General features: G+C 51.1%; 1 protein-coding gene across 2 annotated transcripts; it reads right to left on the bottom strand.

Moving 5' to 3' along the window:
• Positions 1–71,658: 71,658 nt before the first annotated feature.
• MGAT5B (alpha-1,6-mannosylglycoprotein 6-beta-N-acetylglucosaminyltransferase B) lies at positions 71,659–138,738 on the bottom strand. Of its 2 annotated transcripts, XM_070389140.1 has the most exons (17): positions 138,073–138,738; positions 134,182–134,294; positions 124,993–125,140; positions 114,611–114,726; positions 114,040–114,113; positions 112,915–113,085; positions 112,050–112,214; positions 111,192–111,361; positions 94,263–94,394; positions 92,798–92,931; positions 88,443–88,573; positions 81,274–81,429; positions 80,137–80,283; positions 79,837–79,953; positions 74,183–74,257; positions 73,546–73,802; positions 71,659–73,143 (listed from the first exon to the last, which is right to left on the bottom strand). In XM_070389140.1, exons 1-17 carry the CDS (start codon positions 138,138–138,140, stop codon positions 72,945–72,947), a joined length of 2,373 nt encoding a protein of 790 aa, XP_070245241.1. In that variant the 5' UTR covers positions 138,141–138,738; the 3' UTR covers positions 71,659–72,944. The 2 variants fall into 2 exon arrangements, with proteins under 2 accessions (XP_070245241.1, XP_070245242.1); XM_070389141.1 differs by lacking the exons at positions 134,182–134,294; positions 138,073–138,738 and adding an exon at positions 126,472–126,901.
• Positions 138,739–142,914: the final 4,176 nt, after the last annotated feature.

Genomic DNA, 142,914 nt, shown 5'->3' with positions numbered 1-142,914 from the left:
TCTATCTGCAGAGGTTTGTAGGAAGGAGGCCTCCAGCAGGATCGCAGGTAGAGGAGGGAGTGAAGAAGAGGGAGCGGGGAGATGGAAAAAAAAAAGGAGGGGGCAAAAGGGAGGGAGGCCAGGAGAGAAGCCCCTCCCAGTGGGACGTGGGTTCCGGAAGGAATCCTGATGACCCCACAGGGAATGGAGGGAACGTTTGCATTGTCCTACCCCACCAATTCAGTGAGAGACCTGATGCCCCTGGAAGGGACAACCTGACCTGCCCTGTAGACGGCCTTAAGCCCCTCTCACTGAGGTCCCCCTTGGCCCTCAAGATGGAGCCTGGACTCCCTGAAGCCCTGCCTGTCCCAGGACGGCCCTCTCTGAGGCTGTTGCCCTGAGCTCAGTGCTGCAGCCAGAGTGACGCACACAGAAAAAGCAGAGGCAGGATATGAACACAGGTTTCTCCAAATCCCAGGCCTGGACTCCACTGCACTGGGACTTCCTCTCGCTATTTTCCTATGGTTGCCTGTGTGTGTGCTTAGTCATGTCCAGCTCTGTGCGACCCCATGGACTGTAGCCTGCCAGGCTCCTCCGTCCATGGAATTCTCCAGGCAAGGATACTGGAGTGGGTTGCCATTTCCTCTTCCAGTTTCCCTGCGGTTGGGTCTCCTGTTACTTGGATCCTGTGTTTTTGTCTAACTTACGTCCTTGTTGGAACTGTGGAACACATCCACCAGTACCTTCCACAGAAGGGGTAATTGGGAGGTGATGTCTTGGTGACTCTGAACTCCTTCTGTATAGAGGGTTCTACTCTGCCCGGTCCTCATATTGGCTCCCTCCATGATTGAAAGAGACAAAATCATCTGGAACAAAACCCCAGGCCAGAGCCAGGTGAGTTCAGGTATCACTTGAGGAGGATAAACTCTGGGTCGTCAGCCTCCAGAGGAACCTGCCTCCTGCATTTGCCCAGGCCTCAGCTTCTCTGACCTTGCAGGGCTTGTTTTCCCAACCAGCCTGCCTGAGAGCTAAGGCCTGGTCTCGTGGTCTGTAACCTCTAAAGGACCATCTGAAAGGGCTCCTGCCTTGGGTACCAGCCTGGGAGGTCCAACCTCAGCGGCCGCAGGCTCTTCCCAAACCCTGATTTTTTTTTTTTTTGGTAAAAGAGAACATACCTCCTGACCCCATGTAGTCTACGTCCTTCTCCAGACCTGTTTCTATTGTGTATCATTAGGCAGTTCAGAGGGCTTCCCCAGTGGCTCAGTGTGCAATGCAGGAGCCGCAGGAGGCTCGAGTTCAATCCCTGGGTTAGGAAAATCCCCTGGAGGAGGAAATGGCAACCCACTCCAGTATGCTTGCCTGAAGAATCCCATGGACAGAGGAGCTTGATGGGCTACAGTTCACAGAGTCGCAAAGAGTCAGATACGACTGAGCAACTTAGCATTCATGCACACCAGACAGTTCAGGTGGGAAGGGCCCTGAGCTCAGAGTCCGAAGCCGGATTTGAACCTCAAACCACCATAAGCAAATCACTCAGCTCCATTTTACAGATGAGGAAGTAGAAGCTCAGAGATCGAGAAATACCTTCCCATGGTCATGTTCAAATGAGAATATATACGAAGGGTTTATATAGTATCTCAACCCCACACAGAGTTTGGGACTGTTAGGACTCTTGAAGGAAATAAAGCCATTCCCGGGGGGCCCGTCTCTTGGTTAATTTGCCAGGTTGCTGAGGGTTTCAGGGTCCGTCTTACCCTTGTGTAGGTGCAGAATTGAGCGATTTTCTTAAAGCCAGAGGGATGCAGAGTTTCCAGGGACTCATTTTAAAGCAGAAGGAATGAAAGTGTTCAGAGCAGTGGTTCAACCTTGGCTGAACATTAGACTTACCTGGGGAGCTTTAAAAAAAAATCTTGCTGCCTAGGCTGTACCCCAGGACCATTAAATCAGGATCTCTGAAGCGAGGTCCTGCCATCAGTATTGTTTAACGCTCCCAGAGAATTTCAACAGTAGCCAGAGTTGAGGGAAAATCTTGCATCAGAGATTCCCATAAGGGGGTGATTCTCAACCCTGGGCCTTCAGATCCTCCTCTTGGGAGAACCCTGACGCCCAACCTCACCACAGAGGCCTGGATTGACTTGCTTTGGGGAAAAGTAGCCCAAGTGATTCAGAAATGCAGGCGGGTAGAAAAAGTTTGCTCTAACACTGTTCTCATCCTTCTCTGAGGCGACCAGGAATTAGAAGGAAGAGGCTGAGAGTGGGTATCTTGTGATCCCCGGACCTTCGGGACATAACGTTTGCTTTGCCTGGAGGAGCCAAGGGGAGCCGGTGCTGCCTTTCGACTGCTTGTCCTGCCTCCACAGCTGCTGCTGGCATTTCTTTCCAAACCATTTCCCCCATCGTTGTTCCCATCGGTGCAGCAGACCCCGCAAACCCCAGGGTGACGGAAGGCAGCTTTTCAGCTCAGCTGGAAAACTCCATTGGCAAAGTGGACGGGGCCTGGGCTGGAGGGTGTTACTTCCTGAACACATGCCTGTAGAAGAAACTTAAGGTGGTTCCTTTGCCCACCATAGTCAAGAGGTCCGCCTGGGGACTTCCTTGGTGGCTCAGTGGTAAAGAATCTGCCTGCCAGTGCAGGAGACATAGGTTCAACCTCTGATCGGGGAAGATCACACATCCTGTGGAGCTACTAAGCCTGTGAGCCACAACTCTTGAGCCTATGCCTTAGAGCCTGGGAGTCACTGAAGCCCGCACACCCTAGAACTTGTGATCCCCAAGAGAAGCCACCACGGTGAGAAGCCTGCGTGCTGCAACTAGAGAATAGCCCACGCAGCAACGAAGACCCAGCATAGCCAAAAATAAAAATAAATATTTGAAGAGGTAAACCTGGAATCTGGTTCACTCAGAGACTACACACAGACTATCCCACCCTTAAGAATAAACTGTGATGGGGGGATTGTTATTGGAAGTGGCATATGCCTTTTCCCTGGAGAGAAATGAAACAATCTGAGTTTGTCCTTCTATGGAGAACTTGCCCATTGGGACATGGCTTTCTTACTGCCTAACGGTGTACAGAGCACCCTCATGAAGGAGGTATAAACCCAGTCACTTCCTGGTCCATAGAGGACCGAGGCTGGTCAAAAAGCAGCAGGATATGGCTTTCACTTCCTGACCATCAGGACAATGCCCTGTGCTAGCCCTCCTTGTGAGCTGTTGGATTCACTCTGATGCATTAACAGCCTCAGTGCCAGGCATGGTTGAGTTACCAGAACTCCTGAATGAAGACTGCAGTCCTTGCCTTTAGGACCTCCCCGCTGGTGCCCCGTCAGTGAGAACCGGGACCAGGCTGAGCTTAGAGGCGGGTGGGGTTAGAGGAAGGGATTCACTCACCCTTCCTTCGCCTGGACTTTGGATAGGGGTTTTCTCAGCCCCATATAGGATAATTATCAATTATCAAATAGGAGAATTGCTTTACTTCAACGGATTTTGTGAGGCTCAAACATGATAATGTGAGTGAATTGGCTTTGAGAAGCATTTCCCAGGCATATACACACAAGGGATTACAGGGCGAGGTCCCTCTGGCTCGGCGGTGCTGTGACTTGTGCACAGCCCACGATCCCCCGTGGAATTGGGGACTGCGGAATTCATTGCCTTTGGAGGCTCAGTGTGCTGTGCATGCACAGTGAAGAGAAACGGGGGGTGGGGGTGGGGGGCGGCCTTTGCCTTTTATGGTAGTCTGGGAACTTGAAACACTCAAACCCATCCTTCCCCAAAAGCTTTTTATAGTCCTTCAGAAGCCTATGTCTGGGCAGATCCACGTATCACAGGTATGCGGCTAGACAGGGCTCATTAATGCCCTAATTAATACAGGGGGTAATTAAATGCTTTTGACACTTGTTACCATCTGCTGAGGTTGGAGTAAAGTCTGAAAGTTCTGTGGGTTTTATTAAAGCCTTCGAGTCCCCACCACCCCCTTGGGCTGAGGTCCTGTGTGGTTTCCACCCCAGAAACTAAGCAAACACTATCAGAAGACGGATTCGATCCTTAACTGATTTCCATTTTAAGATACAAGCTTTGGGGATTATTACGAAATTACTTCAGTTAATTAAGAAAGGGAAAAGCTTTGAAGTAATTTACTAGTGTTTATGCATTTGGTCCCAGAGTGGTCTCCGTGGATACACTAACTTCTGGCTTTCCCTGTCACTGACTACAAGGAGAATCTGGGAGATTAACTACTGACATTGATTTTTTTGAGTCATCAGATGAATCCCTCAGTAACTCCGAAAAATCTTGGTCAGATGGGTTCGGAAAACGGATTGAAGAAATGGCCCTTCTTCTTCTCCTCCAGTAAACATGGGAAGAGACCGTTCCCATGGTTGAAGGGAGGTGGATATCTCATTATGCCACCTCCCTGTCTCCCTTTTCCCCAGATGCAGCCTAAACCTTCTATTAATTGATTTGCATGTTTACACTTGGTTCTGGGAGAAAGGGAAAACTTTTATTCAGAAAGAGTGTCTTGTCACTTCTGGGGGAGTGTCTACAGTTTCCCTAATGATTAGTACAGGCTCTTGACATATACCAGAACGATCCTTTGTCAAATATATGTATCGCACATACTTCCTTTTGCTCTGTGGGTTGTGCCTCCCTAATAAGCAACCAACATCTGCCAAAAGAGAACCAGGCATTAGAGATAACTGATAAAGAATACTCATAGGGACTTCCCTGCTGGTGCAGTAGTTAAGAATCCACCTTCCAAGGCAGGACACTCGAGTTCGGTCCCTGGTCCGGAAACTAAGATCCCACGTGCGGGGGAGCAACTAAGCCCATGTGCCACAACCAGAGAGTCCACGTCCCACGATGAAAGAGCCACGCGATGCAACAAAGATCTCACGTGCCACAGCGAAGATGGATACAGACACACACACACAGAGACTACTTATAAAGTAGCGTTACCAACACAACCAACCCGGGTCTGATCCACTGCTCGGTCTAACTACCAAGTCACAGGAAATATGGGGGATGAAGCAACAAGGTAAACCAAACCACGGAGTGTAGGATTTGGCCCACAGGACTCCCTACAGGTCAAGTGAGCCTCCTCTTCAACAAATAAGATGCAAGGAAAATGGGTAGATTTAAAGAAACTGAAAATCATACCAACCAATCACAATATTTGAAGCTCATATGGATCCTGATCATAGTAAAACTGTGTAATAGTTAAGACATTTGGAGACATCTGAACACTGACTGGATATTTGATGTTGTGAATGAACCAGGCTTTTTTCTATAAAGTGTGATAATGGTATTGTGCTTTTAAGAATACTTCCCTTTCAGAGATGCCTACAGAAATACCTATGGAAAAATATTAAGAATTTGCTTAAATAAAATCTTATGGGAAAGGAGATTAGTCTATCCTCGCCCCCCCACCATAGACTGAAGCTGATCTTTTTCTCTTCTCTCTCTCTCTTTTTTTTTTGGCCATGCCAGGCAGCATGCAGGATCTTAGTTCTCCAACCAAGGATTGAACCCATGCCCCCTGCAGTGGTATAGAATGGAGTTCTAACCACTGGACTGCCAGGGAAGTCCCAGGGGAAAACTGAATTTACCAAGGGTTGTTAATTATTGAAGCTGGGTGATGACTCCATGGAGATTCATTATAGTATCCCTCTGTGTAATCATTTGAAACTTTCTACAGTGAAAAGGATTTTTCAACTAGGGTTTGCTGCAAGTCAGGGTGCCAGATGAAGCATCACTAAAGTCTTAAAAGCAGCAGGTCCCTCTTCACCCCATGATTTGATTTTTTGGCTTCACATGCCACTGACCCTTGAGAACTAACCCCACAGTGCTGTTCCACCATTCACAGTTCCCTTCATTGCATGAGGATGCTGTGAAAGCTTCCTGTTGCCTAGCAATGGCTGGCAGGAAATCGATCCCCTGCTCTGTAACACAGTAGTCGAATATCGATTATCTGGGTGATTTGGAGATTTGACTTTCTGGACGAACGCATTTTTTTTCCTGGGTAACTGATCAGGACTGTGGCAGGGGTGAGCAACAGATATTCCACAGAGGAGGAGGAGGGGCTGAGATCAGGTAGAAAGACCGGCAAGGAAAAAGAGAGTGGTTGGGGCAAGGGTGGAGAGCAACCAACTGATGTCAGTGACGTCAGAGTCTGCTCTCCAAGACATTCCGGGGGGCCTGCTCTCAATTCAGCACCTCTGCAGCTGGACAGCACCTTGGGAGGCCAGGTTTTTTGAGGGTGGGCCTCTACAGAACACATTCCTTCACTTGTTAGGATGGTTCCTGTTATAGCTGGCTAGTTCAGCTGCTTAATACACGAAGTTAAGGGGGTCAAGGCCCCAGCCTGGAGCCTGACATTGACCAATTGGCTTGACCAGCTGAACTAGCTTTGTTCTACTTATAACCATATTGATATGTATTAAGGGGTGACTTTTTGCTAGATATTTAATGGGTCTGACTCCATGTAAGACCCTCACTCCTGGAAAAGCTGCCCTAAGTTTATGGTCTTCTTTAGGCTGCAGTCCGTGGGATTGCTAGGAGTCGGACACGACTGAGCGACTTCACTTTCACTTTTCACTTTTATGCAGTGGAGAAGGAAATGGCAACCCACTCCAGTGTTCTTGCCTGGAGAATCCCAGGGATGGAGGAGCCTGGTGGGCTGCCGTCTATGGGGTCGCACAGAGTCAGACACGACTGAAGCGACTTAGCAGCAGCAGGGGGTGATCAGCAATAGTTATTATTGTTGTTCAGTTGCTCAGTCGCATCCTACTCTGTGTGACCCCATGGACTGCAACACGCCAGGCTTCCCTGTCCTTCACTCTTTCCCAGCATTTGCTCAAACTCACGTCCACTGAGTCGGTGATAACATCCAACCATCTTGTCCTCTGTCATCGCCCTCTCCTTTTGCCTTCAATCTTTCCCAGCATCAAGGTCTTTTCCAATGAGTCAGCTCTTCACATCAGGAGGCCAAAGGATTGGAGCTTCAGCAATGGTGATTGCTGCCAATTTCATCTTCAGAACTATGATGGGAAAGGAAGCCTGTCACCTTAAATTAGTCAGTTATTCTTCCTTTCCAACCAGTCGCAAAACTCAGTGGCATACAACCGTAGGCAATCACTACCCACTCATCCGTCCATAGATCAATGGGGGTTGGGGCTGATCTTGTTTGGGCTCAGTGGGAATCGGCTCCACCATGTGAGCGGGATCCAGACTCGCTCCATGTACACCTGCCCTCATTGGACTTGGAGTTATTCAGGGCACATTTGAGTCATAGGTGAAGGCAGATGGGCAATAGGTCAAGCCTATTCACATTTACGTACTTCAACCTACTGCTTATATTATGTCTGCTAACGTTTCATGGGTCAAAGCAAGTCTCAAGGTCAAGCTCAGTATCAGTGTGGCAGGGAAGTATGCTCTGCCTGTGGTGTACAGTGAATATTTGGTGACCAGTAATTTATCACACCCTACACCTGAAAGGTGATCTGTGCTCTAGCTTGACTAGTCCTGAGAGAGATATCGGTGGGAGGGGAACATTGAGTGCACATTCCAGTTAGGAACTGCATAGGCAGGGTCTGGTTCTGGCCCACCTGCCCTCCGTGGGTCTCTGAACCTGATAAGAAGTGGGGAAAGGATGCAGGACCCTGGAATCTGCTGGCCGCCAGCACAGGGGCTCTGAGAACCCCTGGAGGCTGGGAAAATATGTCTGCAGCTTTTCCTGAGCTGAGCAGCTTTGCAGCATGAGTTCTCCTGTGTGTGCCTGTTCGTGCATCTCTCCCTCTATTTATAGACTCCTGAGAGGGGCAGGGATAAGTAAGGCCTCCATCATCACCAGGCAAAGAAGGCAAAGGGACTGTCAAGCCTGCCAAAGACGTGTCGAAGATGCAGTCATGTTTGCACAGAAATCCCTGGCGCGCAATAAAGGCTGGGAAGAGCAAAGAGACTGAAATTAAAACACAGGCTGGCTAGTTACTAAATACAATGTTTTCTGGGAGATGTTAGCAGCTGTTTCAATTCCAGAGCATGCAATATCATGTAACTCTGTCTTAGTAGCAACTACACAGGGCTCTGGCTGGGAACTGACACAGAGTAACCAGAAAGGCAAATGCATCAGCAAACCCACAGATTCCTAGACTGGGGCAAATAGCAGGTGGGTCCAGAGAGCCCCTGGGTGCTTCCCATGGCTGAACCTCAGAGAGTGGGAGATGCTCGCCTTCCTCCTTCCTGGCAGAAAGTGACAATAAATTACCTCAGCCCTGGCACACAGGAGAACTCTTTCTCTGCCTCCTACCTGCCACCATAGGTTTTTTTTTTTCCCCCCTTTTAAATACAGGATCAGGGAGAAGATGAGAGCATTTCTGGAAATAGTAGGGAAGGCTCCCTGCAGAATGTAATAATGAATTAAATCTTGAAAGATATTTAGGCCAAGAGGAGTGCATAAGGACATTCTGGACTAAGGAAAAAGCAGGAGGAGACAAGGAGTCAAAAAATAACAGTATGTTGTCTATATCAGTCAATAATTGCTGCAATAGTGCCATGTAACAAACATTCTAAAAAGCAGGTGAGGGTGGGCTGTATTCCATGTACGTTCATTCATCTGAGGACCCAGGCACAGCAGCTACCATAGGAAGCTCTTCTGGGCATGGCGGAAGTGCTAGAGGCAAGCTCCAACGCACCTTTGCCTATGTCATGGCTGCTCCATCCCACTGATCAATGCAAGTCACTTGGTCAAGACTTGCCTTTGGTGGGAAGAACTGCAAATGACATCAGAAAAGCTCTAGGTACAGGGAGGGATGATGAATTGGGGCCAATACTAACATCTCCCACAGTATCTGAGGGGCATCCACAAACAATCAAACAATTTGCAGGAGTGTTGAATGCAAGATGGGGTGGGGAGGAGAAGGCATTGAAGAGACAGGCAAAGTGGACAACTGGAGCTTTGGGGTGCTATGCGAGGAGCTTGGGCTTTTTCAGTGGGCAATAGGGGGACCAGTCTTAGCTCCCACTGCTATAGACTGGGGTGTTTCAACAACAGACATTTATTTCTTGCAGTTCTGGAAGCTTGGAAGTCTAAGATAAAGGTGCTTGATGATTCTGTTTCTAGTAAGAGTCCTGGCTTGCAGATGGCCACCTTTTCACTGTGTCTTCATAAGGTGTGTGTGGGGGGGAACTCTCTGGAGTCACTTCTTTTAAGGGCCCTAATCCCACCATGATCACATCTAATCCCAAGCCCTACCCTTGTGACCTCATCTAAACCCAAGCACCTTCCCAAATACCATCGTATCATATTAGGGCTTAGGGCTTCAATATATGAAGTGGAGACCAGGATGCAATTCAGCCTTAGCAGAGCCTGTGAAGGATTTGGGGCTGCAGGGTAGCATGACCAGGTTTGTGTTTTGAAGTGTATTTGTGTTTTGACTGCACAGGAGAGATCTGAAGTGTGAAGATTGCTTGTGGTAGTGTGTGTGTGTGCATCTCTCCCTCTGTTGGAACAGGTTTGAACCGTCCTGTGATCATAAGAAAGGATAGGAAGGCAGAGAAGACAATTTTGAGAATCGTGTAGGCAAGAATGCCAAGGTAGATCAGGTGATGTGAGCCACCAGGGCAGACCTCCTGGGTTTCCATTTTGGGGGATGTGAGCCCCAAACCCACCCCCCCTGCCCCAAGATTTCAGGATGAGATGCTGGTCTGAGGAGGAGTAACGAGAATGTGCATTCCAGTGTAAACCTGCCCAGGCATCACAGACGTCTTCCTCTGGAGCCACCGAGGGGACCTTGGGGACCTTCTGTGGTTTATTCACTGCTGGACCCTTGGTGTCTCAAACTGTGCCTGATACCCCATAGGTACCCGGAAAATGAGTGGATGGTTGAGATCTGCCCAGGCATTTGAGTCTGGAATTCAGGGAGAATGCTGGTCATGATTTGGGGTCATCCAGATTTAGGTGGTCACTACAACATCTGGGAACAAATACCCTCACCCTCAGCTCTTCTAGTTTCCCATCCCTCTAAGACACACTGCTAAATATATGTTTTTAATTTGGGGCCTATCTTGCTTTCTAAGTCTTCTTTGGGCTTCCCTGGTGTCTCAGATGGTAAAGAATTTGCCTGCAATACAGGAGACCTGGGTTCAATCCCTGGGTGGGGAAGATCCCCTGGAGAAGGGAATGGCAACCCCCTCCAGTATTCTTGCCTGGAGAATTCCAGGGACAGAGGGATCTGGCAGGTCACAATCCTTGGGGTCACAGAGTTGGATATGACTGAACAACTCACATACACACTCACACACTCAAGCTGAGTTGGGGAATTATGTTCAGACCACCCTGAGTCCTTACAAAGATTCCTTCCAGAATCAATACCCAAGGCCATTTAAATATTGTCGATACCAAGCCAGCTCCCCCTGCCCCCTGCTCATCTCCCTTGCTCAGCTCCAAATGATGTTTAATTTTTCTATAAATTAACTCCCACAGTGTCACACCACATTACCACACCTTGGAACATTCCTATTTCAATCTGTGAGCAGCTGACATGCCGAGTGATGCCACGATTTTCTCCGGGGACGTTTTCCTGTAATGTAGCTGATTAAAATATAGCTGACTGCAGGAGAAGCAGCCGCGCTCCAGCCGGCCTCGGGTGAGCCAGCGAAACCCAGAGATAATGAATAATGGTTTATGGCAAAACTGATAATGTACCTGCTATTATATTGACTGGGGCGTCGGCTCCAGTTAATCGTGCTAAATTGCTAGGCCAAAGCTCTGTTCCACTGGAGGCCCGCCTGCTACCTTCGTCTTCTGAAAATGTCCATTTGTCTGAAGTTGGGTTCCTGTTTCTTCCTCCTGTAACCCCATTCAAATGAGATGGCTATTTTTGCTGGCGGCTGCCTGTGGGAGTGTGAGTTTGGAATATGCATGAAAGCTATGAACTCCATCTGCCAGCCTATGTACACACCTTCTTCTTGGGGCAACATTCCATGTGTGATGGGCACTGGGTGCCATACCTTCCAGAAGCACGTTGTCCAGGGGAGGAGACGGATACTCTACCCATCCTTTCTGTGCCGCCTGTTAAGGGCTGTGTGTGGGGCTCAGCTTTCCCTCTAGTGTTAGTCTCTCAGTGGTGTCCGACTCATCGCAACTCCATGGACTGTAGCCTGCCAGGATCCTCTGTCCATGGGATTCTCCAGGCAAGAATACTGGAATGGGTTGCCATTCCCTTCTCCAGGGGATCTTCCTGATCCAGGGATCAAACCTGAGTCTCCTACACGGCAGGCAGACCCTTTACTGTCTGAGTCACCAGGGAAGCTCCAAGTCTGTCTAGAAGTCGGTTCAAATCCTGCCTCCCCCACTTTCTAGCCGTGAAACTCAATCCTCCACCCCTTGTCTGTAAAGTGGTGAGGGTCTCGTGCCCACTTCAGCAGGCCGTGGCATTAAACGGGCCACAGAAGTCATGCTGAGTACTGTGCTTGGGATAAAGCGAGCTCCTGCCCAGCGGGCCTTGTGGTCACAACCAAGGCCGGTAGAAAGGGCCACCGGGCAAAGCGGGAGGAGGGAGCAGCTCCGGGAAGGCCGGGGCAGCGCCACAGAGGAGGTGACTGGGAGCAGCTCCGGGAAGGCCGGGGCAGCGTCACAGAGGAGGTGACTGGGAGCAGCTCCGGGAAGGCCGGGGCAGTGTCACAGAGGAGGTGACTGGGAGCAGCTCTGGGAAGGCCGGGGCAGTGCCACAGAGGAGGTGACTGGGAGCAGCTCCGGGAAGGCCGGGGCAGCGTCACAGAGGAGGTGACTGGGAGCAGCTCCGGGAAGGCCGGGGCAGCGTCACAGAGGAGGTGACTGGGGCTTCAGTTTGTAGGAGGGGAGAGGTCGAAGGAGCTGCTGGTGCGAGCACTTGGCATGGCCAGAGAGGGCAGGGTGAGGCCTGTCCTCCGACTTCAGCCAAGGCTGGTGGGTTGGCCTCGCCGTCTGCCAGTGCGGCCCTGACTCCATCAGGCCCCGCTCGGAGCAGCCTCAAAGACAGAGGCGCCATCACCCCTGGAGACAGGCCTCCACCCGGCCCTGGAGTCGTGGCCTCCTGCCCTGTGGAGGGTAAGTCTGGGAGCAGTCCTGTGGCTCCTAGGGGTCCCCAGAGGCTGGGCTCTCAATACATCCTTCACTGGCTTGTCCTTCCCTCCCGCTTCCTGGGATCGCACCACAACAACCCACCCATGTCCTTGCCTCAGGTTCTGTTCTCAGGGAACCCAGCCAAGGGAGAGGAGCGTACCCCTCGCTGTCCCCCTGCCACCGAGTTGACCCTTCCCCCAGCCGAATCTTGAGAAGAGGAATCGTGGGCACAACCACCCCCCTCCCCCGGCCGGTGACACTGGGACACAAGCGGGGGGCAAACCACCTCCAAAGGGAAGCCTGGCTGGGGGCTGGGAGCCTCCTGAGTGGTAACCGGGGTTTCTGCCACCACTGCGGCCCACCCTCTGTCTCACCACAGTCCTCAGGGGGCCTGGGAAGGTGGGGGAGGGGCCTCGGCTCCACCCACCGGAAGCTGCCCACCCGCGCCCAGTCCTGGAACCGCCCACGTGCAGCTAGACTGGCTGACTCGCCCAGTGCAGACTGGGGCGATTTCAAGTGTGTCAGTTGTCAAGGGCACAGAAACGGTGCCTGACAACTCCACACATCCCAGCATCCCACGTGGAACAGTCGCTTTGGGTCCCGAGGCATCTACAGCCGGAGGGTGGGGTGGTTCTGGGGCTGCGGGTTGGGCTTGGCCCACTGCTGGCCCGTGCAGGCATCTGCTGTTGGCCGGGCCGAGTGGTCCAGGGCGGACATAGCAGGGTCCACATTGCTGCCATCCTCCACGGGCCAGCGGGGGCTGCTGCTCACCCTGGTGGTGGGGAGAGGAGGTCCCAGGAGAAAGAGGAGGTTGCGGCTTGGGCCTGGCAATGCTACACTTCGGCCCCATTTTTGTGGCCAAAGCAAGTCACATGGTCAGTCCAGATTCAAGGGGTGGGGAATAGTCTCTGTGCTGTCACAAAGGGTGTGGGGAGAGGGGAGGGCGGGAGGATTGGGGTCGTTCTTACAATCAGTCCAGAGGCAGCCTGTTGTCGGGAGAGAACCAGGTCCACGCTCCTTTCTGCTCCTTCTCGCTGTGCAGACTTGGGCTGATGCTAAACCTCTCGTCTCAGCTTCATCATCTGCAAAAGGAGATTAAACCCACCAGGTGGCTTCTTGTGTATAATAGATTAGAGACGACTCATCTAACCACATTTACTGAGCATGTACTATGTGCTACGCATTTTCTAGAAACTGGGATCATCAGTGAGTTGGACGAAGATGCCTGTCCTCATGGAGCTTACATTCCAGCAGCAGGAGACAGACTGTGAACAAGAGGTAAGATAAGTACGTGAAAGAGAATTTAGAAGGTGCCAGGTGTGGTGGGTGGCAAAGTAAGGCAGAGAGGAGGTGGGGGGAGTCTGGCGTGTGTTGGGGTAGGATGCAATCAGAACGGAGGTGACATTTGATCCCAGGTGTCAAGGTGATGAGGAAGTTAGCATTCCAGGCAGAGGGAGCAGGGCAGAGGCCCTGAGGCAGGGGTGTGGCTGGTGGGTTTGAAGAAGAGGAAGGAGCAGAGTGAGTGAGATGAGGGCACTTAGGAAGTGGGGCCAGATGGCGCCACGCTTGGAAGCCCTGCAAGGACTTTACTTGGTGAAACGGGAGCCCGGGGAGAACCTGGAGCATCTGACTGCCATGTGTGGAAGGTCCCTGTGCTTCCCCTTCGGAGAATGCACCATGGGAACAGTACTGCTGAGAACCACAAAAGCAAGACCAGTTGGGGGCAACATCACATTCCTTGTGGTGGAGGCTGGGTGGGAGCAGCAGGGGAAGTGGGGGAATGATGGTCCTACTCTGGGTCTATTTTGTTTTAATGCTTATTTTTATTTATTTATTTGGCTAGGTCTTAGTTGTGGCACATGGGGTCTTTAGTTGTGGCATGTGGGATTTAACTCCCCTGACCAGGGATCGAACCTGAGCCCCCTGCATGGGGAGGACAGAGTCTCAGCCACTGGACCACCAGGGAATTCCCATCTGGGTCTGTTGTGAAGGCCCCGGGTCCCACCTCCACGTTTACTAGCTGTGTGGCCTTGGTCAAGTCTCTGCCTTTGAAAGAGAAGGGGTTAATAATGGCATCTTCCTCACGGGGTGCCCTGGGGACCAAAGGAACTGAAGTCTGAAATACCATCTGGTAGATTTCGGGACAAGAGATGACGCTGTGATGCAGGGCGGGCACTGAGGCCCCCATGGGGATGCCCACTGACGCCCTCCCGACCTCTGCTGCCTCCCCCTTTGCCGTGGTACAGAGAGCAGGAGGCCCAGAGTCCCTCCCCGGACAGGGTCTCAAGCAGGGGTTCTCCCTTGAGCTCTGTGGTGGGCGCCCATCCGTCTTCCCCAGCTCCATATCCTGGGTAATGGCTCAGAGAGAAAGCCCAGCTGCTGAGCTGTGGCTATTTCCCCCGGGGTCTGTGGAGACTATTTCTCACCTTCAGAGCCCGGAGGGGTTGGTTCTGCGCAGCCTGCTCTGAACTTCCTGACCTCAGGGCTGGCGGGCATACTCCCTCCAGGCTTGGAAGCCCCCTGCCCTCTCCTCCCCCATCCAGGCCAGATAAAGACCACCAGTGGTCGAGACTCCATCCTGCTGGTTAAAGGCAATTCATTAAATGGACAATCAGATGCGAATTGGCGTGCATGGTCTTGGTGAGGGTTTTTTTTTTTTACATAAGTAAATGGCTAAATCAGGAAAACATCTTTGGGCAGACCATCTGTCTCAATTTGAGCTTTGAAAAATACGGTCACCTAGCAATGTTCCCATGTCAGATTCTAAAAACAAAAACCAGGCAGGCAAGCGCACATCGCTCATGCTCTCAAGTGGATTGTCTGCCTCCGCTTCTTGAACCACTGGAGACCTCCTTCCAACCACAGCTGGCAGGGTCTGGGGCCGCCCAGAGGAGGGACCAGGGGGAGGGCCTGGGGCTCTTTGCAGAGGAGCGGGGAGGAGCAGCCCCACACCTGCCTCTGGGGCCTCAGTCTGTCCACAGCTGGCCACACCAAGAGAGGCATACACAGCGTTATCCGTGTTCTCCTGTTTTATTTTCGACACCTCTGGGGCTTGCACTGTGGCTGAACGGGGCTGGCCTTTGGGGCACCCTCATGATGCAGAAATCAGACATAGCAGCTGGGCATCCTCTAGAGAAGCTGAGACAACTCAGAACTGAAAGATATGGAGGAGTGTGATGGAGATGTGGTGGGTGGCGAGTGGAGGAGTTGAGTTCCAAGTATTGGAGGCACAAAACCATCCAAAGACAGCGCCTTGGCGAGAAGGCCATAGGGGAGATTCAAGAATGGAGCTTGAAAGTGAAGTTGCTCAGTCGTGTCCGACTCTTTTCGATCCCATGGACTGTAGCCTACCACGCTCCTCCATCCATGGGATTCTCCAGGCAAGAGTCCTGGAGTGGGTTGCCTTTTCCTTCTCCAGGGGATCTTCCTGACCCAGGGATCAAACCCAGGTCTCCCACATTGCAGGCAGACGCTTCACCCTCTGAGCCACCAGGGAAGCCCCATGGAACTTGGGCTGGACCAAATACTCTGAGTAATTTTTCACTTCCATGACCTTTTCCTTCTGCTTATTATAGCATTTGAATATCAGTGAAGGCCCAAACACCCCAGGTATTAAATCAGAGGGCACTTAATGTAGGGGAGGTTGGGAAAGGCAGTCAGAGTCTGCCCTCTTGCTGCCCTGCGTGGTTACAAAGTGGGCCTGAAATGTGTCCTCAGAGAGAGAAAGCGTGTGTGAGGGCATCTCCCTTTGTTTGGAAATACATCTGCTCTGGGCTTGATTGTACTTCTTTGCTTGCTTTAAGTGGGTCTGCCATATGGCATGTGGCCAATGCCACTGTGGGCAAGGGGTGGGGTCCCTCACCTGCAGCGTGAGAGGGGTGCTTGCTGACGATGGCCCTGCACCAGCTATAAGGTGAGACCCACTGGCCATGGGGAACATGCTCTATTTAAAAGAAAAAAATTTATTCAGCTGAGCTGTGTCTTAGTTGCAGCTTTCAGGATCTGGTTCCTGACCAGGGATCAAGGCTGGGCCCCCTGCATTGGGAGTGTGGAGTATTAGCCACTGGACCACTGGGGAAGCCCCAGGACTGACATGCTCTTGAATCTGCTCTAGCCCTTCTCATCGTGGTGCACCCAGTTCCTGTGTGAGTCGGGTCTTTCACAGTGACCCCCAACAGCTGCAAACTGGGGCTGCTGCCCTTGGTAGATCCCTCAGCAGTGAGCCCCCTCCCCGGCAGGTTGCAACAGGCACTACGCGCTCCAGAGTTGATGGCTGCACAAATGGCGGAGGAGCTAGGATCTAACGGGGGCAGAGAAGCGACCTTGAAGTTAGCGTTGATAGGAAGTTGCTACCACCCTTAGGGCTGCAGGGACGAAGGCAGATGTGGAGCCACAAGACCTTAGGACTGGGGTCACTGGTGGGGCCACCCGGAGGAGACACATCCCCTGGGAAGGCGTTGCCCCAGGGCAGAGGAAGAAAAAGGAGCTCAGGGGGTACTCCCACCCTCCCGTTCCCCACTAGTGGCCCCTGTGGCCTGAAACCAGTCAGAAGCTCACTGACATGGAAGCCCCAGGAAACAGACTGCAGGGCTCAGACCCCTGGAACTCAGCCATGGAAGGTGAGGAGTGGATCTGCGTACAAATAAGCCCAAGACTGAGTGGGTCACACATACACACTCAGGACAAAACTCAAAAGGCATAGGATGGTTTTCTTTGGCTGCTGTAATGAATTACACAAAGCTGGCGGTTCGTATATATAAGCAAATGGAGTGCATAAACCCACTGTTCTGCTCTTTGCTTTCTTCACTTAGCTGGACCCAGGAAGGACTGCCTTATTCCTTGCATCCACTGTATGAATTGCTGCCATTTATTTAACGGGTCCTCTGGATTTTATGTTGTTTCCAATATTCTGCCATTGCACATAATACTGCAAGAAATATTCATATTCCTGTGTCATATTCTTGGCTGTTGCGCACCAGTGTATTTATAGGATAAATGCCTGTAGTGGAATTGGTGGGTCAAAGGCCGCCAGTGTGTGATGGATGTCATCTGGTCAGCGGGCTGCTTTCCTGGAGGTTTTGCCTTTAACATGCCTGTGAACAATGTACAAGGGACCTGCTTCCCCACGGTCTGGCTCACTGACACAGGCTGCCATCAACCCTGTTCTTCTTGCTGGTATGATGGGTAAAAAATGGTATTTTGGTATCAGATCAGATCAGTCGCTCAGTCGTGTCCGACTCTTTGTGACCCCATGAATCGCAGCACGCCAGGCCTCCCTGTCCATCACCAACACCCGGAGTTCACTGAGACTCACGTCCATCGAGTCAGTGATGCCATCCAGCCATCTCATCCTCTGTCGTCCCCTTCTCCTCCTGTCCCCAATCCCTCAGCTTTCTTTTTTACATCTGAGGTGAAATTCACATAAGAGAAAATTAGCCATTTTTTAAAAAAAAGACTTCAGGAACTTCCCTGATAGTCCAGTGGTTAAAACTTTGCACTTCCATGGCAAGGGGCAGGGGTGTGATCTCTGGTCAGGGAACCAAGATCCCACATGCCCCAGCCAAAAAGTAAAAAGATAATAAAAATATTTGTAAAAGACTTTATTGTGTAGAGCAGTTAGTTTTAGGTTCACAGCAAAACTGAGCAGAAGGTCCAGAGATTTCCCATAAACCCCTTCCCTCAACTCATGCACTGCGTCCCGCTTACCAACCCTCTCCATCAGGGCAGCACATCGATTTCAACAAATGAACTTCCACTGACACACCATAATCACCCAGAATCCATTGTCTGCATTAGGGTTTGTTCTTGTTCTATAGATTTTTTAAAAAATTATTTATTTAGCTGCACTGAGCCTTCACTGCAGCACCTGGGATTTTTAGTTGTAGCATGCAGGATCTTAGTTCCCCACCCAGTGATCAAACCCACATCCCCTGCATTGCAAGGTGGATTCCCAACCACTGGAACACCAGGGAAGTCCCTGGATAAATGTTTATAGATACTTACCCATCACAGCTATTGCAGAGATCTTGAAATAGCATTTACACTTATTACTATTACAAAAGTACAGTGGTTATTAGGACTTCCACTGGGTCATGCTTTAATGTGCTGCTATAAAGCTACATGGCTTTCTATTTTTTTAAAAGAGAAATATTTTGACAACTAGATTTCAATACAGTTGGAAGTTGCCTAATTCATGGGGCGTTGGTAGTAAATAGTTCATTTCTGTAATACTATCCCTGAGTACGGGCTTTCCTGGTGGCTCAGATGCTAAAGAATCCGCCTGCAATGCGGGAGACCTGGCTTTGATCCCTGGGTTGGGAAGAAGATCCCCTGGAGAAGGGCATGGCAACCCATTCCAGTATTCTTGCCCGGAGAATCCCCATGGACAGAGGAGCCTGGTGGGCTACAGTCCATGGGGTTGCAAAGACTTGGGCATGACTGAGCAATTAAGCACACATCCCTCCGTATGGGGCCAGATGCCCAGATCCCTACCACCCCTCCTCTCCCTCTGTGGGCATGGTGCCCGAGAAACTCAATTCACCTTCCACCACCCCCACTCCTTCACTCACCTACTCCATTTTCCCTTTACCTTCTCCCCTTGCCTACCAGGAAACTCGTACTCATCCTTCAAAATCCAGCTTGTATATGGCAACGCCCCCAGTGTTGGGCACACCCATGACTCCTCTATGGACATGCCATCTGACACCTACAGGATGAATGTTATAAATGTACAGAGTTGGGTGAATAGTAAATTAACACAATACAGCCTGCAGTAGGCAAATAGCCTGCTCTTCCTTTTCCCCAAATAAGTGTACACTCTTTGATTCATGTCTCTTGTTTGGAATTTGTAGGGAATAAGAGAAGGCTAGACAGGTGTTTCCTGCAGCACTGTCCATAATAAATGACTTCACCTTTCTAGTCTCCACTTATAAAATCAGAGTCTTAAGCCTTCCTACAGAGGTGGTGTGAGGATTAAAAGGGACAGTGTGTGCAGAGTGCCTGGCACCTAACAAGTGCTCAATAAACGGGGGTTGTTATTAATCTTACAAGACAGCAAGAAGTCACTGGCAAAAGGGTGAAATAAATGAGTTATGAGAGAGTTCACAGGAGAGAGGATGCACCTCCAGTGGAGGGATGAAATGAGAAGGGAATAGACATCTGGATCTGGGAGGTGCCTGGTGGAAATGCCAAGGCTGTTTCACCTGCAAGCTCTCTGCAGGGTTTTGGCTGGTGCCTAGGGTACCACCATGGAATCAGCATTAGATTTCCATCCTCCTTGAGTGTTTCACTCCTACATGATGGAGATGCTGATTGCAAATTGTCTCTTCCCTTTCATTTCAGCAAGAAATTTGACTAGGCAAATTCTATTTTGTTATGTTGCTGTGCGTATTTTAAAAGTTCTTGAAGAATCGTCCAACAATCTGTAATTCAGTCTTTTCCCTGAGTGAGATGGGGCTTGACCCCAGTTAGTCTAAATTACAGCGGGTTTTGGAAGATGGAAGCCAGCAACCACCTACGGGGGACCACCTGCCGTTGCTGTTCTCTCCTTGGAGATTATCTGGGGAGCGTGTGGGGTGATGTCAACCTCTTCCCAGGTGCAGACCCTGTGCAAAGCACCAGTTTCTCCAGATAAGTGGCTGTTCCTATGGCTCAATTACGTCTTCACGCTTCTACAAACTTTTGCCGGCCGTGATTCCAGGTACAGAATTGTAAAAGTGTTGGGGGTCTGGACCACGCTTCCTGGGTGGGTGGTCTGTGACTGGATCTATCCTCTGTGTGAGGGTCCCTTCCCTCATCACCCCTCCTTGTCCACCGTCTCCCTCTGCGTTTCCTACCTGCAAGCCCTACCTCCCTCCCCTGCTCCAGGGGCTGGAAGCTGCAGCAATCCTGAGGCTCACTGCAAGGCTCACTGGGTGGGAGAACGTGGTACTTGAGCGCGCCATTAAGCAGCCTGCTTCTAGTCCTGGCTGCTGCCCCACGCCTCAGTTTCCCTATCTGTAAAGTGGAGACAAAGTGGTTGTTAAGTATTTCATGAATTAAAAATTACAAAGTTCTTGGACTTCCCTGGCAGTCAAATGGCTAAGACTCCACGCTTCCAATTCAGGCAGTATGGGTTCGATCCCTGATAAGGGAACTAAGATCTCACATGCTGTGCAATGCAGCCAAAAAAACAAAAAATTATAGATTTCTAGAAGCCGTGTCCTGCCCAGAGGAAGCTCTCCCTGCATGTTTGTTAAATTACATCCATTCATTCATTCATTCTCAATGATGCCATCCAACTATCTCATCCTCTGTAGCCTCCTTCTCCTCTTGCCCTCAATCTTTCCCAGCATCAGACTCTTTTCCCAATGACTCAGCTCTTGCCATCAGGTGGCCAAAGTATTGCAGCTTCAGCTTCAGCATCAATTCTTCCGATGAATATTCAGGGTTGATTTCCTTCAAGATTGACTGGTTTGATCGCCTTGCTGTCCAAGGGACTCTCAAGAGTCTTCTCCAACACTACAATTCGAAAGCATCAATTTGGCGCTCAGCCTTCTTTATGGTCCAGCTCTCACATCTGTACATGATTATTACTATTACTATCATATATTAGCCAGAGCTAATACAGGGACCTTACTTGGGAACAGAATTTTTGCAGATATAATTAAGTTTCAGACAAGGCCCACCTGGACTAAAGTGGACCCAAATTCAGTATGACTGATGTCTTTATTTACTTATTTTTCTTTTTAAAAAAGAACTCTTGCTATTTATTTCAACTTCCAGCTGTGCCAGGCAGCTTGTGGGACTGGGGATTAGTTCTCTGACCAGGGATTGAACCTGTGCCCCCCTCACCAGTAGAAGAGTGGGGTTCTAACTACTGGACCACCAGGGAATTCCCCTTTATGACTGATGTCTTTATAACAAGAGACAGACAGACTGACACAGGAAGAAGGCCCTGTAACAACTGAATCAGAAATCAGAGTGATGCTGCCACCAGGCAAGGATGTCAAAGATTGCGGGCAGCCCCCAGACGCCAGGAGAGAGGACTGGGACAGATTCTCCATTGCCCCCGCCCCCCTCCCCACCTCCCACTCCCCGCCCCACAACCACAAAGGAACCAACTCTGCTGATGCCTTGATGTCAGACTTCCAGTCCCCAGAACTGTGAGAGAGATTTCTGCTGTGTCAAGTCCCCAGATGATGGTGCTCTGGTATCGCAGCCCCAGGACTTGAATACAGCCTCCTCATCCCTATTGAACTGCTTCCCTGGTGGCTCAGATGGCAAAGAATCTGCCTGCAATGTGGGAGACCAGGGTTTGATCCCTGGGCTTGGAAGATTCCCTGGAGGAGGGCATGGCAACCCACTTCAGTATTCTTGCCTGGAGAATCCCATGGACAGAGGAGCCTGGCGGGCTACAGTCCATGAGATCACAAAGAGCTGGACACAACTGAGCGACTAAACAGCCCATCCCTATAATCATACACATTCTGGTTTAGGCAGTTGGCAATCCACTCCAGTATTCTCGCCTGGATAATCCCATGGATGGAGAAGCCTAGCAGGCTACAGTCCATAGGGTCGCACAGAGTCAGACACGCCTGAAGCGACTAAGCAGCAGCAACAGCAACAACATTCCTATTGAACCTCACAGCATGAAGCTCTCACCAGCAGTGTTGGCTGAAGAGGGGTCTGTGTGTCCCATGAACACTCTGCTCTGAAGAGTGAGCCCATCCAGGGCAGACCAGACTTGGAGCTCAGGGCATCTGTGAAGTGGAGTGGCATGCACTGGGGTGGGGCCAGGAGGCGCTCCTCTGGGTACTGGCAGAGATGGCTGGTTCCCTCTGACTATGGACAGAGTCTCTGACCTCCAGACACCACTGGCCTAAGTTCAGTCTCGGGGCCCATTGGAGATGAGGCTGTTGATTCTGAAAGAGGGCTCAGTGAGAACTGTAGATCGGGAGCCACCTACACACAGGCAGAAGACAGGATTCTGTCCCACCGGAGGGCCTCTGTTCCTGGGGAAGAATTTCTGTTCTGAGATCCAGGAAAAATGAGAGCTGTCTCAGATCTTTTTTGGCCTGTGTCGCTCCTGCCCTTGGGTACCCTTTTCCATGCGTTTTCATTAACAAATGTAGGAACTTAATCAGCACTGATTTCAACATGATTTAAAGCACTCCATGCATGCATGCTAAGTCACTTCAGTCGTGTCCTACTCTTTATGACCACATGGACTGTAGCCTGCCAGGCTCTTCTGTCCATGGGATTCTCCAGGCAAGAATACCGGAGGGCGTTGCCAGGCCCTCCTCCAGGGGATCTTCCCGACCCAGAGGTCGAACCTGCATCTCTTATGTCTCCTGCACTGGCAGGCAGGTTATTTACCACTGAGCCACCACTGAGCTCTTTCAAGCTCTCCAGATTTTGCAGTTTTGATTGATGTGCGTTTGTATATGTTAAACATTAGTGACATCAGTAGATATACTGGCACGTCAATAAAGCAGAACTGATGTTATTTTGTCTAAATTCCTGTCCTTGGACTCGGTCTGCATGTTTTGATTTTTGATCTCTGTGCCTCCTTCCAAAATGCTAAAAATCCCAGAATTTGCTTAGCTGTAGCCCAGGTTTGGGGGGGAATGCTTTTATTCAGAGGCCTTTCTGAGGCCATTGCCTGGAACATCGACTCTGGAAGAATACCTGTAATGACAGTCGAACATGAAGCGCCCCAGGCTACGACTGGCCTGGGTCTGCATTAACCAGTTAGTGCCCAGAAAACAATTTTGATGAGAAATGGCACATCGGATTTCCAGACAAACGTCAGCATATGATGGCTTCGTAACACAAAGCCCTCTGGATTAATTAGCGCACGTTTTCACAGTTACTTCTGCACTATGAGACACCTCAGCTTGTTCGGATGGAGCCTGCCTCAGCCCATCACCTTACCTCTGGGCACTTGAAGACCAGTCAGTGGTGGGTAGGACGTAATTAACGGGGATCAAGGAGCTTGCTGGGCCCTCCGCCACTGGAGCACCGGAGGGTCCCTCTCCCCACATCAAGGAGTAAAAGCTACCGGCTAGGACAGGACAGACCCTAGAAAAGTGTCTAAATGCCACTGTTGGTGGGGTAGGTAAGTGTGGCCCCAAAGAGGGAGCCTGGGGTTAGGAGGAACCATATAAAGGTCAGAAAAGTTCTTTGGAGGTTTTCGTAGCAACCTGATAACCCAGTTGCTGGAAAAGACCAGGGCTTCCCAGGTGGTACTAGTGGTAAAGAATCTGCCTGCCAATGTAGGAGAGTCAAGAGATGAGGGTTCAGTCCGTGGGTCATGAGGATCTCCTTGAGAAGGAAGTTGCAACCCACTCTGGTATTCTTGCCTGGAGAATTCCATGGACAGAGGATCCAGGTGGGCTATAGTTCATGGGGTTGTAAGGAGTCGGACACCACTGAGCGACTAAGCCCAGAAAAGACCAGATCTGGAGAATCTGATGACATGAATCCCTTGATGTAAACCTCAGCTCCCTGGCTTATGGATGGTTCAATCTCCCATGGCCAGTGCCTCCCCTCAATCCAGATCAGTCCAGCCCCAACCTGGTCGCCTTTCCAGGCCAGCCTCACAGGAGGACCCTGTGCTGGGTTAGATGCTCTACTGTCACCAACTTGAAATGCTTCATATTTTTTGAATGAGGAGCCCTGCAGTTTTATTTTACAAAGGGGGCCAGAAACGAGGTAGCTGGCCTTGCTCCTGCCCTATCAGAATTTTCTGTTTTCTTGTCTGTCTCTGCTTCGGAACTGTTGTTGCTGTTGTTTAGTCTGTAAGTCATGGCCAACTCTTTGCGACCCCATGGACTGTAGCCCACCAGACACCTCTGTCCATGGGATTTTCCAGGCAAGAATACTGGTAGGGGTTGCCATTTCCTTCTCCAGAGTTTCTTCCCAACCCAGGGATTGAAGCCACATCTCCTGTGTCTCCTGCATTGCAAGTGGATTCTTTACCACTGAGCTACAAGGGAAGCCCCCCTTCTGGACTACAGACACATAACCCTCTCGGGCCATTTTACTGACACCTGAGGGGCTTCCCAGCTGGTGCATTCCTGCCTGCCAATGCAGGAGATGCAGGTTCGATCCCTGGGTCAGGAAGATTCCCTGGAGGAGGGCATGACAACCCACGCCAGTGTTCTTTCCTGGAGAGTCCCATGGACAGAGGAGCCTGATGGGTTACAGTCCATAGGGTTGCAAAGAGTCAGACACAACCGAAGCCACTTGGCATGCATGCATGAGTCCCCAGAAAGAGCCTGCTCATAGATGGACTTATTAGGGTGGTCAGAAGGATAAGGTTTCTAAGCAGCAAAGCGTGACCAGTAGAGACTGGTCAGGTGGACTCCAAGCCAGCGCTCACCCGCCTCACCACATTCAGGTCCCTAGGAGAACTCCGATTTTGACTCCTGGTCAGCATCTCTCTCAGTGGCTGCTGGCAGGTGGCACAACCTGTTAGCTGGTCTGGTGGGGCTGTATTTCATGCAATGCCAGTGAGTCTCTGCTTCTGAATCTCACTCCTGGGGAAGAACTTAACAGCTGGGTTGGCATTTAAATATCCTAAAATTGCTACTAAGAGTTTAGTCTAGGGTAGATCCTTACGCTTGCAAATGAAATGTGTCTTTGCTCATGTAGAGAGCTTGGCAGAAAAACATTTGGGGAGCAAACTAGGCTGGGCATGTAGGCAAGAAATGGAGCTGATCCAAACGGAGCAGGCGGCTGTGGGAGCCCTCCTTTGGTAGATGGGGGTAGTCTTTTCAAAGAGGTAAAGTCAATTACCCTGTGCTCTGCTGGGCCTTAGGTGCCAGGTGCCGACAATAAGGTACACGCAAGAATAAATTCTTAATTTTGGCACTTTAATTTCATCCTTCCCTCCCAAAGCTCCAGACTGAGCAGCTGTTTAGCAGGAAAAGAAATTCAAAGCAGGGTAATAAAGAAGATTAGGTGACGAGAGCAGCCAGTGGTGTGGAACTGTATTAACCATGTTTCCAGCTTCTGTTAACTCAGTGTCTTGACACGCAGATGCCAGATCTGCCTTGCTCTGGACAACTCGATGATACGCCCGGGGCATCTTGCCTTGGCCTCCTGCTCCATCACCAGCTTCCACCCCAGCTCCCTTCTTACTCTCCACCCTGCACCTCCCCCCAGCTCAGAGGGAGTCCTCCTCCCTGGGGGCCACGCTTTTCCAATTCAATCCATAAGTCCACATCTCAGCCACATCCTTTATCAGACTCACACTCCTGAACCTAATCACCCCAGTGCCAGCCTCTATGCCCCAGAGCTGGCTGATATTATGCAAAGTAGCCAATCCTGGGCCTGCTTACCCTCCCTCACCCCTTTCTTTCCAAGGAAACCACAATAAAAGCTCCTGCTCACAGCTCCTTCCTCTCCCCCTGCCTCCCGACAGCTGCTGATGCTTCCCCACGTGGCCCCTCCGTGGAATGGTATGTATCCCCTCTCTTGGAAACTATGAGTAATTAGCTATCTTTTTGGTGGGAGACATCTCCTGATCTTTTGTACCATAACTCAAATTTTCTATTCATGCACTCTATTTTAAAACACTAACAAACATCCAGGCTTCTTGCAAACATCCAGGCTTCTTGCCCATTTCCAGGATAGGCAGAAGAATTCAACAAATGTTTCTCTCTTCACCCACTCATCCATCCATACATACATACATATATCCGTCCATTATCTATTGAGTAATTTGGTGGTTTTAAAACACCTGCCAAAGTGGAACTTGTCTATTTCCTTTATTACATTGTCTTTTAGGAGCTTTCACTTTTATTGTAGTGAGTTCTAATTATCTTATTCAGTATAATTTTTGCTTTGGGGCTCTTAAGAAGCCCTTCTCTATCTTAAAAAAGGGAGATGTACTATATTTTCTCCTAAAAGATTTAAAGGTTTTCTTTCCCACATCTCAGACTTTAACTCATCTGAAATTGATTTTCATGCATGATATATGATAAACCCGGGTACTCTGTGGTAAAGAATCCACCTGCAATGCAGGAGATGCAGATTCAATCCCTGGGTCGAGAAGATCCCCTGGAAAAGGAAATGGCAACCCACTCCAATATGCTTGCCTGCAAAATCCCATGGGCAGAGGGGCCTGGTGGGCTACAGTCCATGGGTCGCAAAGGAGTCAGACAAGACTTAGCGACCAAACAACAATACGATGAACACCAATTTTATGTTTTTCTTCACAGATAGCCAGGCATGCTAGTACCGTTTATTGTATGACTCAATCTTCCCACCACTGACTTGTCCTGATACCTCCGTCATTTGCCAAGTTTCTGCAAATGATCATCTGCTCTGGTTTGCCTATTCCATCTCATTGGTTTATTTGTCTTAGATCCAAACCGCACTGTTTTATTTCTATATATTGCTTTATAGTAAGTATTTACATCTGAAAAGACAAATTTCTTATCCATCTGAAAAACTGTCTTGGCAACTGTTGGACTTTCACACATGGGCTTGGTGGCAGATGTGGTGGCCCACGGAATGAAGACACCACTCTAAGGGGTCAAATAACAAGCTAGCTGGAGTCCTGGATGCTGGACAACCTCACGGGCCACAAACATCAGCCCTGGACCACCTCCAGGTACTCTTGTGAGGGAGACATACTCCTTCTTCTTAAGTCACTATTAATTTGCATGGATATCAATTAAATGCAGCCAAATATTTATCTTAGGTAATACTATTTTTCTTCTTTATTAACTTAGATAAAGATCTCGGTAAAACACTGAATCCAAATGATGGAGCAGGCAACCTTATCTTATTCTTGGCTTTAGAGAAAACAATTGTAATGTTGTACCATTGAGTATGATGCTTTTAAAAAGGAGCACGTCAAGGCTGTATATTGTCACCCTGCGTATTTAACTTATATGCAGAGTACATCATGAGAAATGCTGGGCTAGATGAAGCACAAGCTGGAATCAAGATTGCCAGGAGAAATATCAATAACCTCAGATGTGCAGATGACACCACCCTTATGGCAGAAAGTGAAGAAGAACTAAGCTTCTTGATGAAAGTGAAAGAGGAGAGTGAAAAAGCTGACTTAAAGCTCAACATGCAGAAAACTAAGATCATGGCATCTGGTCCCAGCATTTCATGGCAAATAGAGGGGGAAACAATGGAAACAGTGAGAGACTTTATTTTGGGGGGCTCCAGAATCACTGCAGATGGTGATTGCAGCCATGAAATTAAGACGCTTGCTCCTTGGAAGAAAAGTTATGACCAACCTAGACAGCATATTAAAAAGCAGAGATATTACTTTGCCAACAAAGGTCCACCTAGTCAAGGCTATGGTTTCTCCAGTGGTCTTGTACGGATGTGAGAGTTGGACTATAAAGAAAGCTGAGTGCCAAAGAATTGATGCTTTTGAACTGTGGTGTTGGAGAAGACTCTTGAGAGTCCCTTGGACTGGTTGGAGATCCAACCAGTCCATCCTAAAGGAAATCAGTCCTGAATATTCATTGGAAGGACTGAGGCTGAAGCTGAAACTCCAATACTCTGGCCACCTGATGCGAAGAACTGACTCATTTGAAAAGACCCTCATGCTGGGAAAGATTGAAGGTTGGAGGAGAAGGGGATGACAGAGGATGAGGTGGTTGGATGGCATCACCAACTCAATGGACATGAGTCTGAGTAAACTCCGGGAGTTGGTGATGGTCAGGGAGGCCTGGCATGCTGCAGTCCATGGGGTCACAAAGAGTCAGACAGGACTGAGCGACTGAAATGATGCTTTTATGGTAGATGTTTCTTATCAGCTTAAGAAAGCTTCCATCTATTCTTTAAAAAATTATGAGTAGGAGCTTCCCTGGTGGCTCAGTGGTAAAGAAACCTCCTGCCAATACAGGAGACATGGGTTCGATCCCTGATTCGGGAAGATCCCACATGCCTCGGCGTGCCACAGCTACTGAGCCTATGCTCTGGAGCCTGGGAGCCTCAACTACTGAGCCCATGTACCACAGCTACTGAAGGTTGCTCACCGAGAGCCTGTGCTCCAAAACACGGAGAAGTCACGACAGTGAAAAGCCCGTGCACCGCAACTAGAGAAAAAGCCTGGCAGCAGTGAAGACCCAGCACAGTAAAAACTAACTAAATAAAATTATATAAAAGTTATAACTGGATATTACATTTTGTCAAATGCCTTCCCTGCATTTGATAATAATAATCATCATCATAAGATTATTATATATATGGACTTTCTCCTTTAACCTTTTAATACGGTGAATGATTTCAGCAGATATTTTAGTGTTAAGCTGTCTTTATATTCCTGAGTTTAAGACTGTGCTCACGATAAAGTATATATATATATATAGATTGCTGGATTTGGTTTGCTAATTCTGATGTAGGATTTGCGCATCTGTGTTCCTATTTTTCTTGTAGGTACTGTTCTTGCCTGCTTTGGGGATTAAAATTCCACTACTCTTATGAAGGGAGTTGGGAAGTCCTTCCTCCCGCCCCATCCTAGGAAATTTCTATGGAACAATTTGTATTTTAAAAGGGTTAAGTATTCCTTGAAGGTTTGGTAAAACTTGTCTCTGTATTATTGAATAAAACTTACAAGTACAAAACTTACTTGGTAATATTGTCCAGTTTGGTGCTTTTTATTGCAAATAGATTTGTGACTGCTGGTTTAATGTTCTTAATGCTTGCTGCTACTGCTAAGTCACTTCAGTCGTGTCCGACTCTGTGCAACCCTATAGACGGCAGCCTACCAGGCTCCCCCGTCCCTGGGATTCTCTAGGCAAAAACACTGGAGTGAGTTGCCATTTCCTTCTCCAATGCATGAAAGTGAAAAGTAAAAATGAAGTTGCTCAGTCGTGTCTGACCCTCAGCGACCCCATGGACTGCAGCCTACCAGGCTCCTCCATCCATGGGATTTTCCAGGCAGGAGTAATGGAGTGGGGTGCCATTGCCTTCTTAATGCTTACAGGGTTTCTATTACTTTTTGAGACAGTTCTGATCATTTCTACTTTGTCTATGCATTTGTCTATATCATCTGTTTTTAAACATTTTGACTTAAAGGTGTCCCTAATGCTCTCTTTATTGTTCTAAAGAACTCTACTGTGGAAAAAAAAAAAAAAAAAACTCTACTGTGGGGACTTCACTGGCTAAGAATCCACCTGCCAATGCAGGAGACACAGGTTTGATCCCTGGTCAGGGAACTAAAATCCCACATGCCCATGTGCCACAACTACTGAGCCCAGATGCCCTGGAGCCCGTTTGCTGCAGCAAAGATCTCATGTGCCACACTGGAGACCTGATGCAGACAACAAATAAATAAATACCATTAAAGAAAAAAAGAAGCTAAAGAAGAATCAACTCTAAACATTCATTAAAAGGACTGATGCTGAAACTGAAGATCCAATACTTTGGCCACCTGATGTGAAGAGCCAACTCATTGGGAAAACAAAGGCAAAACAAGAAGGGGGTGGCAGAGGATGAGATGGTTATGTAGCATCACTGATTCGATGGACATAAATTTGAGGAAACTCCAGGAGATAGTGGAGGACAGAGGAGCCTGGCGTGCTGCAGTCTGTGGGGTTGCAAAGAGTGGGACATGACTTAACAAGTAAACAACAACACAAGAAGAACTTGTTTTAAACAGGAACTCTACTGTGTAGTTATATCTGCCTTTGAATTCCTGATAACATTCATTTGTGATTTCCTTTTTATTCCCTGATCTTTACTTCTAAAAGTTTATCTACTTTGTCTTCTTGAAGAATCAACTTTGCACTGATTAATTAATTCTTTTGTAGATTTTGTTTCACTGATTCCTGTACTTATCTTTATTATTTCCTTCTTCCTATTCTTTGAAATATTTCTCTGGTATTCTAATTTCTTGTGTTGAATGCTTAATTAATTTTCACTATTACTTGTTAACGAGTTTTTAAAATTATTCATCACTGCTTCAGTTATTGCCCCTGTTTGGAAATGCAGCTTTTTCATTGACATTCAGTTCTAAGTATTTGATGCTTTTTATCATGCTTTATCCTCTGAATTATTTAGAAGTGTGCTTTTCAGTTTCCAAACATTTGTGATTTCTCGTTTCTTTAGTGTCAGGAAGTGACCTAGATGATATCAATTTTCTGGTATTTGTTGAAACTTCCTTTGTAGCCTAAGATCTGGTTAAATATATTAAGTAACAGACACGTGTTTGAAAAGAATATTTAGTTCCTGTATATGTCTAGATCAAGCTTTTGCTAATTACACAGTTCAAATCTTCTGTGGCCTTAATTATTTTCTGACAGGGAAATGTTAGATTTTTTCACTGTGATTTTAAGTTATTAGTTTCTCCTGCAGTTTTGCCCTTTTGTTTGGCCACACTGCTTGGCTTATGGGATCTTAATTCCCCAACCAGGGATTGAACCCAGGGATTTCACAGCAGTGAAAGTGTCAAGTCCTAACCACTGGACCACCAGGGAATTCCCAGTTTGCTTTCTACATGCGTGTGTGCATGCTAAGTCGCTTCGGTCATGCCCGACTCTTTGCGACCCCATGGACTGTAACCCACCAGGCCCCTCTGTCCACGGGATTCTCCAGGCAAGAATACTAGAGTGCATCGCCATGCCCTCCTCCAGGGGATTTTCCTGGCCCAGGGATGAACCCAGGTCTTCTGCTTGGCAGGAGGATCCTTTACCACTGGTGCCACCTGGGAAGCCCATGCCTCCTATATTAGAGACTAAATGGAGGCACGGAGGCTCAGGCGTGGCATATTTTCTTGAAGAATCCTTCCTTTCATTATTGAGTAAAGCCTTGCTCTCTGTCTTAATGACTCCTTTTCTGGCCGTAGTCCTGCTACACCAGTTCAATCCTTATCTGTTTTCAACCTTTCTGTATTGTTTGGGGTCAGTTGTATCTTAAAACATCTTGTATAGGTGGATTTTTTTTTCATCCATATCAGTTAGTCAGGATTTTTTTTCATCCAGTTAGTATGTCAATTAAAACACAAGTGTAATACATTTATTATTATTGTAATTACAGATATATTTGGGGTTTTTTTTGTTTAATTATTTTTTTTAATGAATGGTTCTTTCTTTCTTTCTTTATTCACCACACTGCACAGCATTTGAGATCTTAGTTCACCAACCAAAGATCAAATCTGTGTCCCCTGCAGTGGAAGTGTGGAGTCTTAACCACTGGGCCACTAGGGCAGTCCCTATTATGGGTATATTGGGATTTACGCCTGTTGTCTTTATCATGTCTCCTCCCTAAGTTTTCCCTCTTGTCTTGTATGTTATTCTCAGCTAGCTTTTAAGTTTCAGTCTTTTTTTAAGCCCCTTGATTCATCATCATTATTATTAATATTACTGTTAATTGTAGTCAATGCATCCTAGGTTATCATTTAAATCATTCTGGATTTAACTTTCACTCCAAGTCTAGTAATAGTTCTTTCAGTGAGGATCCATGAATAGCAAACTCTTTTTTTTGTCCCTGTCTGAAAATGTCTCTATTATAACCTTACAATTTTGGATGATAGTTTAGCTGGGCATATAATTCTAGGTTAGCAGACACATTCTCTCACTACTTCCCAGACAGCTTTGTTTCTAGGGTCACTGGTGATGCTGAGAAGCATCGATCAAATGGTCATCTCTCTTCAGGTAGCGAGTCTTATCTCTTTGGTTGCTTTTAAGATTGCTGTGTCTTTGATGTCCTCTTGTTTCTCCACAATGTGTCTAGATGCCTATTTATTTTTATTTGTCCTATTTAGATACTATGACTATTCACTCTGCCTCATTCTTTCAATTATGGCAAAACTCTGTAATTTTTTCCCTTTAAAGTTGCCTCTCCTCATTGCCTTTATTCTTTACTTCTAGACCATCTTTATTCTCTTCTTCTGGACATCTGAAGATGTGTCTTCAATGTACTCATTCCACACTCCACATTTATGATTATGTTTTCACATTTTTGTTCTCTCTATATTTCACGTTGTACTTTTGGATGATTTCTTCTTATTTACATTCTACTTCTCTAATTCTTTCTTTAGTGTTGTAAAAATTGCAGTTTATCTCACAAACTTAATTATACTTTCAATGAAAAAAAATTTTTTTTTTACTTTTAAGCCTGGTTGTTCTCATGCCTGCCTTTTTTCTTTTCAAGATATTGTGGCTCTGATTCTTTTCACTTCTTGTATCATTTAAAATACACTTTAAATGAAAAAATACACTTTAAATGTAGTTCAGATGTTCTATTAACTTTACTTATTGAGGAGATAATTCTCCTCTTGCTATTTCTAATGTCTCTTTTTGGTAATGGTTTCTTTACACACAAGTTTGCAATTTTTCAACTGTGGACCCACATTAAGAGTGTGCCACTGCCCTGTGGGAGTCCAGTATGCTCCAGATTGTGTAATTGTCCCTGAAGAGAAGTTTCATATTTGCTTCTGCCAGAGTACAGGTGTTTAAATGGTTCTGGATCAGATTTATGTTATTCTTGTGACTTGGATTTCCTCCCATCTCTTGGATTTCATAAAATTATACATTTCCTGTTTTTGGCAGAGGCTTGGGGTTTTGATTTCTGACAGATGGACTTGTTTCTGTGTGAGTCTCAGAGACACTGGCCCAATAGGTGGAGTTTTTCTAGCCGCATTTGAACCAGCTTCAGGGCAGGGATGAGCAGCTCAGAAAGACTCTAGGCTTCAAACAGGCCTTCCATTCCAGCTATGTCACCTCAGGTGAGCTCCAAGCATCACCTCTTGTCAACACATCAGAACCTCAGCCCCATCCCCAAACCTGGGAGTGTTGGGGTCAGCCTCTACTATCCTGCTCCAGTCTTTAAAGATCTATTTTCCACCCTGTGAACTTTTTTCTCTCTTTTGACTGTGAATGCTCATTTTAAAAACCTCTTGGTAGTGGCATTATATTCTTACTTATCCCTGTGCTAGAAGAGATGAGAGAAAAGCCCCCATCCACTTTGTCTGCTAGAAGCCCCTCTCCTCCATTCACCTGCTCTCCACCTGGTTTTAGCATAGACACAGATGTGTTTCCAAAGACCCTCAGATAGCAGAGGTAGGAGGGTGACACAGACCAGCAAAGGAGAGGAGGACAAATAAGGATGGAGGGACACCTGACCCAAGTGACTGCAGGCCCAGTCTCTACAGGGATGGATTTGGGGAGACCTGGTTTTAGGGTCAGGGACAGGTCTACTTAAATAGGCAACTTGGGTGGGGTGATTGGAGAGACCCCTCCAAAGAGTAGATGTCTTATGTCTGACTCTGTTATCTTCTCAACAGTAACATGACCTCATGGGAATTAATACCATGGTCACCCTCCATCAGCGCCGTGGTCCAGCCTGGTTAGCCACCTCCCTCTAGCAGAGGTCCAGTCTACAGACCAACTCAGCCCCTGAGTGCACTGAGACCCATGGCTCTAGAATGCAGGATGGAAAGAGGACCCTGGAGGGAGAGCTTCACAGAGCCAAAAAAAAAAAAAAAAAAAAACCAGGGAGGAGGCATCAATCTCGTAAAGAGAAGCCTTCACTTCCAATCTCCAATCAGGCAGAGGAGACAGAAGGGGCAGCTGTCATCAAGCTGTCACAGCTCCAGAGTCACGGCTGAATAATGGCTTGGAACTTCAAGTCTGGGATGGGGCTCTTCAAGCCATATTTCATAGGAGACATTCTGAGCCCTCATCGGGAGGAAGAAATACGGTTGTTAAACAGACAGCTAATGGTACAGCATTCATCTGGGGGCAAATCAGTGAGGTTCGTTAAGCGGACCAGCCCAACCTTGGAAGAGGGATGCAAAATTAGCCAGAGGATGCGAGAAAAACACTGGAGAGGAGTGGCAGAGAGGAAGCTTGTCTTCCAGGCAGTGGTTCAGCAACAGGAAAGGGAAAGGAAGGGAAGGAGTTGGAGGTTTGTTTTCTTCCCTGCTCCTTGCAAGCAATGTTTTGACTCTGCGGCACAGACTTCCAAAATGAATCTCCCATCAGTGCATCTGACTAGCTACCCACCCCTACTTCCAAGATCACCAACTTTCACTGTTAAATTCCTACTCTGTGCCACTCCTCAAACCTTTGCACAAAAGCCTGCACCATCACCCCGACCTCTGGGTAATGAGAAAATGGAGAACACCCTTCTCTCTTCAAGAAAAAGCTGGACTCTACCTGCCCAGGGAAATCTATATGTAAATTCAGATACTTTGCAGTCTTTCCTGTGCAACACTTTTGGTCTCCAGCCAGGTAGCAAGTGAAGATAAGAAAGGCTGGCTGCAGATTGCCAGTCGGAGCTGGAGCTGCTAGGATGAGGGGTTTCTGTTTGGGCGGGGACTGGGGGAGGGGGATCCATGTCCCAAAAGCACGACAAAAAGTCTCTGCTTTGTCCCAGAGAGCCCCAGCAGATAGCATACTTTCAATGCCTAACATTATCATGAACGTACTTGAAAAAAAAAAAAAAAGGAAGAATGCAGGTGGAAGAAAATTAAATAGGTTTAGATGTTACAAAGCAAACCTTTCTAAAGGCATGACATTCCCTAGGGTGTGTCTTCTGTCACTGTCCAAGTTGGCCTGGTGACTGGCCCTGCCTGCCTTCTGTGCTTCAAGGCTCAGAGCCACCTTGCCCTGGTGTTGCCAGGTTGAGTGGTGCAAAGGCAAACAAGTCCTGAGTCTCAGGGGCTCCTTGCAAATAGTGTCCACTGTGGGTCATCTGCGGCTCTGCCTCCACATGATGACAGAGGCAGAGGTTGGAATGATGTAGCCAGGAAATCCAGGAACACTTGGGGCCACCAGGAGGTGGAAGGGGCAAGGATGAATTCTCCCTAGTGGGTTTGGAGCACAGTCCTATGACACCCTGACTTCTGACCTCTAGCCTCCAGAATCCTAGAGAATCCTTTTCTGTTGTTTCAAGTTCATGGCACTTGGTTACAGAAACTTCCAGAAACTGATACAAAGATGCATCTTTACTCTGGGACCCAGGCTGACCAAGCAGCCTCTACCCAGAACACTGGAGGTTTTCTGGAAGGAAGAGAAAGCAAGGCACAGGGCTTCCCTGGTGGCTCAGTGGTAAAGAATCTGTCTGCCAATGCTGGAGACACGGGTTCGATTCCAAATCTGGGAAGATCCCGTATGCCACAGAGCAACTAAGCTCATGCTCCACAACTATTGAGCTTGTGCTCTAGAGCCCAGAAACTGCAGCTACTGAGCCCACATACCCCAGCTACAGAATCCCATGTGCCCTCGAGCCCATGCTCTGCAACAAGAGAAGCCGCTGCAGTGAGAAGCCTGTGCACCACAATTAGAGAGTTGCCCCATCTTGCCACAACTGGAGAAAAGCCTATTCAGCAACAAAGACCCAAAAGTAAAATTATATCAAAAAAGAAAAGAAATCAAGGCACACAGTATGAGCTGGTCCTCAAAGCTTCCACCTAAAAGTGATCCAGTCACTCTGCTCATATTTCGTTGTTCACCAGGATACCCCTGAGTCCAAAAAGCAGGGGAATCTAATCCTCCACTGCAGAGGTTGGCGAACTTCTTTAAAGGGCCACATAGTAAATATTTTGGGGCTTCTCTGGTAGCTCAGCTGGTGAAGAATCTGTCTGCAATGCAGGAGACCCCAGTTTGATTCCTGGTTCAGGAAGATCCCCTGAAGAAGGGACAGGATACTCCCCTCCAGTATTCATGGTCTTCCCTGGTGGCTCAGATGGTAAAGAATCTACCCACAATGCAGAAGACCTGGGTTCGATCCCTGGGTTGGGAAGATCCCCTGGAGGAGAGCATGGCAACACACCCTAGTATTCTAGCCTGGAGAATCCCCATGGACGGAGGAGCCTGGTGGGCTATACAGTCCATAGGGTCGCAAAGAGTCAGACACCACTGCATAACTAAGCACACACATGGTAAATATTTTAGATTGTGGGCTTCATGATCTCTGTCATGGCCCCTAAGAGAGCCATGAAATGTGTCTGCTACAGTTGAGAGAAGCCAGATACCCAGCCCAGCCTGAAGAAGCTTGCATGAAGAGGGATGGGGGTCTGTACCCCCAGAGACGTCACGGCAGGGAAATGGGCTTTGGCTGTCCTGTGGCAGTGCCAGGAGAGGGCTGGGGCATGGGAGGACAGCCCACAGGCCCAGGTTTGTTAGTCCAAGCAGGGAGGTGGGATAGTCTTTGTGAACCAGAGAGAGAATCTGCCAGGAACCACACACGGACCTGTTCAATGGGACCGTCTGATGGGGTTGGGGGTGGTACACCGTAGGATGCTGCACGAACTCCTGATGGATGTCCAGCCAGAGGAAGGAGTCACATGGGGCCATTCAGAATTTGACACAAGCACACCAGGGGTCACAGGAACCCCCAGAGTCAGGCAAGTTACTCTTTCTCTTTCCTCCAAAACTCTGCCTCTGTATTTCTATTCGGCATCAGTTCATGGAGGGCCAATATTTTGGCGACAGGAACGTTTAAGCAATACATGGAAGCCAGGAGGGGAAGCTTCTCTTTGCAGCCAGATCCAGGAGTGTTTTTCTTTTACCATTCTGCCTCCTTGCAGGAGTCTCCATGAACCCCTTGAGGTGGCCAACGGTTTGGGGTGCTGGGATTTTCTGCTTTTGAGCTGCACTTGTTCTGCATGTGGCCTCTCTCACAGGGGTAGGAACCCGGTTAAGGCACTATGAAGTGGCGCTATGGAAGTCAGACTCGAGAATGGTGGGAGAGCAGTAGAAAAATAAAACCTCATTGTCTCTGATATTTCAGGTGGCCTCAGGGTTAATTGCGGTGCCAGGAGCTGTGAGTGGGATCCGCAGTCCTCCACGGTGGCCAGGGCAACTTCTGGAACACTCCTTAATTAATAGCTGTCCTTTTCTGCTGTGGTTTCTGGGTCTCTCATCAGCCAATTGAACTGTTCTCCTGGAAACAAAGACCCGTCAGGAGGTGCTGCGCTTCCAGTAATTTCTTTCCTCCACCTCTTTGTCTGGAGAAGAGTTCACTGAATGGCGTGTCCAATGAATTCCATTTCTCAGTGACAAAACCCCTGGGGGGGGAGGCGGTTGCTATAGTAATGGGGGTGGGCCACCCTCTTAATTTGCAGAGGAACAATGAGGAAGTCGCTGACCCTCAGCAGGAAGCCTTAAGTTGAAATGGCCATTGTCTCCGAGTTCTCTCCCGTCATCTCTGGGTGAGAGAGAAATGAACCCACAAGGTTGGATCAAGGGCAGGATAAGAACAATTGCCCAAGACCTCTGGGGGCCCCGGATGGTAACATTTCTGCTTCTAGTTCTTTCCAAATGTGTTTGCAGGACGCATCGCCATCCAACTCTCCTGGGAGACAGAGCGCAAATGTTGGTGGTGTTTAGTTGCTAAGTCATGTCCAACTTTTCGTGACCCCATGGACTGTAGTCCACCAGGTCCTCTGTCCATGGGATTTCCCAGGAAGGAATACTGGAGCAGGTTGCAGAAGTGTAGCCTGTGCATTTAAACTTATAACTATCCACCACTCCCAAAAACAGATTGGGAGCAGACAGCCTCCCAAGGCCAGGGCTGGGAGGAGGACGGGATGGATGGGAGGGACTTCCTGGTACCATTAGCTGCCTTCACAGTCAGGCAGAACTTGTGCGGGTTTTGCTTTTAGCTCAGGATGAGGCAAAGCGAAAAAGGGAAACCAGAGGGGAAGGCTGGGAAGAACCCCATCTCTGCTGGTCCTGATGCAAGACTGGTCATCGTGCCCAAACGACCTTCACTTTCCCCTCCACGATCTTTAGCCCTCCACATCCCAGGCTCTGGGGCTCAGGGTTCAGGCTACCAGCAGGACTGGGGGTGCACAGGCATGCACTCCATCCAGAGACCACAAAATTTGAATCAAATTTCACTTTCAACTAAGGAAAGTCAGGAGAGCCAGTCACAAGGTGTCCTTAGCAGAACAAAGGCCTCCAGAGATGTCCACGTCCTGATCTTAGGAGCTTGTGAATATATTACCTTATATATTTCATCTTTGTCCCAGGCACAGGTCCAGAGCTCCAAAGACCTCAACCTTTCCTAAGTGTTAAGAGTATCCTCTATCATTCATAAGGAGACCCCAACGTCTTAAAAAATTGATGCATAGTTGATTTACAATGTTTTAGGTGTACAGAAAACTGATTCAGATATTCTTTTTCAGATTCTTTTCTAAGTTATTACCAGATCTTGAATATAGTTTCCAGTAGGTCCTTGTTGGTTATCCATTTTATACACAGTAATGGGTATCTGTTAATACAAATTCCTAATTTATCCCCCCCATAAGAAGACCCTTTTGATCTCACCTGAGTTTATGCTGATGAGGTAACTGAGGGTGCTCCCCCCTCCCCTAGCTACAGATGATCTGTGATGGGATAAAAGGAAGAGGAATCCAAAAAAAAAGAGGGGATATACGTATATGTACAGCTGACTCACTTTGCTATAGAGCGGAAACTAACGCAACATTGTAAAGCAACTATACTCCAAAAAAAATTTTTTTTAATCTAGAAAGACTGAGAATTTATAAAAAGTCTAAAACATCAAGTAGAATTTTTAAATGTTCATATAGCTTTCCCTTCTACTTTTTTTTGCTTCGTATTTCCTGGCATTTCTAGGGCGAATTATATTACTTGTAATCTTAAAACACAATAAAATACATTCCCTAGAAAATAAACATGAAATGGCAGACTGAAAAACAAGATTATAAAGATTTTAAATAAATAAATTTCAACTCCAAAAGAAGAGAGAGAAATAAGACACAGAGAGAACCAAGCCATAGTTTGTAGGAGGGTGGAAGGGAGACGTCCAGCCTCCGGCGCTGTGAGAAATGGACGTCTGCTGTTGATAATCCCCTCAGTCTACAGTAATGGGTTATACAGCAGCCTGAACTAAGAGACAGCATCAGCCCACAGGACTTGGGGGGGGGGGTGCGGGGGGCGGTGACTCTCAGGATGGAGGAGAATGAAAGGAGAGAAGGTTCCAGGGAGGAGGATTTGGCCTCCATCCTTTGCAAAGATTCCCAGACATGCAGAGGCTGCCTGAGAGCTCACAGCAGACGGACTCACACCAGACAGTCTGGGTCTCCAGAACACGTGTCACAAGGCATACACTGGTGTGTGCCCAAGGAGGGCAGGGAGGCTGTTCACATACACACAAGACTGGGTACGGTGCCTGGGCAAACCCCCACCCATATCCACTTGGGAGACCCCAGCCCAAGCTGGGAGAGGAGTCACTGCTCAGAGGACAGCCAGGGAAGCCAGAACCCCTTCAGAGAACGCGTCTTAACCGGGGTCTGGGAGGGAAGAGCCCTTGGACATGTAAACTTTGACACGTGCTCATAGCCAAGTGGTCAGAAAGGTGGTGTTTTTTTTTCCTGAACAGCTCATGTTAAAGAAGCACCAGGCAGGGACTTCCCTGATGGTCCAGTGGTTACGGCTCCAGGCTCCCAGTACAGGGGGCCCAGGTTTGATCCCTGGTCGGGGAACTCGATCCCACGTGTCGCAACTAAGAGTTTGCATGCTACAATTAAGACCAGGAGCGGCCAAGTGAATTTTTTTTTTTAATAAAAGGATAATAAAGAAACAGCAGGCAAGCTTTTACAAACAGCCAAGACCTTTCTGAGGAGCCCTGGAAACAGGGCGCGCCCTGCAGTGACCCGGTAATGAAGAGAGAACAGAACCCTCAGGAGCAATAGCACTTCGGGTCCCAGAAGGGCAGGACCTATTTGACCCCTGCTGGGGCGGCTGTAAAGAGAAGGCAACAGAAGTCCATCTCAGGAAGGGAGGAAAAAAACAAACCAAAAAACTCATATATTTTCTGAGCCAAAAATTTTGCCTGGGTCCCCCCTTCACCTCGAGAATGTGTTTAAATCAAAAAGATAAGAGGAGCCAGGTCTGTTCCCCGTGGGCAGCCCGGTCCAGCTCTCTCCAGCCCGGGGGTGGGGGTGGAGGGTAGGTTCAGCTATTTCCGATTCCTCCGCAAGTCACTCCTTCCAGCAACCCCTCGAATCCAGGTAACCACAGTGAATCTGGAGCATCGCCAAAACAGCCATTAACGTTAAGTCCCATTCTGTGATTCATTGAACTACTCTCCTTTATGAAAAGGATAAAAATCTCATGAGCAGAAATTGAAAAACCTGCAAAAATATGTATCTGTTAATATAACAATGGAATCGCAAGGGAAGGAAGGACGGCTGTCATCTTGGGGACTCTGTCCCAGGGTGCTCTCATGGGTAAGATGCAAACATCTTCACCGTCACCGCGCTCCCTCCAAGTCATCTTTGGAATCCAGATCCACTTCACTGAGGGCAGCAGTTGGGGGTCCCTGAAACCCAGGAGAGAGTCATAATTTTGTGAATTGAATTCTTTTTCCAGAGCCTCGGGGGTGATTGCTATTTAAAAGGGAAATTTTAGGGACTTCCCTGGTGGCCCAGTGGCTAAGACTCCTCGCTCCCATGCCTGGGGCCTGGGTTCAATCCCTGGTCAGGGAACTAGATCCCGCTTGCTGCAATTAAAGATCTCACACATGGCAATGAAGATCCCAAGTGCTGCAATGAAGACCTGGCAGAGCCAAAGAATATTTGTTTTTAAAAAAGGAAACTTTAGGTGTGGTAAAAAATATATATATATTATAATGCCCATCAGCCCTCTCTATTCTTTTTATGGTAAAGCTGATTTAAAAAAAAATATTTATTTGGCTGTGTTGAGTCTTGGTTGCAGCGCTCGCGGGCTCTCTGTGGGGGCAGATGGGCTTCTCTCCATCTGTGGCTTGTGGGCTCAGTAACCCTTTGGCATGTGGGATCTTGGTTCCCTGACTAGATATTGAACCTGTGTCCCCTGCATTAGAAGGCAAATTCTTAACCACTGGACCACCAGGGAGGTCCTGGTAAAACTGATTTTTGACTCCTGTGTTTAGATCTGGGAAGAGTGTCCATGAGGGAAAGGATGGGCAGCTACAGAAGCTTGTTGGTAATGGTCCAGCCGAATGTTCTAAGGCAACGGGCAGTTTGCAGGGGATGGACACAGGGAGACTCGATCCTATTAGCACGTTTCCGGGGAAGGAGCTACGAGGACTCTGAGCCCTAAAGCTTCAGGCCAAGGGAACCAATTGGCTACTCTGTGGACGGTTCAGCAGAGCCTTGGCACTCCCCTGCTCCCCTTAGCATCCCCATCTCTGTCTTCACTGTCAGGACTATCACAGATGAAGCTGCCGTAACTGTTTCTGTAGGAGTCTTTGAATACATACGTTTTCTTTTCTCTTGAGTAAATACGTTTTCATTTCATTTGGGAGCGGAGTGATGGGTCATCTGGTAAAAGGATGTTTAACTTCTTAAGAAACGAACCAGCTGTTTTCCGAAGTGGTTGTGCCATTTTTTCATTCCCACCAGCAACATCTGAGCATTCCAGTCCCTTAATATCCTCTCCAATAGTCATCTTGAGAGGTGTGTGGGGTTATCTCGGGATAGTTTTAATTTACTCACATTTCCCTGCTGGCTAATGATGGTGAACATCTCTTCATGAGCTTCTTTGCTAGCTGTACATCTTCTTCTGTGACATGCGTGTGTTCAAATTTATTGTCCATTAAAAAAAAATGTAGCCTTTGTCTTCTTCTCTCATAGTAAGAGTATTTTATACATTTTGGGTTGGGAGTGGGTGGGACATGGTTGCCAGCTCTTCATCTTTTCACACACCAATCCATCAACTCTATATCCTGAATCCTTCAAAGCTGACTTTCAAAATCCCAGATCCCAGGTTCTTGCCAATCAGAAGCCTTGGTTCTTTTTTTTTTTTTTTTTTAGAAGCCTTGGTTTTAAAACTCAGACTCACCTTCTGCTTTTCTGCTCTGTCCTACCTTCCCTCCATCCTGACGGGCCTGGCTCTGGCGAGGGAGGTGATGAGCTGGACAGCTCATTTCCAAGCAACTTTGTCCTTGCCCGACCCAGGGTCTCTGCCTGCTTCCAGGGAGCCACTAACCACCCCGCAGTGTGCTTTCTGAGCAGAACCTCCCAACTTCCAGGTGATAACAGGAGGGGTTTCAACAAAGAAAGCCTTTAATGTCCAAACCTAGGAATTCTGGGCTGTGAAATTTGGAGCTGGGATGAGGGGATACCAGCTTTCCCCCTTGGACTCTGTAACTCCTCTGGAATCCTGTAATTCTTGTCTTTGCATCAAACAAGTACCTTTCTGAGTCCCATGTGAACCCAGAAATAGGCAGGTAGGACTCTGTTTATGGGCACCTTGATGTCCCCCTTCCAAGAGGGAGTTGCCTTATTACTTCAAAGCAAACCTCTGCTTCTCCCAGTTGCCAGTTCCCAGCCCTACTGTCTCTCTTTCCACAACATCTCCCAGCACTATTTGCTTTGCATGTGTTGTGTCTACGGTACCTTGTCCAGTTCCCCCACGAGGATGTAAGCGCCTCCAGGGCAGGAATCTTTGTCAGATGCATCCATCCCTGCATCTCTGGGACTGCGCCGGGCACGGAGGAACACCAGAATGACTATTGCTTGAGTAAGGATGATCCCAGGAGGCCAAGCTCCTTGGGGTCAGCCTCGGGGCCTCTCCCTCCTGATGCCCAGCTTTCGCAGCAGGGGGTCCTTGAGTTGTTGGGGTCTCTAAGGGGTGGGAGGATCTCACCACTCCATGCACAGAGGCTGAAATTACACCAAATTCCCTCCCCTGCTCCTCCCCACCACTGCCTTTCTGCCTGACATGATGCTCAATTCCCTGAATTTGCTAGCAAATGGTAGAGGATTCCCTCCAGTACCTCCCTAGTTCTTGCCTGGAGAATCCCAGGGATCGGGGAGCCTGGTAGTTTACCATCTATGGGGTCACACAGAGTCGGACACGACTGAAGTGACTTAGCGTAGCGTAGTCAGCCCAGGAGACACTGGTGAGGTCTAAAGCTGTTTCTAAGGCAACGGGATCAAGGATTTGATGCTGAAGGGCTTGGTACAAAGAGGGGTGCCTCCTGCCCTCCTGGGGAGGGATGTATGAATTGGGTATGGGTGGGGCACTTGGAATAGGACCTCATCATGAAGTGGAAACCACGGAGGCATCAATACACCTGGATGCTTCTTGTAAATGTGTCACCTTCTTAACTTCTCGGACCTTCAGTGCCCGCATCCCTAAAAATGCCTCTGGCTTAGCAGATGTGAGGTGCCCAGCATGGGCCTCGCATGTAGCAGGAGTCAGTAGAGAGGGCCCTTGGTCACCAAGAGCCCTGGCGTCTGCGAGGCACCACTCAGGGTCAAGGGCTCAGAACCTGCGGGAAGGGTGTTGGTTGGGAACAGTTCCCAACATGTCCTGACTCTTCCTAATCCCATCCCAGTCTCCCAGTTTGTAGAGCTTTCACTCAAAGACCCTTTCTTGTCCCACCTCATCCCCGGCAGCTCAGTTCCCAAGAGATACTTGATGCTCTCGCTGCTCCTGTCGCAGCAGACCTGCCCAGGGTTGCACTTCTTCAGGGCCTGCTTCCAGCTGGAGCAAACGCACACGGGGGTTAGTCAAGGCACCCAGCTCTCTGCCGGCATGTTTCCTGGATGGCATCTTGCCTTTCCCAGGGGACAGCAGGCCAGAATCCATGTAGCATTTGTTTCCACCCCAGCTCTGAGGAGTGGCTCTAAGGGCAGGGAGTCCAGATTTCCAATGGGCAGACTCTGCACGCTTAGGGGTGCAGACCTCAGGAGTAAGCCAGCCACAGTATTTTTACAAATGTGAGTAATATTAGTCTCATAGGTCTGTCTTTCAATCCCTCCCAAGTGGCATGATTAGCCATAAAATATATTAGTCCCTACTAGAAAGGCCTCAAGAAACCACCGGGTCTGACTTCACAGACAGCTACAGGGCTGGGTATGGGGGATGGAACTGGGTGCGGGATGCCCCAGGGTGTGGAAAATTGGAGAGCACGTGACCCCGCTAAAGGGAGGCTGCTACCCAGGGGTGTCGCCACATTGGTACCTCCTAGCTGGGCCACCTCAGGCAGGTTACTTAACCTCTCTGAACCATTGTGTCTGCATCTGTAAAATGGGCCAGATGAGAGAATCTGCTGTATCTCAAAGGATCCAACGAGACAACGGGTCCAAACAGCCTGTCCAGTGTGGGTGTGGCAGCTGTCACTGTCATCCTCTCTCCAAGCCCCTTCTGTGTTTTGCTCGCTTGACAAGTATTTATTGAGCACCTGTGTGGTGGGTGCTGGAGCTGCCCAGATCCCTACTCAGTAAGGAAGGACTGGGGGCCTGAGTCACCGACTCCCAGCCCACACTGGCAGCCCCTCCTGGGGAGGTTTACTTCAGCTGAAGACAGCTACCTTGCCTGGATGACATTCCCTTCGCAGAGTGACCCATGTCAAAGGACTGATCGACATAGGGGTATAAATAAAGTCCGGGCCTCTCCTCCCACCTCGGGATGGCTTTGTGGGTCACCCATCTTCAGAACGCCCTGTGGGGTCCCCTGGGGATTCTGTTGTGACCACATCACACCCCAGCTTTCCCCTTGGCCCAATCTGCTTCCTTCCTTCCCCTCCAGAGGTGTGATCCCAAGAGTACCCTATCCACCTTGAGATGCTAATCTCTGACTCATAGTCTGCCCCCTGGAGAATCCAGCCTCGGGTGCTTGAAGGGCCCAAAAATACCCAAGTGGAATTGGACTTTGGAGCTGAGTCATCTACCATCTCGCTGGCAAGCAGCGAGGACCCCAGCTGTGGTGGGGGGAATCGTAGATCATGGTGTAGGTAGCAGACATTGTGAGAAATTTCCCCCTGATGACCTGGCAAGGTCAGGGAGGAGAACACATCAGCTGGTGTGGTGTGTGTGTTAGTCACTCAGTCGTGTTCAACTCTGCGACTCCATGGACTGTAGCCCACCAGGCTTTTTTGTCCACGGACTTCTTCAAGCAAGAATACTGGAGTCAGTTGCCATTCCTTTCTCCAGGGGATCTTCCCAACCCAGGATTGAACCTGGATCTCCTGCACTGCAGGCAGATTCTTTAGCATCTGAGCCACCAGGGCAGCCCCAGCTGGTGTGGTATATCTGGCATTTGATAAACACTGAGGAAACCCTGGAGAAGGCAATGGCACCCCACTCCAGTACTCTTGCCTGGCAAATCCCATGGACGGAGGAGCCTGGTAGGCTGCAGTCCATGAGGTCGAGAAGAGTCGGACACGACTGAGCGACTTCACTTTCACTTTTCACTTTCATGCCTTGGAGAAGGAAATGGCAACCCACTCCAGTGTTCTTGCCTGGAGAATCCCAGGGACGGGGGAGCTTGGTGGGCTGCTGTCTATGGGGTCACACAGAGTCGGACACGACTGAAGTGACTTAGCAGCAGCAGCAGAGGAAACCCCTGAAGATGAATGATGCTATGGGAAGAGATAATATAAAGCTGAGAGGGATTAATGCACAATTAAAAGCCAATTGTTGGGACTTCCCTGGTAGTCCAATGACTAAGGCTCCGTGCTTCCAGTACAGGAGGTCCAGGTTTGATCTCTGGTTGGGGAACAAGATCCCACATCCCACAATGAAGACAGACCTGGCACAGCCAAATAAATAATTTTTTTTCAAAAGCTAAGTGTGAAAGATGGAGGACCCTCTTGGAAAAACAGAAGAGACTCTGATCTCTTGGGATGAGACCTCAGTTTTGTCCCAAGATGTGGCCCTAAAAAATAGCAGAACTCTGTAGAAGGCTAAACTCCTAATCCAGAAAGATCTGCCATTGCCAAGGTCAGAGCCCTGGTTGGAATGAATAGGAACCTGATACATGGGATAAGAACAAATGGGTTGATGTTCCCCAAATCTTAAATCCCAAGATTTCCCCAAACTCTGTGAGCCTGCAGAGAGGTTCGTGACCACATGTAAAGGGCCAGCACCCCCACTCCTTGACAGCAATGTGGAGGCATCTCCCGTGCAAAACAACATGCGTCTTTTCCAGAAACTGCTCCCTGGCTACCAACACATGGGGCAAGGTTGCAACGTAGCTCAGCTGAGGGCACTCGGGGCCTAATGAAAGAAGAAGACCAGACCACAAAGGAGCTTGGGAAACAGCCAGCCAATTCCTGCAGGAGGCAGACAAGTCCGTATGGAACCCGTGCCAGAGGTACTTGACCAGGTAGGTGGAACCTGGGGCCAGGGAGGGGGGCACTCTGCTGGGCAGGGACCCCTGGATGTGATTTGAGCACTCTATTGGAATGGCTCCCAGCAGGGTAGTGAGGTGAAGACCCAGATGGAGAGGTAGAAATGCCAGAATTCCACAGGGTCAAAAAGCCAGACAAGTGGGTGTGTTTGAGGAGATATACCAGAAAAAGCCAGAAAACCACCAGATGAGCAGGTCGCATGGGAAGGCCCAGAGGACACACCATTTACCAAAGGGTGTGGAATGTGCTGGAGAGAGGGCAGCAGCGACTCTAGGAGGTGCCTTGGTGACTCCTCTGTAAGCCCAGGCTGATGGTAGGCGGTACCACTGTCCTACCGGCATTGCTGATAGCAGTGGCAGGGAGAAGACCCCACCACTCCACTCTCTACAGAAGCAACAGAAGCCATGTGGCAGCACTTAACCACCAGCATCTCTGTGAATGCAGCAATCACAATGAGCAGGAAGTTCAGAGGCCGCCATACTGGTACCACTCCTTGGGGCCTCCAAGGCCGTATCCAAGGCCATTGCAAATGCATATACCCCTGAGGCCAACAAGTCTACTGGCAATGTGTCCTACATTAAGAAACATAATCCCAAACTGGAGGTTGCTTGTCAGTGTCCTGCAGGGGCGTATCGGTGACTAGGCTCACACAAGGATCATCTAATTTATATGGACGTGTGCACCTTGGTTTGACCTACTTTTTAGTATGGGTTAGGGAATTTTACAATGCTGAAGGGCAGATGTCAGCTTGCAGAAAACTGTTAGCTATGCAAATGATTCTTGTCTAATAACAATTCAGATGAATTTTGTCTGGCACAGATGCAAATAATTTCTGTCCTGTAGAAATGCTAATCCCAAAAGGTACAGTCTTAATGCCCTGGAGTTTATATATTAACCAGTTTTCTATGTAACCCAGCCGCCTTATTCAAGATTTCTTTCAGTGCCTATATGTATCCAGTCTCTCGAATTCTCTTTGAACCAGTTTTGTCGTCCTGCTGCTTTCTCCTCTGATGAGTTCAAGGTCTTTGACACACAGCCACTTTCTAGTGGAACAGGAATCATGCTTTTTCACTTTTTGAAAATAAAACCTTGACCCCCTAGCACACATGCACATAAAAGCGTTTGTGGCATTATTGCGTGAAAGAGAAGTACTAGAAATGAATGTCAATCAGGAAGGAACAGGTTAAATTAATTATGGTGCATAGACAAAAGGCATATTGTGCAGCTCTTACAAAGGATGAGGCAATTGCATTTACATGGAAAAATCTCTGAGATTTAATGTTAAATTTAAAAATAGCAAGGTTGAGTATGACATGAGATCATTTGGATAAAAGAGGTGAATACCCTTCCCTTCTCTCTCCAGAGGGATTGATAGATAGATAGATTTCTGTATATCTCTTAACCTATATCTACAGATACACACACATTTTTTTAAGTACATCTCTGGAAATCTACATAAGACACTTGTAACTATTAACCTCTGGAGAGAGTAGATGGATTGGAAAAAGGGAGGTAAGAAGGAGAGACACTTTTTACTGCAAAACTTTTACTTTTTGCATTTTGTATTATTTACATATATATTCCAACAAGCAAGTTAATAAGAATTCAAATAGGGGAAAAGAATGCCCAGAAGAGAACACAATATTCTAGAGGTAATAGAACAGTGTACAGGGCTTAAGACCACAACCTCTGAGATCTGAATTTCTCTGACTGTAGACTAAGTCTATAATGGATTTTCCCCTAAGGTTTATTGAAGTATAGTTAAATACAGTTAAATTTATAGTTTGTACATGTACATTTTGACAAAAGTATGCAGTCACCTAACCACGACCGTAATAACCAAGGTGCAAAGCATAACACTTTCAAGAGTCACCTGTGTGATTGCGTCGTGACATGGCGCACTCCTCTCTATGGCTGACAGCTGTTGCATTGCATGAACGCACCACAGTTTATCTGTTCACCCACTGAGGGTATTGTGTTGTTTCCAGTCTGTTGTGGTTATGAGCCAAAGCTGCTGTAGACGTCCCCATGTGAGTTTCTGGGTGAACATATTTTTTTAACTTTTCTTGGATGTGGGAACTTAGTGTTACCAAACCAAATGTGGATAATGGCTTGATACCTGCGTAAGTAATGACAGTCTAATGACACTGGCTTGTGGTGAAGGAAAGTGCAGAACTTACTGCAAGCACCAGCCAAGGAGTCCAGGGTAGCTAGTGCTCAAAAGACTCAACTCCCTGATGAGTGTCAGGGAAGCATTTATAAAGGCAAGGTGACGGGGAGTCGCAGGGTATGTGATCAGCTCTTGCACAATTCCGAGTGGTGGATGGTGAGGGGGCAGGGGCGTGTCACAGGGGTTAACCTGATCAATCCTCAGACTCCAGTCGATCTGGAGGCTACATGCTCACCATTGCGATGTGTTAACCTCTTCCATCTGGTGAGGGTTTTAGCACCTGTAAAACAACTCAGGGATGTACATCAGATATTGCCATCCATGTGCTTCAGGGAGGAACTAAAGATCCTGTGGCCACCATAAGGCTGATTTATTGTTAAATTGTTACCAGTTCTACTGACCCAACTGTTCCTTTTGTCACTACCTGTTCACACCCTCTCAATCATTCATTCTTGAGTCAGGATCTTGTGTCTCAGAGGAGGCCTGGGAGACTACAGGTGTTCTACAAACAAGAAGACATGAGAAAGACAGCCTGTCCTGAGAACACCCCAGGGTCCTGCTTGATCACACAGGGAGCGGGACGCCAGGTTTGCTCAATTTTGTAAGAAGCTGCCAGACAGAGAAGCCGTCCCATTTTTCATTCCCATCCGCAGTATACGAAAGTTCCTGTTGCTCTGTATCCTCTGCTACTGTGTCACTAGGATCCCCTCCGGAGTGAGAATTCAACAGAAGCCTCGTAAGGTCATGTTTATTTTAGAGAGAGCTCCTCCAGCTCCCCCCGTACCTCCCAGTGCCAACGGGTAGGGCTGTACAGTACCCTCCTATGTGCCACGATCCTGCTTGGCGGCCTTCGTTTTCCCTAACAATTGTTTTAACATCCCTAGCTGGGGTTTGGTTGGGTGAGAAGCCCAGGGTCGGGGAAGGGTGAGCTGTCACTGGTGCTATTGTCTTATAAACAGCCCCTCGGTGACCCCTCTGTCCTCAGCAACCCCTCTTCACTCTTGGGTTCTTCAGTGTCTCTTGACCTGAGCCCTGAGCCTCGGGAGGGTCCTGTGGCCAGCCCCTGATCCCTCTCTCTGCGGCTGTCACAGCCTACTCTGGGCTGAAACACGCTCCACCGGGGTAGCCCCACAAAAGCCTCCTATCACTGTCTCTTCCAGGGACCAGGGAGCCCCCTTCCCAGGGCTACCTTTGCTGTTGTGGCTCTTCCTCTCCTGCTTGTACCCTTGCCTTTCAGTGGGGACTTGATGCTCGTGTGCACAGCTCTCAAAGTGGAAGCCTCACCCCAAGACTGAATTGGGGCACAGCAGGAAATAGAAGCTCTCACAACATGCATGAAATTGGACATTGATCCATGCTTGTAACACCCCAGGTGCAAGGCTTCACATGCTTTTCTCATTTATTTATTTTTTTAAGATTTGTTTGGTTGCATCGGGTCTTAGTTGGGGCACATGGGTTTAGCTGCTCCACAGCATGTGGGGGGTCTTAGTTTTCCAACAGGGATCGAACCCATGACCCCTGCATTGCAAGGCGGATTCTTTACTACCGGACCACCAGGGAAGTCCCTCGTTTATTTCTTGTTGTTATTCTTTCCCCATTTTACAGTTTAAAACTGAACCAGAAAAATCGTCTCACTCCAAATTGAAGGAAACCAGAATTCCAACCCCAGCATGTCTGACATGAAGGTCCAGGTGACTCTGCAGCCTCCCTGAGGCCCTGCAGGACCATTGTCCACAGACAATGCAGCTCCAGCATTCAGGAATCAGCAGAGTCCTCACTAAGTACTGCGGTGTGTGTGGGGGTGTTCCTGCCCACCCAGACACCTGCATCCTGAATCCTCACCCATATTTGTGTTCCAAGAAAACTGCCAACACTAGCTTTCTCCAGGGCCCTGCCACCCCTTGCCCCGTCTTTCTCTCCTCCAGGTTATGAATGCACCCCAATTAGAGCCTCACTTGGGGCCACCTCCTGCTCTGATGGCAGTTGTAGGAGGAAGGAGATGAGATGCCTGGCGGGGATACCTGAGATCATGTCATCCGGTCCCATCATTTCATGGCAAATGGGGAAACAGTGGAAACAGTGACAGACTATTTTCTTGGGCTCCAAAATCACTGAAGATGGTTACTGCAGTCATGAAATTAAAAGATGCTTGCTCCTCGGAAGAAAAGCTATGACCAACCTAGACAGCATATTAAAAAGCAGAGATATTACTTTGCCAACAAACGTCCATATAGTCAAAGCAATGATTTTTCCAGTAGTCATGTATGGATGTGAGGGTTGGACCACAAAGAAAGCTGAGTGCTGAAGAACTGATGCTTTTGAATTTTGGTGTTGGAGAAGAGACTCTTGAGAGTCCCTTGGACAGCAAGGAGACCAAACCAGTCAATCCAAAAGGAAATCAGTTCTGAATATTCATTGGAAGGACTGATGCTGAAGCTCCAATACTTTGGCCACCTGATGTGAAGAGCTGACTTATTGGAAAAGACCCTGATGCTAGGAAAGATTGAAGGCGGGAGGAGAAGGGGGCGACAGAGGATGACTTGGTTGGATGGCATCATCGACTCAATGGACATGAGTTTGAGCAAGCTCCAGCACTTGGTGATGGACAGAGAAGCCTGGCATGCTGCAGTCCATGGGGTCACAGAGTCGGACACAACTGAGCAACTGAACTGAACTCCCCATAATCCCCTACCTGATCTGCAGGTACCACCACCTGCAGAGCTTCAGAGAAACTGACATGTATTGAAGGTCTGGGCTTCCCTGGTGGCTCAGTGGTAGAGAATCCACCTGCCAATTCAGGAGACACGGATTGGATCCCTAGGTCAGGAAAATCCCCTGGAGAAACAAATGGCAACATACTCCAGTACTCTTGCCTGCGAAATCCCATGGACAGAGGAGCCTGGCGGGCGACAGTCCATGGGGTCACAAAGAGTCGGGCACGAATAAGCCACTAAACAACAGCAACAACGCTGAAGGCCTACCAAAGTCACTAGCATTAGGGACACTGTCTCTGATTTTCCAATAACCCTTTCAGGTAGGGGACGACCGTCCCCATTCTTCTGATGAGGAAGCTGAGTCTCAGAGGCTAAGAAACATGTCAGAGACCAGCAGCTGGTAAGTGGCATCGACATTAACATGCTGCTGTCTGAAAGGTGCTCACATCCGTGTGTTCCATACACAGTGACAGGACTCCCACCCCCGCCACAGCCTGGCATGGCCCCGGGAGGCAGCTAAGCCCCAGAGGCTGAGCACAAGAGGCCCCACGCCTGGACACTCTCAAGGCCACTGGGTTGGGATCCTGGGGAATTCTGGAGGGTGAAATCTGGGCACCCCTCTCCCCAAGGTCTCAGAGGAAAAAAAACACACTGTTGTTGGTCAAGATCCTGGGTCAGTCCTCTGTCGCCTGCGTGGTCCTGCCGGCCGCCCAAGACCACGCAGCCCGGTCAACTCCTGCACAAATCGATTCAGCATTTCCTAATCTGTGCAGAGCGGGAGAGGCAGCCATGATAGACAGTGGAAAAAACCCAAGGAGGCAAGTGGAGAAGGGGGTGTGGTGCGCTGGAAAGGAAAAGGAAGAGGAAGTGAAATTTGACTTTTAAAGGAGAACTGTCTCCAAAATTGGTAATTGGAGAGAACTTTGGAAACTTCCCTGGTGGCTCAGACGGTGGTAAAGCGTCAGCCTGCAATGAGGGAGACCTGGGTTCGATTCCTGGGTCGGGAAGATCCCCTGGAGAAGGAAATGGCAATCCACTCCAGCACTCTTGCCTGGAAAATCCCATGGACGGAGGAGCCTGATAGGCTACAGTCCATGGGGTCGCAAAGAGTAGGACACGACTGAGCGACTCCACTCTCACTTTGGAAAAACAGCTGGTCCAGTGCCCTTCCCGCTCCCCACTTCCCACCGTCACCCCCTGACAACTTTCCCAGCAGAGTGTGTACCAGGGCGCAGGGCGGGGGTGGGGTGGCGTCTTGGTTCAGCGTAGACACTGAGGGGCTGGAGGGAGTGGCGGAGGCTGGGGGCCAGCAGCTCGCTGGGTGGGGAGGGCGCTCAGGAGGGGTGGGGGCGGGGTGGTGGGGACTGGAAGGAGCTCCTGCTTCGTGCCAGGCTCCGTGCCAGGCGCCCGCACGCTGAGCTCGTTAAATTCCAACACCGCCCTCCCCGCCTCCCCCCGCCCCTCCTCAAGCCTCAGGACGAGGTCTCACAGTCTCCAGATGATGAGGGGGGAAGCCTGGCCTTGGGAAATTTCCATTCTCACCGCCAAGGGCTGACAATCGATCCTGCCCTCTGGGCACCCTTGCCCTGAGCCCCCATTCTCCTTCCCCACCTGGGAGGCAGAGAAGGAAAGGGTTGGCGGGGGCAGTTACTGGCCACTGGGGTCTCCTGCATTCCCAGGCGCGGCTCCTCATACATAAAACAGGAGGAACCTTCTCCTCCGCAGTTAATCAAAACCTCCGGGCAAAGACTGCAAATGAAGGGCCCCTGTCAAGTCATTTCCCTTGCAAATGAAGCCACTGCTCAAGCATCCTTTCCTCTTTTAAACCTCATCAACTCAGCAGTCGACCCAGAAGCCCGGGCTGATCTGCTCGCTTGGTTCTCGAGCAGGTAGCTGGCACATTTCAATTAGCTTGACAAGTCCCCTGTAAGTAGGGGCAGTGTCTTCTATCCCTGACCTTCACTGAAGCCCAGGGGACTGAGGCTCCCGCCCCCAGCTGTAATTAGTGGATTTACAAGGTTGGTGCCCCAAAGCCAGGCCCAGCTGAGAGATCTCCTGAGCAGGTCCCCAAACACACACACCAAATCTTAAGGAGCCCCCAGTGGGGCCTTGGTGGAGGGACCTCAGCTTGCAGAGCTCAGCCCAGATAAACCAAGAGATGAAGAAAAGATCCATTACTCACTCTGGGCACCTGGAGTTTCCCTATCTGTAAAATGCGTTAATATGATTATATGCCTTGTAGAGCCATCCGTAGTAGTAAATGAGATGGTCTGGGCATAGCCCTTGGCACAGTATCTGGCACTTATAAAGCATTTCATAAATGTTAGCCAGGATTTATGTCAATATTCTATCAGCACCAACATCAGACCACCTCTACTGTGGACAGCTGCCAGATTGTAGCATCAGCCATTCACTGGAAGAGCAGGAGCTCTGATGAGTTACCTAACCTCTCTGTGCTTTCCTGCTCTCATTCCACAAATAATGTACTAATTTTGTGGGGTCAGTGAGGGGACTTAGATAAAAGAGCTCGAGAACTCTGAGAGGCACACAGACTCTAGAGCCAGATTCCCAGGTCCACTTGTCTGTGTGACCTTGGGCAAACTGCTTTACCTGTCTGTGTTCCATGGTCTTCCTCTGTAGCGTGAAGGATTACAGTGTTACCCACATCGAGGACTAGGAGACATCACTAAAGGATAATTTCTATAAGTAAAATCGTGGCTCAAACAGAAAATGAACACGTAGCAAAGATTTTCTTGAACTCGTTAATTCCTGAGGGAACCACAGCCAGTACAAAGGAGAATTCAAAGAACACACACGTGCGGATAGCTGGGAATGCTGAAATGAATTTACAAACAGGGGCAAACCTGCGATAGTCAATTGCGTTCTATCAGACTCAGCTCCTATGCATTCCTATGGACAAAAATCGTGTGCCTTACTATCAGTTTTCTACAACTCAGAATTGTAAAATAGCTCCAAGATGACACGTAGTGGAGATAACCCCAAAGGTGTGTGAGGCAGGACATACAGTAAGAGGTTTGGGAGTTTTGTCTGTCACGGTCTTCCACCATATACACAGAGCTTGGAATAGAGTGAGTGCTATACAGGTTTTCGTAAAAAAATAATGTGGAAATCCATAAATGAAGGTCGACTAAGTGAGAATAGGCAACAACCATTTATTCAAGGTTCCTATAGCCCCCATCACTTTTCTTCCAGAAGAAACAAAATCAGGCAGAGGAGTGGGAAGGCTTTCCAAGGGCCCCACGTGTGCCCTGGGAACCGACAGCCTGGGCAAGCTGGTCAGGGGGTGGTCCTCTAGCTGCGGGTCACCCCACGTGATTGGTTAGAGGTGCATATCTGGTGCTCTCTGATTGGTCCTAAGTTGGAGGTGGGGTCAAAAATTAGGGTTGCTACTGGTTATGAATCAAGTCCTGGCTGTTTGGGGCCAATTGTTACAGGGGTGGTTGTTAGGCTTCCAGGATGTTTGCTAGAGACAGTGGTCTGACTTCCTCCAAATCTGACTTACAAGCCATCAGGCCAGCTTTCTGGACTGGTTACTGTAAATAGTGGTTTGGTTTCCTGGGCTGGTTGCTGCAGGCTGTGAGTCAGAGTTCTATTTTTATATACAGTCTGACCATAGCTTTTGGATATTGAGTCTCCAAGTAACCACAGTGCCTGATGCCTTGTACTCTCCATCAGTGGTAATTACTATCAGCTGATACTCACTGATTATACACGATAGCTAATCCTGACTGGTTTAAGCAGAATCAGAAACTTACTGCCTTGGGAGCTTCTCAGAAGCTGTCAGGAGGCTGGAGAGCCAGGCCAGGGAGGATGGGAACCAGAGTGGCTCCAGCCCCATGCCTGACAACACCTGTGTCAGCTCTGTGTCACTCTTGGAGATAAGGTCCTCGGGGAGGATGGGCGTCTCTGTTGATCTGCCTTGGGTCATATGCCGCCAAAGGAGAGAGTGGCTTTGCTCCCAAGGAAACCGGGGTTTTGACACCACAAGAGCAATATGCTCAGTCACTGCACCTCCAGAAAAATACCAGCATCCACTCAACCACCCCAGGGCATGGGTGCCATGGAAAATCCATGTTTCCATGAGGGGACAATGAGGCACACAGGAGGTGAGTAATTTGTGGGATTCAAACAAATTCAAAGTCTGCTCTCTTCAAAGTCCAGACTCTCTCCCGCTATGTCCTTTTGCCTTGTTGAGTAGGTAATCCTGGTGTTCCCTGATGCTTAGGTACTTCGGAGCTCCCACCTGCCCATCCCGGCACAGCACATGGAGTCCTTCCTGTCCTTTAAATTCGGGCCCTTCTCTGCTTGAACACCCTTAAAAGTCCATTCACATCACTAATTACCATGTGTGTGGCCTCCTTCCCCAGCAGCAGACAGCTCCTGGAGGTCACCTGTCAGTAAACATAGGAAAACTTTAAATGGAAATCTTGAAACCAAAGGGTCCATAAGAGAGGAACTAACAGAGCAAGGAGAGTGAGCAGACTTTCTGGGGTTCATTTTCTTATCGTTGAATTTTAAGAGTTCTTTGCATATTTTGGATCGCAGTCGTTTATCAGATGCGTCCTTTGGTAAATATTTTCTCCTAGTCTGTGACTCGGAGAAGGCAATGGCACCCCACTCCAGTACTCTTGCCTGGAAAATCCCATGGACGGAGGAGCCTGGTAGGCTGCAGTCCATGGGGTCGCTAGGAGTCAGACATGACTGAGCAACTTCACTTTCACTTTTCACTTTCATGCATTGGAGGAGGAAATGGCACCCTACTCCAGTGTTCTTGCCTGGAGAATCCCAGGGACGGGGGAGCCTGGTGGGCTGCCGTCTACGGGGTCGCACAGAGTCGGACACAACTGAAGTGACTTAGCAGCAGCAGCCACAGCAGTCTGTGACTTGTCTTCTCATTCTCTTGAAATAGATCACACTTGGCTAAGTTCAGTTAAATCTTATTCTAAAATCCTGCTTCTGAGAGAGGCAAGAAATTTGTGCCCCTCATTTGCACTCATCTCACACGCTAGTAAAGTAATACTCAAAATTCTCCAAGCCAGGCTTCAGCAATACGTGAACCGTGAACTTCCAAATGTTCAAGCTGGTTTTTAAAAAGGCAGAGGAACCAAAAGATCAAATTGTCAACATCCGCTGGATCACCAAAAAAGCAAGAGAGTTCCAGAAAAACATTTATTTCTGCTTTATTGACTATGCCAAAGCCTTTGACTGTGTGGATCACAATAAACTGTGGAAAATTCTTCAAGAGATGGGAATACTAGATCACCTGACCCGCCTCTTGAGAAACCTATATGCAGGTCAGGAGCAACAGTTAGAACTGGACGTGGAACAACGGGCTGGTTCCAAATAGGAAAAGGAGTACGTCAAGGCTGTATATTGTCACCCTGCTTATTTAACTTCTATGCAGAGTACATCATGAGAAACGCTGGGCTGGAAGAAGCACAAGCTGGAATCAAGATTGCCGGGAGAAATATCAATAACCTCAGATATGCAGATGACACCACCCTTATGGCAGAAAGTGAAGAGGAACTAAAAAGCCTCTTGATGAAAGTGAAAGAGGAGAGTGAAAAAGTTGGCTTAAAGCTCAATATTCAGAAAACGAAGATCATGGCATCTGGTCCCATCACTTCATGGGAAATAGATGGGGAAACAGTGGAAACAGTGTCAGAGTTTATTTTTTTGGGCTCCAAAATCACTACAGATGATGACTGCAACCATGAAATTAAAAGACGCTTACTCCTTGGAAGAAAAGTTATGACGAACCTAGATAGCATATTGAAAAGCAGAGACATTACTTTGCCAACAAAGGTCCGTCTAGTCAAGGCTATGGTTTTTCCTGTGGTCATGTGTGGATGTGAGAGTTGGACTGTGAAGAAGTCTGAGTGCCGAAGAACTGATGCTTTTGAACTGTGGTGTTGGAGAAGACTCTTGAGAGTCCCTTGGACTGCAAGGAGATCCAACCAGTCCATTCTAAAGGAGATCAGTCCTAGGTGTTCTTTGGAAGGAATGATGCTAAAGCTGAAACTCCAGTACTTTGGCCACCTTATGGGAAGAGTTGACTCATTGGCAAAGACTCTGATGCTGGGAGGGATTGGGGGCAGGAGGAGAGGGGGACAACAGAGGATGAGATGGCTGGATGGCATCACTGACTCGATGGACGTGAGTTTGAGTGAACTCCTGGAGTTGGTGATGGACAGGCCTGGCATGCTGCGATTCATGGGGTCACAAAGAGTCGGACATGACTGAGCGATTGAAAACTGAACTGACCCTCTCAGAGATCCCACAGGAATGGGGAAGCCCCCATCTTCATCCCTGTGTGATCCCCATGGAGATGCTTCTCTTCCAAGATACTGATGGTCCCTGGAGGTGAGTTTGGGATTGGGATTCTTTGCCAGGGTTCCTGAGGCCAGAGCTCTTTAGATCCATCTCTATATCTGTGCACCATCGCTATTGAAGACCTGTCACCTGGTAGGGGTCCTCATGGACCTGGGACACAGGTTTCCCCACCATCAGAATCATCCACCCTCAAAGCTCTGATCTACTTCCTTCCTGGGGAAGCTGCATCCCAGGGTAGCTAGTGTCCCCATTCTGAAAACCCCAGAACTGTCCACCCCCAGTAATTCAGTCATCTGGACTCAAGCCCACCCCACCTTATTCTTTTGGGGGTGGGAAAGAAGAAAGAGCTCTTTGAAGTTGGGTTCTTTTACAAGAAGGACAAATTAGACATGCCACAAGGGAAATTAACCTGTCGCAAATGGTCACTGGGAGCCCAGAATGGTGCCTTTGTTCAAAGCCGGGTTTTCTGAGTTCTGGAATTCTGCCAGGAGTCACTGCCTCCAGGGAGCTTTTTCTTTCCCCACCTCCCAACTATCCCCAGCCAACTGAGCTACCCCCACCCCCTGTGTTGCCATAGCATAGTGGCTGCAACTCTGATGCCACACTGATGGGATGGGGGAGTCACCAGTCCCTCTCCCTGATGGGCTGTGAGCTCCCTGAGATCAGGGTTGTGTCTTATCTGTCTCTCCAACATCTGGTACAGATGGAGCCAACGTATTCCCCACTGTTCTTGTTCAGTTGCTAAGTCCTGTCCAACTCTGCGATCTCATGGACTGCAGCACATCAGGCTTCCCTGTCCTTCACTATCTCCCTGAGTTTGCTCAAACTCATGTCTATTGAGTTGGTGATGCTATCCAACCATCTCATCCTGTTGCCCTCTTCTCTTCCTGCCCTCAGTCTTTCCCAGCATCAGGGCCTTTTCTAATGAGTCAGCTCTTTGCATCAGGTGGCCAAAGTATTGGAGGTTCAGCATCAGTCCTTGAAGGCGCCAACTCCAAGTCTTGGGTTGGTGCAGGAGGCACCCCACCTTGGGGAAGCTCCTAGGCTGATAGGGTTGGGGGTAAGTGCTTGAGTCCTTGGCCTTTGGTTTCACCGCACTTGCCTTGACTCCACTTTATGCCACTTTCCTGTGCCCACACACATCCCCCTGCTGGTGAGAGCAGCTCCTTTGAGATGCCTTTTGCATTTTCATTAATTTCTATTGAATAATTGAAACCAGAAAACTAATACTTTCAACCTAAACCTGAATTGCAGTGTGTGTGCTGTTTATAATTGTAATTCCACTGGAGTCAGAAACATTTGAGCGAGTCCTTCTTCTCCAGGGACAGAGGGAACAAAGCTCTGTCTGGAGGGCTTAAAACCCAGTGCCAGGCTCAGGCAGCGCACCCGGACGTCTTTTTTTAATTAACAGATGGATGGAAGGAAACAAGGACCCCGAAGATCAAGCCAGCTGTAATAGAAGCTTCCAAAATTAGGGATGATTCTCCTTACTTTCTGGGCTGGAACCAATTTTGTTTCTTTCATCAAAAATGAAACGGAAATCGCAGAACACCAAGGGGCTGAGGACCTGGCCTGAAAAAGTTTTGCTTTTCCTTTCTTTCCTATCTGATGCCAGCCCACCTCACAACTCGATGTGACCTGCCTCCAGCCTTCTCCCAAAGGCAGAATTCTTAAAGCATGGGCACCATCCTGGGCCCTGGAGCATGTTTAGTGATGATGGGGAAGCAGAAAGCAGAGAGTTTGGTCTGCAGTCCTCAGCATGATCCCCTTTGGGGACAGCCATGTGACAACTCTAGCAGGCGTAGACACCCTTCTTGTCCCTTTTACTACTATTTCTCCCACTCTGGGCAGGAATTAGGGGTCCTCAGTGTCACCTCAATGCAGTTCCCATTAGCCTTAGTTGGGATACAGAGGGATGAACATCTCGGACTTTAGAGAAACATAAAGAGCAAGTGAGCAGGGCAAATGCAGATGGTCATGTTCACGTGACCGCTGATCTCTGGGAGGAGCCTTGGCATCCCGATGTGTCCTGTTAATACCATTCTTTCCCCAGGAGAAGGGGAAGGACACAATTATTATCCAGAGTCAGCAGTGACTCACAGGCTCTTGGAGGGGGTTTTCCCAAGGGGGTCTCAACAGGAAAAGATTAAGGCTGATGTATCCAGGGAAGCCAGGAGAGGACCCAGTTGGAGAGAGATGGAAAGCTGAGTGTGAGGCAGTTCCCAGGAGAAGCTACCTCCCGGGTCCACCTTGGAGGCCCCTGGAGAGGTGGGAGATGCAGAGGGGAGGGTTCTCTAGGCTCCACCACCTGTCCTTGTTCAAGTTCGGCTTGTTCAAGCCTCACCTGGCTGATCATCACAAGCCTTGGTAGCTTACGGTTCTGCTGCTACATTTTTCACTGTAATTTAAATGCCTCTCCATTTGGGGGTTGACCACAGTACCTCGAGGGTCTAGCTCTGGTATGGAACGGGAGTTTAGGACTCAGTGTAGAAAGGAGTCTGATCACCACTGTCCCCATTCCTGTATTTGCTCCACCTGCGCCTCTTTCCGCCGCCCCCCCCTTGCCCCTTCCTGCCTCAGGGCCATTGCACAGCCTGTTCCCTCTGCCTGGGATGCTGTTCCTTTTGAAAAGCTCACTTCCTCTGGCTTCCTGGCCAAATGCCACCTCTGTAAGTACCCTCTTATAAATCAATAGCCACCTTCACACTCCCTCTCCTTGCTGTAATTTTTTAGTTTTGTTTATTGTCTAGCTTCCACCAGCTGCAGTATCAGCTCAGTGGGAACAAGCGTTTGTGGACAGATTCCCTACATAGATTCAGCACATAGTAGATGCTCAACAAACACTTCCTGAATGAACGAGCAAATCACAATTGCTGGCAGGGGAAGGAGAGCAGGGTATTGGGTCTAAGAAGTAGAAATCTCAACTTTGGGCTCAGTTGGCACAGAGACCACGTGGCCCAGAACTGGTACCAGTGGCTGTGTCTTGCCCCTTCCTGGAGGGTAGCCACCTGCTTCTAGGCCATCTGCTTCCCTCTGTACTGGTGGCCACAGCTGCACCAGCTCTCTCAGACTTGAGGGCCCACTCTAATCTCTGGGGTGCCCCCCTCCCTCCCTAGGGCTCCTCCCATGCTTTCTGGCTGCACCTTTATCCCCATGACCAGGCCCCTTGCTCGCACCTTTCCAGGCCCCATCTGCAAAGTTGGAATCAGAGAGAGGAATGGGGCATCTGAGCCAGCTCTCCATGGCAAATCAAAGTTTAAAAGATGCCACTTTTAACTATGCTTGAGCACAATGTACCCTGAGGCTTTTTGTGGTAAACAGTTCTCAATACACAGTTTCTTCATTAGTTATTATTTTCTTAAGCAGTGGCAAGGCAGGAGGCAGGGTCCTGCTCAGTCCACCATAAGTCAGCTGTCAAACCCTGGGATGAGTGGGGCTCTGGGCAGCTGCCTGCCTGGACCTGGGGGAGTGGGAGTAGCCTGAATGAAGCCAGAGCCATGACGTGCAGATTTCAGGAGGAAAGAAAGCAGGGGGAAGGGGGAGGGCCGCACTGGCAAAGACACCCCTTCCACCCCATGAGACATCCTTCCGGGGAGCCCCTCCATGGGATAATCAGGACTTTAGCAGAGGGGGAAAGAGAAGAGAATTATCACTTACTGAACAGTGACTGAGGTACCTTACATGTGGCAAGAACCCATTTTTCATAAATGACATGCAGATAAGACATAAAAAGCCCTAATTTGTAGCATGTGCCAATTTCCAAGGCATAAACACTCCCACCACAGCCAGTTTCAAGACACCAACTATGTGATACTTGGCTTGTAAAACTGCTAAAAATTTAAAAACCATTTCTGCGAGCCAGTAGGAACCAGCCCCGCTAGCCCCCCAGTATATACGATAGGATTCAAAACTTCTCTGCAAGGAGGCGTGATGCTTAGTTAATTTCATGTGTCAGCTTGACTATGCCACGTGTGCCCAGATATTTGGTCAAATGTTATCCTTGGTGTGTCTCTGAGGGTGTTTCTGGATGAGATTGGCATTTGAGTGAGTAGGCCAGTAAGCAGATTGCCCTCTCCAGTGTCAGTGGGCCTTGTCTAATCAGTTGAGGACCCGAATAGGACAAAAAGGCTGACCCTTCCATGAATAAGGCCTGACTGTCTTGAGCTGGGATATTGACCATTTCTCACCTTTGTACTGAAACTGAAACACTGGTTCTTCTGGGTCTTAAGCCTGCTGATTTTTGGACTGGAGCTTACACTATTGGCTCACCTGATTCTTTAGGCTTTTGGACTCAGACTTGAATTACACTATCAGCCCTCCTGGGTCTCCAGCTTGCTGGCTGGACATCATGAGTGCTGCCCACCTTCATTTTGTAGATAGATAGATATCTCCTATTGGTTCTGCTTCTCTGGAGAAACCTAGTTAATACAGAGGTAGTTGTGGTCACCAGCATAATGCCCCCAGCCCACCAGAGATGTCCATGTTCTAATCCCCAGAACCTATAAATATGTTACATCATGTGTTGATTAATTTTGTGTGTCAACTTCACAGGGCCCCAGTGCTCAGATATGTGGTTAAACATACTCTGGATGTTTCCGTGAGGGTTTTGGGATGAGATTAACATTTAAGCAGATGGACTTTGAATAAAGCAGATTGCCCTTCATAAAATAGGTAGGCCTTACCCATTTGAAAGCCTGAATAGGACAAAAGACTGAGCTCCCCTAGGAGAAAATTCTGCCTTCAGGCTTGAACTGCAACATCAGCTCTTCCCTGGGTCTCCAGCCAGGTGGTCCACTTCAGACTTTGTACTATCCAGTCTCCATTATCATAGCCAATGTCTTAAAATAAATCTCTTGATATATGTACCTACCCTGCATATATACATACACACACATCTGCCTCTCTGGAGAACTCTGGCAAGGGAGAAGACGGGAGAATTACGGTTGCAGATGGAATTAAGGTTGCTAATCAGGAGTCAAAGTCAGGGAGATTGTCCTGGATAATCCACAAGGGCACAATGGAACCACAAGAGGGGCAGGAGGGTCAGTGTCCAAGTGATGAGATGTGACAAGGACTTGACCAGCCATTGACAGCTTTGAGGATGTAGAGGGGCCACGAACCAAGGAACGCAGGCAACCTCCAGAAGGAGGAAAAGGCAGGAACAGGCTCTTTCCCAGAATCTCTAGAAGGGACACAGCCTTGCTGACACCTTGATTTTAGCCATGAGACCCATCTTCAACTTTGACCTCCAGAATTGTAAACTGATACATTGGTGGTGTTTTATGCCTCTAAATTTGTGGTCATCTGTTACAGCAGCTGTGGGAAACTAATCCCAATATGTTTTGTCCACAGTTAACTAGACGATGCTCCTAAAGCTCAGAGAAGCGGCCTGTCCAGGTTGCCATAGTGGTGAGCATCAAAGGGGTTTGAGCCCAAGGGGTATCTGATTCCAAAGCCCGAGTTCTTTGTTCTGTGTTCTGTCTCATAAGAAAAGCCACTCTTGAAATATAAATGCCCTTGGGGAGGTTACCAACTTAGTTCTACTTCAGCCTAAGTAACTGGAAAGTTTTCTTTTCAGAAAATAAACCATCACAAAAGGCAATGTCCAGGTGAAGGCACAGCTGAGGTTGCAAGAAAGACGGAACCTGCCCCTTCCTCAGGGTGGTGTGGCCCAAATGAAGCTGGATATGAAGACTCCCAGGTGGTCAGCGGAAACGTACAGACTTTAAGTCTATGAGGCCAAGGGGCGTTTCCAAGCTCTGCACCGAGAGGCTTGGGTATCGACCCCTCCCTGGAAGCCGGAGGTGTGGCCTGTGGTTTGAGGTAGAGAAAAGCAACCTCTTAAGGCCCACAGCTTCAAAAGAAATTACCTGTCCCAGGGCAAGGAGATGAGGAGGAGGCTGGTCTATTTTCCTGGAAGAGGTGAAATATGAGGAGATGCTGGCCGAGCACTTTCCAGAACGGATGAAAACCAAGCATCATCAGGTGCAGGAAGCCCGGTGAGTCCCATTCCCCAGGCCTTGGGTGCTTGTGCCCAAGACACGGGCACTAGATAGGAGAACGTGTATCTCTTGGGTCAAATGCCGCACCAAGCACTTAGGCTGGTTGCCAACGTTTGTTGAATGAATGAGTGATAGGGAACAAGATGGAAAATGAGGACGCCAACTTTAGACAAGACGCATTCACAGTCTCTATCCACCCTTCATCCCCGCCTTCTGAGGACCCCAGAACTGGTGGCCAGGAGAGGGCTTCCGGAGGTCCGAGGCAGGGATTAGGGCAAGGGTATCAAGCATCCTGGGTTTGTCTCGCCTGGGTCCAAGGAGCCCCCACACGGCCCAGCCCCCCAGCTGCAATTTTCTCCAGAATCACTCGTCTCCAGAGCCCCATATTCAAATAAGCACAGAAGTTGAGCGTGGGCTATATTTAGCAGAGTCAGAGGGAGACGATTGAGCAGAGTTGATCTGGAAGTCGGGCTCGAGGGACCGCGCCCCTCCCGCTGGATGTGCCTGGATAACGCTCCCAGGTGCCCTGAGAGCCCACGTTTGGGGGTCTGTGGGGGGAGAACCAGCATGATCCACAGCCTGCCTGGGCACCAGCGTTGTTTCTCCTTTGAGAGCTTTTACCGAGTCAGCACCACGCTTTTATGAGAAAAGATGGACTGGGCTGTGTTCTGGGGCTGACAGCCTGGCCAGGGAGCCATCCTGCTTGTGACCGAGGGCATTTGGCTCCGGCCTCTGGGCCGGTAACCTCTCGCTCCTGTTATTATCTTTAAAAGCAGCAGCAATCTGCCCCCTTGTGTATTAGTTTCCTGCAGTTGCTGTAATCAATTATCACAAACTGCATGGCTTAAAACAGCAGAAATTTTTTCCCTCACAGTTCTGGCGGTTAGAAGGCTGAGCTGAAGAAGGTGTTGGCAGGGCCACGCTCCCTCCAAAGGCTCTGGGGAGAAACTTCCCTGCCTGTCCCGGCTTCCTGTGTTGCACGCATGCTCGGCGTTCCGTGCTTTGTAGCTACGTCGCTCTAATCTCTGCTCCGTCTCCAGGTGGTCTTCTCCCCTGTGTGTATGTGTCCAAATTTCCCTGTTTCCTAAGGACTCTGGGCCCATCCTAATCCGATACGACCTCATCTTAATTACATCTATGAAGACTTTCCAGATAACATTCACAGGCACCGGGGTTGGACTTTGATACATCTGGGGTGGGGAGGAGCGTACTATTCAATCGTGACACCATCCATCTCCTTCTACCCAAGGACAGCATCACCCCCCACCCCCTTCTCCAGCAACCGTGGTGCAGAGAAGGCCCTCCAGGTGGAAGTCGAATATGTGGTTCAGCTGTGGGCTGGGTGCTGCTCTCATGAGCCTGACTGATCTCACCGGCCAGGTACCTGGAGGCAGCCCTCAGCCTTCACAGCCCACTTACTCAACACCCACCTCATCTCACTCGTTGCATCCTGGGTCTTACCTGCCTCACCTCCTTTCATCCTCAACTCCCCTGTGTGCTGGGATCATTTTCCTCGGATCACACAGGAGGAAACAGGAGTAAAACAAGGTGAGCCCCGTGGCAGCAGGTTGGGTGTCCAGAAGCCAGCCCGGGTCTGACTCGGCTCCTGTAAGAGCTGGAACCGGGGCTCTCACCCTCATTTCCCCTTCCAAGCTGGGGGACAGGGGGCTGTACAGGTGGAGCCTGGGGGGAGCAGAAGGGGCCTCTCCCTAGCACAGTCCTGACACAATCCCCCCCACCCCACCTCCACTTAAGGAAATGTTGTGACCACTTTAAAGGTTAACTAGACAAGATGCTGGAGGAAACAGTGTGACCATGGGGCAGAAAGAAGTTGAAATGTGGACCTTTTTCTCCTGAGACTTTACCCTGCCCTGGGCTCATCTCCCCAGACAATTCAGGAGGAACCTGTGGGGTTCTGGGGTGGGGGGACTTTGAGTCAGCCAAAGAGAGGGGGTGCGGCTGTGGTGCCAGGGCACAGGGGAGGCAAATTCGCCAGGCCCAGCCCCAGGTTAGAGGGTCCCTGATGACCAGGAGGAGAAACGGGAGTCAGGAGTGCCTCCCAGCCCTCTGCAGAGACCAGAGGAGACCCTGGCCCCTTGGCAGCCCTCCCACCTCCCCGGTTCTTGGCAAGCACACTGGTCAGTAGCCTCCCTGACTCTCCCTCCTGTCCTTGAACTCAGGATTCAGTCTGGGAGCCAGCTGAGGCCTGTGTGCGCTCTTGGCCCCAAGCCCAGGCTGGACCCAGTCTCTTCCCTCCTCATTCTGAGGCTTGGCAGCCTTCCGAGCCCTGTTCTGTAGGGAGGAGCTGCTCTGGGTCTGGAGACTGCAGGGGGTGGAAGCGGAGGGGGTGTAAGCCTTTAAATGAGGCCTCCTCCAGCACCCTCAACCTAGCCCAGACTCTGAGAACAAAGCTGAAGTTTGAGGGAGCAGAGCGGAGCCATCCAGGCATGATGGGGAGGCCCGTGGTTCATGTTGGATGCATATTAGAAACACCAAAGGAGGTTCTCAGGCCTGCCCATCACCCAGAGATTTTGGTTTAATTAGTCTGAGTGCATCCTGCATGTGAAGATGGCTAACACTCCCCACAGAGGACTGGGATGGGGCTTCACCACGCCTGTGGCCACTCCGTGCCTGTTTCAACAGGGGTGGGGTGAAGCAAAGGGTGGCCAGCTTCGGTTTTAGGGAGAAAGGGCCCCCTTAAAACTAGCATCTGGCCTTATATTGGGGTTGTAGTTTCTTCCCAGGGCCTGGCTTCTTTCTCCTGCCACTCACCTGCCCTTCCAGCTTCACCTTCCACCTCACATTAAGATTTTAAGAGAATTCAAATCTAGGCTCCCATACAAAAAACTCTCAAAACTTACAAAACTTAACAATAAGAAAGCAACTAGGGTTTAGAAATGGGCAAGAGACCTGATCAGACACCTCACCAAGAAGATATATACTGATGGCCAGTAAGCATATGAAAAGATGCTCCACATCCTATGTTATCAGGGGATTGCAACTAAGACCCTATTAATAATGAGTAAAACACCTACCCTACTCCAGTATTCTTGGCTGGGAAATCCCACAGACAGAGGAGCCTGGCGGGCTCACAGTCCATGGGGTCACAAAGAGTGGGACACTAAACAGCAACCCAGTTGGTCTAGACCAGTGGTTTGCAACGTGTGGCCATTATCTTGGTCAAGTTCCCAAGCCCTACCCCAGACAGATTGAATCAGAAACTCGGTAGGGTGAGAGCAGCCTGGGCTTTAATAAGCTCAGAGTCAGAGGACTCTGATGCTGCCAGAGTTTGAGAACCACTGGCTTAGAACAGGGTTTCTTACCTTGGTTCTGCCGACGTCCCAGGCCAATGGTTCGTTGCTGGGGCCTGTCCTGTGCACTGCAGGAGGCTAACACACATGTCTGTCCTCTCCCCACTGATTTCTGGTAGCAGGCCACTCCCCCAGCCCAGTTGTGACTGTCAAACATCTCCAGACAGTGCCGGTTGGCGTCTGGGGAGCTCATTGTCCCTGTTGAGAACTAGGGGAGCATCTCAAACATAGAATTATGCAAAACCATGAATACATCCTGTGACTTGGGCACGATGCTGGGCTATCCCTCTATTGGGTCATTTGATCCTCACTTTAAGGTAAATTGTGTCCATCTCACTGCTTACAAGCTGTGTGACCTTGGGCAAGTTACTTAAACTCTCTGTTGCCTCAGTCTTCTCAACTGTCAAATGGGGGATAATTCAGTTCACTTCAGTCGCACAGTCATGTCTACCTCTGCGACCCCATGGACTGCAGCACGCCAGGCTTCCCTGTCCATCACCAACTCCCAGAGCTTGCTCAAACCATGTCCACTGAGTCAGTGATGTGATCCAACCATCTCATTCTCTGTTGTCCCCTTCTCTTCCTGCCTTCAATCTTTCCCAGCATCAGGGTCTTTTCCATTAAGTCAGCTCTTTGCATCAGGTGGCCAGTTTTGGAGCTTCAGCTGGGGGATAACTGGTGCCTACCTAACAGGATGGCCAAGGACATAAAATGACAAATTGTATTCCAAACCCTCAGCATGGTGTCTGAAGCACAATAAATGCCCAGGAAATATCGGTCTTTTTTTCTAAACTGAAGTCTAGCTCATTTACAATACTATATTAGTTTCAAGTGTACAGCCAAATGATTCAGTTATGTATATTTAAGATTCTTTTCTATTACAGATTATGACAAGATGTTGTCATCTCTGTGCTGTACAGTAAATCCTTATTGTCTATTTTATGTATGTGTGCATGCTAAGTTGCTTTAGTCATGTCTGCTCTTTGTGACCCTATGAACCATAGCCCACCAGGCTCTTCTGTCTGTGGGAGTCTCTAAGAAGACTGGAGTGGGTTGCCATGCCCTCCTCCAGGGGATCTTCCCAACCCAGGGATCAAACCTGTGTCTCCTTTATGGGCAGGCAATTCTTTACCACTAGTACCATCTGGGTAGCAGTGTGTATCTGTTAACTTCATCTTCCTAATTTCTCTCTCCCCTAATTTCTCTTTCCCCGTTGGTAACCGTAAATTTGTTTTGTCTCTTTCAATTTTGTAAACAAATTCATTTTTATTATTTTTAAACACATGTAAGTGACATCATATACACCACATCTAATGAGATGACTGTGGATTTTGTATCTTATTGATGTGGTATATCACATTTGTGTATGTTGAATCATCCTTGCAACTCGAATGAAGCCCACTTGATCATGGTGTGGGATCCTTTTTATATATCGTTGGATTCATTTGCTAATATTTTGTCGAGGAGTTTTGCACCTATATCCATCAAAGATATTGGCCTATAATTTTCTTTTCTAGTGTTTTTGTCTGGTTTTGGTATTAGGGTGATGGTGGTTTCATAGAATGACTTTGGGAGTGTTCCCTCCTCATCAGTCTTTTGGAATAGTTTGAGGATTGGTGTAAGTTCTTTGTATGTTTTTTAGAATTCTCCAGTGAAACCATCTGGTCCTGGACTTTTGTTTACAGGGATTTTTTTGTTTTATTAAATTACAGATTCTATTTCACTTCTAGAGGTCGGTCTGTTCAAATTATCTGTTTCTTTTTGACTTAATTTTGTCAGGCTGTACGTTTTTAGAAAGTTGCCCATTTCTTCTAGGTTGTCCAATTTGTTGACATATAAATGTTTATAGTGTTTTCTTATGATTTTATTTCTGCAAGATCAGTTGTCATTTCTCCTCTTTCATTTCTTATTTTGTTTATTTGGGTTCTCTCTGTTTTCTTGTTGCTGAACCTGGCTAGAACGTCATCGATTTTTTTTATCCTTTCAAAGAAACCTTATTGATCTTCTGTCCGTCTAGTCAAGGCTATGGTTTTTCCAGTAGTCATGTATGGATGTGAGAGTTGGACTGTGAAGAAAGCTGAGCACCAAAGAATTGATGCTTTTGAACTGTGGTGTTGGAGAAGACTCTTGAGAGTCCCTTGGAATGCAAGGAGATCCAAACAATCCATCCTAAAGGAGATCAGTCCTGGGTGTTCATTGGAAGGACTGATGTTGAAGCTGAAACTCCAGTACTTTGGCCACCTGATGCGAAGAACTGACTCATTTGAAAAGACCCTGATGCTGGGAAAGATTGAAGGCAGGAGGAGAAGGGGACGACAGAGGATGAGATGGCTAGATGGCATCACTGACTCAATGGATATGGGTTTGGGTGGACTCCGGGAGTTGGTGTGGGAGACCTGGCGTGCTGCAGTTCATGGGGTCGCAAAGAGCTGGACACAACTGAGCAACTGAACTGAACTGATCTTCTGTTTGCTTTTTTAAAAATCTCTATTTCATTTATTTACTCTCTAATTTTTATCATTTCTTTCATTCTGCTGACTTTGGGGTTTTTGTTCTTCTTTTTCTAAGTTCTTTTAGGTGGTAGATTAGGTTGTTTATTTGAGATTTTTCTTGTTTCTTGAGGGAGGCCTGTATCTCTATGAAAGCTCCTCTTAGAACTCCTTTAGTTGCATCCCATAGATTTTTGTTTCCATTGTCATTTGTCTCGAAGTATTTTCTGATTTCCTCTTTGATTTCATCATCAGCCCATTATTTTTTAGTAGCATGTTGCTTAGTCTCCATGTAATCTTTTTCTCTCTCCTTTTTCTTTCAGTGGTTGATTTCCAGTTTCATACAATTGTGGTCAGAAAAGATGCTTGAAATAATTCCTATTCTCTTAAATTTGTTGAGGCTTATTTTGTGTTATACCTTGTGGCCTATCCTAGAGAATATTCCATGAGCACTTGAACAGGAAGAAAGTTATTTATTTATGGTTGTGCTGGGTCTTTGTTGCTGCTTGCAGGGCCAGGTCTTCATTGTGGTGTGGAGGCTTCTCACTGCGGTGGCTTCTCTTCTTGCAGAACACAGGCTCTAGGGCATAAGGACTTCAGTGGTTTTGATGCTCGGGCTCAGTAGTTGCTGCACAGGCTCAGTTGCCTTGCAGCGTGCGGGATCTTCCTATATCAGGGATCAAACCCGTGTTCCCTGCCCTGGCAGGCAGATTCTTAACCACTGGCCCACCAGGGAAGTCCCCATGTTATGTCTTTTGAGAGCATTTAGTCCATTGACATTTAAAATAGTTATCGACAAGTGTGTATTTGTTGCCATTTTAAACCTTGTTTTCTAGTTGATTTCATAGTTCTTCTTTATTCTTTTTCTTTAGTGTCCTGATGGTTTTCTCTTGTACTGGGCTTGAGTTCTTTCTTTCTAGTTTTTGGTGATTCTTTTGTATGTTTTTGCTCTCTGGTGACCCTGTGTAAACTGTGTGAATCCAATGTTTTTGGTGTGAGGGCTGTTTTTGGTGTGGGTGCCTGCTATGTCTTTCCTCAGGGTGTGCTGGCCATTGTCCTCTTGATGGGGAGTGTGTTTGGTGTTGGGGAGACCAGAGCCTACACTGGATGTTGGGTAGGGCAGCCTCTTTGCTCTGTGGTTTTCACAGCCCTGTTGGGGGCAGGGTCTGCTCCCCAGTCGTTGGAGTAAAAAACCCCAGATCTGGCTTTAAGCTTCAGTGTGAGGTAGGCAGGAGTGGAGTGCTCCTGCTGGGAAAGAAACCCTTGTGTATTCCTCCCCAGGGGCTGTCAACAGGGGACATGCAATTCTGTGACGCCACCACCCAGTGTGCGTACCAACAAAGTCTGCTGCTGCTGGACCCACCCTGGACTCGCCTCTGCTGAGGGAACACTGATAACTGGCTCAGATGTCAGCCCTGCCCCTGCAGTGTATACTCTCACAAAGCCCATGGCCACTGTAGCCATGCGCTGCCTGAGCCAACTGACAGCGGAGGGTCCTGTGGCAGACTCATGGCCCATCTTATACGCGTTAACAGAGGTGGCCTAGACGACATTCTAGGCCCTTTGGGCTGTTTCTGCACAGCTAAAACGAGCCTTCTCCCTGGGTCCGTCAGCTGAAACCCCATCTACTGCACACCCTGTACATACTGGCAGGAGCGTGTTTCAGGCTGGGAAGTACAGCGATGTGACAGCTGTCAGTGCTGGTCTCCCTCTGCCCTGCCTGGCAGCAAGGCAGTACCTTCACAGTCCTCTTGAGCAAACACCAGGCCATTCCACCTCCCTGTCTGCCCAGCAGGCCTCCCAAATGGCAAAGGGGGTTCCCAGGATGAGGGACCCTTTCCTTTTTCACAGCTCCCTCCCAGGGGTGCAGATTCCATCCTGCTTTTTTTTTTCCCGTCCTACCCGGTTACATGGGGTTCTTTCTTGCAGCTTTGGTTGTGAAGGATCTTCTGCCAGCTTTCAGCTGGTTTTCTGTGAGAATTGTTCCACGTGTACATGTATTTTTGATGTGTTCATTGGGAGATGAACTCATCTTTTTCCTCTGCTGTCCTGACCTCCCTCCCCTAGTCAGTCATCTTATCACGATCCAGCTCAGAGATTCTCATAAAAATGCATTTCTGTCCTTTGACCTCACAGCAAGCACAGCCAGCAGAGGCCAGACCCAGGTGGGCAGAACCGGGTACAGCCTGCTGGTCAAGCAGGGTCCCTAAAGTCACAGTGTTGGGGTGGTCAGAAGGGCCCATGGACTTCTGACACCTGCAGGGATTTCCTCTGAGCAACCTGACATAGCACCAACCTTGTAGATGGAGTGACAATGTGGAAGAGGGGCCCACGGGCCCCAGATATCTGCCCCCAACCCTGGGTGTTCACATCCCACTCCTCCTCCAGGCCTGGGCATACCAGGAAAAAGATGAGAAATAGCACAACTCCTCCTCTGCACCTCACATCCCAATAAAATATTTATTATTTCAAGAAATAAATCTTTAAAAAAAGAGAGAGAAAAGAGTATCTCTATTGCTTTCCCCCGACAGGTCAGGTCCTTGGTGACTACTGAGTTTCTGTGGCCACAGGGGCCACCCCGACCGAGAGGGCTCTCTGATGGGAGGGGTCCAGCCTCAGGCCCACAGCGGGGCTAGTCCCCCCTCTCTGGACTCAGGGTCCTGTGGCTGCTTCCCCAAAAGGGTGGAGGGGCAGGCCTAGGTGGGTGGGGCAGGTTGCCAGAAAGGGAGTGGGATTAAAAACCAACTGGGGTTGGGTGGCAGTGTGTCTGAAGTCCTGGTCTTTTTCCTCAAGCAGGGCTCTGGGCTCAGGCTGAAGGGGAAGGCATGCCACACAAAGATGGACGGACAGCTGGATCCAGAGGAGGTGTGAGGCTGGAGGAAGCTGGAGGTAGGGACGCAGATGCAGCACTGATGGGGTGGGAGGGCACAGCGGGTAGCAGGCCTAGGGAGCCAGGAAATAGGCCAGGTGTGCTGTGGGTGGGGCTGAAGGTCCATCCCAAGCCTGTGAAAGATGCCTGGGGGTGGGGCAGGGCCTGAGGCTTTGGAAGCAAGTCCACGGTCTGGAGTCACAGTCATGCTGGGGGAGGTTTCAGAAAATGCCCAAAGTGAAGAGAGTTGGAACAAGCAAAAGGGAGACAATTCAACCCAAGGTCCAGGTGGTCCCTGCAGCCTCCGACCATAGTCCCCAAGGGTGGAAGGGAGAGGGAATTTGGGAAAGCTAATAGGAGGCCTCAACAGGGTCCCCCAGCCTGGCCTTCCCTCAGGCCCCCCACCCTTTCTGCCCACATTGCAAACAGCTCCAGAGGGACAAGGTTGACCCCTCACACATCACTCCCCACTCTGTGGACCGTTCAATGGGCCATCAAGCAAGTATCACCCCGCTTCCTCTGTCGTATACCCAGAGGGCCCCTCCTGGTCCCAAGAAGGACAAGAGCCCTCTCTCCATCTGGCTCAGATCTGGTCTTGCACAGAGCAAGGGACCTCTGACCACCTGCTCCTGGGCCACTCAGTGGGACCCTTGTACCAACCTCCAGCTGTTTGGCCACTGTGCTGCCATGCGCCCCTGGGAGGAGCATGAGGAGCCTGCCTGGGGTGGGCACCAGGTGCTTGGCAGAGTCTCCCCCCTCCCTAGACCTACACACCAATCTGCCCTGCCCATGTCCCGGTCAAGGAAGAAGGCTTCAGTTCGGGGGCGTCGAGGGGAGGGAGGGTCACTGGAGCTCGGAATCTGCTGGTGCTTTCTCCTGCAGTGGGGAGGGCCAGCCGGGCGGTCACCCTCACAGACAGTCCTGGCACAAGGCCACCTGGCCCTTGCGGAAGTCTCGGCAGGGGCAGAGCCGCCGATATTTCGTGCTGGAGCCGGCACAGCTGAAGAGCAGAGGTTCCTTCTGCAGGAAGCACTCCTGGCCGGGCTGGGCGAAGGCCGGGTACAGGTGGTTCATCTCTGACTCAATGCCGTCGCAGGGCACCTGCAGCCTGGGTGGGCACCACCGGAGGCGGTCACTCAGTGGGCACTGCCCATTCCCCCCACCCCGGCCCACCCGTTCTGGACCCAGGGATGTTTCTAGGAGGCGCTGGGATAAACGCTGGGGTGGGCAGCTCCTGACAGTGGGCAGGAGGGCAGGGCCACAGGCTGATACATCAGGAGAAATCGGGCAGTTTCTGCAGCCTGGACCTAGAAGATGCCCAGACAGCCTGGGCAGGGGTGTAGAGCTGCAATGTGGAAACCTGCCTGGAAGGTCCCTTCCAGATCCTTCCTCTCTGGGAAGCACTGAGTCCCCCTCACCCTTGCTGGCAGGCCAGGGGGCAAGGCAGTCAAGGGAGTGAGGGGCTACAGGTGAAGTCAGCTGGGCCGGGTCAGGCAGGGGGCTCACTCACTTCTGGAAGGCGTCCTGGCTGTTGAGGAAAGGGAAGAAAGAGGGCTCGCAGATCAGCCCGTGGTCCAAGCAGGCGTCCGTGCAGGCCGTCCCCGCAGCAGCCAGCCAGGCCCGGAGGGAGTGCGCTGGAGGCCAGGCCCCCGGGGCCAAGCTGGCGTTGCGGGCCCATTCAAGGTGGGTGGCGTTGGGAGCCAGGATGAAGGGGCTCTGCGGGGCTCGGGTCCCAGGTGGGGCAGGACCTGGGGCTGCACAAAAGTCCTGCCGGGAGGAAAGCAGAGTTTGGAGGAAAAATGGGGCACCTCTCTCCCGCCAACTCAACCTACTCCCGACTTCCCCCTCACTTGCTACCAAACTTTTAAGCAGCTTTATAATAAAATGAAAAATAAGAGACTTTGCATTTCCGTGCTATGATATGGAGGCTTGGATGCGAGAGCTGGGGGTCCAGGAGAGGGGCGCTCCAGGCCTGGTCTCTGAGCAGTACTGCTGGCCCCTCAACAGTCCATCTCCACCCTCCACAGGGAAGGAAACAGGCTGGAGAAAGACGGGGGGGCTAAAGCACCCTGCACCCCGGGCAGAGGTGGGTCCTCAGACTCTGGAGCCGCCCCACCCCAGAGACCGAGAGTGGGGGACCCACACACCTGGTGCTGGATGTAGGCGTGGATTCGCTCCAGCATCCCCTCACACGTGTACTCGTAGGGCAGGTAGGGGTCCACCTGTGGGAGAGACAGGCAGACACATGGGTCAGGAGAAACCCTGGGGCTCCCCAGACCTGGCCGCTTGGCTCTGGGAGCAGAGATCTGGGGGCTCAGGCATCCTGCACCCAGCTAGCCGACCACTCCATCCACTCAGATGCCTGCTCCCCAATGCCCCCCACAGTGGCCCCCAGGGACTCAGGACAGCTCATCTCTCCTTGGCTCCTTTCCAGCTATACCAAGTTTTCCCTCTTTCCCTAAAGCTCATTGTTCTATCTCCACTTGGGCTGTGATGTCTGCTCTTTCCGAGCCAAACCCTGGATTCATCTTCCCCTTCCCAGGTGGCTCAGGGGTAAAGAATCCACTGACAGGAGACATGAGTTCAATCCCTGGGTCAGGAAATTCATCTGGAGGAGGAAATGGCAACCTTCGCTAGTATTCTTTGCTTCCCTAGTTGCTCAGTTCAGCTGGTATAGAATCCGCCTACAACACAGGAGACCCCAGTTTGATTCTTGGGTCAAAAAGTTCCCCTGGAGAAGGGATAGGCTACCCACTCCAGTATTCTTGGGCTTCCCTGGTGGCTCAGTTAGTAAAGAATCTGCCCACAATGCGGGAGACCTGGGTTCGATCCCTGGGGTGGGAAGGTCCCCTGAAGGAGGGCATGGCAACCCACTTCAGTATTCTTGCCTGGAGAATCCCCACAGACAGAGGAGCCTGGGGGGCTACAGGCCATGGGGTCACCAAGAGTCAGACACGACAGTGATCAAGCACAGCATAGCTTAGATGTCACCTCCTCCAGGAAGCAGACCCAGAGTAACACCTCCTGTTTAACTCCTGTTAAAAGACCACTTTCCTTGGCCCTCACCCCAGACCTCCCCAGTGTAGAACTGGCTCCTGTGTTATCATTTCTGATGTGTCCCTTGTCTCCCTCAGGTTAGGAGCCCCATGCACTCTGGGACCATGACTTGTTCACCATTGAATCCCTGATGCCTCACCCACTGCCTGGTACCCAGTCGTCACTGGGGAAGTAGTCGTAGAATGGAAAAGCATCCCGGCTCTGCCTGTGTCCTGCCCAAGATGCGGAAGGTTCACGCAAAGGAACCCAGAGCATCTCTCAGCCTGATGGAATGAGATCACATTTGTGAAGCTTCCTGCCCAGATCAGGCACCTGGGAGCTCTATGAACTAGGTGCCCCAAACAGAGGCCACACACCGTCCATCTAAATATCAAAGTTACAGAGCAGCGCACACTGGGGCTGATGGGAGCAGATGGATTAGGCAGCTGGGGCCCGAGCAGTGAAGGGAACAAAGGGAGGAAGCGATGAGGGACCTGCCTCCTGGGAGTGGGGACCCGCACCTCTCCTCCACTCTTCCTGCCTGGCCACCCCTGCCCTGTTCACACCAACCCCCCGGGGGCCCAGCACACAGCCAGCCCGGAGGAAAGATCGGCCAGGTGGGCAGGAGGCAAGATCAGGCTGACATGGGAGACAGTCCATCTCAGACTCAGAGAAAGATGTTTTAGCCTTCAACACCCATGCCCAACTCCCCACGTGTGTGTGTGTGTGTGTGTATGTGTTGGCACCACACCCAGCCAGCCCACCTCCTGTTAATGCCATTTTCCAGCCAGCAGCACCAGGAATCAGGTAGCTTCAGCCCTGGTAGTGAAATCCTGCAGGTCTGCTCGAGGCCACACTCCCCCTGCACCCGCCCTTCCTCATCATCAGAGGTGGGTGGAGTCAGAGCCCAATCCTGCCTCCAGGAGACCCCACCTCGAGGGGCTACAGGCCCATCCTGAGCCCTCTGGCCAGGGGGATATGCCTGACATCAAGCTGAGGAGGGTCTTGAGAAGCGGCAGCCGCCACCAGGACCGAGTCTCAGGACAAGACCCCTCCCATCTGACCTTGCCCCAGTCCTCACTTCACCTGCACTGTGAGCCGGTGTCCTTAATCCAGGGGCAGTTCCGGGGTCCCAGAGAATTCCCCGGGTCCACACCCAGCCACATCCTTCACAGTCCATCGACCAGCACAGCTTTTCAGCCCTGAGCTCTGCACGGTCAGTCCCAGCCCGAGCTGCTGGCCCCCGAGGCCCCAGCCGCCAGCTGCTGCTCTAGCAGGTCCCCAGTTGCCTCGGGTACAAGGCTTCAAGTCCTGGTTATAAATAAACCCCCCGGAGAAGAGACTTCCCCTCCAAATGTCACTGCCTGCTCTAGCAGCAGCCACCGAGTTATCCCCCTCGTGGTTTGAAGCCTATCACGCGGTGATTCAAAGCCGGGCACCCCCTGAATGAGGGAACATTTCAGAGCAGCCACGTCCCACCTGCCGTGAATCTCCCACCGGACGAGCCAGCCTGCCTGGAAATTACCCCCATTAGGTCTAATTACAGGTGTGCACAGTGATCCGTCTCACAGAATGGCAGGTGCTGGTCCTGCTGGAATTACCGGCCTGTGATAATGAGAACGGCGGGCGGGGAGAAAGCGGGCGTCCCTCCCCCCACCTCCCTGTCCCTCCTCTCCCTCCCCTCACCTCGAATGGCCTCACCCTGGACAGAGAGATGCTTGAAGGGCAAACCCAGTGAGGCTGAGAGGCCTGAAAAGAGCCCCCACCTGGAGCCTCCTCGCTGCCTGTTGTGGGGGTGGTGGCAGGCAAAGGGTGGGGGCCGCCGGGCTGATGCCTCAGGTCCCTCTCGGCCCCTCCCCTTCCCTCTCCCCGCAAAAGGCCCACGACTCGAAGAAGCTGTGTCCCCTGATGGCGGCCCTCGTTCGCTCTCTGAGCTCCTGCCAGCTATCTCTGTTTTTTAAACTAGGATGATCAGATTTACCCAGGGGGCTTGTTTAGAACGCAGACTCTAGTCCAAGTTCGATGCAGGAAACAGGGCACTCAAAGCTGGTGCTCTGGGACAACCCACAGAGGTGGGATGGGGAGGGAGGTAGGAGGGGGGTTCCGGATGGGGGACACATGTACACCCGTGGCTGATTCATGTCAATGAATGGCAAAAACTACCACAATATTGTAAAGTAATTAGCCTCCAATTAAAATAAATTAAAAAAAAAAAAGTAAAACGCAGACTCCAAGCCACACCTGTCCTTTGAAATCAGAAGCCGGGGACAGGCCCAAGAGTCTGCCTTTTAAACACCTTCCAGGCTAACTGGGAGGTGGGGTAGGAGTGGGGGTGGTTAAAAGCAGAGGGGCCTCGGGCTGGTTTGGAGTCCAGCTGCAAGAGTCAGCCTGGTGAATCTGCAATACCTTAGTTCCCGGACCCTTACGTTCTTGTGATTTTTAATTAATAATTAACACAATTAAACAGATGTTCATGTTTTTAAAAAATCAAGAGAAAACAAGGCAAAGGAAGTTTTCCTCTGACCCCAGATGCCCAGACCCCGCCCGGGGGCAGCCACGTTATCAGTTTCTTGTGTGTCCAACCAGAAATAATGTGTGAATAGATGAACGGGCTCACACGCACAGACCACCCCCACCCCATTTTTATTCTGCAGCTGGGAACACCATCTCCACAGGGCTGGGATCTCACTGAGTTTCTCTCGAGGGAGGGATTCTGGAGGTGGGGCCAGGCCTCTGGCCTGGAGGTGGACAAAAGCCTTCGGAGGTCCCCCTCTCACCCCTGCCTCTGTCCCCACCTCCAGGTGGAAGCCTCGGATGACTGATTTGGCAAGGGGTGGGCAGAGGGAACGGGAAGGGGGTGGTGGTTTCCTCCAGGATAGCATCCCACAGCACCCTCCCCCATACCTTCCATGGAGGTACCTCTTCAGCCCAGTGTTGAGAGCTGACCCCCTCCCCCACCCCTCACCCATCCAGCGATGGATGGAGCTGGGGGAGGAACACCTCGATTTCCTCATTTCTCAGGTAGGACAATTCGGGATCTGAGTACCCCACCTCTCAGAGGTCCCCGCTAGCATTGGACACCAGGTGCCTGCAGGCAGGGGTAACCTCCATAACACACCCTGACTCACTGTCCCTCTAGAACCTTCCTTCTTGGGATCACCCCCCAAATAAACTACTTGTCGTCAAATCCCTGTCTGGGGTCAGCTCCTGGAAGAACCCAGTCTCAGTCTGTGACTTGGAGGAGCTCCCCACAGAGGAGGATTTGCTTAAGTGGATGCTTCAGAAGGGGCAGAGGGCTCTCCCCGCACCACTGAGGGAGGGTCCCAAAGTTCAGCCACTTCCAGGTCAACCTGGCCACGTCCACTACAACTGGAGGTGTACCTAGGCTGTAACATGGCAGTTTCCTGGGCACCTTCTCTAAAGAAACAATCACAGCCGCTCAGGAGGGAAGGACGAGGGTGTAGTGGGTAGAGGCAGGGAGCGGGTGCGGGAGGCAGGGACTCTCTGGGGCCATTTGCTGAGAGGGTGGGCTAAGTGGGGAGAGGGCTGAGTGGGAGGGGACTGATCCATGGGATGCAGGAGGGTGTTAAAAAAATGCCAACCTGGCAGTCCAATGGTTAGGACATGGGATTCAATTCTTGTTTAGAGAACTAAGATCCCACAAGCCACATGGTGTGGCCCCCCCAAAAAAGGAAAAAACAAACACAAACCTGCCTATAGTCAGGACAACCAGGCAGAACTCTGGACCCAGAGCTAAGCATTTAAGACCATAGGGGGATCTATGCCTGCTGGCCTCTGTCCCGAGCCTAGCAGAGCCCCCAGCTCCCCGGGCAGCTGGGCGTCCTCCTGGGCATGGCTCTCCCTTGTAGAGCCCCTGCTCCACATGCTCTCTGACTCTGCCACAAGCTTACCCTGAGCCGCACATCCCCCCAGGGACGGCACACGCAATGAACGAACAACATGGTATTGGGCAGGGAAGAGGACCCAGCAGGAATGGTTATTTTGGCTCAGCCTGGAGTCTGAGCTACTGCAAGAAGTGGGTCCAGAGGGCCTGTGGCGAGCAGAAAGCCCCCACCCCCACCCCGTTCACACAGTCTGACCTCTTCTCTATATACAGGGACCATGAGAGCACACAGGGGGCTCTCAGATGCCAAAGGTGCCAGCAGAGGAGGCGAGCTGCACAAGCCCCTCCCTGCCCCTCCCATACACAAGCGCATCCCCCCCACACACACCAACACTTACTTGCTGGAGGAAACACAAATGCTCCACCCACTTGCTACCCAAAGGTGGCGCCACCACCAATACCACAGATCTGGTTTGAAAGGCAGGGCTTCAGCCCCACCCAACCTGCTGAATCTGAACCTGCGCTTTTAACAAGATCGCAGATGATCTGTGGGCCCTGAGATGTGCTGCCCAAGGCCACAGGGACAGCAAGAGTCCAAAGAACCTTCACACATTCATCCTGGAAACCACCCTGCACCTAACTTGTGCTAACAGGACCTGGCCTCCTAAGACACTCAATAAGTGATTCTGGATCCAGGGCTGCCATGTAAGGTTGTGTAGGCTGCCCACTGCACAAAAGCATATTTCCGCCTCCACTTCCTCGACAAACACACACACATCCAAGTTGGTGAGTGGGGCCCCTGCGCAAATTTGCCAATCCAGGCCTGCAAGTCTGAATTCACCAAGAGGAGCATCTTTTTCCAATTATAGCAAAGACCCAAAGTATAGGATATTGGCGGTCCTGACTGGATCCGAGCCTCACCTGGGTTGTCATGATGGCTTGGATGGCTGCTTCAAACTCCTCTGAGTTGTTGTAGTCAACGGTCCACACGTGGGGCTTGCCAATGAAGTTCTCTGCATAGGGATGCTGGGAGAATACCTACCCAGGGCACAGAGACAGGCAGCTTCTCCCTGTGCTGCCAAGCTGGGCTGGGTGAAGGGGAGGTGCCCCCACCCATCTGGGCCATCTCTCCTTCACCCCAGGCTTCATGCTTCTCCTTCCAGGAACTTTGGGGTCCCATCTCAGAGCCCCTGGATGTGGGCTCAGGCCCTTCCCACTCACCTCTCTGGAGGTGGGCTTGCCCCGGAAGAACTCGTGGTTGAGGGAGCTGTGGGGCGGGCTGAACCGGGACTGCAGGAAGACACAGCCGTTGGCGATGGCCTCCAGCGGGGCAGGGCCCTCATAGGGAAAGCCAAACCCTATGAAGAGCTGCAGAACCAAGGTGGCATGATGATCAGGGAAGGTTGGGTATCACAGCCCAGGAGCCCCGAGAAGCTGGGGGTGAGGTTGGGGTCAGGACATTCACAGGAGGCAACTGGAGCAGTAGAGAACACAGGCCAGCTGTGTGCCTTGGCCATTGTGAAGTGAGGAGGTCTAATTAGGTAATATCAATGGCCTCTTCCTGCTCCAAAGACTATGATTTGGAGAGGAAAAGAAAGAGCAAGGGTTCCCAAGCTTACAAGGCTTCAGGCCACTCCTACAGTTGACCTCAAAGGACCTTTACTCACTCACCCAAAAGACATTCATTCAGCACCTGACTTGCACTAGAGGAGTGCTCATAGGGTTGGCCCCTGGAAGATGATATAAGTGATTCTGAATCGGGTTTCCACGTAAGGTTGTTTGGGTTGCTCACTGCACAAAGGTATCCTCTTTCCACCCCAATACATACACACCACACATACCCAAGATGCCTAAGGAAAGGAGCTATGGTCAGATTAGGAAAGGACCTAGCAGCTAGAAGGAGACCCTTCAGGTTCAGCTGACACTTCAGGGCCCACAGCAGGATCATGCTCCAAGGACACAGTTCAGGAACTTCCAGAAGCAGTCAGATGGAACTCTAGCCTGGCTGCTGCTCCTCCTTTTGCCCCTGGCCTGTCTTTCTACCCACTCAGTGGCTCTGAGATCCATGCCTGACCCAGAAGTCGGCTGGACTGGTGTTACGGGGCAGCAGGCGGGAAGCCCAACTCTTTTTCCCATCACTGAACCCCATCCAGCTCCCTTTCCCTGATAGGTAGCTCTATCTCTAATCCTGGCTCCGAGGCCTGGACACGAGGTTCAGGGCAGCAGAGCGTGCTGGGGCATGTCCACACGTAGAAGGGGGCATGAGCGACAGTGGCAGATGTGGCAAGCATGAATGGGCAGCCTCCTGGGCGTCTATGGCTGGGCTGGGGTAAGGATGGAGGAGGGGGTGGGGCTCACTTTGGCCTTGCGCAGCAGCTGCTGGAACTCAGGCTGCGGCAAGAGGCCGTGGTTCTTCACAAAGGCCGGGACTTCGGGGGGCCGCTGGCTCTCGTAGTACACGGTGCCGTGGATCTCCATGTACTTGTTCAGAATGCTCAAGAACTTCTCCTTCCCCTGGAAGAGGAGGAGGAGGAGATGGGGGCCTTGCTCTGACCACAGATGGCAGAGCCCACTGAAGAGACATCACTGGTCGGGAAATCAGAAAACATGGGCCAGTTTCAGGTTGGTCCCTAATCAGCTGTGTGACCTTGAAGACACCCCCTCTCCTCTCTGGACCTCAATTCCTTTATCTGTGAGTTGCCGAGGTTGGACTAGACCAGGGGCCCTAGGCCTATTTAGCCATGGACCTGTTGTCTTCCAAACGTCTCCCATAGAAACCAACATCCAATTGCATCCAAAAGTTTGTATTGTCAAAGCTATGGCTTTTCCAGTAGTCGTGTTTGGATGTGAGAGTTGGACCATAAAGAAGGCTAAGCACCGGAAAACTGATGCTTTTGAATTCTAGTGCTGGAGAAGACCCTTGAGAGCCCTGGGACAGCAAGGAGATCAAACCAGTCAATCCAAAAGGAAATCAACCTTGAATATTCACTGGAAGGACTGATGCTGAAGCTGAAGCTCTGATACTTTGGCCACCTGATGAGAAGAGCTGATTCACTGGAAAAGATACTGATGCTGGGAAAGATTGAGGGCAGGAGGAGAAGGGGACAACAGAGGATGAGATGGTTGGATGGCATCATCAACTCAATGGACATGAGTTTGAGCAGGAGACAGTAAGGACAGGGGAGCCTGGCGTGCTGCAGTTCATGGGGTCACAAAGAGTCGGACACACTTAGTGACTGAACAACAAATGGAGCTACTTGGCCTCCTCTGAACCCTGATGACCTCTGCAGTGGTGTGCAGCATGGGCGAGTAGATCACACCTCAGCGCCTGGGCGCCCATCTGACCCTACGGCTCAGGCTCTGAGCTGGGAGCTGCAGTCAGTGTAGGATCTCAGTAGAAATAAGCATGGGATTGGCTGCTGGGTTCTATTTTTTAGTTTTTTTTTTTTTTTTTTTTGAGGCTTGCAGAAGAAAGGAAGGGATAAGTTGAAGGGAAAGTAGCTACAAGATCATGAATCAGGGTAGGGCTTGGAGCTCTTTTCAGGGAGTGTTGGTTCCCAGCAGATCAGTGGGTCAGAGGAAAAGAACCCATGGTTCCCCATGTCCTACCAGCCAGCATGAAGTCAGACCACCAGAAGCTCCAGCCCAGATTTAGTTTATAAACCACAGCTCTTGAAGAATGTTATCAACAAATATTAAAATAATTAACAATTCACATTTTGAAACTCAAAGTGCATAAATTTTTTACAAAGAGGCCTTTCACATTGGGTAATGCAGATCAGCCCTGTCTCTGAGAATGATCAGGAAATACAGGGAAAACACCTATGATGGCCCTGAAAATCTAACAAAGAATGAAAAAATTTGAGGCCAAGACCTGGGAGAAAGAAGAAAAGAGATTGTTGAGTCCAGTGTTGGGTTTGGTTTTCCTCCTGGGGGGCCCGCCCGCTGATTCCAAGGGCAGGATCCAGGCAGCGGAGCAGACCTGGGAGAGGAAAGTCTAAGTTCAAGGCCTGCTAAAGATAGGAAGCGTTGATGGAAACTACACTTTGGGTTGGAATTCTGAGGAATTACATCACGGATGAAAGGGTGGACCAGAACTAGAAACACTCTTGCTGCTGCTGCTGCTGCTAAGTCACTTCAGTCGTGTCGGACTCTCTGAGACCCCATAGACGGCAGCTCACCAGGCTCCACTGTCCCTGGGATTCTCCAGGCAAGAACGCTGGAGTGGGTTGCCATTTCCTTCTCCAGTGCAGAAAGTGAAAAGTGAAAGGGAAGTCGCTCAGTCGTGTCCGACTCTTCGAGACCCCATGGACTGCAGCCTACCAGACTTCTCCGTCCATGGGATTTTCCAGGCAAGAGTGCTGGAGTGGGGTGCCATTGCCTTCTCTGAGAAACACTCTTAACAGAGGCTAAATTCTTTTAAAATGGTCTCAATCACTATCACTGATTAAGGTGATCTAGGGGACGTCCCTGGTGGTCCAGTGGTTAAGAATCCACTCTTCCAGTGCAGGGGGTGTAGGTTCAATCCTTGACTGGGGAACTAAGATCCCATATGCCATTAAGCATGGCCAAAAAATTAAAAAAAAAAAAAAAAGACGATCTGGGATTGCAAGATCAGTTCTAAGCCAAGAATAAAAGAAAATCCTCTCTGGAAGACGAGAACATTATTCTTGACCTCAAATTATTTCTACAATTTTTCATATTCACTTTCCAGAACCACCCCAACTCAAAAAGAAAAAAAAAAAGGAACCAACGAAATCCCAATGAAAATCCCAGCAGGCATTTTTATAGAAATTGACAAGCTAATTCTAAAACTCATTTGGAAATGTTGGAAATGCAAGGACGTAGAACCGACAAAATAACTTTGAAAAAGACAAAGAAAGTGAGCAGACTTATCTGATCTCGAGACTTATTACAGAGCTACAGTAATCAAGACTGTGATGCTGGCATCTAGTTAGACAGATAGATCAATAGAACAGAAGAGAGAGCCCAGAAATAGACCCACACATGTGGGGTCAATTGATTTCTGACAAAGACGCAAAGACATTTCAGTGGAGGAAGGGACAGTCTTTTCAACAAATGGTCACGGATCACTCGATATCCATATGCAAAAAAAAAAAAGGAAAGGGAAGGGGAAGAAAATACAAATTAAAAAAACATTTTTTTTAAGGAAAGGGGAAAAAGTACTTCAATCCGTACTTCATATCATATATAAAAGTTAATTCAAAATGGATCACAGGGACTTCCCTGGTGGTCCAGCGGTTAAGACTCTGACTTCTAATGCACGGAATGGGTTTCAATCCCTGGTCGGGGAACTAACATCCCACAAGCTGTGCAGATTGGCCAAATTTTTTTTTAAAGAGGAGAGACATTGGGGCAGAAGCTATATTTAAAGAAATGGTAGCTGAGAATTTTCTAAAATGAGTGAAAGTTCAAACTACAGAGCCAAGAAGATCTACAAACTCCATGCAGGATAAAAAACAAAACAAACAATGAAAACCACGGAGGCTTCTTTTAGTGAAACTACTGAAAACCAAATAAATAGAAGCCTCAAAAGCAAGCAAAGGAAAACACACGCACACAAATCACCTTTAAGGGAACAATAAGACCCACACTGACTTAGCAGAATGACAGAGGGCAGAGGACAAGCTAGAATTTGTACACGATGAACATAACCACCAAGACATTTTTAGAAAAATCAAAAACAGCAAACCCAGACTAGGGTGTTTCCTTCTAGAGAAGGACAATGATCCTAAATGGAATCTCAGCGACGTAGGAAGGAACACAAATCAATAAAAAGGACAGATGTGAGTAAATGTAAATAAACACTGACTTTATGAAACAACTGTAATACTAATATATTGTGTGGTATACAATATTTGGACAGTATTAAAATACCATAAGAGTATATCAGCTGGGGAGAATAGAAATAAAACATTTAAAGATTCTTTTACAACCCCATAAAAGCTTTAAAGTATTGACTTATATTAGGCTTTGATAAGTCAAGGATGTATGTTATAACCTTTACAGTAGCCTAAAGAATACAAAAACATTAAGAAAATCAGAACCTAAAGAATATGAGAACATAATTAGCTAAAGAAAGGTGGATTTTAAAAAGTACATCAATGTAAAAGAAGGCAAGAAGTGAGGGGGGAAAACATGGAACGGCTGAGAAAAAGAAAAAGAGGACTTCCCTGGTGATTCAGTGGTTAAGAATATGCCTGCCAAAGCAGGAGACACGGGTTCGATCCCGGGTCCGGGAAAATTCCATGTGCCCCAGGGCAACCAAGCCTGCCTGCTGCAACTAGAGAAAACCCTTGCGAAGGAACAAAGAAACAGCCAAAAATAAGTAAATAAATATGTAAATTTTTAAAAAACAGAAAAGAAAAAAGAAACCAACTAATAAAATAGTAGATTCAGAGTCAAATAATATCAGTCATCACACCAAATGTAAAAAGGATTACTTATTATAAATCGACTCATGCCCCCAGAAAAATATCAAATCAAGGATGTAAGGTGTGAAGAAAATGTCTCTAAGGCCCCTGTTCAACTTTCTGACCCCATTACCAGAGCAGCTGTTGTTAACGGTTTCTCCTGTGCCTTCCTCAGATCTTTTATGCACGATAAGCGGATGTACATTTTCTTTAAACCACACACATACATGCACAGATGGGTTCATGTCACATGCACTGTTCACCAACTTTTTCTCACCTAATAATATATATATACACATATGTGAGTATTTATGTGTGTAAATGTAAAGTTTTACAAAACAGTAGTTACCCTCGATACATATAAAGTCCTCTGATATCCTTTTATTCTCTTATTGCTATGCTATCCCACTTCATTTAGAAAGGCTAATTAAGACTCAGAAAAAGAGAAACTGTAGGATCTCACTAATCTCTTGAAGAGAGTCAATCTCATAGAAACAGTAGAATGGTTAGTGTCAGGGGCTGGGGGTGGGGGAAACGGGATCATGGGGGTCAAAGCGGACAAACTTTCAGTTACAAGATGAATAAATCCAGGGATTTAACGACCGGCCTGGTGACTACGGTTACTCAAACTGTACTGTACACTTGAAATTTTCCCAGAGAGTCGACCTTAAGTGTTCTCACCACACAGACACACAGCATATAAGGTGATGGACGTGTAAAGCAGCTTGATGGTGGTACTCATTTGACAATGCATATGTATAGCAAGCCATCATGTTGTACACCTTAAATACACACAATTTCTCCTTGTCAATTATACCTCAGTAAACCTAAGGAGGAAAAACAAAACAAAAACAAAACAAAGCCAAGTTGTAGTTTGAAAAGCCGAGCTTAGGTCCCCCACGTGGCACTTCTGATGTCCGGAATGATTCCTCCAGCAGCAAGGCTGGATTGGCCTGCACCTGGATAAGCAGTCTTTTACCCATCCTCTCACTCCCAGTCCCTGGGACAGACTCTCATAAAATAGCAGTATCTAAGCCTTAGCCTCCAGCTCTAGGGACCCAGGATAAGACAAACCTCCTCGACACAAAAGTCATCAAACCCTCGCCCTGATCCCGGCTGCCGCTCCCCTAAGGATGTGACAACCGCGCCTTCTCCTTCCTCCTCCGCCTCTGCCACCTGGTCCCCTGAACTCCGGATGGCATCTGTCCTAGGATGCTGCTGTCATTCCTTTCTTCGCCCGGCCGCCTCTGCCTGCCTTTGGTCACAAAGACCAGAGCACAGATATCTTTTTTTGGAAGAAGCTTCTTTGAGGTCTCTTGCTGTACAGCATTGCTCCTGGCTATCCCAGAAGCTCCTGAGCCTGAGATAAAACCGTTCTCTTCCCAGATCTCATGACCTCTCATTCTCTTGGGGCAGTCTCTGAACAGTGTTCTCTGGCACAAGCAGACACTGTCTGTGCTCACTCCCTTGCCCAGTGCCCCAGGCATCCTGGCAGCCAGCTTCTCTGGCATCATATGAAAATGGCCCCTTGCTTCTGTCCCCACACTCCATGGTGGGCACTGACATCTCAGCCAGGTCTTGGACCCTTAGTCCAGCCTGCAGAGCTTCTCTCTGCCATCATCCAAGGCATCATAAAAAAAGGAGGCTATTAAGAGTCTTGGCCCTAGACTTAGATGTGGGTTCTAATCCCAGCCCCGCCCACTTAACTAGTTGGTCACACTAACCTCACAGTTGATGGGCAAGTGAGAAAATAATGTGAGTACCTGGCAACAGTAAGCTCTGGCTGGATGAGTATTAACCATGGCTGCGACCTCAGAGGGTTGTCTTGGCACAGATCACAAGATGTCCCTTAATTCCTCCCCCTTACTCAGTCACAGAACTCCAGGGCTAAGCTGGGCACACATGGCTAGAGCACATCTACTTCCAATGTCCCCTAACTCTGGCTTTGGCCTTGGGACTGAGACCGAGCCACGGGGCCATATGGCGCAGAGCTGTGTGTAACCTTCAGGAGATATGCTAAACCTGGCCTTCCTCCTCTTCCTCCTCCAAAGCCCCCGACCCAGCACCACCTGCTGAAGGGCAGATGTAATGACTGCACTCTGTGGTCATCTTAAACCACGAAGCAAGACTGCAGATGGCAACTAAAGGCAGCGAGTCAACCAGGGGAGAAGAGCCCCAGGGGTCAACCCAACACTGACAGCTCCAGGGCTTGTCAACAGGAAAGAGGACACACTTCCCTCTTGTCTCAGTCACGGTTAGTCAGGGCTTTTCTCTGACAGCTGGACCTAATCCATACAGCGTGAGAATCATTCATTAAGATGGTCATGTGACAGCTCGACACGGAGTATGGGGGCTGCCCGATGGTTCCCACGATGGGCATCTTTATTATTAACCTTTAACCTCATGTCACCTGCCTTAGGTCAACTGTCCATCCTAGGAGCTGCCCTGTTCCACACCGAGCTGGACCCTGACTTCCAGGGCCCAGAAAGAGCCCACCTGAGACCCCGATGTCCCCATCACCCTCCTCCCACCTTGGTCTGGTCATCTACAGTGCTACCAAGCTCAGAAAGCCCAACTTGGGAGCACCCCCCGGGGAGACCCTCTGGAGCGCAGGGAGCGGCAGGACGTGGAAGGAACACGCGGTAGTCACCATACCTGGAGCTGCCTCGTTGCCAGGGGGGCAGAGAGAAAAGAGGAGAGAGAACAGGTCAGTGGCCAGGTGAGCGGTAACGTCCCACACAGACGGTGCTTCTTGGAGGGACTTTGCCCTGAAGCTGGGGTCCAGTCCCTAGTCCTCTCTTATTTCTCCCCTGCCTCCCACCCCCCAGAATCCCCACATGTAGCCTAAACCCCTTTGGTGAGTTAGAGTGTTTGTGGATCCACCCGAGCAAGGGCGGGGGATGAAGCCGTTTGAATTTGTTGCAAAGAGTGGAGGCAGGGAGGGGAGCGAGGCAGGAGTCCCTGGCCGGTATTTCCAATGGCATTTCTTTTTTGACCACTAGTGGGGGCCGTTTCCACCTTCCAGGGCTGGGGGTTGGGAGCTTCCTGGGGGCCGAGGGTTGGTGATGGGGTCTGGGGGCCGGCAGGTCTCACCTTCCAGATACTCGCCTCCTTGCCGTACACCACTGCCATCTTGCTGGCCTTGCCATCTTTGATGAGCTGCTTCTCTGTCTCATTGAGCTCCTCGGACACGAAGCCCATGAAGGAGTTGTCCGGGGTGTGAGCTGCAGCCAGACCACGAGGTCAGGAAGGGGCATGCCCTGGTCTACCCAGACTGGCCCCATTGGAGGGGACACCCGTTTGGCAGGGAAATGGAAGGGGGTAGGAGGTAAGGGGTGCGGTTTGGGTTGGGCGGTGGGGAGAGCATCCATCCATCAGGGCCCCGGCCCCCTTCCGCGGCATCTCTCACCGCCTCCCCTCTCTCTTTCCATGCAGATCTGTGCTCACAGGGCTCTGCTGAGAGGTCTTTCCTGACCCCAGCCCCTCTCCGTCTCCTTTCCCTGCTTTATCTTTTGCCCCAGAACTCACAGATCAGACACGACAGTACATAGTGATTTGTTCGTCTGTTACTGTCGGAATCTAAGAGGGAGGGAGCTGTCTGTGTCCCCGGCCCCTGGGAGCTCCTGGCCCGGCTGGTTCACGCATGCGCGGACCCATCTCCGCGTTCACACCTGCAAACTTCTGCCCCTGCCCTTCGCTTAAGCGCCCACCGCCCATTTCCACGATAAGAAAACCGTATTCCGCTCCAGGGCCCCACTCGCACGTCACCTCCTCTCCTCCCAAGAGCCTTCTCTGGGGTCTGAGTGCCCTCCCTTTGAGGGCCTGTCTGCCGTCCTTAGGTCTCCGGCAAAGCGCGGATTCGCACCCTGACTCACTTCCCAGAACCCAGAGCACCAGGGTCAGGATGTGCGTTTCAGCTGCGTCTCCAGTTCCTCGGCCAGGCTCCAGGCATGATTAGCTCGTCTGCCGCGGCCGGCTAAAGGAGTGGGCACAGGCGCCATCCATCTGCAAGGAACAGGGTCTCTCCTTTCCATGCAAAGGACCTCGAGCAGAATGCCTATGGAACCCAATTACACCTACTCTACCTTCCTGGTGGGAGAGGTTGCATGTGGGAAATAGGTTGGCAGCAGCCGTATGCCCTTGATTTCCCAGAACAACCCTGAGGCCAAACACCCCGTTTCTTCATTTCAGATGCACGTTTTTCATATTTTAGCATTTTTGTAATCGGGATATACTTTTTTTTTTTTTCCCCTTTTGGTGGTGCCACCTGGCGTGTGTAATCTTGGTTCCCCCACCAGGGATCTAAGCCGCGCACCCTGCCATGGAACCACGGAGTCTTAACCGCTGGACTGCCAGGGGAGTCCTGGGATGTATACTTTAATCAAATGTGTAGATGTGACATGGTATGTCCACCCAACCCCCTCAATACCCACAAAATTCTTAATCAGTATCTGGTGCATCTTAGAAGAGGTGGTGGTTTTCTATCCAGAAAGCTCATGGATTCTTGAGTGTGAAAATCTGACCATTGTAAGGACAAGTCTTTGCTGGCTGCAAAACAAAATGATCTCCCCTCTGGGCTTCCCTGGTGGCTCAGCTGGTAAATAATCCACTTGCAACGCAGGAGACCCCGGTTTGATCCCTGGATCAGGAAGATCCCCTAGAGAAAGGATAGGCTACCCACTCCAATATTCTTGGGCTTCCCTGGTGGCTCAGATGGTAAAGAATCCACCTACAATGCGGGAGACCTGGGTTCAATCCCTGGGTTGGGGAAGATCCCCTGGAGGAGGGCATGGCAACTCTCTCTAGTATTCTTGCCTGGAGAATCCCCATGGACTGTAGCCCGCCAGTCTCCGTTGTCCATGGGGTTGCAAAGAGTCAGGTATGACTGAGCGGCTAAGCACACACTAGGGTTTCAGAGGCTTGGGGGTGGCGGTGGGGGTGGGGGATAGGGAGGGGCTGGAGGCCAGGAGTTGTTTCTGTGATGCTCAGAGCTCAGGAAGCTCTCCTGTCTCAGGAGGCTCTGCCCAGGCCTGGGAGAAGCCCCAGGAGGGCAGACACTCTTCTCCCTGACTCAGTTTCCCTACCTAGCCCCACCCCTGCCTCTGTACCTACTCTCTGGCTCCAGCTGGGGCTGCAACCAGGCCTCTCTCCTGCTCGCCATTTTCTCCCATTTTTAAGAAAATCTCATTCCGCCAACTCCACAAGAAGTGACAGGTTTAGAAAAATTAGCTAAACTAGTAGACAAGGGACAGGGAAGTATTGCAACCAATTAAAATAACAGGGACCATGAAAAAGAGCTCCTGGGGGCAGGGCAAGGTGGGGAGAGGCGGCCAGCCTCCCAGTTGCTCTTTGGATAAATCAACCAGCTAGATGTGGAAAGAGGTCTGCTCATGAATTCCTTCCTGGACTTAGGATATCATTAAGACAGGCAAGTTTGTGTTTCGTTCTCTTTCTTTAATTTATTCAATCAATTAACATTTTCTGAAGACCTCAATAGGCTCCAGGGAAATAAAGCTAAATCAGTCAGTGGCTCCTGTTTGAGTGTTTCCTAATCTATCAGTGGAAATAAATGTATAAGCAAATAACTCATATTTCAATATATGCTTTAACAGAATTAGGTTTAAGAGTTATAAACACATTCTGCCTGGAATAGATAAGGTGATTAGTGAAAGTGTTGGCAAAAAGAAGAGACATTTGACATGGGGTTTTGGAGGATGAATAGAAGATTGCCCTGGTTGGGGAACTAAGATCCCGCGAGCAAAGCACAAGCTACATGGCATGACAACAACAACAAGTCTTCATGACGTTCCCTAGCGCAGGAACCTACAGTGACTCTCAAATTACCATATCCAATGTAAACGTGGGAATCTTTGCTAAAGACCCACCTCTCTGCTCCCGGATCCTGTGTTTTCCCTCTCTGCTGTCACATATGCTGTTGCCATAGTCCAGAGCATCGCCACCACTACCCACCCAGCCCACTCCGATCTCTTGGCTGGGAGCACATTGCCACCTGATGACCTGTTAGGACTCTTCTCATGGAGAAGCCTCATACAACCCTGCAATGGGCCCGGGGAGGGAGTCTGGCACCCACAGAACCATGTGACTTCAGACAGGACATTCCACCTCTCTGGGCCTCAGTTTCCTCATCTGGGTTCCAAGGAAACTTCCCACCTTCCCAATCAAGCCATTGGTGGTGGTTTGGTCGCTCAGTCACGTCTGCCTCTTGTGACCTCATGGACTGCAGCCTGCCAGACTCCTTTAACCATGGGATTTCCCAGGCAAGAATACTGGAGTGGGTTGCCATTTCCTTCTCCAAATCAAGCTTGTGTATTATTCAAAAATCTCATCTTCCTCTAATGCAGCCTAGAACCTAAACAGTAACACAAAAGAAGTCACTAAACACCCAGAAGGGATGCAGTCACTTGACGGGCTGAGTAAAAATCAGCTACTTTACTTATAAGCAAATTCCTCGGGACCCTGCTTGGAACCAAAGTCACTCTTAACTTAGAGACAATCCTGATGAGGATGCTTGTCTGACTTTCTGACCCACAGCCTTCAAAGAGCCGCCAATTAGACATGCAAGATGCCACGGCAGGCAGATAGCCTAACAACGATTAAAAGTGACAGCTGACAGCCTCCCATCTAGGAGAAAAAGCGCCACATCACACAGCGACAGGACAAGGGGCCCCTTGGCAGGGGACAAGGCTCTGCACACCTCTGCCGGCCCTGCAGGGCAGGCTTCACGCCAGAGAGATAGAGCATTGACCCTGAGTTGTCAAGAAAAGGTTAAATTATTTTCAGCATGCTGCATGGAAGAGGGGAGGTCAGTGTGTACACATTTTAAAGTCTCATTAAAAAATCTTGAAAGCTCAGCTCAAATGGCCTCCCTTGCCTGAAGCGGCTCCAGCCCCCACCCACAGCCTGACTTCTCATCATCCCCAGTGTTGGAGCCGCCTGGAACACTTGCATTTCCAGAACCTTCCATTCTTTCCATGTCCATCTTCACTACATCTGTTTCCTCTGCTTAGAAAGCCTCACTGTGCTGCCCCTCACCACTCATTAGGTCTCCATCACTTTGGAATGTCTCTGGAAGGCCACAGAATCCTGTTTGGTCCGGAACCCTGTGCTCAGCTACTCTCTGAGAGCAACCTATGCTCCAGGAGGACAAAGACTGCATCCTCCAAGTGTTGAGAAGGTCACCACGCCGCCCCACCCCCACCCCAGGCCACCCCTCCCCACGCACACACCACCAGAGGCTCTGTGGTTCACACCTTTGCTGAGAGGGGATCGAGGCTTTCTTAGCCAAGGCCGATGGTTGGATGCATCTCTGTCCTCACACAGACCCCAAAAGGAAGAAAGGAGAGGACAGAACGGGACCTGCCTCCTCCCCACCCCTGGGAGAGGCCCCACCCATCCCGCCCCACTCCATGGGGCGGCTGGACACTCACGGAACATGGTCATGAACTGCTTGGGGTTGAGGTTCCAGTAGCCCCAGTTGGTCCGGTAGCCATGCAGTGTGGCGTATTCTTCGTGGTTGTACGCAGGTTCGGTCCCAAAGGTGTCGATGACCCGGATGCGGCACCTGCCCCCACCCCACCCCCCAGGAACCCAGGTCACCAATCTCCCGGTGTCTCCCTGGGCTGGGGTGGCCCCAGCCATGGGCTCTGGAACCCGAAGCTGGCTGGTCCGGGTAGTGCGATGTGTGGTCAGGGCTTGGGCTCAGACACTAGCTGGCTGTGTGACCACAGGCAAGTGCCTTAACCTCTCTGGGTCAGCTTTCCCATCGATCAAAGGGGGATAACAACTGTCGAACCATCTCAGAGTCTTACCTGAACCATGGACCACTAACTCAGAAACTGTTAGTTTTTACAGCTGCCCCAAGGGAGCCTAGAAAGGGAGGCCCTTCCTGGAATGCGGTCCCTCCCCACTGCCCAGGATTCACCAACACAATTGCACTTCCGTGAGCAGGGAGTCCACAGCCCCTCTGCCCAGGAACCTGCCGCCCCCAGGAAGTGCCTGGCCTCTCTGGACTGAGAAGCAGAAGAGAAGGGCCCCAGGGAACCAGCTACCGTGTGCCTCAGAGTCTCCTCTGCAAGAATGGCCACTGCGGGTGGGCCTCCCAGCTGGTGGGGGCTCTGTCCCACCCTGAGGCCAGAGCCCAGAACCTCTCCCTGCATCTCGGCCACCCCGGGAACAGGCACCTAAAGAAAACTGCTGAGTCTCAGACGCCCCTCCAAGGCGCTCCCCCACCCAGAGTCCTTCCAGGTGACCCAGAAGTGTCCAGACTGCTGAGGTCAGCACTCCTCCCCACCCCAGAGAAGGGGCAGGATTGGGAGGAGGAGGCCCCGAGTGCATGGAGAACACGCATTAATAATAAAAGCAATAACGCTGCCTGTCACTTTTTTTCCTAATAAAATCATGTGGGATAGTCAATGAGACTGGAGCACACGTAATAAATAGCAGGGCTCTCTGTGCTAAATTAAACCCCATATCCTGCTGGCTGCAGAGAGATGAAGCGATGGCACTGGCCTTCCTCCCGCCCAAGATGGGGCTGGGTGGAGGAGCGGGTGGGGAGGGGGCTGCTGGGTCCTCACACACAGGGCTCATGCCCGGCCCTGTGCCATGTTCCCTCCACCACTCCCTGCTGTTCCTCTGCCCTCTCCAACGGGGTCATCTCTGACCTCATCCCCTCCACCCTCTAGCCTGCCCAGCAGCAGAGAGGCCCTGGAGTGCCTGGCTGTGGTTTATTAATTGTCATCCGAGTCAGCCGAAGCCAGGAGGCAGAGCTGTCTGGGAAGGAAGGTGGGGGGTGGGGAGTGGGAGGTGAGCCTTCGCTCTGCCCTGGAACCCGGGCAGTGTAACCCCCGCCTTGGGGACCAGTGGGCAGTCACCACCCTCCCGCTGCCCTCTCACCGGTACTTCCTGAAGGAGAGTCCCATGTGCTGCTTCATCTGCTGCAGGCCGTGGTAGTCGGTGTAGATGAGGTCGAACGGCAGGGGCATGGTGAGCGGGCAGTTCCCCCGGCCTGGCGGCACCCCTAAGTTACTGAGAGAAGAACCCTTCAGAGTCTGAGCCCTAAGAGGGACCCACAGACCCACTTTCCCATCCAGCCTTGTGTTTGGGGGATCTGGACCTCGCCCTGGTTCCTACAGGCCAGAATAAAATGGGGAGGGGGGAACACTGTAAAGGAAAGGGAGGTCAGCGCGTGAATCCTGGCAGACTCTTGGAGAGGAAGCCAACAGGGCCTCCATGCACAGTTGCATAGGTTTTTCACTGCACAAGAGGCTCCAGCGAGGGGTAAATGGGACTGAAATCCAGCTTGGGCTACCTTGCCAAGCCTGCACCTGGCCTGGGCTACCTGCCAGAAGGAAGAGAACCTTCTGTTAATTTGCACAAACCTGATCTCCACAGAGCTGTGTCCACCCAGAGGGGCTGTGGACGTTCATTCACAGAGTGCCATGTACACCAGTAAAGGTCCTCAGCACAGCTTCAGCATTTGTTTGGAGCCGAAGGGCCCCCAACCCCAAGTCCCAGGAGATACAATCCTGCTCTGCTGGCCACAGAGAAGCCCAGCCCTGGCCCACGGGGGACCCTGCCTGCTGGGTCACTTACTCGCACGTTTTCCTCTGGGACAGGGCTGCCTCTGGTGACCCAGTTTGGAGTCTCTGGGTCATCACACTGGAGCCTGGAGGACATGGCCTCCCTTCTCCCAGGTCCACCTCCCTGGAGACAAGCTTAGAGGCCCCTGCCTGGCCCCCACAGTGCCAGCATGAACTTTGTCCTGCTCACCCCTGCCCACCCTCCAGGAGCCCCTGCTAAGCCTGCCTACACTCCCCCTACAAGGATGATGGGGTTTTTAGATCAGTGACTCAGTAAGTCTGTATTGAGTGGCTGAGTCTGGCAGGGAGTAGTGTTGCCCCCCAGGGAAGCCCTCCTTTTTGGGGGGCCCCCAGCAACCTCTCACCTCCCCCTGATTCCTGCCTCCCTTGGATTCGTGGTCCAGATGCTGGAAGGCATCTGCGAGACCTCCCTCCCAGTGAGTCCCTGCAGGGATCCACCCGGCAAAGGGGCCAGGATTATCATCTGTTCCCTGGGTCACATCCCAGGCTCCTTGAGACAATTCAAGCAGGCAGAAAACCAGCACCTGGATGTCTCTGCACTCTCCTGCTCACACTCAGCAACACACCAACAGAGGCTCTGAATGCACCGTTCCCCAGAGCAAACTGCCCTAACGCAGCCTTTTCAGCGATGTTTATGACAACCTGATGACAAAGCCGTGATGGAACGATGTCAAGGGAAGCTTTGGGAGACGAGGATCAAGGCATCAGGTGGCCTGTGCCAGCAGAGAAGGGCAGCAGGACAGAGGGCGATTTCTCTGTACTGCTCCCCACCAGCCAGTGTACCCCAGCCTCACTCAGCTTCCCTACACTAGCGCCCCAAGTGTGAGAACCTTTGCTGCTAAGTGGGGAGAGGGAAGTGCAAAAATCTTATAACTGTTTTCTCCCCATTTCTCTTGTGTGTGTGTGAATATGCCATTGTTTATTCATTCAGTGGAAAGGCAGACAGATTGTTTCCTGATTTTTGCTCCTGTTGCCCACTGTCAATATAAATATCCTTATACATACACCTCTTGATGTAAATGTGCAAGAATTTTGGGGGGTATATAATCAGAAATAAAAATTCTGAAGCTCTCAGGTATTTATCCAGGAGTAATTGTTAAATTTAATAGATAATACTCAACTATTTTGCACAGTAGTTTATCTTTAAACTTAAAACTGGCCAAGCTCCCCTACTCCCCACCCATCCAATCTCCAGTGATCCCCCAGACGGCCATAGGCAGTATTCTCAAAGCCAGGACTTCTAAGGCAGGGCCTGCCTCTTCAGCGTTTTTGTTGAAGTACTCAGAAAGTCTAGACCTCAGAGGTCTGGCACTATCACAGGAAGCAGCTCCCATAACCTGGAGACTTTATGAAATGTCTGGCGGTATTTTTTAAGTGTCAGGCAGGTTTTATATTCTACTCTGTGGGAATCTTGTTTTCTTTCAAGGATAGCTGTCTCTCACACACACACCCCCAAACTCCTCCAGTCAGATGGAGCATCATTGTTGTCCTGGGTTATAGAAGCTCTGGGTTTAGGACAGACCCTGGTCCCCCTCCCCACTGCCTCCACTCAACTGAGAACCTCAAATAGAAAGACAGTCTTTCAAATAGAAAGATGCCTCTTGCAGAACTGAGGAAGGGGGTGGCTGCTCCTCCCTCATGGAATCTGGGTCTGGGAAAAATGAAGACGATTCTGAAAATATAAACCGTAGGTGGGTCTAGTTGCTGCTACCTGCACTAGTCACATGATTTCCCCACGCTGCCTTTCTGGCTGGTTACCAGGCAACATGTCCCTCTGTAGCCATGAGTAGTACCACAAAGTCATGGGGGGGTCCCTTTGGTTGCCTCGACCCTGACCCTAGCCCCAGCCCCAGACACCAGGGCCACTGGGAGGCCCGATGGACAAGTCAGGGTCCTCTCCTGGGAAGATGACGCCACACTGATGTTCCGGAGCCTCTGTCATCATCTCCGTCACCTTCGTGGCTACCATTCTGAACACAGGCACCATTCCACACGCTTTCAACTCATTAACTCATCAATCCCTTTCATCTGGACAACTACCCTATGAGAGCAGACCCATTCCTAACCTGCTCCCCTCTTTACAGATTAAGAAACAGGATCACAGAGCCAGGGAGGAGGAGAGCTGCGGTTGGAACCCAGGCAGTAGGCTCCAGCACCCACACTCCCACCGGCCGAGCTCTCCTTTCTCCCCAGGCTCACTGGGCATCAGACAATACAGTGGTGTGTCATCAGTCCACGGTAACATCCCGAAATTGAAGCTGCAGGCTACCAGTGGAGATTGGCCCCAGTCCTAGTTTTGTTGCTAACCTTGGAGGAATCATAGCCTCTAGGAGTTTCATTTTTTTCATTGGCAAAAGACAAAAAATGCCTACCTCACCAGGTTCCTGATAAGATCGAGTGAGGCAAGGAGACTGAAAGTTCCACTGATTGTTATGACTTCAGTCATAAGTTTCACCTTCTGAATTGCCAAGTCTGGAAACTCCTGACTCCCACCCCAACACACACACACGCCTCATCTAAGGCCCCAGTCGTGTTTCAGCTAGAATCTTGAAATCATTTCATTTCTCTTCTGCCTCCCTCTAGTCTTGCCTGACTCTTTTATGGAGAGATCTTTCCACAGTGTCAACCTGGCCAGTCACCCCTGGTTGCATCTGATCCTTTTCACAGCCTTCTTACCTCCTGCTCCTTGACGCAAACCTTGCCTCCTCCTCCAGGAGGGCTTCCCTGGTAGCTCAGCTGGTAAAGAATCTGCCTGCAATGCAGGAGACCCTGGTTTGATTCCTGGGTTGGGAAGATCCCCTGGAGAACGGAAAGGCTGCCCACTCCAGTATTCTGGCCTGGAGATTCCATGGACTGTATAGTCCATGGGGTTGCAAAGAGTCAGACAGGACTGAGTGACTTTCACTTTCCTCCTCCAGGAAGCCTTCCTTGGACCTCTGGACAGAGTGAGATGCCCTTCTCCTTTGATACCCCTGCCCTGGCATCCCACTGCCCTCTCTACCATCCTTCTGCACTGCCCTGAGTCACCTCCTCACAACTTGGGCCCCCCCAGGGTAGGGCTAGATTACCTTTGAAAGCACAGAGCTGGGACAGGATCTGACCCAATAAGTATCAGGTTCATGAATGAATTAACAAAGCAATGAACCCGGTGAACCACCCCACCTCCCCCCGAGAAAGAACTGTTTTAAAGGTTGAAAATATCAAGAAAAGCATGTTAGGAGAGAAGGGACGGGTGAGCGAGAGGAGCCCAGGGCTCATGTGGGCATCTCCACAGTTTACCAAGACCTCCTGGTCTGTACTGGACACAAGTGGCCCCACGGGTCCCCAAAGGACATCATGGCAGGAAGAAGAGGAGGAGAGACAAATCAGCCGAGACAGCAGGTCCCCTTCCCAGGGGGAGTTAACGAGGAGCCCCACCGCCCCCACAGCCACAGAAAACAAAGATTTTCAATTTACAGTGAGTGCACTGGAAGTGCGTCTGCAGTTTCTTCGTTATTCTCATCAGGAGGAGTCTGAGCTTGTCCAGAGAAGAGCTGAGAGGGTCAGTCGAGGGGAGAGGGGCTATGGTTTTATCACTTGTAATTTAAGTTTATTTTTATGGGCAATTTTACGCTAAGTGGTTGGTTGGAGCAGCGACATGAATTGAAAAACACTCTCCTGACAAGCCTTCAGCCAAAGGTGCCAGGGAGGCTCAGTTGTACAATTCCACCTTACCCGCTGACTCCTCAAAAGGCCCCTGTCCAGACGGTCCCATAATTCCAACCTCAAGTTCATTTCTCTTCTGACTCTTACCCAGAGCTGCGTCGGGAGGGGCTCGGGAAGCCACCGCACCCCCACGGCACTGCTGAGACGGGGACAAGCAGCATCTCAGCATGAAGGGACTTCAGATGCACCCACCTAGTAGCCCCCGTCCGCCTGCCCACGACCACCCCCAGCGCTTGGGAAGTTTCCGTGGAATTGCTAAACTGGGCAGTTGCAATGAACTTCCAAATGTCCCCAGGCCACCTGCGTGGGAGTCTCAATGCAGACGAAGGGGATGGGGGAGGGGTGATCTAGGGACATGGTCCTTATACTGGTCACCCAGTCATCTGGTCCATGTTCCCAACCCAGACTAATCCGTCTATGAAAGCCAACCGGGGGCGGGGGGTAGGGGTGACGGGGAGTCAGGGTTTTCTGGGGACAGTTTCAGTCTGGGAAGATGAAAGAGCTCTGGAGGTGGATGGTGGTGACGGTTGTACAACTGTGTGAATGTATCTAATGTCACTCAACTGCACGTGGTTAAGATGGGTAAACTTTATACGTATTTTACTAAAAGTTTTCTAAAAACCCAAAACCAGATTATCCACACTCACAATATCCATGTACAGCCCCACAAACACACGCCCAGCACTCTCCCTCCCAGAGGCACGCCTGCCCCATCTTCTACAGGGCCCCCCACAATGGAAGGAAGTGTTAGTCGCTTAGTTGTTTTCGACTCTTGGCAACCCCATGAACTGTAGCCCCCCAGGCTCCTCTGTCCATGGGATTTCCCAGGCAAGAATACTGGAGTGGGTTGTCATTTCCTTTTCCAAGGGATCTTCCTGACCCAGGAATCCAACTCATGTCTCCTGCGTAGCAGATAGATTCTTTACCAACTGAGCCACCAGGGAAGCCCCCCCAACAATGGAGAGGGTCAGCAAATAGGCGGAGCAGGATGTATTAGCCACTCTCTTGGCCAAAAGATCAAAAGATGGTGGGACTTCTCCGGTGGTCCAGTGGTTAAGACTCCACGCTCCCAATGCAGGGGACGGGGCTTAATCCCTGGTCAGGGGACTGAAACCCACATGCCTCAATGAAGATCAGAGAGTCCAAGTGTCAAAACTAAGACCCAGTGCAGTCAAATAAATAAATATTTTTAAAAAGAAAAAAGAGTAGGATGCAACAAGGTGGAGAAGAAAAAATACAACCCATGCCCAATAGAAGAAAAAAAAAACTCTCAGCTCGGAATCAAAAGGCTGAGTTCTGTGCAAATAAATTTTTAAAAGAGATGAGTGAGAGAGCTAACCCTTATCTGTAAGTTTTGAATTTATATTGTTTCTTCCCATGTACCAAAAAAAGAAAAAAGTGCCAGGTTCTAACAGTGAAGAGGATCCCTGGGCGTGAGCTCCAGCACGAATTTGCTGGGTTGCCTTGCACAGACGTAGCAGTGCTCCGAGTGCACCTCCACTTCCATTCTGTGATACGCGGGCAAATCTTCATGGTCCCTCCAAGGCTAAAAATTCTTCGGGTTTATGTCTCCCTGTACTTGGTCTGTGGCTGGAAATAAGCTCTCCAGGTAGCGCTCAAATTCTGGAACAGACTATTCTCTCTCCCTGTCTGTCTTCTCTGTGTGGGAAGGACCTAATTAAAAAGCATCTTACGAAGTGCTCAAAGATCTTTGCCTTCAAGAGCTAAGAGAACAGGGTAACTTCAGCTTCCCTGGATCCATCTCATTACTGGGAGCACCTGGCTGGGCAACCCGGGACCTCTGTCTCCTCCGGGGTCCGCTAGCCCTCTGATGCCATCCAGTGCCCATCCCCCGAGCACTACAGCATCGACCTTGTTGCTCTCCCAAGGTCCATTGTTAAAGCACCTGCCGCCCCTTCCCCAGAACAGAAGGAACACAAAGAAGCAAATGTAGACAGTTAACTGGGCATCTAACGAGCTGCTGTGGAAGGCAGGTTAGCATCACTAACGAGGAAGGAATTAAATTCTCCTGCAGGTTTTCCTCTCTTGCCCAGCATGGGCTGACCTTCCTGAGCCCGACAAAAGCAGCCTTATGATGCCCTCATGATGGGTCCACCCACAGCTTCCATCTCCTGACAAGACAGTGTCCTCAGAGGGTCAGGGATGACAGCTAAAGGGAATGGCCAGGTCCCCAGTGGAGTCAGGGCTCAGAGGAAGCAGGAATTCAAAGGAAAAGCAGATCGGAGCTGACTCCAGCCATGCTTTAGCCAAAGCCCAAAGGAAGTACAGGTGGGAAGATGCTGAAAGGGAACTGGGCAGCGTGCATCAGGCCTGTGGTCCAAAGCCAACACTTTCTTCCCCAGCAGTCCTTCCTAGTGAGCAAACTCAGGGCTAAGAATAGGGCTGCCACTCCCAGGAGAGGTGGCTGAAACCACAGACCCGTTCCTCCAGCTCCCGGGGGGCTGCAGTGCCAGGAACGCATCCCTCTGGCTGTCCCCTGCCTCCTTCCCATTTATGTAACCATGCACGTAAGTGCTGAGCAGGAATCCAGGCTCCTCTCGCCCAGCCAGCCTTTCCGTGAAGGTGGCTCTTGGGCCCAGGCGCAGGTTTGGATCACCGAGGTCTATTCTGGCTCCTGATGGCCAGGCTGGTCCCAGAGGGGCCGCCTCTTCGCTCTCGGGTGGGGCCTGCCCTTGGGATGTTGGTTTTCAGTTTTTCTGGGGATTCTCACATCCTAGGCGCTTTTGCTGTTCTATGCTTGCTGCATGGCTAAGTCGCCTCAGTCGTGTCCGACTCTTTTCGACTCTATGGACCGTAGCCGGCCAGGCTCCTCTGTCCACGGGATTCTCCAGGCAAGAATACTGGAGTGGGTTGCCATACCCTCCTCCAGGGGATCTTCCCGACCCAGGGATTGAACCTGCATCTCATGCCTTGGCAGGCAGGTTCTTTACCACCAACGCTACCTGGGGAGCCCACAGACATTCGTGGAAAACCAACCCATAGAGGAAACAAAGATAGGGTGAGACGCTGCTCTCAGCCACGCTGGAACAAGTCCTGTGGGGGATGTGGGTTAAAGACACAGCCCTGAGGTGCCAGCCATGAATCATGTGGGGATCTGAGTCCATTCCAGAAGACCCAGGAAAGAACAGCCTGGTTCCAAGAAAGTCTTCTCTTTACCAGAGCCCTCTGACTATTTTGGGGAAGTTAGAAGGAGCGCTAGGGGTTATTCAGACCATTCTGTCTTCTACCAGCACCCCGACCTGAGCTGGGAGCAGCAGAGTTTTATCCCTCCCGTGGGGGGCATGTCAGTCTCCAGGAAGTTCATCCCACCATCTGCCTCCCTCCTCTCCTGCTGCCATGGGACAAGACCTTCTCCTGCTCAGGATGCCCCCCTTCCTTTATGAGAACCCATGGCTCCTGAGGTTTGAAGGTGTACTGATGCGTTCCTCCCCACCCCCAGAACAAACCCCACCTCCTTACTTTTCCTTCAAAAGCCTGCAGAAGCCAGCCCTCCTCTTCCTTTCTTCTCTGACTCCCCCCAAGCTCTCCCCAACCCACTGGGTTGCATGAACCTTTCCTGAGAGCCTGTGATTTCTTTTAAATCGATCTTCCTTTGCAACCTCCCAGTCCCAATGCGGACCAGACCAGAGCTGGAAAAGGCACCTTGGCCACTGCATCCGTGAGGTCAAGACTTAGGGAGGGGCCTTGATTAGCAAGAAACAGACTCCCACTCCTTGAGGCTCGGAGCAGCATGGAGTGGGAGGAGCAGGGAATCATCTCTCCTGGATCCCTGGGAAGGATGAAGGCTGGGGACCAGGGAGACTTTGGGCCTCCAGCAGCAGAGGTCTCCCACCTTCTGTGGTATCTAGCTGTGCTGAACATGATCCCACTACACAGATTAAAAGGCCTCCTTGGACGAGAAGGAAGGCAAAAGAAGGGAGAGGCAGGAATTCTCTGTGGATCCAGTAGTCAGGATTCCTAACTTTCAGTGCAGGGGGCACAGTTTGATCCCTGGTCTGGGAGCTAAGATCCCACAAGCCACGTGATGTGGCTAAAAACAAACAGAAGGGAGAGGGGAAGGAGTGTTTTATTGTAAATTAGCCATTTGCCTCTTATGCCTCCTCTAGGAAGAGGTGGGGGAGAAAGAACCTCTGTGTACAGGGTCTGCTAAGTGCCAAGCAGAAGCTGGACATGGCTCTATCTCCCCTGTTCTGATTGAACAATCAAATATTTCAAGCATCCAGAAAGTTATAGAAAATAGTATGATGACATGATGAATATCTGCACTGCCACTTCCCAGCCTCATCAAGTCATCAGATTTCTGCCATATTTGGTTCAAGGGTTTTGGGGAAGGGTTAACACATTCGAAGTCCAGGGCAGCCTTCGGGCTGTTCCAGTCTCGTCCACTCTCCTTACACCTCCTGCCCCCTCCACCTCACTCCCAGAAGATGCTCATTCCTCCTACATCAAAGATAAAATAAGGAGTTCCTTGTGACACAGTAGTAAGAATCCACTTGCCAGTGCAGGGGACATGGGTTCAATCCCTGCTCTGGGAAGATTCCAGTAGCTGGCAGACCAACTAAGCCAGTGAGCCTCAACTACTGAAGCCTGAGCCCTGCGGCTCCTGAGCCCACATGCTGCAACCACGGAAGCCCGCGCGTACTAGAGCCCATGCTGTGCAACAAGAGAAGCCACTGAAATGAGAAGCCCCAGCTCCGCAACCAGAGAATAGCCCCTGCTGGTTGCAACCATGGAAAGCCCACATGCAGCAACACAGACCCAGAGCAGCCAAAACAAGAGAATGTTCTAAAAGATAAAATAAAAAGCATCGATGGGAAGGCCCCATCCTGTAACTCCATTGGCAGCCCCACTACATCCTGCTCTCTTCCCCTTCCTCCTGGGGGTCACCCATGATAAAATCTTTCCTCCTGGAGCTTCCAACACTCCCTTTTCTGGCTCCTTCACACCAGCATTTAAACATGCTCACAGGGACTTCCTAAAGCAAATCAGTCCTGAATATGCACTGGAAGGACTGATGCTGAAGCTGAAACTCCAATACTTTGGCTACCTGATGCAAAGAACTGACTCCTTGGAAAAGACTCTGATGCTAGGAAAGATTGAAGGCGGGAAGAGAAGGGGACAACAGAGGATGAGGTGGTTGGATGGCATCACCAACTTGATGGACATGAGTTTGAGTAAGCTCTGGGAGTTGGTGATGGACAGGGAAGCCTGGCATGCTGCAGTCCATGGAGTCACGACACGACTGAGTGACTGAACTGAACTGACAGGGACTTCCCTGGTGGTCCAGTGGCTAAGACTCTGAGCTCCCAATGCAGGGTGCCCAGGTTCGATTCCTGGTCGGGGAACTAGATCCCACATGCTACAACTAAGTTAGCGTGCTGCAACCAAGATCCAGTGCAGCCAAATAAATAAATATTAAAAAACAAAAACAACCCTGAGGCCTGCTGGGACTGGCAGCTTAGAGGGTTTACTGGCTACAGCTTGGTCAAGCTGGGCTGAATACAAAGGACAGGATGCGGTCCCTGCCTTCGTCATTCTCCAGGGACCCTCCCCAGCGTTTCCCTTGAACAAACATTGAACAAACAGAAAGGCCAAGAGACCAATTTCCACCAGGGCCGGTTCTTGACGTCTAAGAGTCTCCCCTCCTCACCCTCCTTATTTAAACATTCTCCTCTCAAGCTTTCATCATTTGCCAGTTAAGTCAACTAATTTTCTACTAAACCCAATTTCACTCATGGAGGGAGGAAGAGCTCAGTCATTTTTCCTCATGCCATGTACTATTAATGATGCTTGAAATTATGCAAATAAAATGGATGAGCACAGCCGATCCTGGGCAGGCGGGAAGGGGAAAGGCTTCATTTTAAAATGCCCACCATGGATCCAGACATCCCTGGGGACGTCTCAGATGCAGCCAACGGGGGCTCTGGCTTCGTGTCTCCTCCCGCCGCATGTGCAGGGCACGGGCAGGACTGCCTGACATCCCTGAGCTGCAGTCTGATCAGAGCCTGTTGTCCTCACGCACCGCCGGCGCCACCGCCGTCACCCCGGAAACATCTTGCAGAAGCAAAACCAGATGTGGATGCCGTGCACTGCCCCAAACATCATGCCAGTGCGTCGGTTAATTAAAACACCAAAACATGAGGAGCAGAGAAAAGCGGTTCGTCTGTCCAGCCTCGTTGTCGAGTCAGTGACCAAGACATCTGCCGTGAACATCTGTGAATAAACTACGACAAATGTACGGGCAGCATCCCCATCCTGCTGCCTTCCCCACGCGCGGCCTTTCGCCGGCCCGGGGAGACGTTTCTGTGGCAGGAGCCCAGCTGCGACTCTCAGAATTCGGGTTATCTGCACATCCTGCTGATCTGTTTTCACAAGACCCTGGTGCCTCTTGTGTAGCATGGCTCCTCCAGGCTGGGAGACGGGACCCCCGGATGATCCCACCTCCCACGGAACCCACAGCAGCACCATGCCGGTATTCAGTGATCTCTCTGCCTGTGACCCCTTTCTAGGCTCAAACGGTCACCAAATTGTTACAGCTTGGCTTGTTGTCCCCCCACCAAACATATGTTGGAGTCCTAACCCCAGAACCTCAGAATGGGACCTTATTTGGAGGTAGGATTCTTACAAAGGTGACCAAGTTGAAATGAGGTCATTAGTAGGTCCTGATCTCATACGACTGGTGTCCTTATACGAAGGGGAACACTGAACCCAGACACATGCACAGAGAGAATGCCACGTGCAGAAGAAGGCAAAGACGCAGCTGATGTTTCCACAAGCCAGCAAACACCAAAGATCACTGACAACCAACAGAAGCCTCCGAACCAATCAACCCTACCAACACCATGATCTCAGACTTCCAGCATCCAGAAGCAGGAGACCACCCGCTTCAGTTGTTTAAACCTCCCAACCTGTGGCACTTCGTTACAGCAACTCTAGCAAACTGAATCACCTCTGTATGTTAGCATCCAGTCAAGGAAAGGCCTGCATGTATGTAGCATTCGGGTGGTTCCGGCAGAGAATGAGTTTGGGGAGCTCATAGGCTAGGCCCAACCAGCAAATGTCACCAGGAAAAAGTATATCCAAGAGAGGGCGTGGCATGAAGTATCGGGCTGGCCAAAAAGTTGATTTGGGATTTTCCATACGATGCTACGGAAAACCCCCAAGGAACTGTTTGGCCAACCCAATACATTCCATGTCAGCAGGTTCACACAATGTCCCTGGAGGGGCACAAGAGGCCCTACTCCCCGGCCACCTCTGGGGGTTACCTCCTTGGCCTGCCTCCTCCACTCGGCCCCTGCCCTGCAGCCAAGGGGTAACACGGGTGCTTTAAAGTGTGCAAAGGCAGGCTCAGGAGGAATTCACACATCTTTTCACAAATTCTCTAGGGCGCTGAGCCCCTACCCTAGGCCTGTTCCTCGGTAACCATTCACACACTGCAGTATCCTAACCGCACAGCTATCCTGCTAAACAGACTGGGAGGTGGGGGATGCGATGTCAAAAACCCATCCTCAACTTTTCTAATTCCCAACCATCACTGATCATTAGATCATAGATCACCCGGGGGAGCTTTGAAACCTTGATAACTCGGCCCCACCCCAGACCAATTAAATCAGAGACACCAAGACACCCGAAGGCCGATAAGTTTCCAAGGCAGTTCCACTACAGCTAGGGTTAAGAATTCCTACCTGAAATGAATTTCAACACAGCGGAGGCTGTCAATTTTATAGACATAACTGTACTATGTCTCCTGGGGAAGGAGATTTTCTTTTTTTAATTTTTATTCTTTAAGTTGTCTTAAATTGTACCTGGTATCGGATTTAGAAAAAACTTTCCTGAGACTGTTCCTTCGGGTGGCCAAGCTGTTTACACAATTCTGCCCCATCTGAGCAAGAGCCTTTGTGGCACCTACACCCCACAGGGAGCCCAGGGCAGAGCTGTCTGGGCACCGCCTCGGGCCTGCCTGCTTAACAAACTGCAAAGTGGAGATGGGGTGACCTCTCTCTAGAGCTCCTGCTCCAGGGAGTTTCAGATCTGCATGGGTGACACATTGGTGGATATGGAAAATACGGATCCTCTGTGGGGGGTGTGTGTGTGCATGGGGGTTACCTGTGTGCATGGATATGCACAAGTGTGCCATGGGCTCAATATCATATGTATGTGTATGTCCATGTGCAAGGGTGTGTGTGTGCAAGTCTGTGGAGGCATGCACCTTCGCTCAGGGGTGCACATACATACAAGGGTGTACATATGTGGTTGTGAACAAGGACATGCGTGCACGCATGAGGATGCACATGTGCAGTGAAGGAAATGGCAGCAGGGGTGTATTTCAGGTGTATTTCACAAGAGCCTCACTTTCAGGACTGCCCAAGTGCAGTGACCCCCATCTTTACTGCTCTGGCCCTGGAATGGACATCAGCAACCTCACTGATCACAGGCTCAGCTCCAGTGGGGCCCAGTGAGTGGCCAGAGGAGGAGGAAGTACTCTGGGAAGGTAAGGACTCAGGGTCGAGGTTGGAAGAGGAGACATCCCAGCAGGGGCTGAACAGAACAACTGATTTAAAAGTCCTGCCTCTTGGGCTTCCCTGGTGGCTCAGTGGTAAAGAAGCCATGTGCCAGAGCAGAAGACACGTGCTCAATCCCTGGCCTGGGAAGAACCCACATACCACAGAGCAACTAAGCCCATGAGCCAGGACTACTGAGCCTGTGCTCTAGAGCCTGTGTGTCACAACTACTGAGCCCACATGCCACAGTGATTGCAGCCTGGGCACCCTAGAGCCCATGATCCACAACAAGAAAGACTGCCACGATGAGAAGCCCACACACTGCAACGAGAGAGCAGCCCCTGCTCGCTGCAACTAGAGAAAGCCCACATGCAGCAATGAAGACCCAGCACAGCCAAAACTAAATAATAAAATAAATGAATACAATGTTTTTTAAATTCCTGCTTCTTAGGGAGACTTGTCAAATAGCTGCTCTCTCACGCAAAGATGGTGCTCTAAGTGTGATGTTGGGCTGTCACAAATGCAGGGAGCCTTCCCATTCCCTGAGGGAGCAGTTAGGAAAGGAAGTTCTCACCTCTCTGGCCCCAGAAGATGCACAGTCAGAAGGGAGGAGTCCAGCTAATGCTGATAAACATGAATTCATCTAACCTAGAGCTGGAGCAGGTGTTGATAGAAGGATGCTTCACACTTGCAGGGGACTTGTGTGAGGCAGCACCTGAGATGCATGCTCTGGACAGTCCCCAACCCCAGGATTCTTCCCACTGCATCTTGGGGTCTCTGGTGACCTGGGGACAAGGGTCCCCAAAGCCTTGTTTACTGCTCTGCCTGAGGCAGGTCTGGCTTCCCACAGCACTGGCTGTGCCATCCTAAGTTGTCTGAGATTTCTCTGACTTTCTGCACCTCAGGTCCCTTTTCTCTTTCCTCCTCCTCTTCCCTTGTCCCATCTGAGTTTCCTGTAGGAAGATCTGAGGCCAGGAAGAGAAGCCTCTTTTCATTATTTGCAAATGTCAGTGGCTTCTGCAGTTCTGCTCCACAGTGTAGATGCGTCTCCCCAGCTCTCTGTTCAGAGGGAGCAGGGGCGGGCACAGCGCGGTGAGCAGCAATGCGTGCTGGCGGGCAGCAAGAGGGCACACCCAGCTCTGAAGTGGCCAGCACAATGGAAACAGCTTGTCTGACAACAAAATGCCACAGGGTGAGAGCCAGCATGGGGGACATGCGGCTGGTTCCTGCTCCCAGCCCTGGGTAGCTAGTTTGACAGTTCAGCACCAGCCTCCGGGACAGCTCCCAACCTAGCTCATTCCCACTCAGGTGATTCAACCAGACGGGGCGGAGCTGCTGTTTCCAAGTGGCACCTCCTCCCCCAGAACTCGCTGCTCCTGAGCTGGGATGTGTTTCCAAATGCTGCCATAACCATGCAGCCCCTTCGCCAGGCCCTGTCACCTTCTCCCCCTACAAAGCAGACCGTCTTCCACATCCACACTTACACGTGCTGTTCCTCTCTGAAGACACTTTCCATCTTTCCTAAGCCTACTGGAGACAAGCACATCAACTTAAAAGGATGATTCTAGAGGGATGAATTTCAAGCCACGGTGATGAAAACCTTCAAACTACTAGGTCCTTTGGTAGCCTCACAGCACACCCAAGTCTCAGCCTCCTTCTCCCCTGACTCTCTCTGACAACCTGAGTCACTGGCAGACTCTGAGTGGCTGCCCAATGCCAGTGCTCCCTGGGCCCTATTGACCAAGTATTGTCGATGGCTTGGTCCTTGCCAGTATCCTCCTCTATCCAACACTTCTCTGCTACAGAGCATCAGCATTTGTGGTCAGGACAAAATGCCCATTAAAAAAGGAAAAGAGAGAGAGAGATCTAGAACTAACAGACCATCCAGGTGGTGGTCAGGCTCTAGACAGGAATTACATTTTAAAACCACCTGAGAGTAAGTTCATGGGCTGATGAAGAAAAGTCAATTTGCAGGCAAACAGTTTGGGGGCCTTCCTTAGTTATGTGCTTAGTCATTCAGCTGTGTCCAACTCTTTGTGACCCCATGGACGGCAGCCCTTCAAGCTCCTCTGTCCATGGGATTTTTCAGGCAAGAATACTGGAGTAGGTTGCCATTTCCTCCTCCAGGGGATCTTCCCAACCCAGGGATCGAACCTGCATCTCTTGTGTCTCCTGCATTGCCAGGTAGTTTCTTAACCAGTGAGCCACTTGGGAAGTCTCCTTAGTTAGACCCTGAGACAAATTAGGACAGTCTCATTTCAATGCCAGTGAAAGGAATAGAAATTCACCAAGCACAAAATCTCAGGCCAGAGAGAAAATGTTTTGATAACTTTGAATATATTAAAATTAAGACCTTCCGTTCCTTAAAAAAAAGACATAAAGAAATCACAAAGACAAGCCACAAATTAGATTGGGAGATTTTCAAACACATATATCTTACACAGGATTTATACCTATAATATATAAAGAGCTCCTACAACTCAATAAGGAAAAGATAAACAGGAAATCAGAAAAGTGACAAATGACATGAATGGGCATGTCATCAAGAGGAAATAAGGAGAGCCGAGCATATGACTAACTGCTCAGCCTTGTCAGTTGTCAAGGAATGAGAGTTAAGACTGTAACAAGATACCACGATACCACTCAACACCCCCAGTGAGAAAGGTCAGTAACACCAAGTGTGGGGAAGAATGCAGCCCCCGGGGAACCTGGAGCATGGAAGGACTCGACTGGTGCAGTCACTCAGGGAAACAACTGGCATTTTCTTGTCAGGCTGACTTTTTAGACACCCTAAGTCCCAGCAATTGTGCCCCTAAGTCTATACCAAAGAAAAAACTCAGTCTTTACCCAAGAGAAACTCTGACCCAGGGATACCAGGTGACATGTACAAAAATGTCCACCACAGATAGTATCATTCAAAATAACTTGTAAAAACATAGGGAAATGTCCACAGATAGGAAAAATTGATAAATAATCGTGGTATATTCACACAATGGAATATTATACAGCCGTGACATGAATGGCATAGAGCTACAGGCAGCAACATGGAGGAATCTTGGAAATCTAATAATGAGTGAAGAAAACAAAATTTGGAGGCTACAATCAGTAGGTAAAATTTTTACAAAGCTCAAATTAAACCAAAATAAAAACTAAATCATATATTGTTTATTGATACATGAATTTGTAAAACAACAGCAAAAGAACAAATTTATTTTTTAAAGCAAAAGAATGATAAACACAAAATCCAAGTTCCAGGTTTCCTCCAGGGCTGGGTGGGGTCGAGGGCAGAGGGATAGGTGAGAGAAACTCCCAGGTGAACACAAGAGTCCTGGTAATATCCTCATTCTGCAGCTGGGTGGCAGAAGCATAGATCACTTCATTCTTGTGCTTTGTGACATGTGGTACATATATTTTTGTACCGATCAAATATCATATAATAAATATTGACAGATAAAATAAGAAATATCTTACATATTTCTATGCCCCACAAATATAGTGGTTAAAAATGAGCCTAATCATACACACACACACAATCCTATCCCCTCTTAACCACCAGTCTCCCACCTCAGACAGCATCAGAGGGACCCTGAAAAGGCAAGCACTGGAAGGGATAGCACTGGCCCACCTCCCCCCATCCCCAGGTCTTCCTGGCCCCCACGAAGAAGCACAGCCCTAGAAGAGGACCCCTGAGGCTGCACCAAGTCACCCAGGATGGGAGCAGCGGGGACCCTATCTGATGACGTGGCTCAGTTCCACAAACCAATATCTGTCAGCCCCTGAGCACATACAACAGGGCTCCCCTTAGGTCCAAGACGGAGAACAGGACCCTGTTTGAACAGCACTGAGCAAATACGATCCCTGGTGCCTCCCCCAGAATGACGGGGGGATCAGCGCTGAGGACAGGAGGGTGGGAGGCAGACTGAGCAGGTGGAGAAAGCTATGGGGAATGTCGCCATCTGACAGTAGCTCCCCTTCCTTTCCTCCCCCGCACTCACCTCTGCAGCTCCTTCAGGGACACTGTGATCCGGAGGCCGTGGCCCAGGACATAGAGAGCAGCCAGGATGTCTGCCCACTGCACCATCTCCCCCAGAGGCCCGCCCTTCAGCACCCGCGGGCTGAACACGTCCCCAGACTCCTCGGTCAGGAAGCCGATGTGGACGAGGATCTGGTGGGGTCGGGGGTGGGGAGACACAGAGGGTCAGCTTGGAGGAGCAGCAGCCCCCGGCCCGGCCACCCCAGGGACACCCAGCCAGCGGAAGACACGGTCTCCCTCCCGGCTGTGCTTTCTGGCACCAGGGCGCAGCGGAGGGACCAAGAGGCAGGGTGACCTCGCTGGTGACACAGGTGAACAGGACGGTCACATCCTGCCCTCAAGGCGCTATGGTCCAGATGAAAGAGGCAGACAACAGTAAACACAGACAAGAGGTAACTCATGAAATGACAAGGACTCTGAAAGAAATAAACAGGGTGAATGAGAGAGTCAGGTAAGTATTTATTGCATGGATGGATGGATGGACAGACAGATGGAGGAACCAATGGGCCGAGGAACTCCCCCAAACAGGCTACGTTATTCCCAGCATTCCAGGCAAATGACACGACTTTTCTGCCTGACGAGAACAAGACGCCCACAGAATGTAGGACTCCTAAAGGGGAGAGGGTGTCACTCTGCCCCAAACTTGAAAAGCGTCGACCGACACACGCATCTATCCTGACTCTGCCGCTGCACCACCCCAGCTCAAATTCAAATAAACACAATAAAAGTCTTTTAAGGGTAGACCCAGGGTGCCCTTGGCAGCCTGAGGCCCCGGGCTCACTAAGCTCAGCTCCTTGAACGCACTGGGAGGATGAGGTACCTGCTTCTGGTCCCTCCGGACACCCCCCAGTTTCTGCGCCAGGCGCTGGGCGGCCAGTGCCCACTGGGCTGTGAACCGCTTGGTGCGTTTCTTCATGAAGATTAGCGATTCCTTCCCGCTGCCCATCAGCTCCAGGAGGTGGGACAGATTGCTCCGGAAAACTGCCTGGAGTGGGGGGTCCAGACCATAGTTCTCTAACTTCCGGCCAGCAGCTACATCACCACCATCACCCGCCGCCCAGGGTATCTTCCCTGTGAGGTTGGGTCTGTCCTAGCTCTTCCCATGAGCCCCGCTCTCATCCCCCCAACATTCACTCCCCAGCCGCGTCGGTCTGTCCCAGCCCAGCTCCAGTCAGCCACCGGTCCTGGGCCCTTCAGGAGGGGGTCAGCTGTGACCTGTTCCCAGGATCCCAGCTCTGACAAGGAGGCAGTGAGGTCGTGGTCAGAGCCGGGGCTCCAAGGGCAGAGAAGCCAGGCTGCCTTTCAGCGGAGCCAGAGTATCTGTATGCCTTAACGAAGTTAACTCAGCTCTCCAGACCTCAGATCTGTCATCTGTTAAATAAGACTGTGTAAGGACTGCTGCGAGATTTAAGTACAAATAAAGTGTCTGCCACACAGGAAGCCTTCAATGAGTGACAGCTATTATTACTATTATTCCAGTCCATTAAGGGAGGTGCCTCCAGGGCCCCAGCCTGCCCCTCAAGTAGTTTCAGCTTCACAGCATCCCACAGGAGTTGGGATGGGCACCCACAGGCTGGCAGGCAAGGACCAGCCCACCCACCAGGCAGAGCCAACTGGCCTTATCTTACCCAGGGGCAAAGTGTCCCCTGCTCCCCAAGCATGACCCAGCCACCTCCCATGCCTACCTGGACCTTGGGGAGGGGCTTGGGAGCCCTCCGGGTGGCCGTCTGGTTCCTCCAGGGCAGCGGGGGGCAGAACCACTCGACCTCACTGAGGTAGATGAGGAAGGAGCACTCGGTCCCGTCCACCCCGAAGAAGGCGTAGCAAGGGTCAGAGGTCCAGCGGGCGCGCATCCACTGTGGAGAGGGCCAGCCTGCGCCAGGGGGCCAGTGCCAGTCCCTCATGTGCCCTCAGGGCCCCCGTGCGTGCATGTCCTTGGGGACCCCCAGGTCCCCCAGGAGAGGGTCCCTGGGGCCCATCCTAAAGGTGCAGCAAGGTCAGAAGCAGAGAAGAGAGACTGGACCAGGGTCCTAGGACCCAGCCCTGTGTCTCGGCCACTGAGAAACTCAGGGAAGGCCAGACTGGACCACCACCCGCCAGGCCCAGAAAGAGAAGGACCCGGCGGGAACGAGGCCAGGTCAGGACACATGCGGTCAAACAGCGGAGGTGCAGCAGCTGCAGGCCTGGCGGGGCCTCATCATTTGTTCTCCATCCACAACCAAGAGCCGGGTTTGGCTGATGCCTAGGTCAGGTCGCAGGGCTGTGGCCAGGGCAGGACTCATCCACAGTGGCCCCCACGTGGTCCCCAAGAAAGGGTCTGCAGTGCCACTGCCCCCACTCTTAGGGATTTCAGCACCAGTGAGGGGCTGGCTTTTATGCCTGTGAACTGGCTCCCCAGATAGACAGGCTCCATGCAACCGGGGTTGGGGGGGTCGCCCTGGGCAGTGGGGAGGGATTCTCTCAGTCCAGCTGGGCTAGAAGGGATGCGGAGAGAGAATGAGGTCCACTCCTTGTGTGAAATTGAATCAGACTGCTGGGGGTGGCATATGTATACTTAATAGCTTGTCTGCTGTAAGACAGTACTGAAAACCCCAAAATATGACCCGTTCTGGGAAATTCAGTTGGTGGGCCAGGCAGAGAAGCAGTTCCTCTGGGGCTGGCCTCTGCTAGCCAGTGCCAGTGTGAAGGCAGAGAGCCCCTTGGTGGTGGATATTGCAGCTAGCAGAACCCCAGAGCTAATCTGGGCCACAGCCCCTGCGGAGGGGCTTCTCCTGGTCACCCCACCCCCACCCCTCAGCCCCAAGCCTCACCTCCACCTTCCCTGAGCAGTCAGGGAACTTGGGGTCACTAGGTGCCTCACACTGGTCCCGCCTGCCTTCAGACACTGCAGAGAGAGAAGGCCAGCTTGCTGAGGACCTGGGCCCGGGAAGGAGCCCGGCAGAGAAAGCACAAGGCGGGTGGGAAGGGGAAGCGTGGGCACACATAGTGCCCTTGACCTGAGTTTTCTTCCCTGAAAGGCCACCTGCCAGTGGTGGCCTGGGCCTGAGTTGCCCCCTCTGCCACCATGCCCACCCTCCTTAGGCGGTTCAGGCCAATGAGGAGCTGGCCTGAATGCTTAAAGACCAGTTCTCTGGAGGGGCAGACCTCAGGCACACATCTGAACGTACTCCCGACTTTTTGAGGGGGGCTTCCCAGCCTGATGCTCCCCACATCAGAGGAATGGAGGGGCCACCCAGGGATGGTGGGGTCACCCCACTGAGACCCAAGGCAGGACCCCCCCAGGAGCCAGAGGAGCTGCTGTGGGGAGAAATCAGGCCCCACCCCAGACTCCCACCACCCTGTACTCTGTCCTGGAGGTCGCGAGGCGCCCCCGGCCCCCACCCTTGCTGTGCAGGAGCAGGCTGTGGCGCAGGATCTGGTCCACCTTCACAGCAATGTCCGAGACGTTCTGGGCGATGGCCTGGATCCGCTCCATGAGGCCAGGCCCGGCAGGGAGCCTAAGAAGGAGAAGCCAGGGTGAGCCTGCGGGATGGCCATCCCGGGGGCAAGGGGAGGGGGGCCCAGCCTTCCCGCAAAGGACTGCAGGGCCCCCAGTACCCAAATGCCAGCCTGCACTGCACGGAAATGCAGCAACCAATAGTCAGGCCAGGAAATGGAGCCGCTGCTGTCTCAGCCTGAGCTGATGGAGCTCACTAACTAACCATCAACGTACCCACCTGGCACACCTCTGGGAGAACCCACACCTGCAAGTGCCAGGCCAAGGGCAGCGCTCGGGCTGACATGGGCAGAGGAATTCCCTTCAAGAGCCTGGATGGGAGGTGTTTGGGGAGCCCCAGGTGATGGAAGCCCTTTTCCTGGGCTCAGCTGGCCGCCTTGAGTCTTTTTCTCTATTTTTCTCCTGGGGGGAGGGCTGTATCTTGCCAAAATAAATTCCACACAAAGTGGCCTGGGGACTTGCCAACTATTAAAACCTCTAGTAAAATTATTGCTGGATTCCCAAGAATGAGTTCTCCCAGGACCCTAAACGAGTTCGCTGCCACAAACATCACAGCCCTCCGACTCACCACCAACACCGGCACTGCCTTAATTTCTGGAGAATTTATTCCCTGGTGTTGATCACCACTCCTCTCTCGGAGGAGTTTATTAGACATCAGCTGCACTATTTATCTCACAGCAAAAACTTCTATTGAGACAGATTCCACTCGGCTGGCACGTGGGGCTCACAGCAAGGAGGGCTCTGGGGGCCCCCCCTCCAGAAGGCCGCTTCCTTTTTTCTGAAGACAGTAATTCCATTCCCTTTGATTTTCACCACCTCCTCTGGCTTTGCAGGCTATGTTTAAGCTCCATTTATCCCTTTACAAGGACTGGGTCTTCCTTGCCGCACATAATAACAACTACACGAAGGAGGATTTTTCCAAGCTGGGCTCCTCTGGGATTTTCAAACCCCACCTCCCACCAGAAAAGGCACAGCGCTGCCCCTCCTCGGCCACCCGCCCCTTTAGGCCACCCTCCCCCCACCATTTTCCTTTTTTAAAACTTTGGCTGTGCTGGGTCCTCACTGGCTTCTTTGGTTGTGGTGTGTGGGCTTAGTTGCCCCTTGACATGCGGAATCTTAGTTCCCCAGCCAGGAGTCAAACCCACATCCCCTGCATTGGAAAGCGGACTCTTTTTTTTGCCGGCGGGGGGGGGTGGGGGGCGCTGTGTTGGGTCTTCATTGCTGCATGGGCTTTTCTCTAGTTGCAGCAAGTGGGGCTACTCTATAGCTCGTGTGCTTGGACTTCTCCCTGCGGCGGCTTCTCTTCTTGCGGAGCACGGGCTCTAGGGCGTGCGGGATTCAGCAGTTGCGGTTCCTGGGCTCCAGAGCGCAGGCTCAGTAGTTGTGGTGCTTGGGCTTAGTTGCTCTGCGGCACTTGGGATCTTCCCGGACCAGGGATCCAACCTGTGTCTCCTGTATTGGCAGGTGGATTCTTTACCACTGAGTCACCAGGGAAGCCCTGGAAGGCGGATTCTTAACCACTGGACCACCAGGGAAGTCCTCCCTGCTCCACTTTCTGTAAGGAGAGGAAGGGCGTGGGGACAAAAGGCAGAGGCGGCAGGAAGCGGGGAGATGAGCCCTCCACACACACCTGTGCACACACATGTACACGCGTGTGCACACACGTACACAGGCAGCCCAGTCCACGCTCTCCAAACTCTCCTGGAAAATGGCATTGCCTTTCATTCACTTTCGGTGGCTGCTGTAACGAATGACCACAGACTGGGGGCTTAGAACAGCACAGATGTCTTCCCTCACACCCTGGGCACCAGAAGTCTGCAGTCAAGGTGTCGGCAGGCTTGCTCCTCCTGGAGGCTCTGGGGGAACACCTGTCCTGGCTTCTGGGGTGCCAGTGGTCCTCAGTCTCTGTCTTTCCTCTCCCTCCTTCTGTGTGCGTCCAAATTTCCTCTTCTTAAAGGAACACCAGGCACTGGATTAGGGCCCACCCTGATCCAGTATGACCTCATCTTAATTTGACTGCATCTACCAAAACCCTATTTCTGAACAAGATCATATTCATAGGTACCATATCCACAGGCCCAGCCTTTATCCTGCTGCTTCTTTCATGGGAGATGAAGAGCAAACGGGGCAGGGGGAGCCTTTGACTCCTCGTGCTTCTGGGTCCACATTATTTGGAGACTTATTGGAGGGCTTCCCAGGTGGCACTAGTGGTAAAGAACCCTCCTGCCAGTGCAGGAGACGTAAGAGACATGGGTTCCATCCCTGGGTCGGGAAGACCCTCTGGAGGAGGGCACGGCAACCCAGTCCAGTATTCTTTGCCTGGAGAATCCATCCCATGGACAGAGGAGCCTGGCAAGCTACAGTTCATGGGGTCACAGAGAATCAAACACAACTGAAGTGACTTAGCATGCAGGCATTGGACTGAGAAAGGACCTCAGAGTCAGAGGTCCTGGATTCAAATCCTGGTTCCACTGGAGAGCTGTGTGACTTTGGGCAAGTAACCTAACCTCTCTGAGCCCCAGGGTTAGCTCATATAAAGTCTGAATAATTTTAGCTCCCTCACAGAGTGATGAGCTGCAAGGATTAGACATGAAATTGACTGTCAAGGGCTCAGTATACAGTAAGTGCTCAATAAATGCTTGAGACGCTCTCACTCCCTACCTCCAGGAGTCACCCCATCCTTGAGAGGAAGTCTCATAAGTCTAACTTCAGAGCAAAGTACTTCACTTTGGGGGAGATTCAGCAATTTTCATATGATAAGCATTTTTTTTTTTTGCATAAAACATATCACCAGCCTGGGCTTTAAAACAGCGCAGATGGCATCTGTCTGATTTAACAAGTTCAAGTTGTTCAAAACAGAATTACTTGGCGTCACTATTATTATACTGGACTTAGCATTTGCACAGCACTTTCTATTTTCAAATAACATAGGATCAGGCTTCTTTCCCTGGGAAGTTTTTTTTTTTTTAAATGACAACAAAAGTAGATGTTGTGAGACTTCAAACCACAGCACATCTGTGACCTGGGAAATTTCCGTGGAAAAGAGAAGGGGGCGTGTGGATTGGGGACAAGGTGTGCGGCTGCCCACCACTGACAGTGTTGTCACCATGGGATTGGGGCGGTGGCAGGGCTGGCTTCTCCATCAGGCCAGGGTGGTGCACTGTCAGGGCCACAGTGCTTTTAGGGGTCCACAAAAACGTTTCCATTCCTCTAAACATCAGGACAAAATTGTAGGTCAGGAAAAGACTTCAATACGTAATGTTACTATAAGCATCTTTATGCCAATGCAGTCATAAAATATAATTTTGCTATTGGTTAAATATGCTCGGGCATAAGTGGCTTCCTGGAGCCAGCTGCCCTCCAAGGCTGACCCTGGTGCGGCCAGCCTCTGAACACTGGCCCAGGGTCCCCTGAAGAAGCAACCAACACCACAGGCCACCCACTGATCTCAGGACTCTCTGCCCCTCCACCACCCAGAGCCAGGGGCCAGAGGCCAGAACAAAGCAGGGCACTCTGGCTCCAGCCGGTAGCCACTTCCCCCCAGGACACCGGCTCCAGGCATCACCTCCCATCAGGCCAGGCCCCCAGAAGGCCCTCTTGAGCCTTGGCCCCCTCATTCCAGCCTCATGAGGCCATTACTGATTCCAGTTCTCAGTCCCCTGGCCCCAGCATGAGCGCTCCAGGAATCCGCAGGAAGGAGGTTTAATTTTGAGTTCCACCCATGATTTATGAGGGTTGCATTCAATTAATGAGATATTGATTTCTGCGCAGCTGGCCAGCGTGCTTGCTGGGAGTTGTTATTTTATTATAAAACTGATAGCTTCCCTTTTAAAACAGAGGGACTCGCATTCACAGGTGCCTGAAGACACATGTACCAAGACACAAACGCTACAGCCAGAAACACGAGCGCCGCGAACAGGAGATGGCTTCTCTCCAGGTGTCTGTCTCTCTGTCTACTTCTCACACACACCACACAGAACATAGGAAACCCCCATCCCTGGTGTCCAGTCTTCCCTGCATTTTTTTTACTGCTCTCCTCCTCTGCTCCCCCCTCTTCATTGCCATCAGAGGTCTGATGCCATCAGAGTGCTCCCAGAACATGATCAAGGACCTGCCTGCCCCCCCCCTGGTTAACAGCAGAGAGGACGCCTTCTCTCCTGCCCTGAGAAATACATACACACATACATGCACATGTATGTATCAGAAAGATAGGATAGCTAGATGATAGATAGATAGATAGTCTTCCCACTGTTGATAGGAACAGAGCTGGAGTTGGACTGTAGTTTCATCACTTGGGGAAAGAACTGGTACCCCATGGGTGGGCAAAGCCAGGCTATGAGGAACAGAGCCCCCATCCCCACTCCAGAGCCCAGTGTTTCCCTGAGGATTTTCTTTTCTAACATCTCATATGTCTTACTTAGGGCTTCCCAAGGTGGCAGTAGTGGTAAAGAGCCCGCCCGCCAATGCAGGAGATGTGAGAGACACGGATCCCTGGATCGGGAAGACCCCTTAGAGGAGGGCATGGCAACCCACTTCAGATTCTTGCCTGGAGAATCCCATGGACAGAGGGGCCTGGTGAATTATAGTCCACGGGGTCGCAAGAGTCAGACAAGACTGAAGCGACTTAGTACGCACTCATGTTTATTTAAGACACACTGATATCCCGCTATATATGCCTGGTTTCTTGCCTCTTTTACTTGGACTACATGATGAGTAAATACATTGCCAGCCATTAAATATTTTTAATGTATTTTTAGTGGTTACATTTTATTCCATCATGCGTGTCCATACTGTATTGACCTTTTCCCCACCGATTTCTTTTTTAATACTTACTTTTATTTCTTTTATTTATTTGGGTGGGCCAGGTCTTAATTGCAGCAGGCAGGATGGTTAGCCGCAGCCTGTAGGGTCTAGTTTCCCTGACCAGGGATCAAATCCCGGGCCCCCTGCACTGGGAGCGCTCGGAGTCTTAACCACTGAACCACCAGGGAAGTCCTAATAGTAGGACTCGGAAGTATCTTAAAAGTAATGTGTCTATTTGGCTGCATCCTCAGTGATAAAAATCTTATAATTAAAACATATTTCCCAGTTTGATAAGTTAAACAGTTCCTTAAGTGTGGGATTGTTATCAATAATGAAGGAGAATTATTTGTTCTGTTACATGTTCTTTTGCCTCAAATTCTGCTTTGTTTGGTATAAATATTGCCATCTCCACTTTCCGTTTGTGTGTCCTGGATACATTTCCTTTTATTTTTAATTTCTGAGTCACTGGTTTTGAGGCCTGTCTTACCAATGGCGTACAGTGGGATGCTGAGAACCTTTGTCCCTGTTAGGGATGTTTAACCCTTCACATTTATGTCACATTTGACAGGTGCCTGCCCTGGAGTGACTTTCTCAACCAGTCACCAACATCTCCCCCCACCCCCGTATCAGTCCGGCTTCCCCCAGCCCAGAGGCCAGACACACTCCCAGATCTGTCGTGTTAGGAAGGGGCCAATCCAGAGGCTGGACCCAGCACAGGGCCTGTGAGAAGTGGGGCATGTCCTTTAAAACTGAGCCCCAAGTTATCTTAACTGGCAGTGTGTCCCCTGTCCTACACCCCACCCCCACACACAGAAGCTATACTCCTGGCACCTGGCCCTGCCAGCACAGAGATGGCCGAGAATGTCTAGAAGCTTTTTATTATTATTATTAGTTTACTTATTTACTTGGCTGCGCCGGGTCTTAGTGGTGGCACACAAGGTCTTTGATCTTGATCTTCACTAAGGTATGAGGGATCTTTAGTAGTGGCGTGTGGGACCTAGTTCCCTGACCAGGGATGGAACCTGGGCCCCCTGCTTCAGGAACCCAGAGGCTTAGCCCCTGGATGACTGGGAAAGTCCTCAGGAGCATTTTTGAGTTTTTAAATAAAGCTTTAAAAAATTGGGGGAAAAAAAATAAACCTTCAACTCCTTACTCACAGACGATAATTCTGATGGATCTTCCTTCCTGTTATCCCTTCTCCACAGGGAAGGGTTGCTGGCTCCCTCTTCCTAAGGAGTTCTGACACTCTTTGAGGACAAGAACTCTGACTTCTGTCTTCTGGGTTTCCTCCATCCATTCCTGACACCCCAGCCCAGAGCCTGCACCCAGTAGGCACTCGACAAATACAGATTGGCTCGAACGCAGACAGCCTCAAGTCTCAGCTGTCTTTGCCACTGCAGAGAGGCCTTATAGAAAATTCAGAGATCACTCTTTGGTTTTAGGATACATAATACGATGCCATTTGCAATAAATTGGCAAATAAACCTGTATTGTGTTTTCCTAGGCTGAATAAAGCAAATTTGCTTTCCCTAAGGATATACCAGCCATGAGTGAGAGGCACAGCCGAGAAGCTTCCAAAGGGCAGAAGCGGGGCAGTGGAGGTTGTTCTTTTTAAAGCCACAGATAATTGCAAAGTGAGAAATCCAAGTGCAGATAACTGAGAGTTTGCTGGAAACACAGTGGCGACAGGGTTCTCACCTGCCAGCTCCATGCTGGACCATCCGGAGTGGGGTTAGGGTGGGGAGAGGACTGCAGGGTTCGTGCCCATGGGAAGGGTGAGCAGGCAGCCTCTGCGCACCCTGGACACACCCACTGCTTCGCTCCCTGAAGCCAGAAGCAACAGTGTCCCTGAAATTTATGGCTCTGCCTGTGGGGTTTGATGGGCTCTGCTGGTCATGATGGATTGTTGCTATTTCCTGGGATGAAGCTGGAGCGGGTGGAGATGAAGGGCAGAGCAGGGGAGGGAGGGCGGGCTGGGACGGGAAGAAACCGGAGAGACACTGAATGTGCTGGCAGTAGCATTCCTGGCCCCAGGAGGCAGGCCCGGCAGCCCAGGAACACTTGACCCTCTGCTCTCACCCTGGTGACCAGACCAGTGTGGACAGAGGGTGGATCTGCAGCCCGGATAGGGGGGAGCACAGCTGGGGCAGCTGGGAAAGTGGAAAGGATGAGAGGCGGGGCGAGGGGCTAAATCAGAGGGGACACAGCAGCATCAGAGAGGGCCACCCTGTGCACACGGAGAAGCAGCAGCCTCAGACCCCAGGGGGAGTCCAGGGGTGCCCAGCACCTTTGCCTCCATTTCCCGTCTCTGCCCCCTGGAGGAGGGCATGCCAACCCACTCCAGCATTCTTGCCTGGAGAATCCATGGACAGAGGAGCCTGGTGGGCTACAGTCCATGGAGTCGCAAAGAGTCAGAAATGACTTAGTGACTAAACCATCCCCACCTGTCTCTGCCCCAGCCCCTCTCACACCCCCCTCATCCAGAGACATCCCTCAGCTCTAAGAATGGGGTCCCAACGCCACCTGCCATCACTGACAAAGCTCTAAGCCACCTGCCCACTGCCCTCTCCCAGCCCCCACTGCGCTCTGCCAGGTGGACCTTCACTGTGGTTTCTTTCCTTCAAGACACCAAGCTTGGGACTCCCCTGATGGTCCAGTGACTATAAGACTCCGCACTCCCAATGCAGGGGCCTGGGGTTCGACCCCTGGTCAGGGAACTGGACCCCATATGCTGCAACTAAAGGTCCCGAGTGCACCAACTAAGACCTGGGGCAGCCAAATAAATGAATATTTTTTTAAAAGACACCAAGCCTGCTCCTTCCCCAGGGCCTTTGCACTTGCTGTTCCCTCTACCCCAAATTATCTACTCCCCAGCTCCTCACGTGGCTGGCTCCTCCCGCTCATTCAGAATTGAGCTCACATGTCACCCATTCCCACGCGCCTTGACAGACCACCCTGTTTGAATAGCCTCTTTCCCAGTCCTCCACTTTCTCATGCTTAGAGCTTGGCTCAGGATCTCTACATTATCTCATTTTGTTCTTTTTCTCAGTTACTGTCTGTCTTCCCTGCAGGAACGGGGACAAGGCTCATTGCTGTGTCCCCAGCACCGGGAGCAGTGCCTGGCACTTCGGTGGTGCCAAGATGTATTTCAGGAGCAGAGAGATCTCTAGTTTCTTCTGTCAGATGCTCAGTCTCTGGAGAGCCACAGCATGTAACCAGGGACCCCGACTTCCCAAGGGGGAAGAGCTCCCACCAGGAGCTGGGCACTCTGGCGAGCTCCTCACACCCACCGCTGTGTTTAATCCCAGGCTCCAGAACTGTAATTTAATTTATTTTTTAATTAATTTTTTTGGAGTACAGTTGCTTTACAGTGTTGTGTCAGTTTCTGCTGTACAACAAGGTCAACCAGTTATCCCTTCTCTTTTTTGGATTTCCTTCCCATTTAGATCACTTAGGGCATTGACTAGAGCTCCCAGTGCTTTACAGGAGGTTCTCATTAGTTATCTGTTTTATACACAGTATCAATAGTGTATATATGTCAATCCCAGTCTCCCAATTCATCCCCCTCCCTACCCGCCCCGCTGTGTCCCTCTCTGTTCTCTACGTCCAGTAATGTAATTTTAGTGCCTACATTTCCCAAAACAAAAAAATCAGAGCAGAGGTCTAACAAAGGATTTGTGTCTCCCGAGCTGCGAATTATTACTAATTGATATGAAAAATCTTGCAAAGGGATAAAAACAGACCCCAAGAAACTGCATATTTAGTGAATGGCCACCAAGAGCTCGGTATTTAGAAGGTGGGCTTCCGGTGGGGCCAGCTGACCTGTACCCTGAGCCAGGCCCAGCTCCTCAGCAGCTGTGCCTAAACACCTCTGTGCCTCCGTTTCCTCCTCTATAGGATTAAAGCCCCCCGTAAGGCACTGTGGGATTGACGAGCTCTCGGCGGTAACACGATAAGGTGAGCTGTGAGTATCACGCATTAAGAGGACTGTGCTGTGCTTAGTCACTCAGTCGTGTCCAACTCTTTGCAACTCCATGGACTGTAGCCCACCAGGCTCCTCGGTCCATGGGGCTTGTTGCCATGCCTTCCTCCAGGGGATCTTCCCAACCCAGGGATCAAACCCAAGTTTCCCACATTGCAGACGGATTCTTTACCATCTGAGCCACCAGGGAAGCCCTCATGAGGCCAGGGATGATGATATTGGCCGGCCTGACTGGTCACCCAGAACATGCAATCACAGAGGTCTGCTGAAGTAGGGACCCAGGGCCAACTGTCCAGCCCAGGCGGCCTATGGGGCCGAGGATCCCCCACCAGACCAAAGGAGCGGGCTGTGCTTCAGGCTCCCCAGGCCACGAGCCCTTAAGGACCAGCACTCACCTTTGATCTTACCCAACACCAAACTTCAGAAATGGCTTTGGCTTTTACGTACCACACATTGGCTGAGGTATAGCTTTTCCCACAAATTATCCAAAAGTGTGGATTTCAAACACATTTTTCAGCAACAGAAGAACACTTTTAGCAAATCACATTGGCTGAGGTATAGCTTCTCCCAAATTGTGTAAAAGTGTGGGTTTCAAACTAATTTTTCAGCAGTTAGAACATATTGGGGCTTCCCTGGTGGCTTAGATGGTGAACAATCTGCCTGCAATGCAGGAGACCTGGGTTCAACTCCTGGGTTGGGAAGTTCCGGTGGATATGGGAACAGCAACCCATTCCAGTATTCTTGCCTGGAGAATCCCATGGACAGAGGAGCCTGGTGGGCTACAGTCCAGGGGGTCACAAGGGTCGGACACGACTTAGTGACTCACGCTTTCACTTTCAGAACACACTGAACAGCTCCAGCTCATTGAGAGCCCAGTATCTATTAACAAAAGGTCAAGTGCAGCTTGTCCCCTTGGGATGGGTAGGGTCGCAGCCTCGTCTCCTCCACATCCGAGTCTGGGGGCCAGGACTCCCAGCTGGGCCAGCCCTGGCTTCATGCGCCCTCATTCTCAGGGGATCAGGAGAACCTCACACCTCAGACCACCACCTGGGTTCCCAGGGACAGACAGAAGCACGTGGGGCTGCCGCACAAACCCTAGGGGAACTCTGCATGTTGTGGCCTCAGCAGGGGAATGTTTAGAATGCATAAACCCGGCAATTCTTCTTGCAAAGATGGCCCAGGTCCATGGGAGGAAGACAGATGATCACTGAGGTCATTGCATCCCATGCACAGTCACACATGCTGGTCAATACGGACGGAGCTCAAAATTGTCACAGATAACGTGCCATGGGAAGCCATTTAGGGAAGATTTGCAAAAACCACACACTTTGCATGTACTGTGTGTGTGTGTGTGTGTGTGTAAAATGCACTCTGAGGCGGTATCCCGGGCCCCATCCCCGGTATAGTGGGTACCACTCCTCCCTGATTCCAGGTGCCCCTCCCCCACTCCAGGAGCCCCTCCCACTCCTGGGTCCCCCTCACCTGTCCAGGGCAAAACGCCCCTCCCCGGCAGCCCGGTGCAGCTCACTGCTGTTCTCCAGCCTGGCCAGCGTGTCCATGCGCTTCACCATCAGCTCCAGCAGGTCACTCATCTTGCGGAGGACACCACGGGACTCCGGCCCACCCATCACTGCGGGCAGAAGGTGGGCACAGTCAGGCATGGCCCAGGCAGCCCCGAGGCCACCTGAGACCACATGGTGTCTGGTCAGGGGTGGCTCAGACCCCAGCCCCACTCCCTTCTTCTCAGAAAGAGGAGGGATGTATGGCAAAAACCATCACAATATTGTAAAGTAATTATCCTCCAATTAAATAAATAATTTTTAAAGAGAAAAGAAGGAGCCAGGAGAGTGAGCCTGCCTCACCCCCTACCCCTGCAGGACAGGGATCCAGAGAGCCCTGGGCTCACCCTGCTCCCTACCAGCTGTGTAACATCGGGATAATCTTTTAACCTCTCTGAGCCTCGGTTCTCATCTCTGGCAAAATCGAACTTTAGACATACTCTCAAGCCTGTGAGATGACAGGGAAGGCCCAGTAGTGGGACAGGAACCCCAAAGACCCTCACCAACAAGTTCTACACAGAACTCGTGGATCAGGGTTTCTAAAAGTATGGTCAACCATCCAGCCACAGGTGAACCTCCAGCCCAAGTGAAGTCTAGATTCCTGGGCCCTCGTGTAGATCTGCTGATTCAGATCTCCAGGGCCTGGGGCCCCAGACTCTGATTCTGCTTACTCCTCACATGACTCAGATGCACAGGAGAGGCTGTGAGCCTGTGTTCAAAGGGGTGGGGGCCCTGGCCACCTCCCTTTCCCAGCCACTCCCCCAAACCCCACTCTAGAAGACCAGCAGGAATGTGTCCTCTCAAGCCAGCCCTTGGGTTCCCAGAGATCAACTCCAGGGTTGAGGGGCCAGGAAACCTCGTGAAGAATAAAATTAAATGAAAATGAGGTGCTTCAACCAAGATCTCGTTAACCAGCCTGAGACTTTCCACAATTTCCCATCTAATCATTCCTGATCATTAGCACCACATGTGTCAGCATGGGACAGCAGCCCTCACCTTCCTTTTTAATTAGATTTTGTGAAGGTTTTAAATGGCCCCTCCAAACCATTCATTGGTACTCGGTTCCAGGCATGACAGCCCACACCAAGGCTGCCTGCAAACCTTAGTGGCAAGGCTCTGAATCTCTGTTACCAACTGACCTGGGTCCATAGAGACCCGGATGCTCCCAGGGATTCCCTAGGCTGCTGGTGGGGGTCGGGTTGTCAGGGGGCACCTTGGGTGGGGATACCCAGAATCAGACCCCCCAGATAAAGTTTTGAGGGCAGGTCATTATGGAGAAGTGAGCCAGGGAAGGGGAGACAGACCAGAGAGGGCATGTCGTCACCCTGGGGAAACCAGCTGGTGCAGAAGCAGCCTCACAGTTCTCTCCCTGCGGGGGCAAGGGGACCAAGCATGTACATACCACCTCCTGCCAGTCACTGCTTGAGGGCTGCTCCCTGGGACAGCCATGATCTGGTACTTTCCATGGGATGGCAGTGTCGGCTCCAGCATGTGACGGGACTCTTTGAGGGCTGAGCACCATTAGCATCTGCTCCTCAAGAAAGCCAGAGTCAAGGCCCCGTGGATTCAGAGGGGCTGGGGTGGACACCTGGACTCTCACCTGCCTCTGACAGAAACCCCTCAAGGGGCCATGTGGCCAAGGGCATCATCGTAATATTCTCAGCCTCAGTGTCCCCAGTTCAAGGCAATAAACGTTAGGTTTCATCTGCAACCCAAGTTCAAGGTGCCAGGATGCAGGCAAGAGGGACTGCAGCCAGCCACAGGGAACCAGAAGCAGAGACAAGAAGTCAAGTGGGGAGGGCGTCAGGCAGGGGCCAGTCTCCTCTGCTCCATGCTTGGGACTGAGCCAAAGGGGGACCTAGAGAGGCTAGCTGTCACCCAGGCTACTGGTGACATTTCCATTGTGCCTGTCCCTGTATCCCCTGGTGCCAGGCCCATTCCAGTGGCTGTGGCTGCCTTCTCATACCAAGTCACCTTCTGGCTGCGTTCCCCTGCTTGCTGAGCTGGCATGAGCCTAGAAGGGAGGCCTTGGGGGGCTGGGGGCTGCAGGTTACTCAAAGAGCCTCAGTCCCTGGCTCCAGAGAAAAGAGCGAGCATGAACGAAGGGGGAATGATGTGGGGAGCAGAGGAGAGACAGGAAGAGGGGTTGGTGCTGGAAAAACGGCATCAGAAAGAAGGAAGGAGACAGACTCCACCCCTCCCCACCTGAGTAGCTGAAAGAGCTAACGGTCTCCCTACCTTCCCCTCTCAGAAAACTGGGTGGATTTTTCCACCGGGATCAGGAAATTTCACTGTAGTGTTTGATGAAGCAAAGTGAGGTCTCTCCCACCACTCAGCCCCTCCCCGCTCACTCATGGCCTCAATCAGTTAGTCCCTCTGCAAGCAAGATATAAATAGCTCCTTCTTTCTTTCAACTCCACAGAGTTGGGGACAGTTGACTCTTTGAAAGTACTCTCATCCAGAGACCTCCCACCCAAGCCTGTCATCCAAATGCAATACCTCACTCTCAACCAGTGCTTGGAGCACAGAGTAAAACAAGAGGGGAGTTTCCATCATTTCAGCTAGAAAAATAGGAGCCCATCAGATGACTGAACCTGGAGCTGCTTTGCACAGGCCCATGGGAGCCACCCATGTTCAGGTTTACCTGATGGACGTCCTGGAATTGTGCAGTGCACAAGCTGGCTGGCCTCCCTGGGCTGCCCTGATCGCTCACACCAGGGGCTGGGGTGGCCCCTTCCCCAAAGGAGTCAGATGAAAACTGGAAAGTGAGACCACGGCTGGGAACACTCTCAAGCCAGAGCCTGTTATCTGAGGCCGTGCACTCAGGCCCGACTGGACCACAGAGCTTGGGCGGCAGCTGGAACCTGCAGACACAGCACTACAGCAATACTGAGCCACGTCACAGCCCCTGGGGCCGTGTGGTGTTCCCTGCAACGCCTCAGGCCTGCCACCTGCCCTGTCACTTCGCTGCCCTCTCTCCAGGCTCATCCCAAGTGTCCTTTCCCCTCTGAGCTCACTGTCTGCACCCCTTCCAAGATCTCACTGACAATGCCTACCCCTCCCCCACCCCATGACAAAAGCTGCGAAACAGCTGATGGAGCCAATAACCGCAAGGGTCGAAAGAGCTAGACGGAGCTGGACCAAGCCTGGGGGGCAGCACCAGGTCCCAGGAGAGGGCTTGACTCCAGACCTGCACATCCTCCCAGACGGTGGGGGGAGGGGACAGGTCACTTGTCTTCTCTGGGTCTCAGTGTCCCCTCCAGTAAAATGCGAGGGTCTGACTTACTGAGACCCGAGGGTCTAGAGGCTGAGACTCCTATTCCATCTCTTCCCCTAGCTGCCTCCAGAGAAATGGAGGTAATGGGAAAGAAAGGACGTGTTCCTACAAAAGCCTGCAGAATCTCCTTAGGGAGAGAGCTGTGCTTTGTTTTGCTAAACCCCTGGGTGGGCCAGAGCATAGTCTTGATGCCCAGAGCAATGAGACAGAGAGAAAGAAAAATGACTCTGCATATTCAACTAGGTAGACTGGAGTTTCCTGGCCCAGCCTGGGAGACCAGGAGCGAGGACAAGGCCTGGGGACACAGGCAGAAGGCAGGACGATGACTCAGAGGGGCTGGACAGGACAGCAATGCTCCACTTCCAAAGGGATGACCTGTGGGGAAGGGTTTCGGGGGGCTCTGAAAGGCAGGGGTCCAAGAGAGAATTGTCATCTGCTCACTGTGCTGAGCAGTGGTCCGAGCCCCATCCCCAAATCCCCCCAACCATGTGTGAGAGTTTAGGGGTAAGGGGTGTCCTTCCCAATAGGTCAATGTGGGAGACATCCAGGAGGATAATTCAATAGAAGCAGATCAGAGCAAGAGGTGTCCAGGGAGACAGACATAAGCCCCCTAGAGTCCTTGGAGATACCTGAGGGTTCTGAATTGCCCTTCATATGAAGGACGAAGACATCCTGCTTTAAAATTGTCAACAGAGGGACCTCCTAGGTGATCCAGTGGTTAGGACTCTGTACTTCCACTGCAAGGGACACGGGTTTGATCCTTGTTTGGGCAACTAAGATTCAGCATGCCATGCAGCATGGCCACACAAAAAAAAAGTCAACAGAGTGACTCCAGACCAGAGGGCTTTTAAATTGGCTCTAAGAAGACTTTTGAGAGTCCCTTGGACTACAAGGAAATCCAACCAGTCCATTCTGAAGATCAGCCCTGGGATTTCTTTGGAAGGAATGATGCTAGCGCTGAAATTCCAATACTTTGGCCACCTCATGCGAAGAGTTGACTCATTGGAAAAGACTCTGATGCTGGGAGGGATTGGGGGCAGGAGGAGAAGGGGACGACAGAGGATGAGATGGCTGGATGGCATCACTGACTCGATGGACGTGAGTCTGAGTGAACTCCGGGAGTTGGTATGGACAGGGAGGCCTGGCGTGCTGTGATTCATGGGGTCGAAAAGAGTCGGACACGACTGAGCAACTGAATTGAACTGAAACTGAAGGAGACAGAGTCCCCTCTCGGATGAGTCTGAAGGCCACCTCCATCGGACTGGACGAAGAGCCCAGGATACCCTCCCAGCACATCGAGCATCTACTCTGAGCATCTACAGATGATGCAGGACTCCAGAAGCTCCCCACCCATCGCTTCCCAAGGAGCTCCAGGGTACTAAGCACGTCTTCTGCCCTGCAGGAGGCAGGGGGCAGGTCCCAGGAAGGAAACAGGCCAAGCAAACAGTCAGTCGGGTTGGCAGGCCCTGCCATGCGATGTGCTCCCTGGATGCCGCCGGCCGGGACCGCAGGCAGAGCAGGCTCCCGAGGCGCCTTGCCCCGGGTCACTTCCCTGCTCTCAGCATCTGCCAAATTGAAATGTATTTAATGTGAGGTCCCTGGCGACACATCTCAGAAGTCACACATGTTCCTTCCGTATTTCCATATCAATAAGGAAAGCTGCGATGCTGAGAGATGCAAAGGGGCCTCACATTTACCGACAAGGGTGCTTCACTGCCCACCGAGGCCCCATCCCTCCCTGATGTGTGCTCTTTCTCCCTCCTGTCCGCCCTTGTCCCCTTTCTCCTCCCCACCCCCACCCTTTCCCACTGGTTCCTGAAAACTGAAGGAGCCCCCACCTCGCCAGATGGAAGAGACCTCCCAGGCACTCGACATGGGAGCCGTGACTTGGTGCTTGTGCAGCTGGAGAAGGGCGTACATTTGTCTCTCTGCACACGGCCACCAAGGAAACCAGCTGGGGCCACGGGAGCTCTGGGCAGCGTGGGGACAAGGGCAAGCCCTGGCACACCCACCCATCACCAACTTCTGAGAAGAGAAGCTCCGTTAGCACCGAGATCCTGGGCCAGAGACAGCTACGGAGCAGGGCACTATGCCTCTGATATTGAAGTGAAGTCGCTCAGTTGTGTCCGACTGTTTGTAATCCCATGGACTATACAGTCCATGGAATTCTCCAGGCCAGAATACTGGAGTGGGTAGCCTTTCCCTTCTCCAGGGGATCTTCCCAACCCAGGGATCAAATCCAGGTCTCCTGCAGTGCAGGCAGATTCTTTACCAGCTGAGCCACAAGGGAAGCCCTGAGGACTGGAGAGGGAGCATTAGAAAAAAAAAAAAATCCTCCCACCAAACGGGGCCCAACCACAGCAAGAGGGAATTAGGTTAGCCCTCCTCCCGAGTCCAAGTCTCCTCCGCTCAGCCTCCTGCTTCCCCGCATGTGAGGATGAGTGTGCAGAATAGAGAATGAGATGTCTGTCACACTTCTCTTCCCAAACTAGAGAACTTCATCACAAAATAGGAACTGGCCCCCAGGGGAACCCAGAGCCTCCCTAGGGAGAGGCGATGGAAGGCTCCCCTGTCTTTAGGGAAAATCCTGCACCCTGCCCCTCCCCCAGTCAGGTCCTCGTGGGGATGCGCTCCCCTCACAGGCTTGACAGGCAAGGAGAAGACAGGCCACTTCCCTATTTGTGCTCAGACGGTGTTATTGACCAGAGAAGGGCTTTTCTAAGTTATTTTTTCTATTTTTTTTCTAACCCTGAGTGGACTTCCTTCTTCTAGTTCTGCCTTGGGCCTGCACAGATCCTCGGAATAAACACTATCTAACCCCCAACCCCCACCATGACCTCGCTCCCCAGACCCCTTCCAACCGTCCCCCACTTCCAACACATCCTTCCCCGGGCAGCTCCTGGATAGACAGGCTGGCACCTCCTAGGTTGTCTGCGGGGCCGCCATAAGCCCGGGGTCTCCTTTGAGGTGGCATCTCTTACAGGATCGGGATTCTAAACCCCCAACGCAAACCTGGGGCTCTTCCGAGTCCCTGCTACGGGTCTCCCCAGGCAAATCAGCTCAAACCAAGGGCGTGGAAGACACTGAAGGGACAACGAGAAGGAACAACGAGACCTGGGATGGGAAACGGGTCGGAGTCACCTCCCCGGGGTTCCCAGAGGCCCCCGTCCTGGTCCGGCTCCCCTCTCAGCCTTTCCTTCCATATTCCAGGCAGGAAGTTCCCAGCCCAGGGGGCCTGGGAGGTGTGAAAAGACTTGGATACATGTGGGTCTGAGAACTGGTGTCACAACACAGAGGAGACCTGCAGCTCCACCCCCAGGTGGACCAGACAGAAATGCCCACGTGTGTCCACCACAGACACATGCTGGAACCTTCACAGCAGCGCAGTTCAGGAACGTCCCACGCTGGAAACAGCCCAGGGTCCGCCCCGGGCAGAGTGGATAAATACATTGTGTTGTAGTCACACGATGGATGCTGCGCAGCAGTGTCAGCAACCACACGCCAGGAGAGGGGTGAAGCTTACAAACGCAATATGGAGAGAAAAAGGCGCAGGCAACTGAACACCTGCCAGGGGGTGCCATCCTCATAAAGTCCGAGGGCGACGCCCCTCTGTGTTATTAGACGACAGGTCCCAGCGTCCGAGGGGAAGTGCAAAGTGGAAGGAAGCCTGAGGGTGCTTCTGGGGACGGATGACGCCCTGTCTCTGGATCTAGGTTGCTGAGTGCCTAGACAGGTTCAGTTTCTGAATACTATACTCTGATAGAAAAGGGCTTCCCTGGTGGCTAGGACGGTAAAAAATCCGCCTGCAGTGCGGGAAATCTGGGTTCGATCCCTGGGTCAGCAAGATTCCCAGGAGGAGGGCATGGCAACCCACTCTGGTATTCTTGCCTGGAGACTCCCCATGGACAGAGGAGCCTGGCGGGCTACAGTCCATGGGCTGCAGAGAGTCAGACATGACTGAAGCGACTAAGCACACACAGCACATACTCTGATGGAAAGTTTAAACATGTGCAACACACACACACACACACGCCTCTAGTCTAACTGAGGGACCCTGGGCAAGTCCTTTCCCCTTGGTAGCTCTGCTCTTCCCTTAGACACAAGATCTAGGTTGGAGCTGGGCCCCTTGTCCCCATGCTGGGCAAAAATGCATAGCACAGAGCAGAGCAAGACCCTCACAAGCCCTGGTCCTCTGAGCACTGCCAGGATGGGGGCCACCGTCAGGGAGATGAGCACACCCACACACCCCTCCTCCAGCCCCTGATTCCCACCTCCTGGATCCCTGCCCTTTCAGAGGTCAGCTTGCCCAAGCCCCCTGCGGTAGCCCGCCCAGACAGACACGCCCCCTTGCCCACAGTGGCCCCCAGGTAGCCTGAACATCGCTCCTTATACCCCACCCCGGACTCTCAACCTCCCCCCACCCGTCCCCAAGCTACCCTTCATGGGCACCTTCACAACTGCCTCAGCCCCTCCTCAAATCTCAATCCTCAGGAGTCTCCCACGCAGAGATTCCAGGTTCTAGCACCTCCTTGGTCCTCTTCCCTAAACATCCTCTCCTGCATCTCAGACTCAGCACATCCCATAAATGTTTGCAGAGCTCACACTCTCTGCCAGAAGCTGCTCAAGACCCTTCATCTATGTTATCTTCATGCCCCCTCATGCAATCATGGGGAAGTGGGCATTGTTAGCCCCGTTTACCGGAGGAGAAGACGGAGGCTCAAAGAGACCGAGGGACCTCCATGAATCAGAGAAGGGACAGATTCACTTACATTCAGGTTTGAATGACTAATAAATGTGAAATTCCTGCTGGGAGTGTTTTGCAAGTTTAGAGAAGTACATGTTAAACTGAAGGCATGAATCTAAAGAGGAGACACCAGATGGCAGAGTAAGTGCCCCTTAGAGGACCCACCCCAGACAACAACCCGTCCTACTGGAGGGCTTACCCATCACTGGGAAGAGGGGAGTCAGAAAGATGAGGCCTAGGGATTTGAGAAGGTGGGTGTCAGACGAAGACTTTCTGGGGAGTGGGGGGAAGGGGAGAGTCCACAGAGCAGCCCCCTGAACAGTTCCAGAAACCCCCCTTGCCTCAGTTTCCCCACTACGTCCCTCCTTCTCACAGTTACTGGGAGAGCCCCCGTGACACACGAGCAGGACCTTCTGAACCGCTCTCCATTCTTCCTTGAGCAGGATGGAGAGGGGCAGGACCCACCTTCAGGAGGAGGTCTCCCAGACCGTCACCCGGTCACACCCTGCGCCACGTGAGCTCATCCAACCTGACCCCTGAAAACAGTCACTCCTCTCCTTCTCCACGAGTGAGTTAAGTGACCTGGCCAACGGCACACAGCTGGTAGGTGATGAACCAGGTACAAACCAAGCCCATCTGGTCCCCAGAGCCCACGCTCTGAACCTCCATTCCCCTGCCTTGCAAGTATCACGTGGGCAGGGACGAAGGACCACAGAGCTTGGAGATAAGACACGTGAGCCCACGGCCAGTCTCCCCTGTGCTGTGGCCGCAGCCTGGGCCAAAGGGGCAGACAGCATGTGTCTGAAAGAGACGGGGGTCATATCCAGAGACCCCGAACTGCCCCACCAGTGGAGCAACACAGGCCGCCCCTTGTGATGCCGGGGCGCTCCTGGCTCAAAGGCCCTTCCTAACCTGGGAACCTGGGCCAGAAGGAGGCTGATGAGTACAGCCAGGTCAAGAGCTAAAGCCCCGACCATTCACACGTCCACCAACAAGGTGGCCAGACCCACAAGACAGAACCCCAGAAAGACTCCTGCAGGGTGAGGCTCAAAGGACCCCAAACCCCTACATCCCTTTCTCCACCAAGATACCTTCTGTGCGGATGGTGAAGGGCGAGTCCCCCGGGCGCCGGGCCGAAAACTGGCCTCCCAGAGACGTCATCAGGAAGCAGAGAGAGAAGAAGCCGATGCCCAGGACAAAAAGCCTGCGGAGAGCAATAGGGCAGGTCAGCACATGCACTCCAATGCCATAAGGGCTTCCTACAAATGAATGAGTGAGGAAGGGATGGATAAATGGAGGAGTAAAAGATCAGGGGGCTGAGCTCCCGGGCCAGTAGGTCTCCCATCACACAGGATAAAGAAAGCTGGACTACAGAGAAGTGACCATGAGCCACACACGAAAAACCACGGAGGACACTGAGACATACAAGGTATGAGGTCGGGCAGCTCCTAGCCTCCAGACAGAAGCTGGCCCCTGACAGCAGAGGTCCTCACAGTGTGGTCCCCAGGCCAGCAGCATCAGCATCAGCTTGGACACATTAGAAATGCTCGTTCCTGGGCCCCAGTCCCCGGCTTAGGGAATCACACACTCTGGGAGGGGGATAAACAGTGTGTTTGAACAGGCTCTCCTGGTCACCCAGATACACGCTCAAGTTTGAGGACCACTGGTATAGGTGAAGACAGCAGAACCTGATGCCCGCTAGAGGGCGAGTAATTGGTCCAGACAAAACCCACCTGGATCCCATCAATCACCTGGAACATGGTCAGCTCCTGCACACACAGGCCTTGCTGCTGCAACCAGTCATAAGCTCACTTGAACACAGCCTTGTCATGTTCAGGGTTGGGGTAGGGGTGGAGGGGAGGCTCCCATTACTACCAGATGGTAAGGTCTAGAAGGGCAGGGTCATGTGGCCACCCTGTGTCCAGACTCTCCCTAACCCACAGCTTCACCAGGCAGGCACACGGGACCTTGCACCATAGAATGGTCAGAGTAAGTCAACCCCTGTGTAAGGAGTGTCACACAAGTGTGTGCTGTCACAGTGTTCCGGGGAGTTGACCAAAACACAACTGTTTATACTTCAACACATAGCACTTGATTACATGCCAAGTGGCACTAGGGAATCTCCAAGGGGACACCCAGCAGGGAACCCACCCTCACGTCTGGTCAGGCTCCTGCTGCTTCTATACTATATTCTGGGCCAGTCCGGCCTTAGGGCAGCAGAGGTGGAGGCTGTTCTGGGACCTTGAGTCTATTTGAAGACTTGACGAGCTGGCAGAGCTGAAAGGGGAGCTGCCTCCCTCCAGGTCAGGGTGAAGAACCCCACTTCTGGTGGAGCCAGCCTCACCATGGGGAACCCCACAAGTCACGCCAGAGACCTCCATCCCCCCACCTCCACCCCCATCCTCAAACCCCACATTTGTTTGTATCTCTTTATGCATTTTAATCTTCATTATCTGAAACTGGCAGAGCAGTATTTAATTAAAATTTGGTCCATTAAAGAAAACACATAATTGTGGAAGAAAATAAAAGCACAACAAAATTCCCAACCCATATTTAAAGGAAGCCGTTAGAGACTAAATCAGAGAGGGGAGCAGAACGAACCCCAAAGCAGAGATGGAAAAAGGGAGCTTCCCCCAGCTCCCTCACCTCCCAGAGACCCCTCACTGAATTCCACCAAGCCTGGGGGTGGGGCTCTGGCCCTTGGATCCCCAAGATGAAGCCAGGCTGGTCTCAGGCTAGCAGTCAGAGGGACATTGTAGGGGGAGGGTGGTCACACACCCAAGAAGATCCTGGAGAAAAGCAGTTTGTCCCCCCAGCTTGAGGACAAGGATGGATCTCTCCAAGTTTCTTGTTCCCCATCCCTCCCTCCCCTTCCCCAGCTGTGGGGTACTCATATTTAGAACTGGACTGCCAGGGTCCAAAAACCTCCTATGAGAAGGTACCTAGGCCTTTAGCACAGAACCTCAATCCCCAATACCTCATCTGCATCTCTCTGTGCCAGACCCCAGTCCTGGGGCCATTTACAGTAGGTTCAAATTAAGATGATTTTGTCCACCCTCGTATCTATTCAAGCAACATTCCAGAAGCAACTAGGGAGTAAGGACCCTGCCAGAGACTCTGGAAAACCAACAAGAGCAGTCTGCCCTGGAGGATGAACAAATAGAAGTGATATGGTTGGAGGCTGTAAACACAACACCACCACGCCCAACCATGTGAAACGGATTTGAAGACTTCACTGGTGGCTGTGGGTCTCTGGGCAGCCTAGGATTACCCTGAGGTGAAATTACATAACCTGAGGGGGAGGGAAGGGGAACCTAGGCAATCCCACCTCTGAATCCTGTTTCTAGGAAAGAGCCAGAAAGAGCCACAGGGGCAGGACTCCAGAGGGAAAGGAGCTTAAGCGAGCTGGTGCTGTCCGTGGTGCTGCGGTCGGCCACCACCTTCAACCGTGCTGCAAAATGTCCAGCCAAGCTGGGGTCAGCGGCTGGGCTTCCCATGGCCTGGAGGGATAGGCCAACATTGGGTGGGAGAGACAGGGCTGAGGACTGTCTGGTTGGCTAGGAATTTGAGGATTTCCCTGGAGGAACCAAGTCCTTTCCAGAGATGATAGCTTCCCACCCTGCTTTGCAGGGGAACTTTAGGGGGGTGGGGGCTTTTGACACGCCCCATCACCTGCCCAAGGCTCTACCCTGGAGACCCCCGGTTCTATAGTCTTTTTGCATCCTCTGGACACTGGAGGTCCAGCTTGATCCTTATTGCCCTATAGGCTGTCTCCTCAACTCTGCACAATAGGCCGGGGGTGAGGGGTGGGAGCAAGGGGTGGAGGCAATGGGGAGGTGGGAACCACGGTCTCCCCATCTGGAGTGGGGAGCATAGGAGGGGTCCCCTGTCTCCGCCTCAGGTCTGGAGCGGAGGGGCTCAAATCCGGCCCCTCCAGCACCCCAAACTTCAGGCATCTCTGCCTATACAGTTCCCACCCCCACAGGCTCCCTCTGCACCCAAATCCCACCTGTGACCGCATCCGGAGTCAGGCCACCCCCTTCTCCGCCCCGGTCCCGCAGCTCCCTCCGTCGCGACCTCCGCCGTCCAGCCCCTGGACGAGATGACACCCTAATTCTGCTAGGCGCTCATCGCTTAGCGCCCCAACCCTGGCTGCAGGCCCAGCTCCGACGGCATTTGGGAGGAGCGGCAGCTGCCCGGGAACCGCCAGGCTCTGGGGGTCCCTGGGGTGGGACCCGCAGAGCCCAGCCAGCCCCTCGGAGTCCATAGCCCTGCCTGGCCTGGACCGCCCAGGTGGGAGTAGGAGGTCGGTCTTGTCTTCCATCCTGCCTCCACGCTCTGGCCACCCCTCCACCCTTCAGTGCCGCCCCTGCCCCAACCTCTCCAAGGCCCGCGATCGGGCATCGAATTCCCAGGTCGGGGGGGGGGGTCTTTGCCACAGTCTCGGGGCCCTCCCGTGGGACAGAGGCCCGCACCCCGCCGAGAGAAAAGGAGTGCGAGCAGGAGGCGGGGTCAAAGAGGGCGGCTCGGGCTGAGGGGGTGGGCGGGCCGGCCGGGTCCGGGTGCCGCCCCACTCCGAGTGCTAACTTTGCCGCGGGGGTGGGGCCGATCGCGAGGTGGGGAAGCACCGGAGAGGCAGGGAAGGGGCGCCCTGGCTGGGGCAACTTCCCCGGCCCAGGACCACAACATGGGTGATTTCTGCCCCCTTTCCCACCTTCGCACCCCGAGTCCGAATCTAGACCAAACTCGGTCCACGTTCCAGAATCACACACCCTCCCCACCCGAACCGGGACCCCAGCTCCACGCCTTTCCCAGCCTTGCTGGCCAGCATCAAGGGTGAGAGCACAAACTGCCCCGCTCTGCTACTGGGACAGTCACAGTCACCCTAGGGACAGGCACCCTCGCAGAGACTGACCTCGCCCACCTACCCCGCGCCCCCTTGGAGAAAAAGCCCTCCCAGCGCCAACGGGAAAGAACTTTACCGAAAGGGTCTCAGGGTGACCAGGCATCTTCTGACCATTATCTTCCCATCGGGGTTGACTGTGATCATTGTTCAAACTTGTCCGGGCTAGAAGCCGAGGGCGAGGCCAGCAGGACGGTCCCGAGCTCGGCTCTGGCCACGTCCTGGCCGAGAACCCTCTGCGGGCCGAAGCCGGGTCCGAGCGAGGCGAGGAGGGGGCGCGGGGGCCCGGCGGCTTCGCGGCCCGCGGGGTCGGCGGGGGCTCGGCGGGCAGGGGCCGGGTAGCGGCGCGGCTGCCGGAGGCCGGTGAGGGCGCCTGGCCGGGCCGTCTCTGCGTCTCCGCCCTCCCCGCTTCACATTCTGGAGGCCGGGAGGCGGCGCGCCCCCAGACCGCCGGCCGCGCGTCTGCCTGCTCGGGCTCTCTCGCAGGGCGGGACGGCGCCGCGACGCGCAGACGGGCTCCCCGCCGCGGGCGCCCTCATCCCCGCCCGGGCCCGCGCCCTCGGTGCCGGCTAGCGGCGGCCCCGGCCCCGCGCCCCGGCCCCCCGCGCCTCCGGGCCGCGCCGCTTCCCGGCCGCGTACCGCGCCGCGCCCATGGCCCCCGGCGAGGGCGCCCCGCGCCCGCGCTGCCGCCCGCTCTCTCCGCTGCCCGCGCTCGAGTGTCCGGTGTCCAGCCCCGCGCTGCGTTACGCCCGGAGGCGCCGCATTGTTTCCTCGGAGGAGGCGGCCGAGTAGCGGCTGGGGCTGCCCGGGAGCGGCCGCCACGCTTCCTCGGCGCGCCGGCGCCACCTCGTGGCCGCGGCCCAGCGGCGCTCTCTCCATGCCCGAGGTGGGGCGCCGGGGTGGGAAGGCGGGCGGCGGGCGTCCCTGAGCCTCCTTCCAGCCCTGCAACTTCCCTAGGCCCCGCTTTCGGAAGCATGCCGGGTGCCACCAGCTCTGAGGGCCGAGGTCTGCTTCAGGATCCTACAGAGCACAGAGGAGGTCGGCGCTAGGAGGAGGTTGTCCCCTTATGCCCGGTGCCAGGGTCCTCCCTTGGGTCGCTGCCCCTGCCTCTGCGGCCACAGGGGTTCTGCATCGGCCCCTTCACACCCACGATTTCGCTTTGCAACCTTCACCCATCCTTTGGCTCTCTCTGGACAGAGACTGCAGCAGGTCTCCTTTGCTTCCTTTTTTTGAACACGGCCTGTGACACTGAGGCTCTTTCTCTGAGCCCAGAAACAGGAGCAGGTGGGTGCTCTGTAGGCTTGGGTTCCAGTCTCAGACCTTCCGTTAACCAGTGGGTGATACCTGAAAGTCAAGGGAACTCCTCGGTTTCCCTCATCCTGCCCCACCCCACCACATGGCTCAGCGGTAAAAAATCCACCTGCAATGCAGGAGCCGCGGGAGACACGAGTTCGATCCCTGGGTCAGGAAGATTCTCCTGGAGGAGGAAATGGCAACCCACTCCAGTATTCTTGCCTGGAGAATCCCATGGTCAGAGGAGCCTAGCCAGGCTACAATCCACAGGGTTGCAAAGAGTCTGACACGACTGAAATGACTTGGCAGGTACACGTGAGGTTCACTAAAGCTCCTTCCAACTCCAGGAAGCATGCATGTCCTCCCTTCACCCCCACCCACCCTGCCTCCACTTCTTGACCCTGGAGAGGTGTTTGCCTTTGCAGAGAGGGGTCAGTGGCCCCTGTGAGCACCCCGAGCAAGAACCAAGCCTGGATCTGAGGATGATGCTCAGGCAGGAAGGGCACTTGCCAGACCAGCTTGGCCAGGCACAGCCAGGGAAGGCCCAGGCTGGGAAGAGCCCAAGGCCTCAGGCCATGTGAAGAAGGACATGGATGACCCCGAGGGCCTTTCCAGAAGAGGAAACCTCTATATTGGTCCATCCAGTCCTTGTCTGGTCCAACCAGGCCCCTGCCTCCTCCCCTCCCACGCCCCACCCCCTTGCTGCTTGCCTAGCCCACCCCCAGCCCCGATCAGAGCCATTTCTCACCGGCTGTGCCTCACAGTCTGCCTTTCCTGCTCCTTCCTCATCGAAATTCACCTGTCCAGTGTTCCATTACCTCATCGCCTTGCTCGCCACTAATGTGAAAGCCGATGATGAATTGGTGTTGGCGGATTAATGTGTTAACTCCAGCTGGGTGACAAATTTGCATTGAACAAGGACGTGCTGACCGGGCCTTGGTGAGGAAGAATGACAAATGGTGGCAGGAAATTTGGGCATCACGGCAGGCTGGCCAAGGAGATCTCTGAGGGCAGGGATCTAAATCATTTTGTTCCTGGACCCTTACATCTGCTGTGCACTCAGGCAATAACCGAAGCCTTGAATGTCACGGCAAAAGCCACAGCCACACTCAGGCATGAAATGTCCTGCAGATTGTGTGCAAGCTCTGGGCACTTGGTTGGCATTTTAGGCCACAAGGCACAGTCATGCCTGGTGTGGCTCATGGGAGGAAGTGGCCTTCTCTCAATCAGAAGCCTGATTTCTGAAGGTGACAGAGGGTACCCTCCCACCCTGGGTCTTGCCCTCTTGGACATGGCTTCAAGATGGGCTGTGAGAAAGCACCCACTGCCTTTACAGGCTCGAGCCAGGCAGGGAGGCTGGGGGCAGACAGTGAAGGACACCGAGCCAGACCACCCTGCTGCCTCTGCCTTTCGGAGTCTGCGTGCCCTTTGTCAGCCTCTGCAGCGTAGCTCAGTGTATGTGGCTCGGCTTGCTGTCCACCGTGCTGCAGACCTTCGGAGAAAACTTGTGAGTCCCCACACAGGGGTCACCGGGCACCTCGGAGCCCTCCCAACCGGTTGGCTATGACTTTTCTTGTTATTGTCCACCTGAAGCCGCCACCACTGGTACCTAGGGCTGTTCCCCGGGTGTTCACCTCTACATGCCAGCAGGCACATCGCTGAGAATACATCCCGTGCTGCCTGAGGCTTTCTTCCTGGCCATGGGAATATGCCTAAACATGGGCCAGGTGGAAGTGCCAGGGAATTCCTGCCCCAGAAGCAGCCTTCAAGGAATAGATGCCCACTTCCCCCTCTCAGGTAAGTCTACATTGGTTCCCTGAGTTCCAGCTGCCCGAAGTGGTAACCCGCTCTGTCATGCACCCCATGGTGCCTTCCTTCCTCCCCTGCCTCACCCCCACTCCTTTTTCCTGGGGTCACTTCCTAAATAAATGTGTGACTCCTTCTCTAGCAGTCCAGTGGTTAAGACACCACACTTCCACTGCAGGGAGCACAGGTTCCCTAATCAGCAAGGAGACAGCAAGGAGATCCAACCAGTCCATCCTAAAGGAAATCAACCCTGAATATTCATTGGAAGGACTGACGCTGAAGCTGAAGCTCCCGTACTTTGACCACCTGATGTGAAAAGTCAACTCATTGGAAAAGACCCTGATGCTGGGAAAGACAGAAGGAAAAAGGAGAAGGGGGCAACAGAAGATGATATGGTTACATAGCATCACCAACTCAATAGACATGAGTTTGAGCAAACTCCAGGAGATAGTGAAGGACAGGGAAGCCTGATGTGCTGCAGTCCATGGGGTCACAAAAAGTCAGACACGACTTAGTGACTGAACAACAAGGGCCATGCAAAGAAGGGAAGGAAGCTATGTAGTCTCCTAGGGATGCTATAATAGTCTACCACAGACTGAGGGGCTTCAAAGCATGTATATTTATTCTCAGGAATCCCCTGTGGTCCACTGGTTCAAGACTCGGCACTTGCATTGCAGGAGGCCCAAGTTCAATTCCTGGTCAGGGAACTAAGATCCTGAATGGTGTTCAGTGTGGCCAAAGAAAGAAAGAAATATATTCTCTTACAGTTCTGGAAGCCAGAAGTCCTAAATCAGGTGTTGGTAGAGTCAGTTCCTTCTAGAAGCCCTGAGAGAGACTGTCACCTGCCCCTCTGCTGGCTTCTGGCAGCACCCAGGAGTCCTTGGCATCCTTGGCCTATAACTGCATCTCTCCAGTCTCTGCCTTTGTCTGTCTCCTTGAAAGAAAATCTCTGACAAACCTAGACAGCACATTAAAGAGCAGAGACATCACTTTGCTGACAAAGGTCCATCTAGTCAAAGCTATGGTTTTTCCAGTAGTCATGTACGGATATGAGTTGGACCTTAAAGAAGACTGAGAGCTGAAGAATTGATGCTTTTGAACTGTGAAGCTGGAGAAGACTCTTGAGAGTCCCTTGGCTAGCAAGGAGATCAAACCAGTCACTTCTAAAGGAGATCAGTCCTGAATATTCATTGGAAGGACTGATGCTGAAGCTGAAGCTCCAATATTTGGCCACCTGATGCAAAGAGCTGACTCATTGGAAAAGACTGATGCTGGGAAATATTGAAGGGGATGACAGAGGATGAGATGGTTGGATGGCATCACTGACTCAGTGGACATGAGTTTGAGCAAATTCTGGGAGATGGTGATGGACAGGGAAGCCTGGTGTGCTGCAGTCCATGGGGTCACAATGAGTCGGACAGTAGCACCTGCCTGGCCTGTCTCTGTGTCTGTGCCCTCTCCTCTTATCAGAAGGTCCCCAGTCATTGGGTTCAGGTTCACAGTAATCCCGAATGACCCCATCTTAACTATTTACATCTGAAAAGAATTTATTTCCAAATAAGGCTATCCTCAGGTTCCAGATGAACATGAATGGGGGCTGGGTAAGGGGGTACTGTTCAGCCTACCTCAGGGACCTAGTAGAAAGGGGCTGGAGTGATTAGAGACCACCAGAAAAACAGAAGTCCCTAAGGAGGGACGTGTCACCATCGCTTTGTGTGACTGTGGGCCGTTATTTCAAGGGGGTTAGAAACCTGGGCTTCTTTTGTGTAGTCACATCATTTACAAATGTAGATCAATATTTTTAGTTTTTGTTTTTTTGTTT

This window comes from Bos mutus, chromosome 19, assembly GCF_027580195.1.
Source record: "Bos mutus isolate GX-2022 chromosome 19, NWIPB_WYAK_1.1, whole genome shotgun sequence".
Taxonomy (NCBI): Eukaryota; Metazoa; Chordata; class Mammalia; order Artiodactyla; family Bovidae; genus Bos; species Bos mutus.
This window is presented reverse-complemented; position numbering and strand designations above follow the sequence as displayed.

Bases quoted from the DNA above. Each gene is read 5' to 3' on its own strand.
- MGAT5B (XM_070389140.1), bottom strand. From the start codon at position 138,140: ATGATCACAGTCAACCCCGATGGGAAGATAATGGTCAGAAGATGCCTG. The intron at 114,727-124,992 runs GTGAGGGGGACC...TCTCCTTCTTAG, and splicing joins GGGCGTTTTGCCCTGGACAG to GCTCCCTGCCGGGCCTGGCC. The intron at 113,086-114,039 runs GTGAGGCTTGGG...CCCTCTCCACAG, and splicing joins ACTGCTCAGGGAAGGTGGAG to TGGATGCGCGCCCGCTGGAC.